The 132,366-nt window shown below is 57.1% G+C and overlaps 3 protein-coding genes and 2 long non-coding RNA genes across 10 annotated transcripts in view; 2 read left to right on the forward strand and 3 right to left on the reverse strand.

The window, feature by feature from the left end:
* LOC309853531 overlaps positions 1 to 12,252 on the forward strand; it is a 168,877-nt gene extending 156,625 nt beyond the window's left edge. The window contains exon 5 of the long non-coding RNA XR_014305793.1: positions 11,967 to 12,252. This is a non-coding gene — a long non-coding RNA (uncharacterized lncRNA). The remainder of the gene's footprint in view (positions 1 to 11,966) is intronic.
* LOC309853536 lies at positions 939 to 4,429 on the reverse strand. Its single transcript, XR_014305802.1, has 2 exons — positions 4,167 to 4,429; positions 939 to 3,909 (listed from the first exon to the last, which is right to left on the reverse strand). It is a non-coding gene; the product is annotated as an uncharacterized lncRNA (long non-coding RNA).
* A 2,292-nt stretch (positions 12,253 to 14,544) lies between the features above and the next one.
* IRF8 (interferon regulatory factor 8) lies at positions 14,545 to 84,434 on the reverse strand. 6 transcript variants are annotated; one of them, XM_082711633.1, is made up of 10 exons: positions 83,945 to 84,434; positions 83,566 to 83,731; positions 30,322 to 30,496; positions 25,678 to 25,861; positions 23,507 to 23,595; positions 22,164 to 22,272; positions 21,069 to 21,116; positions 16,756 to 17,142; positions 16,043 to 16,158; positions 14,545 to 15,526 (listed from the first exon to the last, which is right to left on the reverse strand). In XM_082711633.1, exons 3-10 carry the CDS (start codon positions 30,493 to 30,495, stop codon positions 15,350 to 15,352), a joined length of 1,284 nt encoding a protein of 427 aa, XP_082567759.1. In that variant the 5' UTR covers position 30,496; positions 83,566 to 83,731; positions 83,945 to 84,434; the 3' UTR covers positions 14,545 to 15,349. The 6 variants fall into 6 exon arrangements, with proteins under 6 accessions (XP_082567759.1, XP_082567757.1, XP_082567758.1 ...); XM_082711631.1 differs by lacking the exons at positions 83,566 to 83,731; positions 83,945 to 84,434 and adding an exon at positions 33,758 to 33,880; XM_082711632.1 differs by lacking the exons at positions 83,566 to 83,731; positions 83,945 to 84,434 and adding an exon at positions 33,791 to 33,857.
* A 12,712-nt stretch (positions 84,435 to 97,146) lies between these two features.
* On the reverse strand, positions 97,147 to 104,725 carry COX4I1 (cytochrome c oxidase subunit 4I1). The gene is made up of 5 exons (XM_082711646.1): positions 104,553 to 104,725; positions 103,346 to 103,419; positions 98,920 to 99,087; positions 98,234 to 98,365; positions 97,147 to 97,400 (listed from the first exon to the last, which is right to left on the reverse strand). Exons 2-5 carry the CDS (start codon positions 103,416 to 103,418, stop codon positions 97,264 to 97,266), a joined length of 510 nt encoding a protein of 169 aa, XP_082567772.1. The 5' UTR covers position 103,419; positions 104,553 to 104,725; the 3' UTR covers positions 97,147 to 97,263.
* A 205-nt stretch (positions 104,726 to 104,930) lies between these two features.
* Positions 104,931 to 122,110, forward strand: EMC8 (ER membrane protein complex subunit 8). Its single transcript, XM_082711644.1, has 5 exons — positions 104,931 to 105,261; positions 112,654 to 112,730; positions 120,324 to 120,393; positions 121,080 to 121,174; positions 121,653 to 122,110. The coding sequence occupies exons 1-5, from the start codon at positions 105,031 to 105,033 to the stop codon at positions 121,810 to 121,812; spliced, it is 633 nt and encodes a 210-aa protein (XP_082567770.1). The 5' UTR covers positions 104,931 to 105,030; the 3' UTR covers positions 121,813 to 122,110.
* The last annotated feature ends 10,256 nt before the right edge of the window (positions 122,111 to 132,366 follow it).

Here is a 132,366-nt window from a genome sequence, read left to right on the forward strand (position 1 = left end):
TGGAACCTGGAACCTAAAGGAAGCAGGAGTTAGCCAGTCCAGGAAGAAAGAGGAGCAGGTTCCAGGCAGAGGAAATGGTGTGTGCAAAGGCCCTGGGGCAGAGGGATGGGGCTTGCTGGAGGAAATCACTGGAGCTTGGTTGGCAAGAGCAGCACAGAGACAGGGCTCAAGGGGGTGCTGGACCCGCACACTTGGGATTCTGCAGAGCACACGAAGGGTGCCGGTCCTTTTCCTGAGAGCAATCAGAGCCACGGGGACAGGCTGATGGGGCAGAGGCCATGCTCCTTGGCTTTTGAGAAGATCACAGAGATCAACTTTCCAATGAGGACCTTGAATAACTGCTAAACAGAAGACGTCTTGTCACGTCCCCAGGCAGACCTGGTGATAGGGGCTGCTTCCCGGCTCTTCCCTGCTACCTCGAGAAAGACCCCTCGTGCAGCGGGGCCTGTTTCTGCCAGAGTGTGGAAAGGGGTTCCCGATGGGGAAGCCTGTCGGATGCCCCCTCAGCCAGGCGCCCCGGAGCAGCAGCCACAGCGAGGAGACAGCTGATAGGACAGGTGGAAAGGCCCCCTTGGATCTGGGGTCCTCCTGCCACAGCCCGTAACTCCTGTCTCACTGCGACAATCCCAAACCGCGGGGCAGTCTACGGAACGCCTGGCCAGTGCTCCCCAGAGCCGTCGAGACAAGTCTGAGGAACCACCACAGCCCACAGGAGCCTGGGTGACGAAGCCAGCGTGGGGTCCTGGACCAGAGAAGGACGTCAGGAGAAACCCAAGGAAACCGGAGAAGGCACGGACTTAGCTAACGGCAACAAATCAATGCTGGTCCGTGTTTGTGCCAGAGCCCACACTGAGGGCGGGAGCTAGTCAAAGGGAGAGTAGGTGTGGGGTGAATGGGAGCCCCCACCCTATCTCTGTAATCTCTCCATCAGTCTAGGGTGGCCCTTAAAAATAAAGTTGTTTGTTTTATTCGGATGCCCAGGCCCCATCTTGAGAGCCTGAGCGGGGCACGGGATTGATCTTGGGTGGGGGACGCGCGGCCCGGCTCCGCGCTTGGGCCGTCCTGATGTAGGAAGGACCCACGGAGACTGTGTGTGACCAGCGCTCAGGGCACTGCGGTCCGGAGCCCGGCCCTGGGGACGGAGGTGGGGCTGGATATGCTCCGAGGTCCGTGTCAGCCGTGGGAGGCCACGAGGTTCGGGAGCCCGATGCCAGCGTGCGGAATGCGTCCTTGGCGTTGTGGCGTCTCCGTTCTAGGCTCTGAGTTGGCAGAGAGCGGGGAAGGGGGGCCTCACGAGCGGCTGCCGCGTCTGACCCGTGTGGCACGTCCTGCTTTGGTCTTACGATACATTCCACAGCGGGCACCAAGGCCAGTCCGGCTAAGTGCGACAGCCCTGCGTTCCGACAGCTGCGCCGGTGGTTAGGAGGCCGCGTGAGAGCGATGGCGGTGACAGTGATGTCCCAGGTGGCCGTGCAGCCGACTGGAAATGCCCCAGAGATGCGAACGGTCGTCCGTGAGCCCAAGAGCTGCACGGGACGGGGGCCTGTTGGACGCGCGGGTGTAGACCCAGGCGTGGCGCGTGGCCGGTCAGCGAGCTCCTGTGGGATCGTTAAATAACTCACCAGTTACCCGCCAGAGAAAGCGTCGAGTGCGGGCAGGAGCGAGAGGAGGAAGGCAGGCGAAGGCGTGTTTCTTGGAACCTGGGGGAGTTTTGCCTGGTCCGGGGCCGGGGTGGGGGCAGGGAGGCAGGATAAGGCCGCCGGCCCCTCCCCAGAGCCCGTGGTGCGCCCGCTCCTGCGGCAAAGGGCAAACAAGGCTGCGGAGGGAATTAAGGTGACTGACCAGGGGACCTCAGAGTAGACAGTGTCCTGACTCGAGCCCCAGGAGCCCCGATACCGACCTCCGCCCCCAGACAGTAGGAGAATCCGCCGCGTCACGTCGCCCTGAGCCGCTCCGCTTGCGGTAACAGCGCTGTGGCTGCCGCTGGAGACGGGGCGGGAAGGACAGGCCCTTGTTCGGCTCCACCGCGATGGGACCGGGGACGGCAGGAGCGCTCTAGACGTTTCTGGGCACACAGTGGGGGAGGGGCATACCGCAGCGGTCACTCCCTTGACCAGTGGATTCGCAGTCATCAGAGGCTTTTCATCGGCAGGGCCTGAGTCACAAAGTCCAGGGTTCAGAAGCGGGGCGCCCAGAGGACACCCCACAACCCCCGGTCTGTGTCCCCACTGACCCCACACTTCCCATCAACGCCGCTGAGCAAAGCTGTCCTGGAGGGAGAGGCCGGTTCCCTCTCTCTCACCCGGTCGGTGTGGATGGGACACCGCTGGCGTCGTTGGAGAGTGCGCGTCCCCGGTTTGGGCACCCGCCTTCCGAGCCCCGGTGCTGCCGAGGGACGCTCCCGTCCAGGGCGGGGGGTGGAAGATGCTGGAGTTTGCTTTCCAGGCCCCCTTGCGGCGGCGCCGGCCTCGAAACCAGCAAACGAGCCCACGAGAAGCGAGGGGCTTCCTGGACTCCGGCCCCTGCCTCCTCCCACCCCGGCCGTCCCGTCGGCAAGTCCTCTCTGGCTTAGCGCGAGCGCCGGGTGCCTTCTGCTCACAGTCCCCCTGCGGCCTGAGCCCCGTGAGCGGGGCTGTACTTCCTGTGTGTCCCGTGAGGACACGCCAAGGGCCCGGGGCCGTCGGGGCCGCACCATCCTCCTCAGAGGCCCACCCGCCGGGCCACCCTCTCCCGGGGATCGGGGGGTTGGCCAGGCCTGGCATCATTACCACCGACTGTAGCTGATCTGCGTGGAAAGTGCCCAGACCTGGCGAGGCAGAATGAGAGAAGCCAGCGGAGGGATGCCCGTCTCCCGGGAGCAGCAGAGGGGCCACCCTGGGCAGGCGGGGCGGTGCTCCCTGTGGGGACAGCCCGACAGCGCCTGTCTTTGCACGGGGTACACCCCTCCCCCGCAGCCACACCGGGATCCGGGCTATGCCGGAGAGCAGGGTGAAGCCCGGAGGGACCATTCCCGTAAGTGGCAGGGACACGAGAGTGCAGAGTCCTAGGGCTTCTCCAGCGGGGGTGGGGAGGAGCAGAGAGGGGACCGGTCTGGTCTGTGCGTCGGGGTGCTTGGGCCGCAAGGAGCAAACTCCCTAGAAACCAGCCTGGCCCTCCCCGACACCTGCCATCCACGTCACCCACGGGCAGCAAGAGGGAGGCACGGTTCCGTCACCCCCGGCCCCAGCCTCAAGCCGAGGAAGGAGTGAGGAGACTTCTCCCGGAAGCCCAGCAGCACTGCCCCTGACCCTGGCCAGCTGCCAGGCCAGTTCCGGTCTGTCCCCCAGACTTGGGCGATGTGCTGACGTCACCGAGTCTCGGTCTCTTCACCCAAGCGATGGCAGTAATGTTTGCTGCTTGGGAGGGGCAGGGGGAGGGGCCGTCCTCAACACATGCGAGCCCCTTCCTAAGCCGCTGACACCCTGTCGTCCAAAGAACACACAGTTCCTCCCCTACGCGCCATGTGCCCCGCGGAGCCTCTGCTGGCACTGGCACAGCCCGCGAGCCGAAATTCTGCCTCCGTTTCCCCCAGACTTGGGAAGCTCGCTCAGGCCCTCGGTCATGCTGCCCGTTCAGCAGGTGTCCCGGCCGCGAGAGGACGCCCTCCGCTGACCGGTTCAGGGTGCGAACACAGCCTCCGCACGAGGGGGACAGTGCGAGGGCAAATTCTAGAACATTCCGGATGCTTCCAGATTGCAGACCCACTCGTGCAGCCATTCCTTTGGTGGCTCCTTCATGCTACACCCTGGGACGCCTGTGACATCCGTGCCGGGGAGCAGTTTCGGGCGCCCAGCCAGCGACGGTCAGTCGAGTCTCCACAGTGAACACAGGCTTCTTAAAGCCTCCTTGACCTGTTCGAAGTGCTCCTGTCTGAAATGAAACAAATCGTGAGGCTCGTTTAGAAATAATCCTTCCCTCCCACACACACTCCACGACGGGCCTCCAGTGTTGTTCAGATTTTCCAACTAAGAATTTCCTTTCGGCCGAGCCCAGGAACCCGGAGGAAGCTAAGGCAAACCTCTCTCGAGGGCCCTGCGTTCACCGCGGTTTGGGGTGGAAATACAGTCTTTGCTGCGACTGCATCATGGTTGAATTTCACACCAGAGAAAGGAAGGACTGACTTTAACCTCAAAACGAGGAAGACCGTAGCAGCCACACACAAGAGCCGGCACCAGAACCAGCAGCCGCCGTGGCCGGGGGTCCGGGAGCGTGTGGCGGTCGTCCCCGAGGACAGCTGGAAGGTGGCCCCCCTACGCTGGCCACGCAGGACCTGCCACGTAGGGAATGGCAGAGGACGGAGTGCCCGTGAGGACAGGCTGGCAGCGGCGAGCCAGGAGGAAGTGGCTTTCGTGAGCCGTCGCCCTCACAGCAGGCCGAGAAGCAGAAATCTAACCACACGGGGGTACAGAGCTATTTTCAACCTTGGGGTTTTTACCCCAAGTCCCCAAAGCGCGGGGGCAGCCCAGCTCCCGTGTGACCCCGTCAGGGCGCTGGACCCACGGGAAAGGGCAGAAGAGAAGGCAGGTCTGAGAAGCACAGGGGTAAGGGCACGTGGGGCAGCCGGTCTCCGCCGTGGACGCTGGGCCGCAAGGCCACGCTGGGCCCGGGCTTCCCGTCTGCTCACGCAGGCCTGTGTCTGTCTCTGGCTGGGGCACAGACCACATCCCTAGCGGCTGAAAACACACCTTCGTCCTCTTACGTGCTCTGACCACAGACATAGGTTCCGGCGGTCCGACGTCCGCTGTGGGTCTCACGGGCTCAAGCAAGGTGTCGGCAGGACTGGTTCCTTCTGGAGGCCCCAGGAACAATGTTCTCTCCCCTTCTCCAGCTTCTACAGGCCCCACAGTCCTTGGTCCGTGGCCCCTTCCCATCTTCGAAGCCAGCAGAGTGGCACAGTCCCGTCTCTCTGACTGACTGCCCCCCACTTCCAGAACGCTGTGGGGACACCAGGCCCACTGGCCCCTCCAGGAACCCCTGCCCATCTCCAGGTCCTTAACTCAGCCTTACCCACAAAGCACTTCTGCCACGAAGGGCGCATCCCCCCAAGTTCGCCCTGAGCTCTCACAGACGGACGTGGAGGGGGCGTGCCCCGTCTGCCTCACCTTCCTTCCCTCTGGAACCTTCAAAGAGCCGGCTGAGGGAGACGAGGCTTCTACTAACCTCACTGTCGACTACGGTGGTGCCTGATGTTCACGGCGGCCTGCCCTCCCCACGACCGTGCTGACCCCCACTGCCTGCCTGCGCCCCCGCGAGGAAGGCCAGGTCCCCGCCTGTCCACAGGGCCCTAAGTCAGGCTCGGGGCAGGCAGTGCCAACTGGCCTGTCTACGTTCATTCGGGAGCAGAGCCGGGTCCTTGACCCCGAGACCTGCCACGGCCCCAGCCCTGGGCCGCCTTGACGCACGGCTGCTCTCGCGGCTGAGGCAGAAACCACACTCCCCCTGCCGAGTCAGAACAGACCCACGTCTTGAAAATCAAGCTGCTCAGCCCCGAGGGCTCTCATTCGTGGCTGCTGGGGACACGGAATGTCCAGCCGCTGTGGAAGGCTGTTGGCCGCCTTCTTACACATCAGCGTGGCCCGCGGCCCTGGAGCCCACGTGACCCCCACAGGAGCCGAGAACAAAGGTCCACGCCAACACCTGCACAGGCCGGGGCAGCTCCACTTGCAGCCGTCGGCGGGATGAGGACCAGAGCAGCCAGGAGGCCCAGGTCTCACGGAGACGCCATCCGAGCCACTGAATGGGGACAGAGTCCCCGCTGCCACGGGGTCCTGGCCACCTCTCCCGCCCTTGCCGTCCTGACCCTCGGTGTTGTCACCTCCCAGAGCACAGCCCTCCTGTCCTGTGCCTGCGTCCCGTGCGGCCCCGAGAGTGGGTCAGTGGAGGACAGAAGCACAGGCTCGCGCGGAAATGCGGGAGGCTGTGTGACATGTGCCCGGGGACACGGAGACCCCAGCTCAGACATGCGGGCGCGCAAACCATGGCACACACACGGTGCCGTCCGTGACGGCCAGAGCCCGCAGCCGCACCGAGAGCCTGACCGCGGGAGGAGGCGGGAGTCGTGGTGTGCTCGCTGCCCAGAAGGCGAGCCCCAGGGACACACGCGCGCTGGGCCTGCGACGGGACTGTGCGGTCACACACACAAGAAGCCTCGGCGTGGAACTCGAGCGTGTGACTCCCAGGCGTGTGTGCGGGGCGGAGGGGTAGTAAAGGTACAGAGAACGGGGGGAGGAGGTCACCCGCGGCGCCCGGACAGCGCCGCCCCTGCGGCCACCCTCGTCCCCCGTCCGTGGGGCAAGGCAGGGTGGTGGTGGGTGCGGCCGAGGTCAGAGGCGACGGCCAGCGCAGGTACCCCAGGCTCGTGGTGCCGTGTCCCTGGTGCCTGCCCCAAGCACCTTCTCTCTCTGGCTTCCCACCCGTCTGCCCCAGGAGGAAACTGAGTCACATGGCCACCGACGTGGCGGAGGGGGCAGGGCCTGAGCTCCGGCGCCGACGGGTCTGCAGGTCTGAGACGGAGGGAAGTGATCCCAGCCAGCCTCCCACTCAGGAAGCGAAAGGCACACTTTAGGGAATCACCTTGAGTTTCAGGATGCCGTGGGTCCCACACCTTCTCCCCGAAACTTCCCAGCGATGGGCTCTTGAGTAAACCGTGTCCTGGCTGCGGCGTTCACCGGGCCACACGGCTGTTGCAATCCGTCGCCGTCCCCGTGCAGGGGGACCCTGGTGTGCCCCCCCCCCAGACCTCCAGAGGGGCCCCCGCCTGCTGCCTCCAGCAAGCCCAGGCTCCAGCCTGAGACGCCTCCCGACCAGCTTCCGTCCGCCCTGTCTGTCAGGGCCCGGCCAGCCTCCCCGCCACCGCGTGCCCCATTTCTGTGCTCGAGCCCCCAGGGCCTGTGTCCTGGGCTGGCACGGGGATCCCAGGCTGCCTCCAACCCGGGAAGCACATTTCACCCCAGGCCCCCCCAGCAGCGAACACTTGCTCGCACGCTGGGAACTTTGCACGGGGGCCACGTGCTGGAGAGCAAATAGAACAAAGCAGACGCTGTCCCTCCTTTCCGAAGATGAGGGTCTCCCCCAGGGCTGCCCTTGGCACGGCTGACATTTGGGGATGGAGGAGTCTAGCTGTTGGCAGGAAGGCTGTCCCATGCACTGGAGGGTGGGAGCAGCACCCGCCCCCAGCCTCTAGCCCCCGGACGCCAGCAGCCCCCACCTCTGCTGTCGGGACAGCCAGGAATACCTGCACGTCCCGGGGCCGAGCCCCTGACCAGTGAGGACGGCAGGGCCGCGCATGCATACCCTAATGTGAGAGGCTTCTCAGACCCCGACTCCCGCAGCCCTGGGAGGACCAAGTGGCCCCAGCTCTCACTTAGAGGGGGCGTAGCCACAGTTCCCTTCCTGCCCTTCCTGCTCCCCCGCCAGTGCGTGGGGTGGCTTGGAGAAGAGAGGCGTGTCGGGGACACGTGCAGCCGTCAGGACCCTCTCCGCCAAGGGACACGGAAACTCGGAAAGGTGGATTCCTTTGCACAAAGAGGACGCTAGTGATCAAGCGAGCAGCACCCTGGGGAGACCGGCCGAGGGTCCCTCTCTCCGGTATAGCCGGGTCAAAGGCGAGCTCTGCAAAGCTGAGATCGAGGACCAGACAGTGATGTTTTCGGCTCTGGGGGCCATGCGGTCTCTGTTGGAACCGGTCGCCTTGGTCGCCATGGGACCCGAGCAGCCACAGAGCCAGTGTTCACAAGGGCGCATCTCCGGGTTCCAATGAAGCCTGACACGGACAGGCAGCGGGCCAGGTTTGCCAGATCAGCTGACACCTGGTCTCAGGGAAGAGAGCAGGGGCCAGGACTGGTGGGACAGAGCTGTCACCACCCAAGGAGGAGGCCCCCAGAGGACCAGGAAGAGGGGATGGATCCTAGCGCCCAAGGACAGTCACGTGCATGGCCTCGGGAGCGACCCGGCTGACTCAGGGAGATGCAGGCAGAGGAATGGGGTGACACACCAGGCCTCTCTCTTCCCTCCCTCCGACTCCTGCTGGGGCTCCCACTGGCTGATAAGGCCAGAAGCCAGAGGGTAGGGGCCCTGCTAGCACTCCCTGGAGGTCCACTTCCCGGGAAGCCGGCAGGTGGGCACTGGGGGAGAGACTGTTTTGGGACTCCCTGGGCTCCCCCGTCCGATTCCACACACGCTGCCCCGAGCAGTCCACCAAACTGCCCGCACCACCTGCCCACAGGGAGAGGCCGGCCCCAGCCGCCACCTGGGGTGCCAGGCCGAGCCTAACCCATGTGCGTGGGTGACCTCAGGCCAGCCTCACTGCGATCCCCCAGGGCAGGGCTGGTACCCACAGCAGCCATGTGAAGGAGGAGCGACAGACCGCACAGAACCAAGGACCCTGACGTTCCGAGGAGGGAAGTCCTTTGCCTGGCGTCTCCCAGCTAATCAGCACCCCTGGCAGGAATCGAACCCTCGGCGGGGGTAGCTGCCCTGTGCAGGTGCACCTGGCTGGGAACCAGGTGCTTTTCCCACCTCTACCCCCTCCCTCCGCCTCTCCTGTCCTCCCCCGGCCTGACCCACCACCCAGTCCCAGGCTCCTGGCCTCCGCCCCATGGCCTTGTCTGACCCAGTGATGCAACAGCCCAGCCAGCCTTGCAGTTGAAATATTCCGAAATGTACAGTAGACCAGGCCATCTGCTTCCTGCAAGCCTGGCCTCCGGCCCCGGCGGGACCCCGAGCCAGCATGCAGGGCGGCAGAGCAACAGACCCTGTGTTCTGGGCTCAGGATTTCTAACTGGCCCCGATTGCTCAATGCTTGTTTGGGACGGGGGAGCAGCAAGGTCAGAAGGAAGCTGCCCACAGGTGCTCCAGGAAGGAAATTGCTGGACGGAGGCTGGCTTCTGGGGCTGCCTAGCGCACCCTGGTTCTTGCCCCGCAGAAGCTCCCCAAGGAAACAGCAGAGTCCCTCCGTCTTGCCCTTCTCGGAACGATGTTTATTTTCCACATTCTTTGGTCTCTCCAGCTCCCTCGAGTCCTTGCGACTTGGAAAAAGGGGAAGGAGTGTGCACCGTGCACGGACCGGGGGGTGGATGTGTGTGTGACACAAGCCTGGGGCCGGGCTGTCCCAGGATTGTCCCCCCTCACCCCCCAACGAGGAGACCCAGCGATTTCAGGTCAGCTCGGATCCCTCTGTTCACGGCGGAGAACCCTGACGTCCGTCTGCACGTCTAGCCCGTCCCGGCACTCGTGAAAAGCCTTCCGGTCCCCGGGCCTCCACCACACGCTGCTCGAACTCCCGGCGCCCAGGGCTGGCACTTGCTGTCCGTTCCTGGGCACCACCCCTCCCCCCGCCTCTGTACACCTCAACTGAGTCCCCCTCCAGCAAGAAACACAGCATCCAGGAAGGGAGGGCAGGTGCACCGGAGCTTCCAAGTAGAGCGCTGGCCCGGGACGGCCGGGGGGGGGCGGGGGGGGGACGTCTGGGAAGGCCGTTCCAGGAGCGCCAGTGCCGCCCCCTCACCCCGCGGGAACCTCTGCTGCCCTGTCCCCCGTCCTGGACAGCAAGGAGGCGAAGGAAAGGGAGCGAATGTGTCCTGAGCCCCTACTGTGTGCCAGGCAGCTTGGAAGACCCACCGCGGGAGCCCTCCCACGCTCGCGCGCACCCCGCGAAGTTCACCCCTTGGCCTCCCGCTCTGCAGGCACCGACCGCGCGCCGCCCCGCCCCCCGCCCCCCGCGCCGGACCCTCGTTCCAGCCAGTCCTTGCCTGCGCCCAAGAGCAGATCGTGAATCAGAAATGGCAGCAGAGGCAACAGCTGCGTTACAGTTGTTGCCTTGTTTGTGTAATTGTGGCATAGTTTTAGCCACTATAGAATCACTGAATAACTACTCTATAAAGTTAATTCTAATGAGAAATACAGAATCAGATAAACATATAAACGATTTATCACATCGCTTAGTAATTAGCAAATAACTGCGTATAATTATCGTCAATGTAAACGATATAGGTTATTTCTTAGACCTAGTCAGTCTAAGACTTAGCAAACTTAATACTAAGGTAACTGAACTGCGTGAGTGATGGGTACAACATGCCGCTGTCGGGACTCACGCGGCCAGGGTCTGGTAAGACCTTCACCCTCACAGGGGGTGATGTCCTTACCCCATACAGAGGAGACTGCGCGACAGAGTTTAGGTGATTTTCTCTCGGAAGCACAGCTAGGAGCCCCGAGCCGAACTGAGCCTGGGCGGTCCGGCACATGCGCCCTCCTGAGAGGTGACCGTGCTCCGTGGAGCTCCCAGTGCCCCCAGCACAACCCCTCATCCTTCCTGCTGCGGTCATGCCGCCGACCCCCGGCAGCCGGCCCTTGCGGGGGCACTGAGGGCCTCTCGGGCTGCCGGAGCCCCATCTTCCTGAGCAAAAGACCCGGGAAGAAAGTACCAGGCCCCCGCGGCCCCTGGGAGCACCGGTTAGCGGGCAAGGCCGAGGTAGACGCACTCGGGTTTGGCTCCCTTCCCTGGGGCCAGCCTTGAGGGCTCCTATGCCTGGCCATGCCCAGCCCCGCAGGCCTCTCCTTGCCCCCAGCGGCCCTTCCTGATGTGACCCCACACACTCCTGACACCGCATCCTTGCCTCTGGCTCTGCTTCTGAGAGGTCTCCTGCAGGACCTCAGCGAGTCTGGTCTGCGCGGTCAGCGGCTGAGGGCTCACCCGGCGCCCTCCGAAGCGGCTTTGCTGCGCCGACACAGCCCTCACCGGCAGCCTCCGACGCGAACGCCGCGGCATGGGGACGTCCTCCTCACCTGCCCTCTCCCCCAGCCCCGGCCATGCCCGGCCCCACAGAAACCATTCCCGACAGCCTGATCCCTTCTCTGTTTGGGCAGAGCCCTCACGTCGGGGTGACATCGAGGATGGTGGCCCGGTAAGGAGCAGAAGGAAGCGAGGGGCCGGGGGACACGCCACATCAGGCTCTCGCCCTCACCGACAAGCTCCCTGCACCCCCATCCTCCCGTCGGGTGGGGACAGGCTCACATGGTAACCCCCAGCGTCAGGCCCTTTCTGGGGATGAGCATTCCTGAAGGAAGGGCCACAGTCCGAAGAAGGTGAGTGTCCATGTCAGGCTCCCACGGGGGACAAGGGGAAGGTCCACCCGTCAGGCTCAAGGAGCCAGAGCTTCTGGGGAGGGGGCAGAGCTCGGTTTCTACAAAGTACAGGCGGGTTGGTAGCCAAGAACGTGCTTCTGCCCTGCCCCCCAGCATGGCTGCCAGCTCCTTGACACGCCTGTCATCGAGAGGTGGGGACCCCCTCAGCCTGGGACGTCGCATGTGGCCCCAGCTACGCCCAGGCCCCAGATATGTGGATCAAAAGGCCTCCGGGCGATCCCACCCCCCGGGGCACTGAGGTCACCCTCCGCCGTGTGAGTCTTCCCGGTGGACACGGCAGACTGTGGAACAGGAAAGCCAACACCGCCGCGTCCTGTCTGAAGTCCGGCCCACCAAGTCCACGAGCAGAGTGAAAGGTCCGGTGGACAGTACTGGGAGGGGCGGTCACCGCGTTCCGGCAGCCTCCGTCGGGGTGGAACAGCGCCCAAGCAGACAGAAATGCCCACCCTGCCCTCCGGCCGCCTGCAGCTGGGCGAGGCACCACGCAGCCACGGACAACGTGCAAGGAAAGTTTGGAAAATGCTGGATCCAATGTGTCTTACATGAGCGAGAACTTGAATGCGCCCGTGTCCATGAGGACGTTCGAGATGCTGAGCGGGGGTCACCGCGCTGACCGCTTCCCCTCCTGTCAGCAGGAAAGCCGCGCTTCCCACAGAGAAGCCAGCCCTCCTCCTGCCTCAGCCCACTGGGCTGCAAACATCACAGCCGTTAGCTATAGACCATTTCTTAGAAAGAATTTCTAACTATTTCTAAGTAACTGAGTTGCTAAACTTTCTCTTGTACAGAATCTGAATCACACACGGATCACTTCTTCCTGGTTCCCACCACGGCTGCTGTGTGGAAAGTAGTTGTCCCCAGGCGCGAGGACTCCCCTACGACCCCGGGCCCAGCAGATCCTGGGGACACTCACCCGGGGCCTCGGCCTCTGCTGCCATCCGGTCGTTACAAAGGAAAACCAGGACTTCCCACCCCAGACCGATTTTGCAAAGGTTAGTGTACCAAGGGGCAAGTCGCTCTGCAAGGGACAGGTGACATGTCCTCACTTGCCTCACTGTTTCCAGAATACGGAGTGAAGGCCGCTTGTCGGACCCAAAGTCTCATGAGTCCAGTCCCATGGGCTGCCCTGGGGTCCCAGAAGCTACTTGTCCAGAGGAGACCCCACGTCCTGGGGGTCAGGTCACCTGTCAGGCCCCAGTGGTATTTTCCAAACTTCCCACCATTCCTACGGCATCTCGTCCCTGGCCCCGACCTCCGCAGACCAGAGCCCCCAAGCCTCCCGGCCCACCACCCCCGTCCCTGTGAGAGAAACTGGGCAGGCAGAGTTTACCAACGAGCCACACAGGGTGCTGAGTTCTGGGGAGAGGCGACTCCCCCAAGTCTCCACATTTGGCCCTGAATCCACAAGCAGAAAAGGGTTTGCTGATCAAGTTCCTGCTTGCGGCAGTGACTCATGAAATGTCTAAGAAAGCCACCAGTCGGCCTCTCCAGGGTGAGCGGCCAGGCCCTGTCCGAGCCTCTCCCACACTCTACCAATGGCCAGTCCGCTGCATGCGGGGGCGGGGGGGGGCTCAGTCCCTCACCCCGTGCCCATTGCCTGCAGGTGCAGCGTGGTGGGGGACGTCAGCCTCCCTGGGTTGGCGGGAGTCTGGGCCCCCGAAACGGATTTGTCCCGGGTCGTTCAACAGGGACGTCCCCTGAAGCAACCACTTCAACGATGATCAGCCTGGGCCCCCCGTGTCCCCGCTAGACCCCCCAAGGCCCCAGCACAGCAAGCACCTGCGTGAACGGAAGGTGCACATCCCTGTCACGTGTGGCCAACCCAAACGGGGTCCCAGCGCCTTCCGGGACGGGGCTGTCCCCACCAACTTCCTCCTCCCTCCTCACCCTCCTCACGCCCCTCTGTCAGCTCGCGCTAACCCGCACGGGCCCCCAGACTGTCACAGAACTTAGCATGTCGGGCATTTTGTCCAGAAAGTTCTCTCTGATCTGCAAGCCTCTATTCCTTGTTGCTACTGTTTAGGGAAGGAGTGAACAGCAAGGAAAAAACACTTAAACTCACAGTGTGGCTGTTTTCTTAATTCCTCCTTGGAAGAACCAGGTAAAAAGGAGGAAACATGTTACCGTAACTTAAAACACAGAACATGAATCAGCTTTTTAAAAAGTACTTTATTTTAATAAAGAACAAAACAGATCAATGCACATTTTAAGTAGATACAAAAATAAATATCCCTTTAGCCCATTCAAGATCTATCCTTGGGGGGTAGAGCTCAGTGGTAGAGCATTTGACTGCAAGATCTATCCTTTACTGTTTGTTTGAGCTAGAGACCAAAACCCGCTGTTCTGACATAATTTCAGAAAACAGATCTGTTCTCCTTAACAATACGATGTCAGCTTTGTGGGCCAGAGGGAAAGTCACTTCTGTTAATTTCCCTCGATTTTCAGGTGGATTCAAACACAGCTTGAGGGACCCGCGATGACCAAGTCTTGATACACACGCGAAGCTGGCATCACCTTCACGAAGTGGCCACAGGGAGCATGAACACAGGTTCTCCGGCTTGGATTTCCAATCAGAGACCCCGGTTATAGGGCGGCCAGGTGTGCTAAGTGGGAATGACCCTGTCCCCTGAACCCCAGCTTCTCCCGCGTCACAGAAGTGCACCTTCCTGCCCTTTCACAGCCGAGACTGAGCCAGGGCCGGTGGTGACCGGCTGGTCAGGAGAAAGGACGAAGCAAAGCCCCTTCTCCCCACCCCGGCCTGGTGGCCACATGAGTGTGGAACCGGCTTCCCGGGGCCGCGGCAGACACCTGCTTAGCTCACTTGGCGCGCCCACCTCTGCCCGGCCTGGCACATCACCCGGGACACGGAGTGGGGAGAGGCACCCCAACCGAGCAAAATACAACATCGCCCCCCCAGAAAGAAATGTTCAAGTGCTTTTTAAATCATAAGTCATTTTAGAGCCATGGTGGAGATGTGCTGTGTGCACAGCGGACGGTCAGCAGGAGGCTGACCTGTCCTCACCCCTCTGAGCATCTGGGGTGGTAAATGCACCTTCTCCTTGAGCAAACAGCCTGAGTGTTTCCGGGGCTGAAACTGGGCCTCCTCCCCCGGGAGCCGCAGCACAGGGCTCGGGCAAAGAGCAGAACCGGGCACGGCCCAGGGCCACCCCAGACCGCGAGAGGTCCTAGGGAGGGGGAAGGCACTGTCCCTGCCACCACCCACCCTGGGACTGGGACTGGGGCACTGGTGACAGGGGTCGTGACACAGTCCCAGTCCGCCCGAGCCAGGCCCACACGCTCCACAGCCTGGCTGGGCTCTGGTCCACGGACTCGAAGGCACAATCAAAATGCTTGCGCAATGTACGGTTACTTTTGCAGTCTGTGGTTTATAGCTCACTTTGTAAGAAAGAAGAAAATTCAAAGCGGTTTACAACAGGACAAGTAAAATGTGTGTATTTTGAAGACCGGTCAAAACCAGTTAGAAAGAAGAAAAGAGCAAGGGCTCTGGGAATGATTTAATTACAGAAATGAAAACCTAAGCCGCTTGGCAGGAAGGCCCACAAGGAACATTCTGGAACACACCAGGCCCTCCGGCGGGGACAAGCCTGCCGGGGGCAAATCCTAGGCCTCGTGCCCGTCCCCCCTAACACGCCTGGCGTTTTGCTGTCACCTGCGGAAGCGAGGCTGTTACCTAAGTATTTCTACATCTTATGAACTGGCGTAAAAAGTAAAGACCCTCCACATCGAGTCAAGCGTTGGAAACACGAGTCTATCACGGTAACACAAGGGAAAAGACAAAAGCCGCCTTGTCCCCACATCTCTTCCTGGAAGCAGTTACGTGCTGCTAAGACTGAAGGCCCAGGCGTGGGCCTATCCCCAGACGCTGAAGGCACCCGCCACGCACGGTAACTGGGGGGGACGGGAAGCCCACGTCTGAATCCCAGGTCACAGGGACAGCCCGGGTCGTCTGGGGCACGTTTCCACGCTTAAGAGTCCCGTCGCGCTCCTCCCGCGGGGGCGTCAGCGTCCACTGCTCGGGGACGCCCCTACTGAACCAGGAGCTCCGCGAAGCATCCTGCCCCGGTCACGGGCATCCACACCCTTAAATACTGACAGTAACTGTAGGAACGAGGCGTGAGATGGGGCCAGGCGGCGCGCCCCCCGAGACAGGCTACACCGTGATCTGTTGGTTTTCTCTGAAGAAGGGTCTCTGGTGTGAGGTGCACACGTCTGGAAACATCCGGAAGAACTGGTCCAGCTGGGGCGCCTCGGGAGTCTGCGCCAGGGAGCCGCCGCCACAGCTCTTGCTGGCCTCCTCCACCAGCTGCCGCACGTACAGCTGCTCGATCTAGAGGGACGGACACAGGTCAGACGTAAGGCTGCGAAGTGTGGGACGGTCTTGCACCCCCGCCAGATTCTCTGACTACTCAGTCCAAAGTGCCCGCTGAGAACCTCCCCATGAGCCCCCCCAGGGAGGCAGAGGCAAGGGAAGAATAAGTGGTATTCCCGGTCTGCAGTGCCAGCCACAGCTGCTCCAGATTCCACCATTAGAGTTTCATTCCTTTGATTAGATTAAGTAAGGGTCTGAAAAGCCCACTCTCTCTCTCAGACCTTGAGGCAACTGAACCTTGCTAGAAGGCAGAATCTTGCTAAAAAGTGGGCTCTGACTTAAGGCAGCGGGAGGAAACAGATCCTGGGAGTCCTGGAGCGCGAGAAGATGACCGAGAGAGCAAGAGTCCACGAGCCCCACGTGGAGGTCTCCCCGCAGGCCTGCCTCTGCCCACACGCGGGGTCCCCCCGTCGCTGCTGCCTGTTCTCCAGCCCAGGACAGACGGAGTCCCGAAGAGCGGGCCAGAGAGCTCACCTGCACCAGGATGAGTTTGGAGCGTAGCGGGGTCAGATCCGGAAACTCTTCTCCGAAGCAGAGCACGACCCTGCTGTCCGGGAGCCGGCCCTGGTTGTTATAGAAGTGCTGCAGCTCTGCGGGGACACGGGGCAGGGACGGGGTCACCACAGCTCCCGGCGCGCTGCCCCTCCCCAACGTGGGCACCCGGGGCTTTCACACCGGAGCTCACACCCCATACCCCACCCCTCTGCAGGCCGCGTCTCCAGCGAAGCCTGCCCCACCATCCCACAGAGATCCTGGGCCGGGGGCAGGAGACACGGGCCTGGAGGCTGGAGCTATTTTAGGCAGAGATGCAGACAGAGGAGGGGACAGAGCAGGGAGCCTGAAGTTCCAGGAGGAGCACACAGGGCGGGCCAGGAACCCGAGGACTCCGCGCACACAAGGTCATCCTGTCCCACAGTGTGCACCTCGATCCTGGAGTCTGACCCTGCAGCCCGCGGTGGGAGTTCTAGAGACCCTGCTCCTCCCACCCTCAAGAAAGCCAATGAAGCTGGGCCCTCGCTCGACACACGCGCCAGTCCGGGCCCAGAGAGGCTCCCCTGGACCCCTAGGCCTGAAGGCAGAGCCGCCCAGGAACGCCCCCCAAACTGCATGCACCCCACGTCTCCCGCTCCTCCAGGCCCAGAGCGCCCCGGGAAGGCTCGGGGCAGCCCGTGGACGGCAGGACCCACCTCGGAAGAACTGGCTGGTGTCGAAGACCTTGACCACCTCGTCACGCTCCAGCTTGTTGGGCCGGTCCTTGCAGAGCACGGCGTTGCCGCTGCAGAACACGCGGCCCTGGCACAGCCGCTTGACCAGCACGCCCTGGCGGCTGCTGTGCAGCAGGACCCCGCGCTCCAGGTGCCCGAAGAGCTTCCGCGTCACCTGCCGCTGCCGCTCGCTGGGGATGGCGTCCGCCGGCGGGAAGCGCACGAGCTCCAGGCCCTCGGGCCCGTACAGCTTGGCGCCCGGCAGGCCCGGCTGGCCCAGGGACAGGCGGCAGCCCTCGGGGCAGGTGGTGGCGGTCTGGCCCACCAGCTTGCCGCCGTAGTAGAAGCTGATGACCATTTGCGAGAAGGCTGCGGGCAAGGAAGCCTGGTCAGGGGCTGCGGGAAGGGGCGGAGGCTGTCCTTTCCCTCCAGCGCGGCCGGGGGCGGGGGGTGTTTAGCTTCTCGGGGAAGTTCTTGCGCGCTTCTAGAAACCAGGCTTACTAAGGAAACTAATGACTCAATAAAACCACTCCGCGCGCTGCACTCTTCCGGCGAGGGTCACCACGACCCGGACGACGCAGGAGTCGGAAAATTTCTCCGTCTCCGGGTCCCGCTGGGACGCTGTCCTGCGAGGTCCTGCACCACAGTCCCACGACACCCTGCTACGCCGGCGACCGTGCCCGGGAACCGAGGCCTGCTGCCCCGCTCCTGACCGACGCCGGTGCTCGATTCGAGTTCAGGCCGGAGCAAACGACGGTGCCGCCCTGTCCCGGACAGACGCCGTCCCCTGGGGCTCCGTGGATGTCACGTCGGGACTCTCCAAACCCTTCAGCTACGGCTACGCTCAAAGGAGTCTATGGCCCAAGTCAGTCCGCGCTTCCAGCGGCGGCCGTGGCGCCCCAGCACCAAGTAAACGGGGAGAGGATTCTGCTTGCAATTTTCTCTCAGGCGCTGGTCCCCTCAAGAAGCCCCAGGTGGGCACTGAAGGGTCCTTACCGCCTGCTCCGGACAAACCAGGTCTCTGGGCCTCAGGCAGGGGCAGCCACGGGACCAGAATTTCTAAGTGTGTCTCGTCCTTGGACACCTCCCTCCCCGGGTTCTGCTTAAGAATCATTTGCTCAGGGCGCCTGAGTGGCTCAGTGGGTCAAGCCACTGCCTTCGGCTCAGAGGTCACGATCTCAGGGTCCTGGGATCGAGTCCCGCATCGGGCTCTCTGCTCAGCGGGGAGCCTGCTTCCCTCTCTCTCTCTCTCTCTGCCTGCCTCTCTGCCTGCTTGTGATCTCTCTCTGTCAAAGAAATAAATAAAATCTTTAAAAAAAAACAGAATCATTTGCTCAGAGACACCCGGCGGCTCAGTTGGTTGAGCATCTGCCTCCGGCTCAGCTCACAATGCTACGGCCCTGGGGCCGGCGCCCGCGGCGCCCAGCTCCCTGCTCAGCAGGCGTCTGCTTCTCCCTCTGCCTGCCGCTCCCCCTCCTTGGCTCTGACAAGTAAATCTCTTAAAAAAGAATTATTTGTTCAGTTAAGAACCCCCACTAGCGTTCTCAGGCTCCGTTCTCTCCCGGGGCGGAGCTAAAGGGCGTTCTGGAATAGCGCCAGGCCGGGAGCGTAGGTGTCCCGGTCCAATCCACTTCCATGACACGTGGGAACACGGAGGCCCACGTGGGGTCTCCCCGCCGGGAAGCGGCAGCCCTGGCGTCCGACCTCAGGTCCTGACCGGCCCGGGGTCCTTTCCTCCCACCCAGCCGGTCTGGAACACCGCATCGCGCCCTGACACACTCCACAACTCCCTGCACCTCATCCCAGAGGAAGCAACACCCCTGCGGACCCCGGCCCCACACCGCACCTTCACCCTGTCGCTGCCACGGCTGTACTCACACCGGCCCGCGCGGGAGAACTGGCTGCTTCCCAGGGGGCAGCAGACGGGGGCTCCCCACATGCCCACGTGAGGCTGTCCCCATGCCCCAGGGCAGCATAGCTTGGGCAAGGTTTGGGGGGGCAGGGCCTGAGCCAGAACCGCGGCGCCCGACGCGAGCCATGGGGGAAAATCCACCACCAGGACCGCTCCGGGGCTCCGCTGGCCCCTCCCCAAGTCTCAAGGGTCCCCCGCCCACCAGGGGACAGCCTCAGCACAGTGACACCGTGAGGATGATGCCAGGAGCACAGACGCCTCGACGTGGGAGCCCAGCTGTGTGACCAGGCGCAGGTGGCTGCACCACTCTGTGCCTCAGTTTCCCCACCAGCAAAGCAGATGCACAGTGGCACCCACCTCCCTCCGGCGGCCGAGGACGGCGTCGGCGCACGTATGCACTCCGCACCCGTAAGCACCACGGGAGCAGCTACAAGATAAACCCAGGAAATAGGACGACGCCGGCTGCGCAGAGGACACTCCGGGAGCTCTAAGTCCTAATTCCGGGTCTATGTGGTACCCACCAGGGGCCGCGGCTAGTGCACCAGCCCTACCAGCACACAACCTGCCCGGCGGCCCGGGTAAGGAAACAGGTGTAGACGTTACGGGGTCTGCTGGCACAGCGGGGCGGTCGCACGGGGCTTCCCTCGCTCCCCAGCAGGCCGGCCCCGCGTCTGCGGTCTGCAGCATGGTGCCCCGCTGTCTGAGCTCAGACCCCGCCCTAACCCCCGAACGTCGTGGGCACACTCGAGGTGCACACGGGCAGCCACGGGGCGTCTGGAGCCATGGGCCCACAGGGACATTGTTAATGCCGATCTGTGGTTACTCTGACCTGGGAAGGTTTCACATAAAAATCTGGACTCCTGATCTCCCCAGTAAAATGGGGCAATCAAGCCTGGTGGCATCTAAGGGCCACGGCATCCAGCACTCCCCACCACCTTTCCCCTGCCCGGTCCCTCAACACTTTGTCCCTGCAGGGCCGAGAACAGGGGACCCCCAGCATCGACTTAATTACGCAGGTGGGGGGGTGACTGGAACCGAGGTCCCGAAGTCCACAACCTCGAGAAGAGTGGGTTCTGATTTTCCTTGCATGATGCAGAGCTACGGGCTGCTTCTCCCGCTGGGTGCTGGGACCTCTCCGGGGCAACCGAGCACACTTCCTCCTCACCCAGATGCCGCCGCCCTGCCCCCAGGAAGCACTGGTCAGCAGACGGGCCGGGCCGCAGCCCAGAGCAGACTGGGTCAGAGGCCTGGCCCTGTGAGCCCACTGCCGGGCCCACTGGAGGCAGCCAGCGATTAAACCGCCAAGCCTGGGCTCCCTCCTTTGGGAGGCCGGAGCTGTGACCGTCCCCAGCTCACATGGCTGCTCTGCAGGGACACCAGTACTGTGAACAGGAACACTGCTCCTCTGGATCTTCCTGCCTGGGTGTGAAGCTGCCTCCACCACCCCAAACAGCCGTCCCAAGAGGGCCTTGGTCCAGACCTCTCAGAGCCCCATCTCCTCCTCTGCACCAAGAGACCTCCGGGCCCCCAGCCCCAAGGTCCTGCGGTCCGTCCTGATGAGCCAGGCTGTTCGCTTCCCAGAGAAGCAACAGCTCTTGGGGTAGGCGCCATCAATGAGTCCTAATGCAAATCCCAGCAGCCACGCAGGCCGTCTGAGTCCCCAGCACAAGCAGACAAAAATGTACCAGAGCCCACCCGTAACCCGTGACAAGGGGCTGGAGCAGGCACGGCACAGCCCGAGGCCCTACCCCCGCCCCGCGGCCCACGGGCTATGACCTAGCACTTCTGAGCCTGTGCAGGGGGAGCCGTCACAGCACCTCTCGCCAGGTGATGGGAGGTATGAGATGCAGACGGGGGAGTCGCAGCCGCCACCACGGTCACCATCCCCATCACCCCATCACCCCATCACCCCGATCACCACCACCATCAGCAAGTATCCTTATCATTATGAACTTGAGTGCAGAAGAGAGTTTAAGAGGGGGGGGGGCACTCGTGGGACACTGGTAATGCTTAGTGACTGATGACATCCCTACCAGACACACTAAAGGACACTCAATCATCACCACACTCCAGTGACGTTCGGAGGGGCTCAATCCCTCTGCCTGGGGTCACACAAGATGGGCAGAACTAGGCCCGAGCTGTCCCCATTCTCATTCTCCTGCAGTTACGCAGGAAGAGCTTTTTGGATCGATCTGGTGGCCCAATCGGAGAAGGGCCTCAGGGAGGCCGGCCCCTGGCTCGCCCCCGCAGTGAGAAGGAGGAATCGGGGTCCTGACTTCTGACAGCTGATCGGCTCGTCCATGGACCCGAGCAGGCCCTCGGAGCTCTGCCTTCTAAGAGCGCCATGTCACACCCGCCAGCCCGGCGCAGGGCAGCCCCTTACCTGAATGGTGTGTGTCGTAGGCGGTGTAGCCCGTCACCAGTGGCAAGCCTGCCGCAGAGAGTGAAAAGCAGATTCAGACCCAGTCGCGTGTGCGGAACCAGCCCAAATGCTCCCTCTGCAGAAATCTCTTTAAAAAGTGCCACGGCGTGCCCCTGACCTCCCGCCAGAGGCTTCTACTGAATGTGGGATTCCCCCCGCCCCAGCATGGTAACCCACGTTTCATACACCAGACCTCAGCTCAACCAGCAAAGGGGGAGGAAACGTCCTCTGGGCTGTGGGATTTTTGGAGGGTCAGTGCGATGCTCTGGGGCCCCACTTCCCCCGACCCGAAGGCCTCCTCCAAAAACAGCACGAGCCTGCGTGACCACCCCAGGCCTGGTCTCCAGGGGGGAGCCTGGGGCCCGAGCCAGCTTTCCCCAAGGTGCCACCACAATGCAGGGAGAGGGGCTCGCCCAGGGTCCCGGAGGCCAAACTGCCACCACACAGCCTAGCGGCCTCTGAAGCCAGCCGGGCCACCGTTCCTTCCCAGTGTCCCGCAGGGAAACAGCGGGGGAGAGACTGAGGAACACACAGCAATCCGTGCGTGCCAAGGGCAGATGGGGGAGGCCTCAGGAGCTAATAAATGCATGAATGTCTCCTTCAGCCTGTGACCCCTGGGACCCGTGTCCCAGGGACAGTCCTGGTGTCTCCATTAGATGCGAGGACTCGAAGCCAGGGCTCCCAGAGAGCGACCGCACGGTCCTGGTCCTGGCCCCGCACCCCTGCCTCTCCAGCCTCCGCTCTGAGGGGGTCTCTGATGTCCTGGGGGAGTGGCTGGCAGGCCCACATGCAAGCTCAAGTGTGGCCCAAAGCCCCATCTCCCCTCTGGTCTGGGAGGGGTTGGCCACCCCGTCCCAGGATCGCGGGCCACAAGCAGAAGGCCAGGGGGAAGGGCCAGGGCGGAGTCTGGAGCAGGGTCCACGTGCCTTCCTAAGAGGCGGTGGGGAGGGGTGCAAAGTTACCTTCAGTAAAGCAGAGCTCACGGCAGTACTAGGACCCCCCCACTGACGCCGCCATGCCCCAAGAGCGGGGTGGCCCCGGAAGGCTGGTCCTCACCTGCGCTGGGCTGCTGCTGCATCCAACACTCCGGGAGCAGCTGGTTCCGGCACGCGTCGGGCGGGGAGGGGCTCCGCTTGACGATCCCCATGTAGTCGTCCACAGACGGCTGTGGGAACAGGGTGAGTCAAGAGCCCCGCACTCACTGGGCTTCCAGAGCAGGACTCAGGGGTTGGGACACATGAACGGTATTTAGACTTAACCAAAAAGCCACACCGTGTGGGGACGCCAGGATCCCAAGACACAAGGAAAACCTGACTGTGCATCCTGACCGATCAAGACGCACCCACCGGGATGAGCCTGCGTGGCTGGCCACTGCGCAACCTCCGGTAAGTTTATGGCTTTTTTTGTGAAACTGCCTGTCACAAAACAAACGGCCAGGTCACCTGGCTGCCCTGATGCGCTGGAGAGAGGCAGAAGGGTCTGGGACTCCAGCAAACAGTGACACCGGACAGACTCGCGGGACCGAGTGCGTCCTGCCTCCCTCTCCACACCTGGACCGCCGGCTCTGACTCCTGAACGGAGGCCGACGGATCTCATCAGTAAACCTTGGAAATCTGGGTTTCTCGGGGCCCCGGTGTGCCAGCCTGACCGCGTGCCTCTGTCTGAGCCAGCAGGAAAGCCTCGCAGGGGAAACGGGGTGTTGCTGGAGACCCGAGGCCAGGAATGCAGCCAGTCCACTGCCAGAGACCACCCCGAAACCCAGCCCCTGCCGCCCGCACCCAAGCCGGGCCGCCGAGCGGAGGCTCCGCGTGGTCATCTGCATGTTCTCGGGCAACCAAGCGACTCCTGAAAATCCCGCTGCGGCCCCGCGGGCGTCAGGAAGACTCTGTCGCACCCACATGCCCCTCACAAGGACGGTGCGGGACGACGTCAGCTATGCCGGGTCCCCCTGCTAACAGCCCCAGAAGCAGAGCTGCGAGGCGGACGGCGGGACCAGGAAAGGCTGTCTGCAGAGCTGCGGCCGGCATCTGAGACCCCACGGGTTTTGCCGACTGAGACCTCGCCGGTCCTCGGCTCACAGCCCCTGGACGGAGTTTCCGTGCGGTTCTAACAGGCCTGACTACCCGCCGCCCAGCGGCAGACTCTACGGCAGCAGCCTGCGGGGCGACAGCACCCCATCCCCGTCGTAAGGACAACCCCACGCCCGGCAGCGAGTTTCCTTCTTGTTCACTGCAGCCCGCCCAAGAAGCCAAGGGATTCCGCGATGCGTTTTCTAAGACCGCCAGTCAGAACGTTTAAAACAGGGCAAGTTCACAGCTGGCGCGAACATCACTGGCCCAGAGCAGGGAGCTCCGCGGCACCGGGATGCGCCTGGGGTGGAGGGAAGGGGCTCCGCTCACCTCCTTGACGAGCTCGTCCATCTCGGGCCGCCCGCACTCCATCTCGGTCATCTCGCTCACGCAGCCGGGAGTCGCCACGCCTAGTCTGCCTGCGGAACATTGGGCAGACGCGTGAACACACGGCCCAGAGGACCACAGCCATCATCGGGGGCAGAATCGGGGCTGGCGTTTCAGTCTGGGCTTTTTTTTTTTAACGCTGAGTTCAACGAAATACAGGTCAGTCGGTGTCTTCACGGGTTTGGAAGACGCCCAGAAAGGTCGCCCGTGCTGCCGCAGCCGTCTGACCGTCCAGGTCAAAGGGAGAAGTCGCCGGTTGTCTGTAACACTCAGAGGGCCGGGACGGCCGTGTGGCTCGTCCCCACTGGCCGAGAAGGAGCGTGAGCACCCGTCAGACACGCTTCGCACCAGGCGCCGACCACCCATCTGGAGCACATCCATAAGCCGGGCTGTTGGAAGACACTCGAAGATTTCCTGGCACAATGTGTGCGCAGATTGGAGTCATTTTTTAAAGTTAATTGACAGGAAATGTCTCTGTGGCTTTTCCAAATACACAGCGCGCATCTGTGCACACACCAGGCGTACCGGAGGGCTGGCCCCACCAGGCACGGCCTCCAGGCCCCAGGGGCCCCCACGGCAAGTCCCCACCCCAGACTCACTCCCTCCCCAGGCTCACCCCTACCCCTGGGACAGAGATCTGCCGGCCGTTTCCTAGAAGCCACAGGCTCCTGACCCTCGCTCCATCCCAGCTGAATCCAGACTCTACTTGGAGAGACTCAGGACTGGCTAGAAGCTGCGGATGGGGGAAGTCGAGGGAGTATGGGGTAGGGGGGCCCCGTGAAGCCTGCAAACCACTGAAGTACGGAGCGGAGCGGGTCCATTTAGACACTATGCAAATGCAGCGTCCCCCACCCCCTGAGAACCGACTCCTTCTGTAACCCCCACCGGGGCAGGTGATGCTGGCTGCACCCCACGCTATAAACAAGCTGGGCTCACCTGCCGGGTCAAGCTTGGCTGAGCCAGGGCGGGGGGCAAAGAAGACACACTTCTCCGCTCCCTCAAACCACAGCTCATTTGGGGCTGATGAAAAACTATCCAGAACTTGGACGTTAAGAGGGAAAGATGCATGCCTAGCCTTTCAGAGGCCTCCCGGGAGCCATTACCGGCAAGGCCTCCCTGTCAAGGTCAAGGTCTCAGTCTCCCAGTCAAGGCCAAGGCCTCCCTGTCAAGGTCGTCAGACCCTCCAAGGGCAGGCTGGTCTGACTTCCTACTGATGACCGACTCAGCCATGTTCGGTGCTAACTTATACACCATGAAGCCACAAACTCCCAAAACTGGAGTTGCCCACTGCGGGCGGGACATCCAGTGGCTGGGCTCACGGACCAAGTACCACCCGGGCCTCAGTCTCCGTCCCACTGTCCCTGTCCTACGCTGGCTCCCCTGGGGAGGAGTTTAATGACTCTCTGGCCCAGGCTCACTATAGATTTGGGATAGTCACAATTTTAACTTAAATTCTCTGCTGACAGTGTCAAGCCTCCCCCAGTGGGAAGAGCCCGGACTCGGAACGTGTGCACAGCCCGGGAGAGCGTCTGAGCGCTCACTTTCCTTCAGGCTCCCGGGACCAGTCACTCCGGAATCACGGCTTCCCAGAGCCCCCCGGTAACCCTCAGGCTCTAGCCGGGTGCCGAGGCGTCTGGGATCTCCGACAAGGAAGCCAACGGCGCCATCATCCCCCAGAGCATTCGGGAACGTGACCCTCCGCCTGCCTGCGTCCACCTGACTGTCCCCTGGCCTCCTCTAAGCCTTGTTAGAAAACAGAAGGAACCGCTCCTTCACACTGCCCAGGCCGCTCGCTCCTGCCCGGCCCCGTGACTGTGCCCCAGGGAGGCCCCACTGTCCGCTCCCGGGCTGACGGCGGTGAGCAGAGGCCGCCCGACCGCCCCACCCTTTCCTCCCACGGGCGCTGCGCCCCCCCAAGTGGAAACGGCCACTTGGCCAGCGGATGGTGGCCGAGGTCAAGGGGAAGCGCTCTCAGGATCTGCTGGCGCAGGCCAGAGGACAGTGGGCTGAGCCGCTTGCCCAGACGTCCCCCCACCCAGCTCCCTGGCTCTCCGGCGGGGGTGCTGCGGGCCGGGCAGCCTCTGCTGGGCCCCGCGCCCGTCCTGGATAGTTACATTTTTGCTCCTCCTCGGGCACGATGCGGTACACTTTGTAGGGCTCAGAAATGTCCAGCTGGGACCGGTCTGTCACTTCCTCAAAATCTGGGCTCTTGTTCAAGGCGCAGCGGAGCCTCGTCTTCCAAGTGGCCGGCTCGGCTTTGTCCCCTTCCTTGAACTTGCCTTTGAAAACCGCCCAGGCCTGAAGGAGCAGAAAGCAGCACATGAAAGAGGCGGCCAGGCCAGCCCCGCCCCGGCCCGACCACCGACACCCACAGCCACAGTCAGGGCCCGCGCAGATCTCGCTGTCCTGACAGCCACCTCTGGCCATCAGCTCGCACTCGGGGCATCTGGGGACCTCCGTGGACCCCCATCTCGAAAAGACCGGGCCAGGAAGGGCCCCTCCCCAACCAGGACCACCCAAGGGAACCAGAATGCGGCCCCTGCCGGTGGCTCCTCCCCACACACGTCTTGGATCTGCCTCTGGGCGAATCCTTCCCGGGACCAGAGGGCCAGGAGGGGCCTGAGGTCAGCGAGAGCAAAGAGGAAGTCGCACATGGTTTCACTAGAATGTTCAAAACAAAGAACAATTTGTTGCTTTTTCAAATCAACCCCTAGCCAAAATTTAGCATGAAAAGGGAACATTTGCAAGAAGTCAGAATGTGGTCATACACCGCCCAGCTACTTTTAATAGAAATTTTGCTTTGCATTTTGGCATTCTAACCCTCCCAGCCCCAGCCCCAGCCCCAGGGCCCTGCTTAAAAGGCAACAAAGTGTTTTCTGCCTCGACTGGTTCTCCACAGCTGTTCTGACCTCTCCAAACCTGAAGGTCCTCTCAACCAGGACCAGAGCTCCAAGCTGGAAACCTGCAAAAGCCACAACACGGAAGGGGCAGAACTGAAAAAAAATCCAGGTGACCACGTGGACAGGCAGTTTCAAGATTCTCAAACTGGCATCCACACACACCAGCGAGGGGGTCGGGGCTGTCGGGTGAAAACCTTTGGTCTTGGGCAAAATCCGAGCCACCTGCCAGCCTCCGTCAATGTGAGGTCTGGAGGGAACCCTCAGCCCGACTCAGGAAGATGCCAGTCTTCTCAGGGTGACCCAGTCCGGGCTGAGACGCCACGGTCCCTATGGTCAGCCCCATGGAGGTCCCCACAGCAAGGGTCCTCAAGGTCAATGACCACAGCTGTGCCCTGGGGACTGGTGAGAGGCAGATCCTTGGGGCCCAACCCCAAGGAGCCCCCTTCAGTAAGGGGGCGCTTAGTCCGGGAACCCACATCTTCAGCCAGCATCCCAGTGACCACCATCCGGTGACCCGAGGTGACCAGGGGGCCACACGGGCAGAACTCCGCGACACACCCCCCACCCGCACCCCGGGCACAAGACCTCACAGCTTCTCCGTTGAGGCCCTGAACTCAGACGGCGCCGCAGCCGGAGACGAACGGAAGAAAGTTCCTCAAGGGGCGCGCGAGCGTCACCCCCTTCTCTGACGCAGACACAAAGTCCCCTCTCGCGGGAACGGTTTCCTGTCCCTCCTAATCGTTCAGTGTTTTATTAACGGCATCGCAGACCAGACTGGGATTCGCTTTTCTCAAGGAAGGCGAACCCCTCGCACCTTCAACAATAATTTCTGCTTTTCACGCAGTTAGATCGGAGTTTCCCCACTTGGGCACTACTGCTGTGTGCAGCCGCAGGGTACTCGGGGGGACGCCGTCCTGTGTGTGACCGAATGTCTAAGAGCATCCTGGCCTTGACCCACAGAGCCCGGCCTTGACAATGGGCTCTGTCTCCAGACCCGGCCAAGGGCACCCGAGAGAGGCGACGAGCCAACACACCCCCTGCCCCGTCCCCGCCGCAAAGCCCTGGTGAATCTGCGTTACAGGCAGCCCTCAAGGAGTGGGGGCTTCGGGCAACGTTGGGACCTGATGTCTTCAGCCAGACCTGCCGGGCCTATATCCAATCCCGCATGCCAGGCTCACACTCGCCCGGGAAGCCCGCCGGGACATCCTGGCGCAAAGTGGAGTGCTCAGTCGGAGGCGCCCCGGTCGGCTTCAGAGGTATCGCGCTCCCGGTCCTGCCCCGAGCCTCTCGGGCTCTCCGGCCGGCTCTGAAACATCGGCTTAGCTGGGCGCTCTTGGGACCCTTCCGCGGCCTCGAGTGGAGCCATTCGGAGGCCCGGGGCAGTCTGCGCCCCACACGGCGGCCGCCCGCGCCCCACGGAACCGGGGACCACAAACTCGTCCCGATTCGATGTTACAGTCTCGTCTTGTGTTTTGAAAATCAAACGCTTTTCCTCCCCTCGATGGCCTACGGCATTTGACCTATCGGTGCTACAGAGTCCGCTCCGGGTCATTGACCCCGTCACAGGGCTGCTCAGAGAAACGACCCTCAGCATCACCAAATGCTTTTCTAGAAACAAGCATGAGTGGACAGGAGCGCCTCGGGACACTCAAAGACAGAATGAGCTCGGCCCTTTCCGATCCCGACTCGGGCCTACCCCACGGGGCCGGCCACACAATCACACCCGCACACCGTGACGAATTCTCTGGATAAACGGCTTCACGCTCCACGGAAAGGTTTCTCTGAGTGTCCCCAAGAGGAGGTTCTCTACGTACCCAGAAAACCCGTGAGCCTCTCACCTGTGCAGGTGCGTCTGGGCGCTGCGGGGAGACGCGCTCGGAGGCTGGGCCCGGCTGGCGGGGTCCCTCCCTGTTTCTGACCAGCGGGCCGTCCTCCTGGGGGGGCCGCCAGCCCCGGGGGGCCCCCACATCCCCCTCCCACCCTGCTCCTGCTGAGATTGTGGGTCCTCTCAGATTGCCACACTGAGCGACTGCGTAACGAACGGAAGCATTGGGGGCCTTGCACATTCTTCTCGCCGCTGTTGAAACGGCCGTGAGGCGCATTGCATAAGACATATAAATCTGGAACTTTATTTCATTACCCCCAGAGCCTAGGCTGAAACAGGGAGCAAAGTGCAGGGAGAGGCCTTGCATGGCCACCAGGAGACACAGCCAAGGACATGCAGCCCACTGGTCCGGTGTTCCCCCCACCCCAAGAGGTCTCAGTGACGGTGACCCGGAACCTGGGCCCTCAGCACCCCAGGCCATCCACCTAAATCTGCTCGTCCTCACCACGGTCAGCAATGCTCGCAGGCCTCCGTGGGGAGGGGGAGACGCTGCGGGGTTGAGGAGTGCTGCCGGACATGCTCCCATGCCCAGGGCGGCCCCACGTGTAGGAACCACCTGGCCCGAGAGGTCAACAGTGCCAAGGGTGAGGAGCTCTGGTCTGCAGCCATCCACGACCCAGAATTCCCGGCAGAGCCGGCGGACCCTGGGCACCGGTGACATTTAGCTGGGTCTTTCCCCAGAGAGTCGGCACGAAGCCTAAGGCAAAGCGCTCTACGGGCGAGGAGCCCCCGGCGGCACGGGCGGTGAGACAAAGGATCTCTCCCGGTGGGGAGACATGCGGACACCGGGGCTACCCGGGGTCCTGGAAGGCGAGAGGGCAAATCATCCACGTGGGCCACTTTCTGGGCGAGAGCCAGTAACTGACCGCAGTTTCCCAAAGAGCCCGGATCAGAGATGGAACAGAAGTGCGGAACCGTGGAGCCCCACCACCACCACAGAGAACCCGAGGGCCGACCCGCCCCTGAAGCTGGCTGTGACCTGCAAGTGCCCCACTCCGGGGTCAAGGCACGGTCTTCTGTCCTTTCTGTTCTGCTGCCGGACAGCATCCCAGGCTGCCCTGGGGTCCCGCAGGCCTGTGCTCCGGACTCGCATCCCTCCACAATTCTGCCTGCCCGCCCTCCCATCCCTGGACCCCAGATGCCCACAGAACGGGATGAGGGGGGGCTCTGAGTCCGTCACCTGGGCTGGGTCCCACTGCTGACCCCCTTGACCTCAGGATCCAAATCTCCCAGGGCAGGGAGCCTGCATCCCCCAAGCCTCAGAGAAGCCTGCAGGGGACAACGACCCACAGGGGACCCTGAGAGCCCAGCTGGGCTGCCCTGGCTCCGTGGCCCAAGAGCTGGGAGACCTTGGACAAGTCACTTCTCCTCTTGGGGCCTCCACGGAAGAGGAGGAGAAGCGCCTACTGGATGGGAGTGTGTGCAAGGACAAACCGACCCGCGGGGCGGGCCGGGCCCAAGCAAGCCTCTCCACGCTTGGGTACTTCTTGTGTGCAGGGGAAGGAAGACTATTTTTAGAACCTGCTGCAGGTTCGGGGCACCCCACATGACCCGGCCCCGGAAGCAACAACAGATGGTGTCTCTCTCATCTGAGCTGACCCTCCACTGTCGGGCAGAAGTAAGAACGTGGGAAGAACCAAGACGTACACTCTTCCTAGAATCCGTGATGGAGCCCAGGGGATAGGGTTTCGGTCTCGGGGCCCTGAAGACCGCTCGCTCCCCGACTGTCACTTCTCTCGCGGAAGAAACAGGGAAGTGCCCTCCGTCTCTCCCTCGGGAACAGGCCAACAACACCCCACGGACCTCCAAGGTCACACAAGAGATGTGAACAGCCTGCAGCCTCGTCTGTGGGAGACCCATTCAGCACCTGATCGACGTCTGTTCTAAAAAACTAGGATTATTTTCAAGCCCAAGAGAACGAGGTGGCTCAACACCCGCACGGGCCTGGAGGAAGACGGAGTTCAGGTCCGCACCTTAAAGATGGACGCGTCCACTTCCTGGTTGTAATCCTGCTTGCCCGCGTGCTTCCAGGGGATCCGGAACATGCTCTTCTCCTCGCTCTCCCAGATCAGCCCTGGGTACATGCCGCTGTCGATCTGCTCGATCAGCCACTGCCGCAGCCGCCGGCCACCGTTCCGGTCACACATCCTGGGACAGAAAAGCGCACGTTCGGTGACATTACAGACATTACAGACATTACAGACGCCGCCGCACGAATCCCAGCACCCCGCACCCAGGGGTCGGTCCTTCCCGAGGGTTCGGCCGGTGCCCCTTCCAGCCTTCACCCGCTCCGTCTGGGGCAAACGCAGCCACAGGAAGAGGCACCTTCCATTCTGCGCGCGAGATGGGGAATCATCGCCTTCACATGTCCAGGCCCTCGAACGAGCAGCTCATCACGCGGAGAGCCAATCCCCCGACCGTTTGTTAACAAATGCAACATCTGCGGTCCAGGAAAGAAGGGATGCCCGGAGCCAGCCCTCCGGGACCCTTGCTTCTCAGACGGGTTACTGATGAGAGCGCGAGTCTGGGAATGAGACCGAGCTGGGGTCCCATCTGAGTCCCACCACCTCCCGGGGGGGCCCCTGAGTCATGCTTTCAGCGTGGCGTGCCCGGGAGAACCACCAGCCCTCAGCGTCCTTGTGGGGAGGGCTCAGAGGAGGCACTTGCGGCCACGCCTAGACCTTAGAAGGTTCTCTCTAAAAAACAGAGGTCATCCTGACTTTCCTCCTCGGGAAGGAACAAAAGCAAGGAAACCAACTGGGGAACAGAGCGAGGTCGGCCAGGCTGGGCTCTTCCAGAAGGCACCAGAATTTGGGGACGTCCCCAGGGTGCCCAAACACATCCTCTGGATGTTCCTGCCAGAACAGGGAGCGTTCCCAAGAGCAGACAGAGAAAGAACCACCAAGCCGTATCGACACACAGCCCCACAGCCCGCGTTTACAAGAACAAGGCTGGAAATCCCCTCAACAGTTGGACAGACGCCCACCAAAAAAAAAAAAAAAAAGAAAGGCATTTCTACTCTTCTGATTAAAATGTGACCTCTTTGGGCAAACCGGTTTGAAACCATCAGTAGTGACAAGACATAATGTCCCCAAGAATACAGTCACATCCAGAGCCCTGCTGGTCCATAAAGCAAGAAGCGTGGGACTTGGAAACCAGCCACCCTCCACGTGGCTGTGAGATCAGAAAGGGGGTCCAGGTCCTGGGGGGAAGGTGAGTCCCGAGTGCCGACTGTGACTTTTCTATGCCCACCCGTGGGTGTAAAAGGGGTGACGTGGGTGGAATTAGGAACTGGACTTGAATTTGGAACCTGAAGACCCAGCAAAGGCTTTTCTCCCCCATGACCTCAGGAAAACCACCCGAGGTGCTCTGAGGCTCTCCTCAGCGGCCAAGTGAATGAACTATACGTCACAGGCGTCCCACAATTCCAAAACAGTCCCCTGTGCTTCTCAATAAGAAGGTAAAGATTTAGGAGGGACACCTAGGGAGAGAAAAGAAACCCCACGACCAAGCACCCCCCAGAAAGTAACCTAGCACTGTCCTGGTTCCTACAGATCCTTTTGAGTTGGGGGGAGACCGCCTCGCTGGAGGAGCACGCCGTGTGCACCAGAGGAAGGCAAGGGGGCCCAGAACACGACAGGAGGGCTGGTGGCTGCGGATCTGACAACGCTGTGTAACGCGCCCACTCATCAGGACTCGGCTCACCCCTTAGTACAAGGGTCACAAACCGGACTCCACGCTCCAGGAGCCTCCCGAAAAGGAAAAGCATGATTTTTTTTGGATGGGCAGCTTTTCTAGAAAGTGGGTCAACACCTTCTTATCAAGATTTCTGATGGACTTGGGGCACCTGGAGGGCTCAGAGGGTTAACAGCCTTCAGCTCAGGTCATGGTCTCAGGGTCCTGGGATCGAGCCCAGCATTGGGCACCGTGCTCAGCGGGGAGCCTGCTTGTCCCTCTCCATCTGTGATCTCTCTCGCTCCTGCTCTCTCTCAAATAAATAAATATAATCTTAAAAGAAAAAAAAACATTTCTGATGGATTCATAGCCCCCAGCGTTGTTAAGGGCAATGGTCTTGGTGATTTATAAGGACAGAATAGGAGAAAAGAAGGTTTCGAGAGGGGTCAGTGAGAAAGTGAATCAGAATGTGGAAACGGGACGACACTTCGGACACCATCTACCGCAGCCTACTTGCTGACCAGAGGAACACGGAAGCCCAGGAGGGCGCCCGGACTCCCAGGCACCCTGGCAGGCTCTCACTGTGCTCACTCTGCAGAGAAAAGCTAAGACAACGCTACCGGATCTGAGCACATGGACAGCCCCCCACCGGACCTCAGAGATCCCCGCCTCAGACTCTGAGTGGCAACACAGGCCGAAGACTCTAGTCCCCGATGGCCCACAATGATTTATGGAATGCTAAGGCATTAATCCCAACAAATGTCAAGCCAGAAAAAAATTCAGAAGCCCGGTCACATGTGTATGACTTCCTCTTCCTTGATTTTTAGATAATCATTCTCTTTTCTGGGCCAAGTCCTAGCTGGAGCTAATCTGCATCTCAATAAATGGGACCCAGGGCTCAGGCTTCCCAGGCCGGAGGCGATAAGAGGCTGGGATGGCCCCACCCAGGCCGGATTCCAGGATTCCAGGATGTGCCCCGAGGTGGTGCCGGACTCACCTTCCACACCTCTCCCACCCCCAGGCTACCAGCTTCCACACCGTGTCCCACTCGGGCCCCAGCCTTTCTGGGATGACCCAGCCACTCCCAGCTCTTTTCTTGGGAAGAACCTGCCAGAATCCCAAAGGACAGGCTCAGAACCTGCAAGTGCGGTCCAGCTCCTAACTTAGCTTTAAAAGATCAAAAAGTGTGTTGTACCCCCCCCCCATAGGCCTAAACTCCGGAACATTCGCCGTCTCGTTCCCATTCACATGCACCCCACAGCCCCGGGGAAGCAGCACATCTCACCCCGTGAGGTCCCCCCTCGCGCTGGGGTGCACTGTGCACCCCGATGCTGTGAGCGTGAGCCCCACACAGCCAAGGCCTTCTTGCCAGAGGCCACGGTGCTGGGACGGCAGCCAAGGGCCTCTAAGCCCCGCAGAAATCGCCGTCGTCAGGCCTAAGAGCACGCCCGCGCCCCGCCAGCCCGCGCGCCCCCCGACGGCCACCGCGCGGCCCATCGGTCGTGCCGCTCCGAGCCGACCGCGGGCAGCAGGGCTGGAGCAGGACCGGGGAGCAGGTCTTGCTCCGGAGGCACCGCCAGGCCACTCCCAGGTGACGCCTTGGTCCACCCCAGCCCCTGGGACCCGCCGCCCCATGCTCAGCGCCTGGACTTTGCGTCTGAGCTCGGGAGGAAGCGCGGAGGAGGAGGGACGGAGCCGGCCGGGCCGCTGCCCACCCGCCGCCGGGCAGCCTACCTGCCGCCGCGCGCGCCCGAGCCCGCCGCCCGCCTTCGGCGCCGCCGCCCGAGTTCCCACGCCGGCCGCCGCGCTCGGGGGATGCGGCCGCGGGCTCCGCGGCGGCGCGGGTCTAGGGCCGGGGGCGGGGCCGGGGGCGGGGCCTGCGTGCGGAGCGGCGGCCGCGCGGGCCAATGGGCGTGGGAGGGCCGCCGGGGCCGGCCAATGGGCGCGGGCGCGCCGCCAGCACCACCCAATGGGCGCGGCCCGCCCGGCCCGCCTTCTTCGAAGCGCTCGGCTTTCCGAGAAATCACTTAGCGCAGAGGCGGCCGCCGACGGCCCGGGGCCCTTCCGGGGTCCGCGCTGGGGGTCCCGGGGGCGGCGCGGGTCGGGGGTGCCCGCAGGAATTCCCGCGGGGGCGTCCTCGCGGCCGAGTCAAGGGCAGGGCGGGTGGCGGGCGTCGCATGGCGGAAGTCGAAGCGCGGCCGGGCCACCGGGGCGACGCGGGGGTCGGACTGCGGAGGTCGGGGCGAAGCCGGGCCCGCGGGCGGCGGCGCGGGTCGGAGCCTGGAGGTCAGGACGCGCCGGGCCTGCCGCCGCCTTCAGATCCCGGAGTCAGGGCTCGGGGGTGGATGCGGGGGTCAGAGCGCACGGGGCCGGGCCACGGCGGAGACCCTCGGAAGTCACGGCTGGGGGGGGCCGGCGGCCAGGGGTCGTGCTGCAGACGGCCCGCGGCCCCAGCGGGGTGACCCCCATCTCGGCCAGTGTGGCCCCGACTCCTGGAGCTGCGCGGGAAGCATCCCCCACCCGAGGGAGCCCCTGGGAGCATGTGCGGACAGGGGCAGACTTGACACCTGACCCGTGTTACAGACCTGGTCCTCGGTGACCGGGGGCGGCAGCTGAGCGGGGCTGTGAAAGGAAGAAAAAGTGCGCAGCTAGGAAAAGGTATCTGAAGCCGTCGCCCTCTGAAGACCAGAAATAAAATCAGGATGGTCCATATCAGCGCTAGAATGTCCAATTAGGGAAGCTTTTATCATAAATTCTTTTCCCCAGGAAATGTCAGTTGTGTTGAGACGGGGTCCTCTGCGTGCCGGTGTCTGGTTTCCAGCCCCTCTGGGATGTTAGCTGGCATTTACTAGACATGGGGGGCAATGCGGTGACGGAAATGACAAAGGAAACCCTGGAGACAGAAGGAAAAAGTCTTCCCCACATTCAGGTCTGGGGCAGCCTTACGGGGAGAACAGCAATCCCGGTGGACTCTTGCTGCCTCCCCCCCCCACAGCAATCATACACACCCAGCAGTGTTTACTGAGCCTCCCATTCATTAGGCTTTTCAAGAACCTATGAAAATGTTTGAGCCAGAAAAAGAAATTTTATTGGCCCCCAAATGCAAAAGGCTCACTGCAAACTAAAACTTAACGAATGTTCAAAGAAAACTCCTCAACACCTAACATGCCAACTTCAAACTGTAATTTCTTTGCTGATAAGCATTTGGTCGTATTTGAAAACCACACAGGAGTTAGAAATCACTTAGTAAGAATTTCCTAATACCATGATTGCCAGGAAGTCATAGCAATCATGAATTAAATGAGTTCCCTGTCGCCAAATAATTTTGAATGAAAACTCCTTTTTCAAAGCTCAAATTCTTGAAGAGTGTTTGGGGATGTGGGAGTATTTTGATATGTTCCTTATGATGTAGGACGAGCTTCCAGAACTCAGAAATTTTTTAAAGAGCCTGCATGTGTGTTCATACTCAGGTTTCCGTCCCGGTCAGCGGTGCCCACGGCACAGAGACGTGGGCCCAGATTTCCACTCCACGCTCCGGTTAGGTCCAGATGGGAGCACACAAATACAGAGAGGTCAGCCGCGCCGCTGTCCCAGCGTCACCGGCAGTAGGTGTCACTAGATCCATTGCGAGAGCTGCTCACCGCACACCGGCGTACACCGAACCTGCTCCCCAAGCCTCGGGTGTTCAACATGGTGACTCCTCACTGCCTGGGAACAACTTCTAGCCTGAGGGTTTAGTTCTGTTCCAACTTAACGAGCGTTGACGGAGCAGCTGCTATGGGCTGGGCACAGTGCCAAGGACAAGAGACCCAAGAACCAAAGCATCTCTGACCATTCCTTCCTCCCCGCTGACCTGTCAGCACCTCACAGTCTGGGTACATTTCACTCCGGTCCTGCCCTGTCCCCACGTGTGCTCGTCCCTCCTCCCCGAGCTCCAGCCTCCCCAGGGACGAGGGTTCCCCCGCGGCCTCATCCTGGGGTTGGAAAACCACACCCTCCCGACCTGATGGATGGCAGCCAACCTCTGCCATCAGAACAGCACATTCTGCAGTGGGGCCCCGGTTCAGAGCCAAGGTCCTGGCTCACTGCATGTGTGCCCTTGAGCAAAGAAGTTAACCTTGCTAACTTTTGGTGTCCCCATCTGTTCGGGGCATCGATGAGATTTTAACCTGATATTAGGTTAAATTATTTGAAATTGCCAAGAGTCAACTATTTTCTGCCCTACAGAAAAGGGCCGTTTTGTATGGCCTGGCCCAGTCCTTCCTACCTCTTCGGATGAGCGAGGGCTGCCTGAGAGCACGGGGGCCCCCAGGGAGGTTGGGGGCTCTCTAAGGGAATTGGCGAGGAGATCTCTCTGGGAGGAGCTGCTCACGCTCCAGTCCCCACCTTTCCTTCGCGCCTTCCAAGCCAGGCTTAGAGAGCGCGTTCAAGAGAGCTCGAGGGGCGCATGCCGGGAGGACAAGTGTCCACTCCCTCCTGAGGAAGCCAGAGTCAGCCGCGGCAGGGTTCTGCCTCCCGTCCAGGAACCCGACAGGTGCTGGCACCCGGTGTGTCTGATGAGTGGGTCACAGCCTGCGGCCCCTGCCTTTTACCGTTCTTCGTCCACCAAAAACGAAACCTCGACAACTCTCTATGCATTTCCCAGGATTCCCAAAACATCAAACACTTTCAGTTCTGCACGTCAGAAATCCAACCCGAGGCTCATGGGGCTAAGATCAAGGTGTCCACGGAGCGGTGTTCCGTCATCTTTCCAGCGTCTTAGGGCCGTGGCCCCGGCCTCGTCTTAAAAGCCCCGATGGCCCGTTTGCACATCACATCACTTTGCCATTCTCTTCTGCATCCCTGGCCATAGGCGCCCCCCAAAACTCGTATGTCGAAATCTTAACCCCGCGGGGGTGGCATTAGGAGGTGAAGCCCTCGGGAGGTGGTGCGGCCGCCAGGGCGCCTCACCAGACACGGAATCCGGCAGCCCCTTCATTGTGCACGTCCCGGCCTCTGGAGCGGCGAGAGGCCAACGCGTGCTCTTTACAAGCGACCCAAACATTCAAGTACCCTGTGATCACGCAGGGTGTGCACGCACCTCCCACCCGCACGACCAGAGCACTCTCCCTGCCTACGGCCAGCTACTTAGCAAGTTCAAGCCCATCTGCGGCCGTGATCTCCCTTTGCCAGCAATCGACATGCTCCCAGGAGCCACAGATCAGGACACAGGTGACTCTGGGGTCATTATTCTGCCTGTCACACCATCCCTTAGTTCCAACTCAAGCCTTTTTTTTTTTCTTACTCCAACCTCTGACCCTCGTTTTCGGCATACAGACGACTCCAGCCACACTGAAACCTTGATAACATAATTGAGGACCTAAAGTACACATTTATGAACGGTTTCACTGAATTCTCCTTAAGATAAAGCAGAACTTCTTATTCTGGCTTAGCACAGCCCCGAGTCAGGGGTGCCTTAAACAGACCCGTGTGAGTTCACCCTGAGAGGCGATCTCGGGGGGCAGCAGGGAGGCGGCCGGGAAGACGGATGTCCGTTCCCCTCTCTGCCCGGGAAGTACGCTCTGGTGTATACTCCTCTTACTGGAGGTTCTCCAAAAACACGCCCGGTTTCAGTAATTCACTAGAAGGACTCACGGACTCACCGGAGAGCCGGACCCACGGCCGTGATGGAGTAACAGGTGGGGACCGAAAGCACGAGCAGCAAAGAGACGGGCACACCGGCAACGCCCGGGGGGAGCAGGCGCCGGCGTCCAGGGCCCCCTCCCGGGGCTCACACAGGACACACTCAATGGCCCAGCGACACGTTGTGACCAGGTGAAGTGCTGCCCACACCGGAAGCCGCCGGGGACGGAGCACCAGGATTTTCCCGAGAGCGGTCATGTGCGCTCCCTCCTCCGCCTGGCCCAGACCCAGACCCGTCCCAGGAGGGAAACAGGTGTTCTGCATCAACCACGCTGTTTACATAATGTCGGCTCCGGGAACCCCTCTTATCAGTGCTGGGGGGCAGGGGGACCCCCATCCAAGTTCCCAGACGGCAGCTCAGGGCTAGCCTGGCCAGCTGGCCTTTCTGGGGACCACGGTCTCAGCCCTGCTGCGCTGACTCCCTTCTGCGCCAGCTCCTAGGTCTGAAGGGTTTACTGACGCCCAGAAGCATGTTCCAAGGGAGCCTGCGGCTGCGTCCACGTGCCGTCAGCCACCTGCGTCTGCTGTTCGCTAGGCTGCGCTGCGCTTTCCCCGGCGTCCCACGGGCCCCACATTCACAGGACGGTGGGAGTGGGGGCAGGTGGGATGCGTTCGGCAACAGTGGCCACAAGGACCCCGACGGGCTCCTCCTGTTTCTCCATCTTCCTGCGCTTGCCTCCAGGGCCCCTCCAAGGACAGCTCTGGGTGGAGGAAGCAGGTACCGTTTGGCACTTGTCCCCAATGGCATATTTCCACGAGACCAACGCATGACAACTAGAAGGGAACTGACCCCTCCAAGATGTCCTACTGACTCTAAATGGAATTTTCTGCCTGAGACCACGTCCGCACAATGACACGACTGCTCTCCCCCGAGGGCAGCAGCGCCAACTCAGACAAGGTCGGCGCCTGGCAAAGCCAACGCTGCGGCTGTGGGTGGGCCCCGAGGAGCCCCAGATAAGCAGGCGGAGAAACAGGCCCCAGGCAGAGACCTGCCCTCCGCGGAGTGCTCTGTGGGCGGCTGGATAAGGAAGGCTCTGGAGAGCGGGCCCCACGCGGGGGCGGGGCAGGCCGTGGGTCCGAAACGCAGCGCGGGCACACCAGGACGTCGGCCAAAAACTAACCTCACCGTCAAGACAGCAGTGAGGGGGGAGGCACAGATCCCTTAAACCGGTCGAGAAAGCAGCAACCACGCCAGAAAAGCGAGATGCACCGCGCGGCACGGATGCCCGGCGGCGGGAAGAGCGCAGGCTGGGCACGGCTCACCGCACCTGTTTTCAAGAAATGACTCCCCGCAGCCTCTGAAGAGTGATGCCCCAGAGAGAGAGAGGCAGATTGCGTCTCCAACCCCCGCCGGGGCCGTGGACGGAGCCGCCAGATATCGTGGGCCGTTTTCGGAGAAATGTGGTGGGAGCAACGGCGGCCGCAGAAATGCGGTCTACACGGTCTACACGGTCTACACGGCCTGTGCGGTGGCTGCTGGGCTCCAGGACCTGCCCCGCGAGCACCCGGCGCTGCTCTACTCCGGTGGGGGGCGGACACGGGACCATGCACTGCCCCGACTGGTCTCTAGGGCTCTTTTTTTTTTTTTAATTTTATTCATTTATTTGACAGACAGAGATCACAAGCAGGCAGAGAGGCAGTCAGAGAGAGAGAGAGGAGGAAGCAGGCTCCCCGCTGAGCAGAGAGCCTGATGCGGGGCTCGATCCCAGGACCCTGAGATCATGACCTGAGCCAAGGCAGAGGCTTTAACCCACTGACCCACCCAGGCGCCCCGTCTCTAGGGCTCTTTATGTGCCCCGTTCCCACGTCCCTGAGCCCGGGCGAGTGCTCAGCCTTGGGTCAAAGAAACGTGACATCCATGCGCGGGGCTGCTGGGCTTAGAGGGAGATCCTTAACGTCCCTGAAGTGGTTTCTGTGGGCATCAGTGCAACGCCGCGTTCCATCAGTCCTAAGACTACCGAAGGTGAGTCCCCTTGACGTAGGAGGTCATGTTCACACTCTGAGTTTCCATGCTTGTGTCGACCAAAAGATGCAACCATGGCGCTAACCAAATGGCCAGGAGGGGCAGGGTCGGGTAATCCAAGTCACGGGAACCCAACCTGAAAACCACAATAAGGGGCGCCTGGGGGGCTCAGTCGGTGAAGCGTCTGCCTTCAGCTCAGGTCGTGATCCCAGCGTCGTGGAATCGAGCCCCGCATCGGGCTCCTTGCGCACCGGGAGGCTGCTTCTCCTGCTGCACTGCCCCCCACTCATTCTCAGTCTCTCCCCATCTCTCAAATAAACAATAAAATCTTAAAACAAACGAACCAACAGTAAGACAGCACTACATACCCACCAGCATGGCTGAAATGGAGACGGACAGTACCAAGCGTCGGGAGTGGTGCGGACGGTGAGGAGGTTCACACGCAGCCGGCAGGAGTGCAAACAGGTACAGTCACTTTGGGAAACATCGGTTATACCCATGCCTATGCCATGCCCAGATACGCTCCTAAATACGTCCTAAATATGTCCCCAAGAGAAATGAGGGCAGAGAGCTCACCCGCCAAAACACACGTCCGAGGGACTTCGTTGTCAAGAGCAGGCAGAACGGAGGCGACGGACGTGGGAACCGAGTCACCTCTGGGAGCCGGGGGAGGGGGCTGAGCCGGAATGACCGGCGTGGGTCCCCGGGGAGCCTTCCTGGGGCTGGAAGGTACCGCATCGGGACCCGGGGGGATGTCCACGGGCACGTACCTGCAGCAGGACGGGCCTTCCATATTTAGGGTTTGTGTGAAAAATGAAAACAGCAGCAGCGGACAGCGGACGCACTGCGGACAGGGACAGGGACGTTGCTCAAGCCCCGACGGGCCCTCGGCGGGGTGAGAAGGAAGGCGGGGCCGCAGGTGCAGGAAGCAAGGGGCCTGCCTGGGAAAGCCAACCCCGGCGGGGAAGTTGGCAGTTGATCCCGCCAGATAAGGGACAGATTCATTCATTAGTTGACACAGCACCGAACAGATGGCTGCAGGCTGTCGGCTAGTTCAAGGCCCCTGGGGCGTGTGCCCGCGTGTGCGTGTGCCCTGTGTGTGCGCGAGCGTGCAGGGACACAGGCGGGCGGCTTCCTCACCTGAGAGGCTGTCTCCCAACAAAGGGGCTTTCTCGTCGAGGGCGCAGGTCAGGGCTGACTCGAGGGCCTTGGGAAGGAAATACCCAGAAACGGCAGAAGACTTCGGACTGCGCGGGAGACGTGAACTTTGACCCCACATCCTTCCCCGGGTTTGGCTGGTAACCGACCTGATCCCTCTGTTTGCTCAAGGTGGGTTTAGGGGATTATCTGTTGGCTGCTAACCAGGTGGGAAGCAAAGGCAGAAGAAGTGTAGACAAAACCGAACGTCCTCCCAGCCCGCAGCCGGCGGCAGCTCCTGGAGGCTGAGAATCCGGTCCCTCCGGAAGCTCCCGCTGTCTGATGGCCGCGCTCTGCTCCATGGAAAGGCCCCGCCGCTGGGCAGCACCAGCCTCCCGCCTCCAGTGAGCCTCTTGTCGGGTATGAAACCCTCGGGTTTCCCTTTCTTCACCTCCCCTCGCCCCCTAGTATTCAAGCAGTTGCTCCTCAAAATGCCGGATCTGGTCCCCGTGCTTTCATAAAACCACCTTTTGGCCCCCAAGATGACCCCACCAACCTCACCGACATGCCAAAAACTACACCACTAACACTGACCCCGATGTAGGTCTTTATCCCGAAAGGACGATGAATAAAAATCTGAGGTCTCTGGGTTGGACGCCCTACACTTCATTACTTCTAAATGCATCGTTCATTCCCCGCCTGCATGTTCATTCAACCCTGGCAAAATGTTCCCTGTACCTAATCCATAACCGTCCTCCAGAGGAGGGGCAGGAAGCAAAGCGCACAAAACCTGAGCGTAAAGAACTGCAGTTGGGGCATCCGGGGGGCTCAGTCACGGGGCGTCTGCCTTCCACTCAGGTCACGATCGCGGGGTCCTGGGCTCCAGCACTCCCTGCTCGGTGGGGAGCCGGCTTCTCCGTCTCCCACTCCCCCTGCTTGTGCTCCCTCTCTCGCTGGGTCTCTCTCTGACAAATAAATAAAATCTTTTTAAAAAATCATACTAAGCCATTTGATAATTTTTTTTGTCTTTATATATAAACTTCATAAACTTTATTCCCAAACTGCTTACTAGTGAAAGAGCTTTAAAAGGTCCTGAAAAACAATGATCTTTTGGAGTATGAGGGTTCTAAACACAGAAGGAAAATATCTTAACATTTGGGGCTGTGGCTAGGAAATCCTGGTTTCCCGAAACTGTCGATTCTGAGGTGTGCCGAAGATGAATGTCCTTGAAATGTAATCCGCGTAAGTACCACGGGGCACGTAGGACACTGGGGGTGAGGCCCGACCCCATGCGCCCAAGCAGCATCGCTGAGTGACCCAGACCGAGTGCATCCACACCGAGCGCAAGCTCCCTCTGCCGACCTGCGACACACAGTTCTCTGACACATGCACGGTGCGTGCACAGGGGGAGGAACCAGCACTACCGCGGCTGCCGACCTCTAGATAGAGCCACGGCTCTGAGGGTTCAGAGACTTTTCAAACATCGCGTCCGAACCCCGTGCTGGCCCCGGTCCTAAGGGATGGGGCAGAGACTTCACATCCTGTATGATGGGCTGTGCCCTCGCATGCCCACGGCTGAGCTGGGGAGCTGCCCCTCCCCGGGGACTGAGGACGGCACAGGTGCATGCTGGGCCGCGGCAGGTTTGGGGGGAAGGCCTCCTCCCTCCCTGTCTCCCATTCGAGAGCACTGCTTAACCCTAAACGCGCCGGGTCACTTGAAAGTTTAAGATGGTGATTCCGGGGGGCACCCGGCTGGCTTCAGTTGCGAGAACATGAGACTCTTGATCTCAGGGTCATGAGTTCAAGTCCCACACCGAGAGCAGAGCTTACTTAGATAAATGAGTACAAAAAAAAAAAAAAATCGTGATTCCAGCTCAATTACATTGTCCCTAACGGGTGTTCCGTGAGTATTTTGTGAACGGAGGCAGTCGCATTCACACTGGGTCGTCATCTGTTTCCTGCGATCACGTGGTGGTCTACAACGTGCCTCATAACTGGCGGCAAAGGAGAGATGACACGGCTGGTTCCCGAGGCCGGGGAGCAGCGCGGGGACCCCCGGCCACTGCTGCCTTGCAGAACTCCACCCCGAAAACGAAGAGGAAGGGCTGGACGGTGCCCGGACCCGGGTGAGACCGGCAGCGGCGAATTCGATCTGCAATTTGCTTTCTCTTTTACCAAACACTTGCTCTCGGACCTTCTCACGTGGTTCTCCAAACAACGCTGGGGGACAGGTTTGATTGCCCCACTGGGCAGATGGGGACCGTGAGGCTCAGGGAGGCAGAAGCTCTTCACTCTTCCGTGTTGCTTTGCTCAGGGACACAGGTGCGGCTGGAGGGGGGTATTCACGGCTCTCTCTCCCCTCCCAGAAGCGTAAAGGTCGAATTAACTGGACGCTCCAGTTTCTTCCTGATCTCCAGCCTGCACTTCCCCAGGCAGAGCAGGGCTAGTGCCCCAACACCGGCCAACCGGGAGCCTGGTGGGGAGGTCCTTGGCAGAGGACACGGAGGGCTGAGATTTCTTCACAAGTCAGTCCTTGCCTCCCGGACCGCCTTCTTGCTCGAGCTCTTTGTCTGCCGCCAGTCACCCGCTCCTGCAAACAGATGTGTCATCGCTTGCAAGCCACCTGCTTCCCCTCCAAGAGTGGGCGCGAAGGCCACGTGTGTGTGCGGGTGACCCGAGTTCACACCAAGCCTCGGGAGCTGTGCACCCTCCCTTCCGCGCGCCTCCAAGCCTTGGGGCTGCTCTCAGGGCCCCCCGAGCGTTTGCAACTGTCGCCTCGTAGAATAATTTCCAGTGACTGTTTCTCAGGTGTGAGTAAATGGAAAACCTGTGTCATCCAGGAGGCAGGACTCTAGAGAGACGGTGCGCTGCTGAGGCACCACCGCCCCCTGCCCCACCCCCCTGTGGTGAACAGGCGGGTCACCGTCTGGAGCAAAGGAGCCAGACTTCCTTCCCCTACGGACTGTCCTTACGTGTTCACCTGCTCATTTGTTGCTCAGTTTGGGTAATTTACTGTCTGCACACGAACTTCCAGGAATGCCTGTCCCTCAATATTCTTATGTTGAAGCCTGATCCCTTTGGGGGTGGTTTGATCACGAGGACAGAGCCTCCGTGAATGGGGTTTGTGCCCCATGGAAGGCTCCAGAGAGACCCCTTGCCCTCCACCATGTGAGGACACAGCGAGAGGGGACCATCTATGTAACAGAAAGTGCCCCGTTACTGGAAGTGAGCACAACGGAGTGGAGAACATACCATGTTCATGGATGGGAAACAGAAAATCACAGAGAAGAGCCAAGATGGCGTTGCCTGGTGATATGGACGGAGGGTGTGCCCTGCTGATGTCCAGTCCTGTCACAGAACAGCTGGGACTGACGGGACACGGTGGCAACCCAGGGAGAGACGGAAAGTCAGGAAGCCACAGGATCAGCCCCAAAACTGCCCTGCATGTGTGCAAAGTGACGTGTGCCCAAGGAGGCATCTGGGAGTGAGAGCCAGCAGCCAGAACGCTTACACTAGAAGCAGAAATCACAGGGACAGATCCAGAGATGGGAACCAGGTGTGAGGAAGAGTCAGGCCAGAACCCTCGTGCTCACCCGGGGACACAGACACGGCCCAGCTAGGACAGGAGGGCATCCTACATCGTTCCTTGATCCCAGACTGACTTTCTAACCTGCTTAGAAGACGCACACACGCGGTGTAGACTAAATGATCCAGAGGAACAGAGGATGACCATAATCTCCTCTCTCGGGATGCCTGGGGCCTCCCTGGAGGGGACAAACCGTGTATGTGGTGAGGACCCAGGTGGGGCCAGCAGGCCGGCGTCCAGGGGAAAGACAGCAATGCACACATGCGGCACGCGCCGGTCCAGCCCACGAAGCTCCTTCTCACAGACAGCTTGCAGGAGGGCTCGGGGTCTGGCGGGGAAGCGGGGTGGGCTGAGCACCAGCACCCCGAGGGCCACGTGCAGACACGTAGAGGCAACGAGACACACGGATCGGCCAGTCCGCAAACGGGAGCCTGGCTTCCTCTCTTGGACTGTGTGTTGCCTCGAGCGTCTAAGGAGCAGGCTGGTGGCGGGCCTGTGAGCGTGCCTGGGGACAGACGGCGCGGGTCCCAGAGAACTTGAGTCCAGGTTACTGGCGGGAGAGGAAGGGACGTGGCGGGAAGCGGGGTTGCTGCGCGGAGACGGGCCGTCTGCGCCGGGACCCGAGGGACGCGCTGGGACGTGGCTGCCCCGGGGGAGACGGCGTGTGGCTCGTGGGTGTCTTCGCCTCAGGTTGGCGACAGGATAGAAGAATTCATTGTGTCATTCAGAAAAGTTTTCCGTGGGTGGTTGGTCTCCCTGACCATGAACCTGGGGGTTTCCAGAAAGCCAGTTCTCCTTTCCCTGGCTCACAGCTTCCCCTGCCGTCCCGCGGGGCAGCGCCTCTGCCCCCGGCCCTCGCACGCATCCCCGGATCCGGGCTCCACGCAGAGAACACGAATCCCGCGCTGGGGCAGGAATTTTTTTGAAACGTTTGCTTCTGCAACAGCCAAGCACCCCAAAAGTCACTTGAGTCACCCCCCCCTTGAGAGCACCCTAAAATCCACCGGGCTGTATGCTTTAAAACGGTGGATCTGTTGGCCCGGGAGCTCGGAGTCAGGAAGAGGACCCGAGCCGAAACCGGCACAAAACAGCAGCGGGGGCCCAGGGGATGGACACGGCTGCGGCTCAGGGTCAGGGTCAACGCTTGGCGCCCGTGCGATTTTGGAATAATTCTCATGGAACATCCAAGCCGAAATCACCCAAATGTCACCGTGCGCGTGTCCTCAGCGAACGAATGACACGGTTTTCACCCAGAGCTTTCCACTTCTCTCTTCTGGTTTTGACTGGAGGAAATTTAAAAATTATGTCATTCAAAGGCGTGGAGGTCGCCTGTCTCCTTGCCGTGCAGGCGCGGTCAGAGAAGGACAAAGGAGGAAAAAGAGAAGAGAAAATGCGAGGCACCTCGGGGCAGAAAGGGTGGCTCGGAGGAGGTGACATTTCAGCTGAGAGCAGAAAGGCGGGGTGATGGGCCACGTGAGCGGGAGGAGGACCGTCACGGCAGTCCCACGGAGTCATGCGGGAGAAAGTGGTTTGTGAAGGACAGGGTGCCCAGCCAGCCCTGACCCCGCAGTGGTTTCCAGGGTCTCGGGGGAAGTGCCGGGGGCAGGGATGTGGGTGTCGAACTTGAGACCAAGCCCAAAGCTGAGAGGCACCAGTTTCCTTCTAGCACAAAAGCATTTATGGAGTGTCCCGCCGTCAAGTGTATGTGGGAGAGATGTCAAGTCGCCTCCATCCAGTGGTTTCCTGATTCAGCTGTTTGTGAGCATAAAACAAGGGGAAAGGCGCCCTTGTCCGTCCCTGCTAAACTTGATCCCGTTCCGAGGCTGTTTAAGGAGGGGGGGGCGGTTCTGGGGAAGCATGATTTTCGGTCTGCAAGTCAGGAATGCGAGCATGTTACAGCAGCAACAATCATGAGAAGGTGAAGTTCTGGTAGGAGAGATCAGTCGTCCTCTAGGAAGAATCCGAAGATTCTTAACCTTATTTTGTATCAGGGACTCCACGGTGGGATCAGTGGTGACCCCCCAAAGAGACACCTCCACGCCCTCAGACCCAGGCCCAGGAAAGGTGGCCTTCTTTGGAAAAGGGGCTTTGCGGCTGTAACTAAGTTATGGATCTCAAGATGAGATTACCCAGGACTGAAGGTGTCTTTGTCAGAACAGAGGACACGGGTGCCTCGGGCAGAGAGGTCCGAGGGATGCAGCCTGAGCAAGGAACACCCAGGGTCACCGGCAGCCACCAGAGGCCAGGAGACAAGCACAGAGGGGGCTCTCCTCCAAAGCCTGCGGACACTTCGATTTCAGACTTCTGGCCTCCAGAAGGTGGGAAAGAACACGTTCCTGTTGCTTTCAGCCACCCAGGTTTGGGCCATTTGTTATGACGGCCCCAGGACCCTTGAACAGACTCCTTTCGCAATCTGGGGAGGCCTGACGGGCCCCTTCAGGAGTAATGGTTATGAAAGGCATAGAATAGAAGGTATAGGGTGACAAAGGAGCCAATCCTACGGAGGCGGCCATTGCTCTGTGGACCCTGCGGGCCCCAGGTGAGGAACGAGGAGAAATTCTATGAATTGATACTGGTCTCCCTCAGACAACCCTGCTCATTTAACTGCGCCCATGTACCGGGATGCCTTGAGAATAGCCACTGGCCAGGGAGGGGCCACCTGTCCCTCGAGCCCATTCTGGCAAATGCCTACGTTCTACCCCCGACGTGGTCGTACCTGGAGGCCTCGTGCCCAGGACGTTCAAGCGGGACTGCAGTGCCTCGCGTTAGGGCCAAGCCCCGGATGGGAAGCCTCGAACAATGCCTTTTTATAGGCATAAAGGAACACACGACAATTCTGTGACACACCTTCCCCTTAACTTGCTTGTAAAGGGCAGGACAGCAGCACAGCCCATGTATCTCAGGAGACAGGCTTTCCTGTCCCCGCGGGTCCCCCAACACCGGCTCTGCTCAGACCCCAACGCGGGAAGCAAGACTGTGATGACGTCTTTCCACGAACATCACCTTTGTTTCCAAACCATTCCAGAGAATCTTGCCCTAAAATCAGCACTGCATTCAACCTCGGAAACCCAAAAGACCGAAAGTGTTAGCATCAGACGACAGTGTCCCCTGGTCTGGAGATGTGGTTGGGAGAACAGAAGGCCAGTTGCCCTTGGTCAAATGCTTGGGAAGATTATTAGTTCGGAGAAACAGAGAGAGCTCCCCGAATCAGCCCTGGATCCGACCGACGGGTGCTCTCTACAGAGCCACGGCCCGCCCCTGCACCATCAACCTTGCGGGGACGTCCAGGCCACTAAGCGGGAGAGCAGGCCGCTGACGGAGCCTCGCACATCCGTCCCGCTCGACTGGTAGTAACGAGGTGGACGCCCCTGAAAACGGCCCCTGGGGCCTCCTGCCCTAATCCCCGGGGCTGCGCAGGCCACAGATGTCATGCCCTGATCATACCTGTTACATGACAAAAGGGATTTTGTAACTAAGATTACTAATCGGTTGACTCTGAGTGAATCAAGGCAAGACTGTCGGTCACCCGAGCCCCTTACAAGCTGAAAGCAGAAGGGGAAGTCGGAGTGAGAGCCTGCGGGCCCCCAGGGAAAGCGGGAGCTGGCATGTGGACAGCCTCCCCGGCGAGGACGGTCCCCAGAGGACATCCAGCCAGGACCCGGAGAACCTCCGTCCCACGTCTTCAAGGACCTGAATTCTGCCGGGAGCCCAAGTGAGCCTGGAGGCAGAGTCTCCCCAGTCGAGCCTCAGGAGGAGAACGTAGCCCAGCCAGTCCCTACAGGACAGCCTAGGAGGTCCTGAGCAGCAGACCCGGCTGTGTCCGCACGGACGTGTGACCTGCAGAACGGGGAGGTGACAAGTGTCTCCGGTGGGAAGCCAGCCGTCCGTGGCAGCCGGTGGCACAGCAGCAGGAAGCCGGACACCCTCGGTGCCATCAGGAGTGGGCTAGTGTGTGGCCCCCGACCCCGAAGAGTCACAGAGAGAGGAAGCAGCGGACGGAGCCCCCAGCGCCCATTCCTGGAGGACGCTCCCTGCGGCTGCAGCAGGGCGCCCACCGGCCCCGTGGGGCCCCTGAGCCCCGCAGATGCGGCTGCCGTGCATGGAGCCGCTCTGTCCGGGTGAAACACACCAAGGTTTGGAGGCTTCGTTCGAGAAAAAAGAACGTGAGCGATCCCATCAATAACTTTTCTATTGATGACATCGATCGACTGGCTGCTACGGAAAATAGTATTAAAGTTACTTTCACCTCCTTCTCTTTACTTCTTTAATGTGGCTTCTAGAAAATGTTGATTTTGGCACGAGGGTCATGTTGCTTTCCAGCGGCGCCGCGTCAGCCCTGCCTTGCCCGACCCTCCCCACTGCGCCGAGCCTCGGAGGAGTGGTCAGCGTCAGACAGTGAGGGCATGGGGCAGGGACGGGCATCAGGGTCGTCAGAGCCCAAAGCCCGTGTCCTGCGGTCTGGGCTGCCCTCCCGAGCAACCACGACGTCACCCTTTGGTTGAAAAGCAACCATTTCAGCAGAGGCTGGATGCCCTAAACCAAACAAAAGCTTCAAATGGGGATAGGACCTCAGGCGGAGGGACTTAGGGAAGTATTTTGGGGTCCTGGGAGACCTCTCATTCCCCTCCCAACATCTGGCTCTAGGAACTGACTCTGATAAGCCCAGAAACCGGAATCTTCCACATGAGCGGTCGTGCAGTCGTTTGGGACACCTGGGGATCTCGGTCCCCCTCCGCAGGATATCCAAGGATATCGTATGAGAAAAGAAAGGTTATGATCGTGATCCGTTTTCATGCGTGCCTCCTCCAAGTCACGGTTATCTTTATATAAATCCCACCCAAGATCCCTGCGATCGAGCCCCCTGATGCATGGGCCCGCGCCGTGTCTTCATCCCACCGTGCAGCCGGTCTGGGAGGAGAGAGGGCGGCAGAGGGTTGTGTTCTAGGCAGAAGCTGAAAACAGCAGCACACAGGCCCTCCACCTGCCCTGAAGGTCAGCCCTGCAGGGGACTGGGCGGTCCGGGTCCTCTCGGCTCCAGGAGAAACTGAGGGGTACTTGCAACCATTCTGGAAGAGGTAAGCTGAGGACATGGTCACTAGACGTCACTTCCTGTCCACCCATCTGGCTCTACGAACCATCCACACTGTCATACTTTACGCTCTCTTGGTGTCCCCCTTCACTTGATATCCTGCGTGGACCCCTTCTTGGAAAATTTTAATCCATTTGCAACTCAGCGTTCACCGTGTCAAGAAGGCCAGGTTGCAAATTCCCCTTTCGGTAAAGCTGTTACTATAATCCCCAAGCCTGTCATCAAAAATGCAAAGACCAGCCGAGCACACCACCTCCCAGAAGACCTCCGGGGCTTGCTCCTGGAGGTGTGCGTTGGAGGGGGCGCGGCTGAATACTGTTGGTGGGGAAATCTCCAGGGTCATGTTTTGAAATCCACTCTATACTTGTTTTTGGTAAAAACATGTGACACTTTGTTACTTCTCAAAAAATCTTGCTCTAAAGATGCTGACCTCGCTGACACGGACTGGGGCTCCAGCAAGGAACTGGGCTCCTTCCTGCACATCCCGGGATAGGCTCAGTGTGACCCGGGAGAATGTGCTTCCCTCTGAGTCACACGACCCAGCAGGGGTGACTGCGGGTCGGGAAAAGGTAAAATGCTCCACTCAAGTTTCCCAGATCTTGACGAGCGGGTTATCATTTTTCTTACGTTGGAAACGAACCCAAACTCTTTGATTATAGAAGTTTAGCTCTGCCATCAGGCCTTTGCTTATTTTAATTTTTATTAACGTTTTCTTCCCTGTTAGCATCTCAGAGAGCTGTTTCTACGTGTGCGAGCCTGAGTCGGTCCTCCACTTAGAGTGGAAAAGGGGAGCTTGGACCTGCCCCTCACTCTCTGCTCCCCGCATACCCTGCATCTTTCATGGGCTTATGCCTTTTAAAAATTGGCCACGACACCTGTACACGTGGGCACGCAGCAGCAGCGCTCGCAACAGCCAAAAGCAGAAATTATGCAAATGTCCGTGGACAGATGCGCCAACAAACAAAAGGTGGTCCACCCATTCGGTGGGAAATTATTCAGCCTTAAAAAAGAATGCGATCGTGACTCGTGCCGCAGTGTGCCTGAGCTAGAAAGACACCAGACACAGAGGACAAGGGCTGGCCCGGTCCATGTGAATGTGGAAGACACAGTGGGCAAATCCACAGATTCAGAAAGCAGATGGGAGCTGCGAGGGCTGGGGGAGGGGAGGGCCGCCGTCGACTCATGGGACCAGAGTCTCGGTTTGGGAAGAGGAGAAAGTTCCAGAGACTGGAAGGTGGGGACGGCTGCACAGCAACGTGTGTCGAACGCCACAGAGCTGAACCCTTCAAAATGGCTAAAAAGGGGACAGTTTAAATGGGACATTGCATATGGTGTGTATTTTACCACAATAAAAAAGTTTAAAGACATATTCAGCAATAGGGGAAAATAGATTAGCTGTACTCTTCAATGATAAACATTAACCTCATGAAAACGAAAACTTTCCAATTCTGACGTGCTGAGTCAGCAGCTAACCAAGGAAAGCAGGATGGGAGGAAATGAAGTTGTTATTTCCCTGATCTCATGTAAAAAAAATCAGATGTAAATATATTTTGCCTTCTGTGGGAGAATTAAAAGTTAGCATTTTCTGTTAAAAAAAAAGTAAATAAAATTTGGGGAGGGGCTCCTTGCTGCCGCCATTGGTGGAACGTTAGACTCTTGATCTTGGTGTTGTGAGTTTGAGCCCCACATCAGATGTAGAGATTACTTAAAGAAATAAAAAACTTGGGGCTCCTGGGGGGCTCAGCGGGTTAAAGCCTCTGCCTTCGGCTCAGGTCATAATCCCAGGGTCCTGGGATCGAGCCCCACATCAGGCTCTCTGCTCAGCAGGAAGCCTGCTTCCTCCTCTCTCTCTCTCTGCCTGCCTCTCTGCCTACTTGTGATCTCTGTTTGTCAAATAAATAAATAAAATCTTTAAAAAAAAAAAAAGAAATAAAAAACTTAACAAAAAGTTTTTGGGGAGTTGAAAGAGGACATAAAGATGAATCTCCATGTAATTCTCTAAATTATTTGAATTTACTTATTCCTTGCTTTCCCTGCTGTCTACCACTGATTTTAGAGTAGCCCCCTTTTAAATTTGATTTTCCTTTTTATACAGATAAAAGATACTTACAGAAAATTTCCACAGTGTAGAAAAACCTACTGAAAAAAGTTTTCCCCAAATCCCCCTCCCATTATAACCACCAACATCTAGTTAACACTTTTCCAAACCTCTTGCTATTCTGATGGATGTAGGAGGACGGATGACGGATGGCTGGATGGTGCATAGGATTACATTTACATAAATAAAATAATTATGTTCGTTCTTTTCTTACTCAGCAAAATACGTGGCAACTACTTGCTGATAAAGAGTACAGTTAGCTGTAGTTTACTTTTCAAAGGTGCGTGGCTATCCCAGGGTGTGGGTAAACCATAGTTGACTTAACCAGCCCCCCCATATCAAACAATTCCAGTGGCTTCCAATTCTTCCCTACAATAAACAGTGTTGCAGTGGTCATCCTTGCCCATTCAACTTTGTGACCATGTCTGGGTACCTCCCAAAAGAAGTTTCTAGATCTCGATTACTGTGTGGAAGAATACACACACATGAAGTTTTTGAACATTTTCCCAAACTGCCCTCCAGAGGGGTTATGGACATTTTATGCTCCCGCTGATGATGAATGAAAGTTCCCGTTATCCCGTGCCCTGACCAACACAGGCCGTGGCTGTGTGACAGCCCGGCAAACAGAAGGCATGTCGGTAATGTCACTTGCCTCTTCCTGAGCAGCAGTGAGGTGGGCAAACTATATCGTTTTTTCACAAACTATCATTACAGTCAATTTTGTGTCTTCTTATTTGAAATCCCTGTTCATTTCTTGTGCTCACTTTGACCGTGCTCTTTGAATTTGTAGGTGTTTAAAAATAGACCTTTATCCTTTGTCACGTATTGCAAACATGCTTTCTCGGCTTGTCGTTTTAACTTTGTTCAAGGCATTTTGTTTTGCTCTTCTGTACAAAGCTTTTTGATTCTCAGGGAATCAGATCTATGAAGCTTTTAGTTAGTGTTTCCCAACTTCATGTCATGGTCATAAAAGATTCTACCACCCCAAGATTACAAAACATTCACCCCAATTCTCCTCAAGTTGTCTATCTTTCACATGTAAATATTTCGTTCTCTTCTAAACTTACTTTGATATAAGAAGTTGGGTGTGGGTCCCACTTTTTACCCTCAACGACCAGCCAATTGTCTCACAATCTGACTTTCCCCTACTGACTTCAAAGGCTTCATCTGACAGTCCTCATTTGATATGTGAAATCATTTCTACATCCTTAATTTTTCCCTCTCTACCCTGCCTACTTCACACATTTCCTGGGACCCCAGGCCAGGACAAACCCCGCCCTTCCTCCCTCTCAGCACAAGCAAACCCTGAACAGACACCTGAAGCAACTATATGGACACCCCAACCAGTCAGTGACAGCAGGTGGACTGAGGGGTGGAATTTAAAATTTGAAGAACAACCGATAGGGGCATGAGCTTCCTGAGTTTTTTCCCTCCTTATTTCCAGACCTTACTATGGGGAAGCCCAAATCCTGGAACCAAAGCCAGAGAAAGGGCATATATTACATATAAGGGAACCGTGATCTAAAAGCTTGGAGATTTCTCATCAGAAACATTGGATACAGGGAAACAGTGGAATGACATTTTTTAAGTGCTCAAAGAAAAGAACCGTTAACCCATAATTCTAGAGTAGAAACACTCTTTAGAAATGAAAACAAAGTAAAGACATAATTAAATGAAATAAAACTGGAATTCACTGCCAGGAAACATTCTGCAAAAGGCATGCTAAGAAAGATATTCATGAGATGGGAAAATAACAGGAAACCTGGAACTTCAGGAATAAAGGAAGAGCAACAGAAATGATGAATCCAGGAAAATTCTTCTTCAGTTCTATGAATGAGAGTTGAAAGGAAAAGCTGTAACATTTTCTGAGGCTGTTTTCAATGTATGTAGATAAAGTACTTCTGCCAAGTTCAGCACAAAGCATGGGGAAGGGCAGGAACACCTGTGATGATAAGTTTTCTACCTTTTCCCTGAAGTGGTTAACTATTAACCATAAGCAGGTGGGATAAAACCCTACATAGGGATGTATTTTGCAATCCCTGGAGCGACCACTTAAACATGATACAAAGAAATATAGTCAAAGCTCATAAGCAAATTAACCTGGTATACGAAAAGAAATATTCAAATAATCCAGAATAAGGTAGGAAAGAAGAAAGAGAAGCCAAAAGAAAAAAAAAAAAAAGGCGCCCCTAAAATCTTTTGTTAAAAAAAGAAAATACTTCCTGGAACACTGAAAAAAAATTAAATTAAATTAAAAATAAATAAATAATTGCTGATAAAAAGAAAAGAAAATACTATGCTAAGAGAAGGAAGCCAGACACACACACACACACATACACACGAAACCCAAATTGTATGATTTCATTTCTATGAAGTATCAAAAATAGGTAAATTTATTGAGTTAGAAAGCAGATTAGTGGTTGCTTAGGGTTCAGAGAGGAGAAGGAGGGAAATGGGTATCGATCGCTGATGGGTACCGAGCTCCTAATGGGTACCGAGCTCCTTTTGAGGGTACAAAAGTGTTATGAAATTGATTATGCAATGTTTTCACACCCTGTGACTATACTAAAGGAAAAAAAAACTTAAACCCTGAATTGTATAGTTTAAATGAATTTTATGGTATAGGGATCATAGCTCAATAAAGCTGTTTATATTAGGAAGGAAAGCTAGAGTAGCTATATTCATATCAGACAAAACACTTTCAGAACAAGGAAAATTACCAAAGATAAAGAGGAACAACATATGGCGGGGAAGGCGGATTCACGGAGAAGACATCACAATTCTAAATGTGTACACGCCCAACAGCAGAGACGGAAAATGCGCGAAGAAGCAGATCCTGCGGGACCCAAGCCCACGTGCCAGGGCGGGGGGCCGTGGCTGCAGGGAGAGAGTCTGCGGTGCTGTGTCACACCACGTCGCCGGTGGGAGGTAGGACTCATGCAGACTAGGACTCCGTGAAGGACTGAACGTAAAATGTGCAGAGAACACGTGAATCCAAGAGTCCCTCCGTCGCATATGGTATCGGTCAGTTGTTCCATCTTATTGGCGATCTGGTGGACCTCAGCCTGGCTCTCCGATCTGATGCCCAGAGATATGAGCCTTATAACAAAGACTGGGCAAGAGAGAAGGTGCACATGCCCCTTTGTCAGCAGGCCCAACGGGCTGGGAAACAACAAGAGTTGGCAGCGGAAGGGGGAAGGGGGTGGGCTTGGAACACAGGAGCATATAGCACACCGGACCGGGAGTCTTGTCCTACAGGAATCCTGTCCCCAGTCTGGCACACTATGGCCAGGATTGAATGGGTCTGACAACATGTGAGGGTCTTGTTCCATAGGAAACCCCCATAACCCCTTTCCTCCCCCCATTTTTTTATTGAACATTTTTATGATGATTTAGGTGGAAGTCGTTCTTTGTCCACTGACGTGAACAGTCAAACTGTCCGTAGCAGCTTTATTCCACTCACGGTCCCAGCCCTTCCTCAGGATGGGGAGGGGGCATGGTGACAGCGCAGTTATGCCCTGGAGATAAAGTCATAGCGAAAAACAAATGTTCTTTAGTTGGAAAAGAAAACAGGTGAAGAAATAAATGATCGAAGCGAGAGCAGAAAGACAGATTCTAAAATCATACTGGGAGAGGCCAACGCTGCACTCTCTGGAACTGAAGCCAGACCGAAAATCACCAGGGTCACAGAAGACCCGCACAACCAATGCGCAGCCAGCTTGACCCAATTAACATTTCTGGAGCGCCCCGTCCGACAGCTGAATGCAGCTTCCTCTCAAGTGCACGCAGACTTCCATCAAGACTGTATTCTGACTCACATAACAAAACTCAATGAGTCTAAAATAATTGAAATCATACAAAATGTGTTCTCTGCCCATAATGGAATTAAACTACAAATTAATGACTGAAAGATATTTACAAAATCCCCTAAATATTTGGGAATTAAACAACATTTTTCTAAATAATCCCTGGGTCACAAAGTAAATCACAAGGGAAGTTATAAATATTTTGGATGGAAGGAAAATGAAAATATGACTTACCGAAATCTGCGGGATGCCTGTAAAGCAGTGCTCAGAGGGAAGTTTAGAGATATTAAATGTTTATGTTAGAAAAGAAGATGGTTTTCAAATAAATAATCTAAGCATCCACCTTAAGAAACTAGAAAAAAGAAAAGAGCAAATTAAACCCAAAGCAAGGAAAAGGAAGAATACAAATAATAATAGGGACAAGCATGAGTCGCATTAAAAACAGAAAAGCAATAGAAAAAAATCAATAAAACATAAAATTGATTTTGTAAAAAGATCGAGAAAACTGATATACCTCTAGCCAGACCGATCAAGGGGAAAAAACAAAAAAGGAAGACAAAAGTTACCAAAATAAAGGATAGCATATAGCTATCAGAGATATTAAAAATAGAACAGATTGGTTGGTGAGTCAGTTAAGCATCTGCCTCCGTCTCAGGTCGTGATCTTAGGATCCTGGGTTCAAATCCTGCATCAGCCTCCCTGCTCAGCAGGGAGCCTGTTTCTTCCTCTGCCTCTGCCTGCCTCTCCCCTGCTTGTGCATGCTCACTCTCTGTCTGCCAAATAAATAAAATCTTTTAAAAAGAGAGAGAAAGGAGAGCAGACTAATATTATGAAAAGTCAATAGCAAATTTGACAATGTGAGTGAAATCAATCCGTTTTCTCGAAGACATGGACTCCCAAAACTCCCTCAAGAAGAAATGGACAACCTAAATAGTCCTATATTTATTAGAGAGTTTGTAGCTTAAAAATAAAACCATCCAAGAAAGAAACCCCAAGACTAGATGATTTTACCATACACCCAATGAAGGAATAATACAAATTCTAAGTTTCTTCCAGAAAATAAAAGATGAAGGACTACTTCCCAATCATTATGCATCCGGTATCACCCTCGTACCCAAACCAGAGAAATACTACACAGGAAAGGAGATCTACAGACCGTCACAAACACAGATGCAAAAGTCCTTTTAAAATATTAGTACACTTAATATAACTGTGTTAAAAACAAAAAAGCTCATGGTGCCTGGGTGGCTCATTCAGCCCACTGTCTGCCTTCAGCTGAGGTCACGATCCCAGGGTTCTGGGATCGAGTCCCACATTGGGCTCCCTGCTCAGCAGAGAGCCTGCTTCTCCCTCTGCCCCTCCCCCCACCGCTTGTGCACGCTCTCTCTCGCTCTCGCTCTCTCTCTCAAATACACAAATAAAATCTTTAAGAAAAATAAAATCTCAAAAAAAGAAAAAGCTCACAGGAATTTGCTTGGAACTGCACTCATAGAAAAGAGATGAAGAACGGACATTCTTCAATAGTAAGTCCTTTCTGTGTTAAATTAAAATTAAATAAAGTACAATTTTTACCCAAGAACAAACCATCTTTTATGCCTTTCATGGAGCCATCAATATATCCCACGTTGGGTCCTGCCTGAATTTTTGTGAAAAATTTTTATGGATTTTTATACATTTTGCTGTTACTATGGATTAAATGTTTTCTTTTCCATCACAATGTTTAAATCATCATTATTGGCTTACAGGGGAAATCGAGCTTTCTGAACATAGTCCGTAAGTTGCCACCCCGCCGATGTCCTCTCCTGCTGTTAACATCAAGTGTTGATTAACGTGTGCGCCGGCATTTCCCGGCGATCGGGAGACCATGACTGCTCTTTCCTCCACTTCTATGTCTGACTTCCTGTTTTACTCACGATGACTAACGCCCTGAAAACCGTGGTCAGTAATTCCACTTTTATTTTCTAGGTTCCACCCACTCCGAGCACACACAACCCCGGCGGCCTCCTGCTCTCCAGGGCCGTGTTTCTGAATGCAGGGACGGAGAGCGGAGTCTGAACACGCTTCTGCCTCGTTTTCTCACAGCAACTTTCCAATAAGGACACGTGAATGACTGCATGAGGTCCAAGAGGGAAAAAGGAAAAAAAGAGGAAAGCCAGCCCCTCCCCATCTACCACGGGACAAATCAACAGCCCGCGCGCTCTCTCGCTCCCTCTCTGTGCTTGTCCTGCGACGTGGCCAGCGTCAAAGCCTAGAAACATCTGCTCAGAGGCGGGAACCGTGGACTCCTGGACCCACAGTCACGGGTGCACACCTCTCCTTCCCCATCCGAAGTGCGGGTTAAATGAGTTGACAGAGGAACCGGAGCGGCGGGCTGCAGGAGGACCCCGGGACGTGAAAGTGGGGACAAGCGCTGGGTAGTGGTAGCTGGCCATGGCTCCCTCGCTCCCCGCAAGGCTGGCCATGCCAGCAAGGAAGAGAAATAATGCAGGGCCACTTCCACTGGTGATGTCACACATCTGTCTCTTGGGAAACACTGGGCAGGGCTACGCGGAGGGGGTTGGGCCATCAGAGCCAGACGGCCGAGAATCAATTCCACGTTCTTCAGATCATGAAGTCATTTGCTCTTTGCGTTGGAAAGGACCGGACGGTGACCTAACATAACTTCCCACCCCTGGCAGGAATCCCCTCTAGAACACCGTTGGGGGCTTCTTTGAATTCTTCCAGAAATAAGAAATTTGCTCTCTCATACAGCAGCTTGTTTTTTTTAATAGTGTAATGTTCAGAAAACTCTTACATTGAGACAAAGTCGTTCCAGTTCAAATCACTTTCAAAAACTGAGGTGGGGACGCTGTGACAACACAGACCAAGCGTCCCTCCCCAGCATGTGACTGTGAGGGGGTTGGTGGTTGTATTTATAAAAAGTTCCTTTGAGGGGCGCCTGGATGGCTCAGTGGGTTAAGCCTCTGCCTTCAGCTCAGGTCATGGTCTCAGGGTCCTGGCATCGAGCCCCCGCATCGGGCTCTCTGCCCGGCAGGGAGCCTGCTCTGCGCCCCCGCCCACCCCCGCCTCTCTGCCTACTTGTGATCTCTCTCGCTATCTGTCAAATAAATAAATAAAACCTTTAAGAAAAATTCCTTTGACTTACACTATATTCTTACGTGGAGTTCAGTAGAAAATATCTATAGAAATTCGTAAGTGGGAGGTTCATGATCACAGATTTTGTTCAAAAAGGTCTACTGTAGTTGTTTTTTGGTTTTTTTTTTTTTTGAAGATTTTTATTATTTGTTTATTTGTCAGAGAGTGAACAGAAGCAGGGGGAGCAGCATAGGGAGAAGGGGAGCAGACGCCCCCCTGAGCAGGGAGCCTGGTGCAGGACTCGAGCCCAGGACCCCGGGATCATGACCTGAACCGAAGGCAGACGCTTCACTGACGGAGCCCCTCAGGCTTCCCTACTGTATTGTTTTATAATTTGGAAAACAGTCTTTAATATAGTGGGGACATAACATAGAAATGGTTGAGTTTAGGAAAAACATTTTAAAGCATTGGGCACATCCTCATGCTGGCCCCAAAACAATCAGGAAGGTGCCAGGCAGTTCCGTGGCCATCCTGTTAAACAAAGCAGGGGGACCTGAATAAGGAACAATGAAGCAGTTCGCCTGTTTTCGAACGCTGCTATAACAAATTACCAAAAACTTGCTGGCCTAAAACAACACGAATTTATCATTTCACAGTCCTGAGGGGCAGAGGTCCGACAAGGGACTCACTGGGCAAAAACCAAGGGTCGGTGGGGCCGCGGTCCTCCCTGGGGGGTGAGCCGTCTCCTCGCCTTTTCGGGCTTCTGGAGGCACCTGCGCTTCTCGACCCGAACCCCTTCCTCCACCTTCAAGGTGGAGACGCTGCGTCTCTCGGATCCCGCCGCTGCGCTGACGCTCCCCTGCCGGCCTCCGCGGCTCTTAAGGACCCCGTGATGGCAGCCCCCCCAGAGAACAGGCCACTGTCCCCGTCTCGAGGTCAGCTGACGCGCCGTCTTCACTGCCCTCTGCCCTGCGGCTCGGCATAGTCACAGGTCACGGGGCGAGGACGTGGGCATCTGTGGGGGCCGTGATTCAATGACTCATTCTTGAGGAAAAGGTACAATCAGAGGAAGACAAGGAAGCGCAGACCATTTAGCCGAGATGTCCGTGGACCTTCAAGGCCGCGAGCTCACTGTCGGTGGTTCTGCGCTCCTGGAGCGCGGGTGGGGGTCTGTGGCTTTCCTTTGCTTTCTCGCGCTCCCCGCTCCCGACTATCGGTCCCATACAGGACTGTCTATTCCTAAGTCGAATGAAAAGGGGAGGCGGACTTTTCTCCAGGTAAATGGGTAAGATCTGAAAGAATCGTGAGAGAGAGAGAGTTGAAGTGTCCCTTGAGAGCGGGAGTGAAAGGGAGACGGAAGATGGGGAGGCGCCCGGGGGCCCAGCACGCGCCGGACTCTCCCCAGAGGATGGACGGGTGGGGGGGCGGTTAGACCCGCTGCTCCACACGCCCCTGGGGAACCGGCACTGCCAGGACAGAGCGTTAGCTGGACGGGGCCCCTAAGGGAAGACCCCAAGGGGGATACCCTCCTTTCCTGGGTACGCAAGTCACGCTGGACTGATTCTCAAGCTTTTTAAAGTCCTGATGGGCCAAAGCTGAGAAAGCTGTCCTTTACCGCTGAGCAGGGACACCTGGGCGGCTGAGCTGGCGAAGCGTCTGCCTTCGGCTCAGGTCAGGATCCCGAGATCCTGGGATCGAATCCCACACAGGGGCTCCCTGCTCAGCGGGGAGCCTGCTTCTCCCTGCCCCCCCCCACTCTTGCACACTCTCTCTCAAATAAATACATAAATAGCTTTTTTTAAAAAATAATAAATAAATAAAGCTTGGGAGCAGTTTCAGTAGTTAAAACACTGGGTGAGGACAGTAAGCTTCAGAGAGCAATCAGCTCAGGGAAGAAAGTGACAGACCCCCGTTTTCCATCCCAAAACTGACTCCAGCCTTGTCTCCTTCTGGGGAGTCTACCTGGCAGTTCTCAGATGCTGGTGGAGGTCCAACGCCCGTCTGACCCAGCCTTCGTAGTGTGGAGTGAAAAATATCCCTTCTTTTATGAATAATGGCATTGCTGCATGGCAGTTGGTTTCCTTTTTTTTCTTCCCCAAGATTTTACTTATTCCCTTGAGCGAGAGCCAGAGAGAGCACAAGCAGAGGCCGCAGCAGGCAGAGGGACAGGGAGAAGCAGACTCCCCGCTGAACTGGGAGCCCCTCCTGGGGCTTGGTCCCAGGACCCCGCGATCGTGAGCTGAGCCGAAGGCAGACGCCCAAACATCTGAGCCACCACAGCGGGTAAGCTGGTTTTCTAAAGGACCTTACTACAAAGTTAAAGCATCAACCCCTCAGTGCAACGTAGCTGTTGTCCCCTCACTGGTCTTGGAAACACAAGCATAGGAAGCCCTTGACAACACTGTCCGTGAGCAGATGTGTCCTGTATGAAAGTAGGTACAAGACGAGGGTATCCATACGTTCGTATGCATGTGACAAAGACTAAGTCGGAATATAAAAATAGGATTTCACGGTGGCGAGGACGTAAGTGCTTCTCCCCTTCTCCCCTTACGCACCGCGTGGTGTGTGTCCCCACGCCTCGAGATGGAAATTCGGGGATGAACAGGTTGCGTGACCTGAGATCCACGACAACTGTAGGACGGTGCGAAGTACTGTGCCAAAGAACAGAAATTCAGCCGGGCGGCCTCACGCCTGAGATCTGGATAACCAAAGACAATGGAAGCTATTCCTGGAAATGAGGAAGTTGTTCCTAAGGTTTTGTGACAAGGAGAACCGTGTGTGAAACCAGCACCTTCCCAAGCTGGAGTCACAGGTGTTTCTGGACCCTCCTGGAGCTGGGTGAGTGTGGAAGAGAAAGAAACGCCAAACCCGGAGCAAGGCGTGCTCCAGATTGTGCTCTCTAGTTCTCAAAAGCCGTTAGGCCGTTTGGCCTTCCATCTGCATAAGTGAGCAGGATTGAAACGGGGCCCGGCGGCTAACGCACACTCAGACCCGTACAGAGTTGGACTAGAGTCCCCAGGGGAGCGGGCGTCCTCTGATCAGCGTCCCAGAGGAACACGTTATCTGATAAAGTGTGAACGTCTTCTCCCGATGAGCACTAACTATGGTTTCGTCGGATTCTTTCTCACAGAATCAAAGGAGTGTGGCGTCTAGAAGTAGATCCGCATAAGCACAGCCAAACGATTGTCTACAAAGGTGCCAGGCACTTCCGTGAACAAAGGATGATCTTTTCAGCCAACGGTCCTGGAAGGACTGGGGACCCGAACAGGAATCTTAAAACGAACCATACTCATCTCACACACAGAAAGTGAACCCAGAAAAGGCCTAAGACACAAATGTAAGACCTACGAGTTCGAAGCTTCTGGAGAAACACGGGAGAAAATCTAAGGGACCTGAGGCCAGTGGAAGTTTTCTTAAGACAGACACGAGAAAGCACAAACTACAAGAGAAACGCTTGGTGAAGTGGTGGGGAGGCGGGGAACCCCCGCAGGGCGGCTCGGAGGCCAGACGGCGCGGCCACTTGGGGAAACAGGCAGGCAGGCCCTCAAGAGTTAACCATAAACTCTCCACATGACCCCACAATCCTACTTGCAGCTGTTGACCAAACACACAAGGACACAACCAGGCCAACCCAGACAGCGGACGTCCGTATCAATACTTGCAAGTCAGTGCTCGTCCCAGCTTTCTTCAGAGTCTCCAAAAACTGGAAGCAACCCAAGTGAGGGGCCGCTAACTGTCAACAAATCACAGTGGCCCTGGCAGCGCGACGGGGCGGCCTCCAGCCGTCCCTGTGGCCAGCTACCGCGACACCCGGCTGTGTGCAGGAATCTGAAAACCAGTGCGTTAGGTTTCAAAAGCTGGACATGAGAGATGACATACTTAGGATTTCGGGTATAAACAAGTTTTGTTTTGTTTTTTTAAGCCAAATGCAGAGAGAGCAAGCAGATCAGGATTTCTGGGGGCCGGGGCAGGGGCAGGACAGGAACGGGAGCTTCGGGACAGTGGAAACACCCCAACGGTGTGGTCGCCGTGCTTACGTGGCTGTGCACATTGGTCAACACCCGTCAGTCGCTCCCTGAAGTGGCTGGACTCCTTGCATGTGAAGATACAGAGAATGATGCAGACAGGGCTGAGCCCCAGAAAGCACCCAGTCCGCGTTCGAGGGCAAATCACACACTGTAGTCACCAGCAGGCATTCAGCAGGAAAGCAAGATTTCAGTTTCATTTCACCGGAGGATTCCTCTAAGTTCAGGTGAGTGAAAGCAAAACACTGTGCAGAATTTTCAGAGTTTTCCCGACGCCTCCCTCCACCCCCAGCCCCGCAGACTGGCCAGCGCCGAGCCGGGACTCCTGGTTTTTCTACTGATCAGAGGGGCGTGACCACAGGTTCGCAAGGGTTCCGGCTCTCCGCGGCCCCTTCAGCATGTACTTTCCGGGCTGCGTTCCCCGGTGCGCACCCCAGACCCGCAGCCTCGGCCGGCTGTGTCTGCTCGCACACCTCGGGCTCCAGCTCCAGCAGCTGGCGGCAGCTGGGCGACACTTACAGCAAGGGCAGACTTGGACGCCCCAACCACGCTCCCCTGGCAGCTCGCTCCTGCTCCAACTGTTCTCGTGACCCTGGAGTGCCAGGCTCCTAGGAAGGCCTCGGCCAGACGAGGTGGAGAGGCCCCGGTGGCTCCCCTGCGTCCCACCCCCATGGGGTCCCAGGCAAAGCCAGCAGACAGCCTGTGTGGGACTGGGTCCCCAAAGGACCGTTGGTGGCCAGCAAGCCGCCATGCTCCGTGGTGAGAGCTCAGTGAGTGGTCCGTGCGCTCAGCGAGGCCGGGCAGGTGTGCGGGCTCACCGAGGAGCCCCAGGCCCGGAGGCCCACCCTGCTCCACCCGGGCACGTAGACCCCCCTCCCGAAGCCACGGTAGGCCCTCCGCCGCCTCCAGAGAAGGCTGCTCCGTGGTGATGCGGAGCAAGGCGGCCTGGGGCGGACCCCCGCTGGTATCAAGGAGCCAGTGACCCATGACGACCTCTCCTGTTTGGATAAGGGGAAATCAGAAAGGATGTTTCATAGGGAAAAGACCCACATCGGGCCTGCGCGCTGAAACGTAACTTTTCCATTTCCACAATTTGCCCGAAGGCCCCATCACGCACACTAGTTGCAGCCCAGGGAAAAAGAAGAGGGGGAGCTTCCGCACGGGAGAAGTTCCCGCGCAGAGCTCAGTCAGAGACAAACAAGGCGCAAGACCTCCGGGCTCAGCCAGTCCTTGAAGACACAGCATGGCTCTGTGCACATTTGGGGCCGTCCTGTGTGCAGGAGTGGGATAAGCGGCCTCCCAGGCCTCCACCCACCGGGTGCTGGGGGCAGCCCTTGCCCCCCCGCTGTGTCAACCTCCAGGGTCCCCAGACGCGGCCCAGTGTCCCCCAAGGCAGAGGCCCCAGGTTGAAAACTGCGGAGCTTTGTTTGTTTCTTCCCTTTGCCTCCGTCCTGCTCAGGCCTCTCCCTCTCCGCCCCGCCCCCTCCCTCTCCACACTTCCTGCGAACCTGCCCCCGGACCACAGTCACCCCCTTGGGACCGTCTGACGCCTCCATGCCCTCCAGCAGGGATGCAGAGGAGAAGGTATCCTCAACCAGGGCCAAGGCAAGACTCTTCCACGCGACCCCACCACCAGCTCAGGCTCCTGAGGAGAGACCGGTGGCTTCTGAAAGTCCCTGGGCGAGAGCCAGCCCGGCAGGGAACAGCCTCAGCTGTCCACCAGGCGTCACTCACGTGTCCCTGGGACGGGGTGGGGACCTCCGAGTCCAGGACACCCTCCTTCACCCACCACCGCCCAGGCCCTCTGGGAGTCCGAGGGGCAGAGAGGCCCACGGCACCAAAAATTCCTAGGAAGGGCTTTTCCCCACCCAGCTTAGAGTCCCAGAGGGGCAGGATTCACAAGAAACTGACAAGAAAGGAAACTGAGTGATCGGGCACCACTTCCCATCAGCAGGACCGACCGCAGTAGGAAACTGGAGGACTCCCTCGGGCTGCCTGAGTCACAGTGTGGCCCACGAAAGGCACCGAGATCACACCTGTCAGAAGAACCAGCGGCACAGGCAAGACTTGGTCCTCAAACCCCCCAGGCTGGGTTTTGTGCCGTCGCCTGTCTTCAGGGGCCAGGACAGACGGGCTCCATCAGAACCCTAGGTCTGAGCTTGCTCAGTATCGGGTATCGCTGTGTCCTTGTCACAGCCGATCCGTCCCTACACGCCTCATACATCGTGAACCCCAGCTCTGGGGCACACGGCAGACACTCGTGCCGTAAGCACAAAGAAGATGCTGATGGCAGAATTAATCTTCAAGATGAAGATCGTTCGTGATAAGTTTTCTTTTCAGACAAGAGTCCATGGGGGTGAGGGGATCCGGGCCGGGACAGGGAGTTTCTGGGGCTCGACGCTCACGCCCAACGCCCCCCTCCCCACCCACGGTGTGGTGCGTGAGATCAGGGGACGGCTCTGGTCAGCCTTGAAGGAAAGTATACTTGGGCTTACCTGGGTTCTGGTGGGAAAGCTTGGGTGTTCTAGAAGCAACAAACTCCCCACTCCCACCTCTGAATCAGCCGCCCTCCGTCCCCGGTGGGCGGTCCCTCCCACGGCAGAAACGGGACGGGAACCTGCTCCCACAGGGCTCCGCGCTCGGCCAGCACCAAACCTGGCCGAACGCCACGCTCTGCTTTCTCCATCCTGGACCCAGCGGCTGACCGTGGCTGGAGGGGGCCTGTGTCTGTGAGGCCCGTGACCCGCGGCAAGCCTTCCTGCTGTCCGGTGACCAGATCCACTTCCCATTTCTTCTCCTGTCCTCGGACAGCTGTCCAGATGTTGGCTCCTCCAGCCTCCAGTTCCCAGACCGCTGGGAGAACCAGAGGATGGGCAGCCTGGCCGCGGCGATGGGGGCGAGGTCTGGCCCCAGGCAGGCCCTTCACGGAGGGGTCACACCCCCAGCGCCTGGCTCCCGGGCCTGGCACTGCCCACGCCACGATGTCGCGTGCGGAGGGCACCGTGTTGGCCCGAATGGGCTGCCCTGAGACAGGTGGGGAAGCCGCCGAGGTTAGCGCGTGGTGCCGGTATTTTGCTCTCTTACTGGACAACTGCATGACCCACGAGTGGACGAGAATGCATAAAAGGAGAGAAATGTTCGATTTGGGGATCTCAGTCAACATTCCTTTCTAAGTCCCAGGAACATATCCAGGAACAAGCACATGGAGCTTCCCAAAAGGGGTGAATGCAGGAGTACAAGCCACGCGGGTCTGCTGGGAAGCGTGGGAGCGGGGAGGGACCAGGGGAGAGGGACAGAGCTGCGACTGAGTTAAGGATCTGGAGATCCGAGATTGTGCTGGGCGGCCCAGAGGCCATGTAATCCCAGGGTCCTCAGAACAGGGAAGTGGAGGGTCTGGGTCAGAGACACTGGAAGTCGCTGGGCTGCGGGCTTTGCAGCAAAAGGGTAGCCCGAGCCAAGGGACGCGGGCGCCTCTAGAATTTGGAAAAGGCTGGATATTGATTCCTCCTGAAACCTCCAGAAGGAGCACAGCCCTGCTGATTCCTGGATTTTCACCCGCTGAGACCCACGTTGGACTTCTGACCCCCGCACTGTGCAGACACAGTCTTGTCGTTTTAAGCCGCTAGGTTTGCTGTGGCCTGTCACGGCAGCCGTGGGAAATCAGCCCAAAGCCTTAGATGTCTTCCGCTCCCGTCCATTCCTTGAGCGACGAGACATCACACACGGGAAGATGAGGGGCCGCGGGAAGGCAGCACGGCAACCAGGGGCCAGATGCCATCAACGCACAAGTAGGAAGCACAGTGATGGCTGAGCAGACCCTTTCCTAGCAGGAGTCGGCAGGAAACTCCCAGGCTGAAGGAACAGAACAATCCAGAACAAAGCCTCTTGCTCGACCCCCAGAACAAGAGTGGTTTATGCAAGGCACCGCCCTGTGTCAGGTTCTCCAACAGCCCCACGGAAAAGATTTAAGAGTGGGGAGCAGGCAAGTGCCGTGCACAGAGCTGCCCCGGGCTCAGGCCTCTTGGAGTACTTCTAGAAGGTTCTAGAGGGCACCCAGCACGAGGGGCTCGACACGCAGCAAGCAGTTAGGACGCAACTGCATTTAGCCACAAGGGACTCTGAGGTCCTAACCTACGGGCCAGGCCCCCCGGCAGGTCCTGAGATGGGGAGATGAGTAGACACAGCGCGAGCCCTCGGGTCGCTAGAAATCGAGAGTAAACATAGCAAATGCTGCAGGTGGCACAAAAATATAGCGCTTCCGAAGTCTTTGATGTAACACGGGCGCCTGAGGCTCAGTCGGTTGAGCGTCTGACCCTGGAGCTCGGCTCAGGCCCTGATCTCAGGGTCGTGAGTTCTAGCCCCGTGTCGGGCCTCCAGGTGGTGTGGAGCTTACTTTTAAAGAAGTCTTAGATGTACAGAGGAGCACTATTTTTTGGTTTTCCCACTTAATTTTCAGTCCCAGAAATCACATAAGCATGGTAAAAAGCATAAATATTGCCAAAAAAATTTTTTTAATTTAAGTTAGTTTCCACACCTGACGTGGGGCTTGGATGCATGACCCCAAGATGAAGAGTCGCAGGCTCTACGGACTGAGCCAGGCACGTGCCCCAAAACGCTCTTCTTCACAATCTGATTTCTACTTCCAAGAGGCAGGTTAAGTGTACGTATTTTCATATTTACTGATAAAGCAAATGATACACGTACGTCACAAAGAAGGAAATCACACCGATCTCCAGGTCACACCATGCCTCACCTCCGAAAATGAAAGCAGCAATTTGGAAACTGTGTCTTGATGGAAAAGCACGTGAGTCATCCCTAAGTGGAGCCACTGTTTAAAGCACGCCAAGGCGGCCGTCTGTACCACACGGGATGCTTCCGTGGCCGTGCCCCGGCTTGCAGCAAACCCCTGCCGAGAGTGAAGATGCTATAACCCTCGGTCTACTAAATGAGACACGTGAGCACTATCTCAGCGTGCCACCACCTGTGTGTCTGGGTTGTGACATGTCCCCTCCATCCTCTGGATCTTCACGCCCCAGCAGGACTCAGGACCCATGCCATGAGGGCCGCGGGAAGCTGCCAGTGTCTCTCCCCTTCTAAACATAAGCGCAGTTACTCTGCCTTTTCAGGCAAATGGGAATATAAATGGCATCTCGTATTGTCTTTCCTGACCCCACTGCCCCCCCTGAGCCCCTCTGCAGGGAGAGAGAACCGAGAATCTTTGGAGAAAGGAGGCAGCGTGGTGGCTGCCCCATGGGACCGTCAGGGAAGGGACACCGCTTGGCACAGTCCAGAGGGGAGGGGTGGGCACACGACGTCCCTCCCTGATAGAACGGAGCCAGAGCCTGTCCGTGCATTAGGTAGGCGCGTAGAATGTCCTGGGGTCATGGCCCACCTCTGCCAGGGATCGGCCACACCATCTGGGCAGATGCGGGAATAATGACCCTCTCGGCGATGGAGCTCCCGGCATTCTTCCCGCTCAGCCCCGGGCGCTGCTGCTCCTCCCACCGCGAGCTGGACCAGTCCTTGCCTCTGGACGTCTCTGAGCAGCGCAGCCGACAGGAGTGACCGGTGATGTCCAAGGGGAGGCACGTCCTACCCGACACTCTCGGGACACGCTCACCACCGTTTGAAGACCCGGGAGGACGTGATCCCAGATCCCAGCCGACGTGGGCGAGCCGGGGACACCGGCTGAGGAATCTCCCGTCCACCCACAGAACGCCGAGAAGTGGGAAGCGCGCGCCGTTTCAGACCCCAGAGTCCAGAGGGCACACATCTAACGCGGCAACGCTCACTGACACATCCGTGTAGCCCGTGTAGTCCTTCCCAGGGCATCTGTTTCGCTACGGATTGGGAGTTTGAATTAGAGGGTCCCTAGGTCCCTAAGGCTCTGAAGCCACATTAGGGAGTGAGGCAGGGAAGGCGACAGGTCAGAGGGAGCCACCCCCAGGAGCGGGCTGGAGTCTGTCCCACCCCAAGGACGCTGGTGAGGATGAGAGCCGGTCCCCTCCCCCCACACCCGCGGAGCGCAGGGCACTATGCCGGGGACAGGGAGCTCCAGCCTCTGAGAGCACAGTCCAACGGACCTGGGGTCATGGCCCCCGCTCCACTAGAGCTGTCATGTGCCCTTCTCAAAAGCTGTCTGACCACCCTGAGCCTGTGCCCTGCTGTGCAGCCCACAGACAGAAACAGCCACCGCCGACAGCTTGGGTGAGGACGGCGTGAGCTAAGGGAAGCACCTGGTGCCCAGCAGGTGTGGGACACAGTGGCGGTCACCTTTCCACCTGAGCTCACGGGCACGTGGAGGTGACCCCTCCTACAGGAAGGAGCACGAGTCAGGTGGTTCTGACCGTGCCCACAGCTTGAGTGTTCGGGCTGCTACGAGCCCAGCGCTCGGAATGGGCTCTGCGCAGACGGTGGGTAAGTGGTCAGTGTTGGCCGACATTCCTGGGGCCGTAAACCGGTGACCCTGGGCTCGCATCTAAGCAGAAGGGCACTTAAAAGCAGCAGCCCTGGGTCACTGGTACCTGCCAGTGGCTGGGTCGTTCTATTTTTCCCTGGTCCTTCTCTAAACGCTTAGCTTCCCCATTGTGGAATCTCATTGAGTTGACCTCTGACTTCAGGCTTGTTTCCGGAGAGCTTAGACATTCTGCTCTGAAAGTCTCTTTCTCTGAAATAAATATTTAATTACTCTGTTGGTTCTTGCCTTTTCTGTCTGTCGGAGGGGATCCCGCAGAAGCTGTAAGTCCTTCACGACAGCCCTGGGCTCCCAAACTGCAGCTTCCCTGGGGGCACAAAGGCCCTGTCTCCCCACCTAAATGGAGGCATATTGTGAAATCCGGGGTGTAGAGGGATGTTCAGAAAATAGCTTCTTGAACAGGGCTTCCTTCCTGTGGCCAATTTCATGTAGACATGTCACAATTGCAGGGAGAAAAAAAAAATGAGAGGTTACAAAAATATACTGGATTTGCTGAAAAAGTTATTTCTTGTAAAAGCTTCTCCCTTCCACTTAGGAAGGACATGAACAAGCAGATTCCCCCTCGTGTCCTAAATTTGTGAAGGTGAAGAAAACCTCGCTTCGGCAAAGTTTCCGTGCCTGAGCCAGCAATGGTCTGCGCAGCGCCGGCGTGAAAAGCTCATGGAAAGGGTCGATCAGAGCGAACCTCGGTATTCACCACTGGCTGTGCCCAGGACCTGTCCATTGGGCTGCTGGGACACTTCTCACGCCATAAGGGGGGAAAAGGGGATGGAATGGGGTCCTTGCTGGACGGGGCTGAGATGTGGGGAGACCTTCTACTCCTGAGCACGGCCCTCTGTGTTTCTCCGCAGGCCAGGGCATCTCCATCTGCAAAGTCCTGGCTTTATAACGCACTCTCGGTGGTGAGAATGCAGCCCGACGGCTATATACTGGCTCATTGTTGGAGATCATATTCCATACTGTGTCCGGCTGGGATGACTAGACAGCCCCATGGGTGAGACGGGACCCCTACCTCACACCATATACAGGCATACCGCGTTTTGTGGCACTTCCCGAATACGGCATTTTTACAAACTGAGGGTTTGCGGCACCCCTGTGAGGAGCCTGTCTTTCTGCGTCGTTTCTCCAACAGCGTTTGCTCACGTCTCGTCTGTGTCACGTTTCAGTAATCCGCACGGAATTCCCAGCCTCTCGTTCTACTCGTTGGGGTGATCTGTGATCAGTGACTGCGACTTGCTGAAAGCATTTTTTAGCAATAAAGTATTTTTAAATTAAGGTGTATATGTTTCTTAGACTACTGTGTGTTGTAAACGCAGCTTTGTGGGTCCTGGAGCCAGAAACTCCGTCGGACCCGCTCCCCCTCCAATATCCACTCTGTCGTGACACGCACCTCATTGTGGCGGTCTGCGGTGAGGCCACTGTGTCTCTGTGTCTGCCCGTGGGCTGCCGGGCGGCCTCCTTGTCCATGGCACTGGGGTGGGACTCGTCCACACTGCTGTGGGGGGCCACCATCTGCTCTTCGCTATCCGTGAGTCACACCCCATCGTACACAACACCACGGTCTGCTCCCCGACACTTTCCCGTGGATGGACCCCACGACCGTCCACGGTGTTCAGTGCTTCTGAGTGAGGTTGCTGAGCAAAATGTAGCACTAGCGAAAGTCAAGCTACGGCTGCGGAGGAAACCGGGGCCTCCACAGCACCCGGTTCCACCTCTCATGGCGGAACCCGCGGATTCCAGCTCCGACACCCAGCCTTTCTGCCAGCTGGCTTCCCTCCACGCCCTGGAGTCAGGCCGCTTTTCTGCCCTAAACCCCAGCCTAGACCCCCCACCCCGTATTTGCTGATGGTTTTTCTGTTCTCCTTCCCACGTGCTCACTGCAGGAACCAGACTCACAGGTTCCCTTTGGCTGTGCATGAAGTCACCCAAGATCCTCAGAGCTCTTGGGCTCAGACACACCTGAGGTCCGCCACTCCGGCTCGGGCCATCTCCTGTGCCCCCCTGGGGTCCTCCCAGCCCCTCTCCAGCTACTGCCTCCAGGGTACAGCTGATGGGTCTAAAGACTGTCCCCACCCCCACCGTCACCCTCCTCAGAGAGCCCTGCCTATGCCCCGAAACCGTCGCAAGGAGCCAGGTCTGCTCAGTACGTGGAGAGCAGCGCCAGACACAAGGGACGTTTCCAATCAACTCTGCTGGACAGAAGGCCCGCGCTGGACAGCTGCGGACAGAAGTCCTCCTTCAGGTTCAAGAGCGCTGCCCTGCGCGCCCTGATGCATCCAAAGAACGTGTGGGAACTTGGCCAGGAGAGGAAATCCACGCTTCCTCCCAAACCAGCCACGTGCAAGTAAGGTCTGGGTCAAATGAGGGTTGTAACCTTGACTCGGTTGCTCCCGACCACGGACCGTGCGCCTTTCTTGACCAACACAGAGTGCGGAATAATACGCAGGCCTTATTTCGGGGTAAATGTTTTTCCATGAAATGAGACAGCCCCCCCCCAGGCTTCCATCAGCACTCTGAATGAACAAGTGGGAACTTTCGGGGGCAGCTGGCCGGTTCAGTCGGCTGAGCGTGTGACTCTGATCTCGGGGTTTGTGTTCGAGCCTCAAGTTAGATGTAGAGATTACTTAAAGATAAAATTTCTTTTTTTTTTTTTTTTTAAGAATTTATCTTTATTTGACAGGGAGAGCGCATAAGCAGGGGGTGCCGCAAAGGGAGAAGCAGGCTCCCTGCTAAGCAGGGAGCCCAACGCAGGGCTCCATCCCAGGACTCTGGGATCATGACCTGAGCCAAAGGCAGAGGCTCAACCCACTGAGCCACCCAGGCGCGCCCAAAATAAAACGTTTTTTAAAAAGAAGTGGGGACTTTTGGAAGCCGCACCGAGTGGCAAACATTGAACCTGTCAGGCAAGGTCAGTAGCCAGACGCAAGCTCACTCCAGCCCCGGGTGCCCCCAGCCCCGTCCACGTCTCATACATGCTGGGGTTAAAGTGCATGTGGTCTTCAGACCCACAGGCCCCTGAGTGAGAGAAGACACAGCCCCGAGAAACGGGCCTGGAGGGGAGGGCGGCAAAGAGCCCCGGGCGGGAGCGGGCCATGGGGCTTCAGCGGAGTGGGCTGGTCCCTACCACCGCCGCCCACTGCCCGACCAGGGCTCCAGGCTGCAGATCCACTCGGCGACAGAGTGCAGTGACAGGGTCTGCAGAGAAGCAGGACCCTCGAGAGTGCATTTCGGCAAATACTCCATGTCTTAGGGCCAAGAAGACAAACAGACATTTCCACGATCTGAGAAACTGAAGACAGTGAACAGCAACACAGAGGCCAAGCGATTGGTAACTGATCCAGAACCACGTGGTCCACGTGGATTAACTGATCCAGAGCCACGCGGTCCACGTGGATTAACCGATCCAGAACCACGTGGTCCACGTGGATTAACCGATCCAGAACCACGTGCCTCTAGTCTAAAAAGCCCAAAGTGGAAACACTAACACCTTACTGTTTAGAACGAACCCTCAAACTGGGGGCACCCGAGAGGAGGCGGCTGCGGCAGGCTCCACACACGCGAGGAAAGACATTACATTTTGTAAGGACTTTGAAGACCCCAAAATAGAGCATGGGGAGGGTCAGGGACAGATGCTGGGGTTCTGGGAGCTGTGTGGGGCGTTCCAGATGTCCAGCCCTGTAGCAGCAAGGTCATGAGGAGCTCAGGGCAGCACCGCCCAGCAGAAGGGAGCAGAAGCGAGCTCATACAGCCCCAGAAAGGCCCCTCTACAAGGTCTGGGAGCATGAATTCAGGGAGGGTCCTTCACTCCCAGCACTGATAAGAGGGGCTCCCTGCACCGACACCGTTGGTACAGACGGCCTCCCAGGGCTCTGGGGCTGGTGAGCTCCCGTGACCAGCCCCCAGGAAAACCCCGGGTGCTGAGCCCCCAACGAGCATTGCTGGTGGACACCCCTGCTGGGGAACTGAGTGTGTCCTGTGTGACCCCCAGTAGAAGGCTCTGGAAGCCGGCGCCTGCTCCCCCAGACTTTGCCCACGTGCCTGTCCCTTTACGGGGTGACGTCAGGCCTGGAACACAGGTTGGCCTTGGGCTTTATCCACACAACACACCCCTGGAAGGTGGAAGAAGTGTGTTCCGGGTGAGGACGGTGAAGAAGACCACGTTCCTAGAAATCCTGCCACACACGGGCCCAGGAGAGGCCACACCCAAAGGACAACCAGGAAGACCTGAAGTGGGCCAGGAGTTATCACAGGTACAACGAAATAAATCAGTAAAATGAGCTTTGTTACACTTTTGGATGCATCTTCCAAAGCAAGCAAGCTCCAGGTATAAACTCTCTCGGTTACCAAAAGTAAGATCAGCTTCTCTCTCCATTGTGGGCAGAACCGCATCCCCTGGAAAGATGCGTTCAAGCCATAACCCACCTACCCAGGAAGTGGCCTCATTCGGAAACAGGGGCTGGGCAGACACCATTGGCTGACCACGAGGTCATGGGAATAGAGTGGGTCCCGCAGCCGACACCTGGTGCCCTGTGACGGCAGCAAAATTCGGACACAGACAGGGGAGACCGAGAGATGCGCCCACCAGCCAAGAAACAGCCGGCACTGCGGCAGCCACCAGAAGGTGCCAACCAGGCCGGTGAGGGTCCTTTCTGGGAGCCTCGGGAGCCGTGGGGACGTGCGCCTCCTGCTCCCAGCCACGTGTTAGCAGCCCCCAGCGGGCGCAGCCGCAACAGACACCCATGCCAACCTCGAGGAGCAGAGGTCGGAGCGGGATCCATCCCGCACCGTGAGACGCTCTAGCGAAGCCGCAGGTACCCCAGGGAGAGTCACATGACACGTTTTTACCCCAGGCCAAGGGGAATCGATGGACGTGTCATGTGAGTGGCTCGAGTCAGGATTTCAAAATCGATCATGCGGACGGCTGATCTATCAATCAGTCACTTCTGCTCTGGAGAGGCAGAACCCCTGACCCCCAGCTTCGCAAAGTTAGCTGACACAGACCGAGTCCGCGGCAGCGCACGAAGGGACAGCCTTCCCTGGCAGCGGGCCCGGCTCTCGGTCGTCGGAGGCCGGGGGAGAGCCGAGACTACAAACACCCAGGCTCTGCCGTCGGGTGGGCTTAACCACGTGGCGGGAAGCTTTGCAAAGGGCTGCGCTCGCGTGGGGAAGGGCTCCTACGTGCTGCATATAGGAACAGAAAGAAGAAAGTCTTCACTCCCAAACCACTTGTCCAGAGTGACCAAAATTCTAAAGATAGACTTGGAATCTCAAGACCACAGGGTAGATTTTCATCACACACATGCCCAAAAAGCACACGACAGCGCCCCTGGCCCAGGGCAAGCTGGGGATGTGGACAGGGGATGGAGGGCCACGGCCGCTAAGTGAGCAAAGCCAAAGACGCCGCGGTGTGAGAAATGCTTTACGATGTCTAAGTCTCCGGAAGCAGCTTAGAGCCCCGGTTCCCACACTCGAAGGACTGAGATTCTGTACCCCAGGAGGTGGACTCACTCTCCCAACCAGACCCAGGAGACCATGGCTAGCTGGGCTCGGTGGGCGCTCCCTGTCCCCGTCTTACACGGCATCCTCTCAGGATCCTGGGATCCCCCTGAGATCACCTTGTGCGTTTCCAAACTTGGTCTCTGTGGCAGATGAGAAAATGGGGCTCAAACAGGCCAAATGCCCTCCACGGGGCCCCCCGCCAGCCAGTGCGGGGTGGGGATGAGAGCCCGGCTCAGCTCTCCTTCCCTGGCACAGCGCTGCCTCCTGAAATCTGGGGAGAAGGATTTGCTCCGGCCAGACCTGGGGAAGAAGCTTTCCTTGAGCTTGGGAGGGTAGGGTGACCAGGTTGAGGGGCGGAGGGCGACTCCCTGGGTGAGAAGAGGGAAGGAAAAGAGATGGTCTCACAAACCAGACCTCGACCCAAGCTGTCCCCAGCTTCCTGCTGCAGCAGTCAGCGTGCAGGTTTGGCGGCCTGCGTGATGGCCATTCAGACCAAGGGCTCGGCCCTAGCTGTCGTCAGGACGAACACTGAGTACCTGGAGGCTGTGGGGGGACACCTGAGTCGGGCCGACTTCCCCACAGCGGCTCCTGACAATCCCATAGGCCAAGGGTGCTTCTGGGTCCCGACCTAGGTCCTGGGCTTTATCTGACCCTCTGCGAGGACTCAGGGAGCACCCCTGACCACCGAGGGTCCCCGAAGATGCTCGCTCCGAGACAGCAGAGTGGCACTGCCCACCCTTGCACGGGGAAAGCCAGCCTGCCCTCTCTCCTGGGGGTCCTGCGGGACTGAGCCCGAACTGCGCCCCTGGTTCTGCCTTGACCTGCTTGCGAACACGGGAGGTCGTGTCTCCCTTCGTGCCTCCTCTGCGCACATGGGAGTGGGCTCACTGTCTCTGTGGTCCATGCTACGAGATGGCGGGGCAGGTGCTCCCACCCAGGCTGGGAACATCTAGAAATAGCTTTAGACACAGAATGTCCCAGGGAGAGTGGCAAGTCAGTCTTGTCCCTGAGACTTAGCACTAGCTCTTGCTTCTAAATTGTCAGCGAAAAAGAATCGTCCTGAGACACACATACAAGGACGGGGCTTTGGCCTTGACCTCCCTCCAATTCGGTCACCCCTGTGGTCACCCCAAGGTCTGGGCGTGCGCAGTGTGTCTGCAGGTGGCCCCGTGAGATGGCACTGAAGGACTCCAGCGGGAGGCACCTCCGCGTTGCCCCACGCGGCCACGTCCCTGGCTGGGGCTCCACATCCAATCCTTCGGTTCAGCAAACCCGAGTGCTCCCCCCGAACCAGACGGGGGCCCGGTCAGGGGCCTGGGAGTGCCCGAGAGGAAAGCTGGAGAGGCATCTCCCAGGAACCCCTCCCTGGGGCCCCGTTTCTATGGCGGCAGAGCCTGGGGGACCAGCCCAGTGTCCTCCCCGCGGGAGCTGAGGAGTGCGGGGGGAGGAAGGGGGCAGAGCCGGGAAGGGGAGAGGCGCACGGAGCTCGTTCAAAGAGAAGGTGGAAGCCGGTCGGTATGTGGGCAACCGACAGCCAGAGCCCAACTGGGACCCACACACAGGGTCAGGTCTCCTGATCTTCCTGATCTCCTGCTCCTCCTCCACACCCTCTGAGGCTCACGTGGTGTGAGGATGGTCTCACAAACCGTGGAAGCAGGTCAGTATCTGGGCACATGTGGTGTGAGGACGGACGTATTTTGTCCCTTTCGAGCCTCCCTGCGATCGCATCGCCGACATCACGGCGGGGGCTCAGAGGGGGTCAGGGGCGGCCACGGCGGCGCCCAGCTCAGGCTCGGGCAGCCCTGGGACCCCCGCCTCACCCTGCCCCACAAAGCCCCCTGAGAGCCCACACGTGCAGGCCAGATGGGCCCGCGCCCATGTCTCCAGCCGGGTGGGGACCGGCGCTGGCACGCAGAGCCCCACTCCCAGCTGCCGAGCCGGCCGCAGGAGGAGGACCGCAGGCCCTGTGGCCGGGCTTCCAGCTGGGGTGGGCAGCAGCGGCCCTGGGAACGCAGGGCCGATGGGGAACTGAAAGATCGCGGGCCGGGCCAGCTGGAGCAGGGGAGCCCGGTTCTCAGGGACTCTGCCTGGGGACAAGGTCAACACCACAGCCAGAGCCCAACTGGGACCCACACACAGGGTCAGGTCTCCTGATCTTCCTGATCTCCTGCTCCTCCTCCACACCCTCTGAGGCTCACACAAATGCCCCAAGCACGGACGCAGGGACCCCACCGAGGGAGACCCCCCCCATTCCATCCCCACCTGCATCACCCCGTGCACAGGCCCAGCCTCGCCAGCCTTGTACTTTGGGGGCTCCCCCCATGCACCTTAGATGTCCGTTGGCCCCCCGTCTTGTCAGCACCCGCCCCTCACCAACGCATGAACCCCTCCCACTCGGTTCTCAGTGGGACACTCAGCACCTCGCTGGCTGCTTTCTCACCTCTCGGATGTGTTTCTGGACCCGCCCAGGTGCAACATTTCTTACTGGAAAGGCTGGGGTGGGAACGGGTCCTCCTGGTCTGGAACAGAGTTTGTGGGCCACGCATGAGCGCCACGGTCTTCCAAGCTGCCCCCACCGTGTGACCTTAAATTTAATTGTTCCCAACCTCTGTTCACTGGGGAGTCATTCCAGTTTCTGGAAGCCACATGTGAACGCCGCTCAGCGGCCCGAGAGCCTGCCGCTGGCCTCTGGGAGAGAACCCCGGACCCCAGCGTCCAGCCTGATTCATTCGCTGTCACCAGGGCAGGTCGCCCCGTGGCTCTCTCCCGAGACCAAGCCAGGAGCTGGGGGCCAAGGCCGCACCACCAAGGAGGGCAGGCACTGGACTTGAGGTGTCCGGGGTTCCTGAGCGCTCGGGGTCGCCGTCCCAAGTGGCCGCACCACGGAGGGCCATTTCCATTTCCAGTCGCAGAGCCTGCTCAGAGCCCAAAGCACTTTGGCCACAGATTCGAGCGCCTTCCCCACCGGTGCGGGAGAGGACAGGTCCACCAACTCGCGGACATGCCCGGGGCACGGATGCTCCTGCGGGAGTTCCCAACACCCAACGTCAAGAGCTTTCTTCTTGTTTTCCTTTCTCCGAAAGACGGAATTTTTAACAATTCCTTCATTCGAAATTTTACTTCCTTACAAATTCTCAGAACAACACTCCCCCCTGCGTTCCCGAGTAGTTGGGACTCCAAAGTCAGAGACAGAAACACTTTTGACTTTGTCACTCCTTGATTCTCAATCGACTTGGAACTCCCCTGGTCCCGGGACCAGGAGCCTGTTTTGTGAGCCGCTGGTGCCCCGCGAGCCTCCCCACCTCCTACGAGGGCGACCTTGGAAGAAACCTCCAGAGCTGAGAGCGTTATGGGCCTTTGACTCCGCAGAGGCTCCGATGAGGGGATGAGGGAGCCTACGATCCCCGAGTGTCAGAGGGACCGCTGCGGCCTGGGACGCCGCCTTCCAAACCCTGCCCGGCCCTACGGCACGACGGCTGGGGCTGCCTCCCACAACACGGGGCCGTCCTGGGGTAGCTTCCGAGCTCCGCGCTGCCCTGCCCAGTCTCCCAGGCGCCATGTGTCTTTTGTCAAGAGACGCGTCTGAAACTCCCTACAGGACCCTTTGCTGGTGGCTTCCCTGGGATACGGAGTAATTTCTCCCCCACCCGCCCCCTAGGCTTGTGCACAGGGAGGGGGGAAGTGGCCCTCGTCAATTGGGAGTCTCTAGACACAAGTCTCAGCCCTGGAAGGTCAGGGGCACAGGACGGGCAGGTGCTTGCCCACGGTACCTGCAGTCTCCCCTTCTAGGTAGGTCTGCACGGGAAGCCGAGCCGTAAACAGTGTCCGGGAAGGCTCAGGGCCAGACAGCCCCCGCTGAGACATCTGGGCCTCCCGTCCTGCGACTCCGGCGAGGGGCCTGCAGCAGCACCGTGGGCGGAACTGACCCCCACGGCCCTGGGCTCCTCCCGAAGAGAAGGGCTCGCCCTCCTCCCAGCTCCGCAGCGCTGAGTCCCTCCCTGCCCTCTGGAAGCCTGTCCTTCCTCGCTCTGCCAACGGCCTCAGGACAGCCCTCTGAGCCAGGTGGGTATGGAAAGCACATCGGACCTTTTGCGTGTCTCTAGGCCAGCCCAGTCGGCCAGATGGCCAGGCCAAGCCCTGGCAGGACCACCCAGGTTCCCATCCTGGCCTTGCCTGCTGCCGGCTGTGAGTGTGGGCCGGCAGGCCGCTGCCCACCTCTGCGTGCTCGGCTTCGGGGTACGGAGGCTTGGAGGGCTGCTCAAGAGGACACCTGGTGGGGCTCTTAGGGCAGCACCTGGAGCAGTGACCACACGCAACCCAGCATGAATGATTGCCACGTGTGGCATTCAGGGCTTGGCCCTGCAGGCACATTTCTTTTCCCTCCCCCTTCCAAGTGTGCAAGGAATCCCACAGTGCACCAGAAGATCCTGAGCTCCCGTCCATGGAAATATGCTGAGGCCCGGGAGGTTGACCTCCATCCCAAATGCCTGGGAAAACCCACTGCACTGCTTCTGCACTTCTGCTGCCAGAGTGCTTTACCACATGGGGCTGAAATCTGCCCGGACCGTCCATTTGGGGCCCACGGCCAGCCTGGTTCCTAGCTCCTTTCCCATACAAAAGCCTCAGTAAGTCGCAGGTCTCCCCGCAGAGAATGCCTCCTGTTCTCCTGACCTGGTACAGCTCCTTGTTCCTCATGAGCCTGGACTCCAGCGGCGCCCTCATGGGCCCGCCTTCTGGCAAGGATGGGGCTTATCTCCCAGCAAAAATCAGGAGCACCGCCCATCTCAATCCCCGAGGCAGCACCGCTAAAACCTGGCATGCATCCTTCCAGAAGCGTTTTTCAACACAAGAAGCTATTTTTTAAACAAATGAAATGTAAGCCGAAGTGGGCTTCATTCCTTCATGCATTCTTCTCAAGGCAAAAAGGGAGGGGCTCTGCCTCCCCCTTTCTTCTTCTTGCTGGCTGGAATGCAGACCTGATGGCTGGAACCGGAGCAGCCATCTTTGCCCCTGAGGGTCTGTGCTAGGAGTGACAGAACAGCCCAGCGGGAGACAAGGGAGGCTGCCGCAGCCATGCCAGCCGGGAGCTGCTCCCTCTGGAGTTTTCTTTGTTTACTGATCTGTCGAGTGAAAGAACTGTTTTTCTCATTTATTCTCCTGTTTTGAAAGAACTGTTTTTCTCATTTATTCTCCTGTTTTCCTTCTTTCTCTCCCTTCTTTCCTGTTTTCCTTTCCCTTCCTCCCCTCCTCCTGCCTTCCTGCTTCCTTCCAGACAGCCAGACTTAATTCTAACTGGTCCTCAGCCCAACTCTTTCTCCGTTTGCCAGGGAGGCAGAGGAAGCGGAGAATTTGTTGAGTGGGGTCTCCCACCACCTGCTCTGCAGGAAAACACTGTCCGTCCGTCAAGTCTGCTCCTTCCAGACAAGCCGGGTGCTGAGCAGGGGCAGAGACCAGCCCCCGGGGGTGGGGACACTCCCCAGCAGGTCTGGAGGTCAGCCTCTCTGAGCACCTGCGCAGCGCTGGGGCTGGGTGACAGGACCAGCCCACACGCACTGAGCCCGGTGAGGCTGTGAGTGCACGTGGCTGGGGGCGGGGGAGGACGGAGGGGAAAGGAGCTGAGACCCGTCTCCAGGACCAGGTGTTAGACAGCCACCACCCCCAGTCCCGCCTCAGACCTCAGGCCATCCACGAAGCCTCTGTGCGGGAACCTTCCATCTGCCTCCCCTGACCCACCTTCCAACGGCTCCTCCCACCTGCAGAAGCCGGCCAGTGGCCCCGCAGGCCAACCTCCACCGCCTCCGGCAACAGTGAGAGGGGAGCCAAGTCAGGAGACTGGAGGGGGGGAGGGCAGGGCCGGGGCCTCTCTCCGCTACCCACCCTGTGCAACTGGCTGCCTCCCTTCCCCAAGGATCGCCGCTCCTCTCAGGGAGACCTGACGGAGACAACGCCGTCCTCCCGTGGTTCTGGAAATTTCTCCCTTCCCTTCCCCCGCACCTGTGCTCCCACCCCAGGCTCAGAGGTCCTCTCCAAGGTTCTGACTCCCGCACCATCCCCCACCCCCCGAATCCTTTGAAATGAGTTTCTGACCAAGGGCCCGGCACACTGGCCTAACTTGAGGCTGCTCCCCGCCGAGGACCACTGGCGTAGGCCCACAGAGGCTCACGTCCTCGTCTGCAAGCGCGGCTGAAATACCTGCCCCGGCACGGTGGTGAGAGCCAAGCTGGGGACGGACACAAAAGGGCCTCATCAGCGCCCACCCGTCTGCACAGCAGACACAAGGGCTAGAGCCTGAGGACCCGGCTCCTGCTCACTTCCACTCAGCCGGCTCAGCAGCGGCTGTGGCCGCCAAAAGCAGGGTAGGAGGGCCTGGGCCCCGGACAGAAGGGCCTGCAGGTCCCCTCCAGTCAGGCCACCGGACATCAGGCCCACAGATGAGGCTATGACCGGAGCGGCTGGCGAGGCACCGGAGGCCATGGATGGAGGGCGGCTGGAGGAAGCCGGGAGTCGCTCGGAGAAGGGAGGCTGCGGACCCAAGGCATCTTCACCCAGGCCGTGACCTGCAGGGCGACGAGCTTCAGATCTGACCTCAGAGCGCCAGGGCTCCTTCACGCAGAACTGAGACGCCGGGGGCGGGGGATGGGGACGGGCAGCAGAAGCACAAGAAGGTACGTTTGGGTTCAAACGAAGGAAGAAGGGCGCCTGGGTGGCCCAGTGGGTTAAAGCCTCTGCCTTCGGCTCTGGTCATGATCCCAGGGTCCTGGGATCAAGCCCCGCATCGGGCTCTCTGCTCAGCGGGGAGCCTGCTTCCTCCTCTCTCTCTGCCTTCCTCTCTGCCTACTTGTGATCTCTCTCTGTCGAATAAATAAATAAAATCTTTAAAAAAAAAAAAAGAAGAAGAAGGAAAAAGTTTCTGGCCAGGTGAGCTTTCAGGATACAATGCTTCCCCCGAGGGACCAGGGTCCCCGCACAAAGGACATCCCTGCAGTGTTGCTGGGGGACTCGGAGGCGGGGGAAGGGGCCATCCGCAGAACTGTCACGGAGAGCAAGGAGCGAGGCGTCCGTGGCGGCTGCGCGTGGACAAGCTCCGCCGCAGCATGCTGGGTGACAAGAGCAGCTCACGCAGACGTAGCCGAGGACGAAAACAGTGACAGTCCCAGAGTTCGGCGGGCACCGGGGTGGCTCAGTACGGTAAGTGTCTGCCGTCTGCTCAGGTCACGACCTCGGGGTCCTGGGGTCCTGGGATCGAGCCCTGCGTTGGGCTCCCTGCTCAGAAAGGAGTCTGCTTCCCCCTCTGCCCCACCTCCCCGACTCCCCGCCCCACTCCTGCTCCTTCTCTCCGGCTCTGACTCCCGAAGGAAGGAAAGAAAGAAGAAAGGAGGCAGGAAGGCAGGAAAGGAACGCACAGATCCGACTGGGATACGTGAATGAGCGTAAGAGCAGAGCAGACTCTTCCTAACAGGAGAAGCCGACAGCCGCGCGGGACACTGGAATTAAAAAGTCACCATTTGGCAATCCTAACAGCAATGGTTAATGAAAACAAGAACTGCTCAAGGACACTAAGACTGGTGAAAGCGGGGCACGGAGCTGGATTTCACCCAGTCTCCAAGTATTTCCCCCCAAAAGACTTACCAAACACAAACGTGGGGGAGTGCCGTCACAACGGCAAGACCTAGCAGACACCGTCACAATCCCGGGCTCAGCGCCAATGCCCCCGGCTTGGACAGACCGCCGTGCGTGCCCCCACCCGGCGGGCGGCTCGGAGCGTCTGGGATCTTCCAGAATGCATAGCGTTCATCCGCTCGTGAGGAAATGTCAGAAAAACCCAAACTGAGAGCACTTGACAGAAGGCTAGCCTGGAACACCAAACATGTCGAGACTGCGAATGCCACGGAAAAGCCCGAGAATACCCACGTTGAAGACTGACCGGCGAGCGGCCCTTGCTGGGGCTCGCCGGCGGGGGGTCAGGACTGCAACTAGGGGTCCCACCTACTGGGAAACGTGAATGGGGTTTCTGGGTGCGCACGAGTTCACTGAAATACTCCTTGAAATACAGCTCTGTGAGCTTGCGATGGTTTTGAGATAAGCAGTAACAATCAGCACGGAGGAGAAAAAATGAAAGCCAAAGGAGATTCGACGCTGCGGGGCGGACCAGAAGGCCCATGGCTCCACGCGGTGGGAGGGACGCGGTCCGCTCGGGAGCGCTCCTGCCTGACCCTGAGTCAGGTCCGTCAGGTCCGGCCCCGGGGGACAGAGGGATGCGTCAGAAGCCACGGGACCCGCGCCATCCGACTCGAGCCTGTGAGACACTCCGTGGGGCGACAGCCCAGTCTCCTTAACAAATAAACGGCAGCAGCTCTAGGAAGACGCTCGCGAGATTCTCAGCTGTCTGAGCGTGGCCGGGATATTGGGGGACCTCCGGGACCTGTCGTCAGCCGGGACAACGGCACTGCCGTGACTCTCAAAGCCCGCGTCTCTAAGCGCTTAGACGTATTTGTGGACGGAACAAGATGGTGTCTGGATTTGCTTGAAAATGCCAGGGTCACAGAACACAAAAGGACAGGACGGACGGATGGACACACAAAACGCGGACGGATGGACACACATGGAGCGTCGCTCGCCGCGACAAAGAACCCGTGACTCACGCGAAATCACCGCGAAAACATCGTGAGTGAAAGAAGCCGCTCACGAAAAGTCAAATATTATTCTCATCCCCCTTATACGAGGCACCGAGTTCCTCACGCTCAGCAGGGCAGGAAGGGGGAGAGGGGCTCCCAGGGGCTGGGGAGGGAGCGCTGGGGAGCTCCTCTCTCACGGCACCGAGTCTCTGTTTGGGGAGACGGAAACTTCTAGAGCCGGCGGTGGCGATGTTCGCACAACACGGTGAGCGCACTTAAGGCCACACACCTGTACACTTACAACTGGTTCAAACGTAACTTTCATCTTTTATCTACTACACCACAATAAGAAAAAAAACACCCGCGTGGTTGAACCACAGACTGAGAATCTTAGAAGCCGCTCGACGGGCATCGAGATTTCTCTTGGGCCTCACCCTGCCTCTGTGCGCGTTTGGAAGTTTTCCACACAAAGACGCTTTTATGGAAACTTACCAGTGGGGCGCCCGGGACACTCAGTCGTTGGGCGTCTGGCTTCAGCTCAGGTCGTGGTCCTGGGGTCTTGGGATCGAGCCCCACTTTGGGCTCCTGCTCCGCGAGAAGCCTGCGTCTCCCTCTCCCACTCCCCCTGCTTGTGTTCCCTCTCTTGCTGGGTCTCTCTCTGTCAAATAAATAAATAAAATCTTAACAAGAAAAAAATCAAAACAACAACGTACCAATAAAACAACAGTCCGAGTACCCAGGGCGGAGGAGTCTGGGGATGAGAAGCCCTTGGACAAATGCCCACGAGATTATGGATGCCTGTATGGTGTTTAAACCATATGCAAGAACGTGCACTAAAGGAGAAGTCTAGAAGGAAATTCAGGGCAATTACATGAGCGAAGGTGCTCGGGTGGTGGGATAATGGGTGAGTTCTTCCTTTTCTCAGCCGTCCTGGGTAGAGCTACCTGCTCAGTGTTTGGAACTGGTCTGCATATACCCGAAGGCAGTCACAGGGGAGAGGGTATTAAAAAGCGGGTTATAAGGAGGAGGCCGGTGATGAGGTGATAAACTTCCCAAGAGTCCCGGGAGGGCTTCCTGGAAGAGGCAGGCTGAGCTGTGGGCTGAGGGCACCCAGGGGGACCACCCCCCTCCATCTGTCTAACCCTCTGGCTTAGAGCTCGGCGCCCAGCGAGCATGGGCCACAGCCCCTGGCCCACGAGCCGGGCCCTTGCAGCAGCGTGTGGGACCCCAAGGTGCCCTCCGTGCCCAGAGGGGCCTGCCCGCCCCGGGCTGGGGGCGCTTCCTGTGCCAACGCCAGGCAGCTGCGGCGTCCTCGGGCTGTGGTTGCCCGGCCCCAATCTGGGCTCCGAGTTGCTCAACCCGCCACGCTCTTCCTGTTCCCCTTTAAACCAGCAGGCGCAGTTCCTGCAGCGGGGGTCCAGGCGGCTCTGCGGGCTCGCCGCAGGGAAGCGCCGGCTCCGTGCTCGCCGGACCCCCCCAGAGCTGTTTCCACGTCTCTGATTGTTTTTTCCCTCCCTGAGTTGCTAAACAGCTTGTGAAGAAACCCCTTTCTTTTGCTTTTTTATTTTGGGGAAGGAGTCTAGAGCTGTCTGTTCGCGAAGACGGCTCTGACGGTCCCGCCAAGGGGGTGGGACAAGCCCCGTGTGCCCCAAGGACAAGGTGGGAGCAGCTCCTCTCCTCTGTCTCCCTGAGGAAGAGTGCCCCAGTGTGCACCATAGTGACGACCCCTGGTATTTACTGCTGCTGGGGGCGTGGGGGGAGCTGGCCCGCACCATCCTCCTGACCGCCCTCGGAGTGGGCCAGCTGGGACCCCGGTGTCTGGATGAGGGAGCAGCCGTCGGCTCAGGGAGGGGACAGAGTTGACCCGGGTCAGGCAGGCGGGGGAGCAACCAGAACCAGGACCCCTCACCCGCGAGGGTCCATCCTGCCTGGCCCCCCGGGGGCCCAGACGCCTCCAAGACTACACAGGGGAAGGCTCCAGGCCGAAGGACTGGTCCTTTGGGGAAGGAAAGAATGTTTCCTGAGTCACCCCTTCTGGAAGGAAATTGCAAGGGGATAGTGCCCACAGGGAAAAAACACCCGTGCGAAGAGACTGTCACTTCCAGGGGACAGAGCTGGTGGCCGGGAAGGGGACCAGGTAATGTTTCATTTCTTACGCCAGAGGATAGGTTCCCCGGGTTCGCTGTCTTATCCCTTAGAGCGTTTTGTAGATCTGAAATATTTGATCGTTTTAAGCAAAACAAACAGAGCACCCAACTGCATAGACCTTTTCTCCTCCCACACCAAGTCCGTACCCGGAAGATCGCTGGCCCGGCGGCGGGCGCCCTTTGCTTCTGAGACCGCAGGCCCCACTTCTTACACCAAGACACAGCCTCAGGATGTAAGTGCCCTCCAGCCAACGAAAACAAAGCAAGCCCCTTCCCGACCATGGGGTCAGAGCCGTGCGGAAGGCCACACCGCAGTCCCTCAGGCTGAGCTGGGCCCTGCGGACAGGCCATCCCAGGCCGCCCCCAAACACGCCTGGCCCACCCGGAGGGAGACCCCTGACCGTGCTCGTACGGCGTGGGGAGAGGGAAGAATACTTCAGCCTGCTCGGACATCTGAAGCATCCGATTCTGAGACCCACGGGCATCTCGACTGGGTAAATATCTGAAAAATCTGTTCTCTGCGAGTGGACCAGACACATAAGTCACTCGCAACGTAACCAGCTTGGCCTCCGAGTGCCGCAGTCCCTACTTATACGTTATTATTTCAAAAACCCCATAGAGGGTTTCGTGGCCAGGGACCAACGCTCTGTTTCCACGAGCACAACACCCTCTGACAGGCGGAGGGCTGTGGTCTACACCTGCACAGCCCACCTCGTGAAACCTCGGCCTTTCATCCAACAGCCAGGGAGGGTAGACGGACCCGCGGCTGGAACACTCCCCTAGGTACAAGGTCCCCGAGTCGACGCCATGCAAGGTCCTAACGCTGGGGGTTCGGCCGCAAGGAACAGTGCCCAGCCCCCGACTGAGCAGAGGAAAGCAAATGTGGAAGGACAGAACCAGGAACCCCCGAGCTGGACCCATGGTGAAGCGGTTGGGAGACCTACATAAAGCTGTCGGTATTCAGTGTGTGTGTGTGTGTGTGTGTGTGTGTGTGCACGCGTGCATGCGTTGTACGTGTGTGTGCCTTGTTTGTGCGTGTACATATCCCTGTATCCTGTGTGTGCACATGTGTGTGTGCACACTCCTGTGTCCCCGTGTGTGTGCCTTGTGTTGTGTGTGCATGCGTGTGCTTGAGCGTGTGTGCACACTGTGTGCGTACAAGGGTACACGTGAAGCCTGCAGCCTGCTAGGGCCTCAGAGCCAAGGCTTCACGGAGAATCCATGGTGACACGCCGAGCAGACCCCGGGGGAGGCCTTCCTGGGTCTGCGTCAGACTCTGGACAGAACTCCGCACAGAGGGAGCACAGCCCTCCGTTCTGCAGCCCTCCCCAGGGGCAGTCCCGTCCTGCGGCCGCCCGCGCCTACACGCCCGTGTCATGCCCTTCCCCACAGGTGGAGGCACCACGAGGATGGTGTGACTGCCTTGTCCAGCACCGGTGCACCGGGGAGAAGGACCTTAGCACCTTGCTCCCGGTGCCTGCGCCGTGGGGCTCCGAGACCTTCCCTGCTGGCACTTGGGGACCGGCAGCTTCCACAGCAGCTGCAGGATGGGCCACATGCATTTCTCCCGTCTTGACACACATGGGCAGGTACCCCACGCGGCCACGGGCTTCCATCAGTCTGGGCGGCAGACAGACCCCTCCACAGGGCTCTGTCTCCTCCGGTCTCAGAACCAGGAAGGACTCCAGCGTGGCACCCGAGAACGTTCTAGCATTTTTGGCAGATGAGTTTCAGCTTAAGATTCCCAGTATTTCAGTCCATGAAAGAGACCCGTGGAGCCTACAAGTGTGATCGCACGCCCCATTCTGTCTGCTCGTCCCTGCTTCTGGGGAAAGGAGTCTCAGCTTTTGTTGGATTCTCCAACAAGCTGTTGACTCCAAGTCTTTGAACCTGTGTGTTTCAGTTGCGTTCTTTCTGTTATGAACGACCAAAAAAAAAAAAAAAAAAAAAAAAGAGTCCAACTTAATCTGGCTGGAGCAAATAAAGGGGGGAAGGAATTTATTGGAAAAATCAAAAACAAAAAAAGGGATTTATTGGCTCGTGCAGCCAGAAGGTCCACGAGCAGCTGGGCTCAGGTGAGGCTGAATCCAGGGCTCAGACCAGGCCTGAAGGCCCGACTCTCTCTCCATCTCAGGCTCACTTTCCTCTGCAGGCTCTGTCGGGCTCTGTCGTCAGGTGGGCTCACTCCGCCCAGCTCCCCCCGCCCCCCACCCCCACGGTGGGTCCAGAGTCACACCCTTGCTGCTCCACAGGCAGCACTTCCTCCCGGCTCTCCGGCAGGAGTGCTAGAAACCAAGGCGGGTCACGTGCCCACCCTCGGACGGATCCCTCTGGCAGAGGACAGGAATGCTTCGAGGGGCTCAGGCCAGGCCCCACACTCAGCCCCAGCTCGAGGGGTGATGAGTCACCAGCAGAAATCCAAGTGGTGCCACGAGGAAGGGGTCATGGCACAGGGCAGAGGCAATTATCCTCCGTACCCTGCACTCTGAAACAGGCTGACCCCTACGTTAGCTCAGGTTCAAGTGCTCCAGTAGTGGGCGAGAGCTGGCAAGTCCGCTGCCGTCTGCAGGGATAGCCTGTTGTGGGGTTGGACTGTGTCCCCAGAGAGGTATACTGAGGCTGTTGGGAGTCCTGACCCCGGGACCTGTGCATGGGACCCATTTGGAAATAGGGTCCTTGGAGATGTCGCACTGGACTGGGTGGGCCAGAAACCCAATGCCAGGGGCTCTTACAAGAGAAAGGAGAAGGAAATAGCACAGACACAGGTCATGTGATGATGGGGTGTGAGACTGGAGTGTCGCAGCCACAAACCCAAGGAGGCCAGGAGCCGACAGGAGCAGCCAGAGGCAGGCAGGGTCCTCCCCTACATCCTCTGGAGGGAGCAGGGCCCTGCCCACATCTTGATTCTGGACTTCTGCCCCCTGGAATGGGAAAATAGTGAATTCCTGTTGCTTTAAGCCCCCAGCCTGGACTATCTTAACAGCCACAGGACACTTTTACTCTGTCTTACCCCAACATCAGGCTGTGACCCACCAGTGAATCCGGGATCCCGACACGGTCCTCGGTCCCCCTAGCCCCTCTCCCCACAGCCCCGGAACAGTGGCTCCCCCAGACTTGTGAGGATCCCAACCTGGTGTTTTCCGATGGGGCTCTGGGAAGGTTTGAGGAAGTGGTGACCCTAATGGCTGGGAAAGTCCTCTAGGCAGCCTTGTGATTCTGCCTTACAGGTGATCCCAGCCAACTCCTGATCAAAGGGAAACCCCCCACAAAACCCCTTCCAGCCCAGCAAGGCTACACTGTGTCCAGTGTAGGAGCCAACACAGCTACTGGCCAAGAATCCCCAGATATGAAATTGTTGCCTAAATCCTGCTGTCACACCTTCTGGACACACGTGGCCAACTCCAGCTGGAGCTCTCCCATACTTGCACACTGGCTTGTGTCCCTAAGCAGTGGAAAAGCTCATTCAAAGGCATCCCTGACTGAGGCAGCCTCATGGGCTCATGCCCCTCAGGTGCAATCTGATGACTGCGCCAGGATCTTCAGGCCACCAAGATTCAAGGTAGAACACTGAAGCACTACAGTCAGACAGACCTGGGTTTCGATACTGACTCTACCATCTACTTGGCATACAGCCTCTGAAAGTTGCCCAGCCACTCTCCGTGTCCTCACTGGGGACAGATAAATGTACTTCCTATAGGACTTCTTGTAGGACTGCAATAAGCAGTAACTGAGCTCATACACAACATAGAAGTTAGCTTGATTCTATAATGCCCAAGCACCCATTTAGTAAATACTTACTGAATACCAAATGTGTGTCAGGTGATATCCTAGAAACTGGGGTTATAGGAAGAAACAAAATAGACAAGCGTTTGGGAGTTTATGAAGATGAAGAAGAAGGTGGTGGTGGTGATGGTGGTGATGGTGATGAGGTGATGGTGATCATGGTGTTGGTGATAATGATGGTGATGATGACGGTGATGTTTAGATGGTGATGGTGATAATGGTGATGATGATGCTGGTGGTGATGGTGATGATGGTGGTGGTGATGGTGACAATGATGATGGTGATGACGGTGATGTTTATGATGGTGATGGTGATAATGGTGATGATGATGTTGGTAGTGATGGTGGTAATGGTGGTGGTGATGATGGTGACAATGATGGTGGTGATGATGGTGACAATGATGGCGGTGGTGATGGTGACAATGATGGCGGTGGTGATGTTGACAATGATGGCGGTGGTGATGGTGACAATGATGGTGGTGGTGATGGTGACAATGATGGTGGTGATGATGGTGACAATGATGGTGGTGGTGATGGTGACAATGATGGCGGTGGTGATGGTGACAATGATGGTGGTGGTGATGGTGACAATGATGGTGGTGGTGATGGTAAAGCTGAGATCCTCTCTAGACCATGAGACCATCACAAGCTAGAGCATCTCCCATTTCCTGGCTCCCTCTGCTTTAAGCAGAGGAAAGAGCCCCTCCAAGGGTAGTTCAAACCCGGCCCCTGTGCAAATCTCTTTGAAGTTATGTGTTTTATCTTTAAAATTCACTTAAGCTTTTCATTCCATTCTATGGTCTATCCATGTTTGTTTTACGTATAAACAAGAACTTATTTCCAAAACTTTGAACGAAAATGATGCCCCAAGAAAACCTACCTTGTTTATTCCTGTGGCTTTTGAGATACTAACCACACACACACACCAACCCCCTCAGGCCACCCCACATACATCCGGAGGTCCAGAGCCCAGGGCCAGCAGCATAGACCCAAGCAGTTAGACACTCCGGAGGAAATGCCTCTTTCTCCTGGTGTTGCTGGAGTCTGGGGAGCCAGAAAGGCAAGGCCCTTCAAGGCAGCTCGCACCCTGCTCCATGCCCTAGATGGCAAGGAGGTTGAGCCTGCACTCAGCAACTTTATGCAGAGAGCCAAAAGATGTCACAGTAAGAAGGTCCCGACAAGGTCTCTGGAAACTTCACTTTCCCCGTAAAACCCCGGTGTTCCCAGCACACGGGCCACACCAACATCCTCGGTAGACTCTGGGCCGGGAAGCAGTCGTGTCCGTCCCAGGGGCCCCTGCGGATGCCATCAGCTTGTATTTAGAGAGCTGCCACGCGTGGCCAGAGTCTGCAGATTGGCTCCGGAACCCTCCCCGCTGCCCAGCGGCCGCTGTCCTCCTGCTACTCCCCCTCCAGAGGGTGACAACAAGCAGGAAGAAGCAGGGCGCCCCCGCCCAGGCTGCCAGGCCAACCAGAACTCGACTTAGAGCCTGGCTCCCCAATTCGCACGGCCCGGCTGCCTGAGTTTCTGTTTCCCCATTTCTAAAGTGTGTCTTTGACGTGATGTTTTCCAGCTCTGTTACATAACAGACACCCACAGAGCGTGGAAAGAGAAAGCGGTTCGAGGATAATTCAGTAACGACACGCGTTCAGAAGCAAACTGGAATTCACCGAGCAGGTGGAACCGGGCTCACCTGAGCCCCGAGAACAGGGCCCCATCCCCCCACCACGGGAGTTTGGCATCGATGAGAAAAGAACCAAGGGTGCGGGGAGGGGGGGCGGGGGACTCCTGGGTGGCTCAGTGGGTTAAAGCCTCTGCCTTCGGCTCAGGTCATGGTCCGAGGGTCCTGGGATCGAGCCCCGCATCGGGCTCCCTGCTCAGCGTGGAGCCTGCTTCTCCCTCTCTCTCCCCATTGTCCCCCCTCCTAGTGCTCTCTCGATCTCTCTGTCAGATAAATAAATAAAATCTTTAAAAAATAAAAATAAAAAAAAGAACCAAGGGGGAACCCATCAAGCTCGTGTCCCCCCTGCCCAGGGCCGCAGGTAGATCGGCCGCTCCTCAAGCCGCGGCAGGTGCGTTCCCCTGGGGAGGGCGACACGGAGGAGCCTGCAAAAGCCAGTCACTCCCGTAGGGGGTCAGCGTCACTCACGATTTCTGGAAATACTTATTTCCATTTTCAAACAAACACAGCGGTGCGGGGGAGCAAGCTACAAACTGCACGAATGTTCACCAGACCCAAGGCTTTTAAGGGAACATCACGCCCCGCGGGACCGTTCGGGCCACGGTCCAGTAACTCGGATTGCACAAACTGGCCTCCAGCTTCTCCAGAGACCAGCGAGAGGAGGGGAGGACGGTTGCTGGAAACGCAGAGCCAGACTCGGGGGCTCCGGGAAAAGCACGGGGCTTGGCTGCCACCTGGTGTCCCCATGGGGTACAACAGCCAGCTCTGAGCCGCGCCAGAGGGTGTGTGGTTGGGGATATCCAAGCCCTTTAACAAGGCGGGCACCTGGCACTGAAGGCCACCCTCCCGTTCCAGCACCTGGGCTCCCCCCTAGTTAACGGGCTCGTTTGGGTGAGGTGGCGCCACGAGAGCGCCTGTGCGCTTGTTTCCCCTGGAGATCCTGGTTTCGGAACGCCGGGCTGGGGCGGCGGTCTGTGGGTCCAGCCCGTTTCCCAGGCCGCCTGGGAATGAGTGCACCTGCGGCCGATTACAGAAACCCCGGGGGCGAGGGACACGCCTCAGGGCCTTCCAATGGTTGCCAGGTGACCCTACCCTGCAGCCCTGCAGCTTAATGAACTTCTTCATACAATTCAGCGTCCGTGGGAGGGAAGCCTGTTCTCAACACGACCGCGGCCGGCCAGCCCTCCGAGTCCTCGGGGTCCTCCCGGCACCCAGGATGTGCAGGACGCCTGCAAGGACATTTCCTCTGCCTCTGACGGGGCTTTGTCTGGACACCCCACGTGTCCTACCACATACTGTCATTGACAGCCCTAAGGACGTAGAGCTTTTGAGCGAAAACTGCAACGGTCCCGGGCCAACCGGGACAAGGGGGTCCCCCGCATCCTCACCTGCCTCGGACTGGCACCGACTGGGCCTGGACCTCGATGGGAGCATTTTCAAGAGCAGCAGCTGGGGCGTCGGTCGGATTCTTACAGGGACCTGTGCCGCCTTCCGCCCACCCTCCCCTGCGGGGCGTGCGCTCCCAGAGCTCCGGAGGAAAGCCGGCAGCGCCCCACGCAGCCGCGCCTACGGAGGGCGGCGGCCGGGCTGCTGTGACGTCACGGTCCGTTGGAGAACACGTGGCCCACCTGAGTGCTGACTCTGGTTGGTCTGGGGGCAGGGAGTGGTGGCCTGCTACAGGAACACGAGGAAATCATTTGAAAAGATCCTTCGAGGCGGCCTCGTCCTCGGACTTGGACGTGTTTACCCAGGGAGCACTAATGGGCACCTACTGCGCGCCGCGGGCTGTGTAAGGCGCTCGAGCAGAGACAACACGGCAGGCACAGGTTGGACCTGGCACAGCCCCTCCGGGGCTTGAATCCCAGCACGGCCTTCACGGGCCGCGCGACCTTGGCCAAGCCACCGAACGTCTCTGGGCCCCCATCCTTGGTTTGTGGAACGGGGTAAATACTCCCAGCTGTTGTGAGGAAATGCTGCCTGAGAGCGGTGAGCCAGGGCCAGGCCGAGGTGGCGGCGGCACACTCAACCCCTCACCGGCCTTTGTGGGGCCCGGGGCTTCTGCCGTTTGTGGTGTGATTCAGCGCCGGACAGTCTGAAGGCTGCAGGAAGGACTGGGTGCGCTGGGCGTGCCGGGCAGTCACCCGGGGAGACCCGAAGCTCCGAAGGGCAGACAGACACAGTGACGCTGGCACCCCCTTCAGAAGCATCTCAGAGCACCCAGGAGACGCCACAGAAATTCAGAGTTTCTAAGAGTCGCTATCCAAAGAGCACTACGTCCTTCCTCCTAACCTAGTTTCTTTTTCCCGTCAATACCAGCATCAAGACACATTGTAAGATACACACTCATCCTCACCAATCGCTCTTTCCAGAGGGGAAAATAGGGACCTTGCGTCCCCATGGTGACCTCTCCGTGGGACCCGGGATGTCTCAGGCTCCTCAAAGCCCACACGACAGCCTCCGTGCAGACGGGAGGGCACACGGAAACCTCTGCACACCGCAGGCCCTGCAGCGTGCCGCTGTCCACCTGGACCAGGGCTTCTGGAAGAAATGCCGGGCTGACCCGGCGGGCATGGGCACGGCTCCCACCCAGACTCCGCGGCGGGGACAGAAGGAACCACCGAGGCTGGGTTCGAAGAGAAGCACGTTGGGTGACCCACGAGAAGTACAAAGAAGTCAGCTGCAAGCTGGCCGGAAGCAGACAGGACATAGAAAACAGGTCGCGGGCAGGAAACGGGAAACAAACAAACAGGAAGCAGACAGGCGACAGGAACCGACAGGACACAGGAAGCAGACAGGCGACAGGAACCGACAGGAGACAGGGAACAAGCAGCAGACAGGAAGCAGACAGGGGACAGGAACCAGACAGGACACAGGAAGCGGACAGGAAGCTGACAGCTGATAGGAACAGACAGAAAGCAGGTAGGACACAAGTAGCAGACAGGAAGCAGATAGGACACAAGAAGTAGACGGGAAACAGGGCACAGGAAGCAGGAAGCAGATAGGACACAGGAAGTAGACAGGAAGCAGATAGTGCACAGGAAGCAGACAGGACACAGACAAGGAAGCAGCAGGTGACAGGAAGGTGACAGGACACAGGAAGCAGACAGGACACAGACAGGAAGCAGACAGGACACAGGAAGCCGACAGGACACAGGAAGCAGGTAGGAAGCAGACAGGACACAGGAAGCAGACAGGACACAGACAGGAAGCAGACAGGACACAGGAAGCCGACAGGACACAGGAAGCAGACAGGACACAGGAAGCAGACAGGACACAGACAAGGAAGTGACAGGACACAGGAAGCAGCAGGTGACAGGAAGCAGACAGGACACAGACAGGAAGCAGACAGGACACAGGAAGCAGACAGGACACAGACAGGAAGCGACAGGACACAGGAAGCAGCAGGTGACAGGAAGCAGACAGGACACAGGAAGCAGACAGGACACAGACAGGAAGCGACAGGACACAGGAAGCAGCAGGTGACAGGAAGCAGACAGGACACAGGAAACAGACAGGACACAGACAAGGAAGCGACAGGACACAAGCAGCAGGTGACAGGAAGCAGACAGGACACAGGAAGCAGACAGGACACAGACAAGGAAGTGACAGGACACAGGAAGCAGACAGGAAGCAGACAGGACACAGGAAGCAGACAGGACACAGACAAGGAAGCGACAGGACACAGGAAGCAGATAGGACACAGGAAGCAGGTAGGAAGCAGAGAGGACACAGGAAGCAGACGGGAAACAGACGGGAAACGGCTCACAGAGCCACAGCCGATGCCCGTGACTTCCGCCTCCCGCTTGCCGGCCCTGGGAAGGGCTAGCTCCGTAGAAAGACCTCCTCGCCCCGTGTTTTGATAGATCCTGTCAGCATGGCTTCTGGCTTTGCTCTCTAGTTACTGTTTTTATGTGGGGATTCACAGAAACTCAAAAAATATGTTGCCACAGGCTTCATCTTCCTGGAACCCCTTCCCCTTGCTTCCAACCGCTTGTCCCCAGACCGGGTCGTCACGGTGGTCACTGTCCCATTCGGCCGGCCGGTCTGGGCAGACCTGCCCTCACGGTTTCCGGTGCCCTTGCCCTTGCACCTTACAGCACCCCCTTCCTTTGTCGTTCAAGCCCCTTCCCAGACGATGCCCGTCAACACTGACCTCAACAAAGGCCAGTTAGCGACACGTGCCCGTAACCGTCGCCTGCAAAGATCCGTTTCCCTGCTCTTGTCATAGTTTCACGGACGACCCCATTCAGGGGAAACGGTTGTCCCACTGCCTTCTGGCTTCCGGAACTGCCTGACACGGCAGCTACTGGCTGTCCCGTTGCCAGGAACGAGTTCTGAATTGTGCAGGGTAAAACGCTGCCAGCTAGTAACCAGGTGAGCACCAAGGGGCGAAGTCACAGTCAAAAGGGACGAGGTGCGTTTCCGATGGCAAGGAGCTCGCCCAGCGTGAGGGCAGCAGCAGTGAGGCAGGGACGCTGCAGATGGCCCCGTATGGAGACCCAGTGCCTCGGCCTGTCAGGAGCCCCAGGAAGCACGGGGACCCCTCTGGCCTCCAAGAAGCCAAGCTGGGTGCCGTTCCAATGTCCTCCCAGACCCCAGCCCCAGCTTGCATCCCCTCCCCCGGGGCGCTCCGGCCCACGGTCAGACTTTCAGCGCCCTCCTCCCCAGGCCTTCGTCTGCAGGTTCTGGAGTCTGGGACCGTCTCCACCTGCCACCAGCACCTCTGCCTCTCCTACTCCCAGCTCACATGACATCCTCGGCGTGCTCTGCCCCAACCGACCCCAACTTGTCCCCACCCCCGCCCCACCCCCCTCCATCAGCCCCGAGGAGCTGTATCAAATCTCCCCATTCTGCCCATTGCTTTACTTGTCCTCTGTGTTTCTGCGAGCCCAGTAAGGGAAAGGGCTCCAAGGGTCACATCCTCTGTTACGCACCACTAGATGGAGACGATCGGCCCATGGTAAGACCTCCGGCCTAACCATGGCAGGCTAATCTAGCATGAAGCCGGCCTCCTCCTGAATTCCCGCCAAGTGGCAGGAAGATACGAGGACGCAGAGAACAGGTCTCCAGAGTCACAGTGGACCCGACACTGACGTACAAGCGGTAATCATCTTACCAAATTCAAGAGAACAGGTTCCTCCATGGCGAGGGAAGGCCAGGGAGAGCATGGTTACCCTACGGAAAGTCTCGATCTCAACAAGACTGTTTGGAGCTATCCTAAGGGAGAAGAGTTTGGGGGTCAGAGGGACCTTCGAACACCGTCTCCAACATTCTCGTGTTCCCTCAGGCAGAGCCCAAGTCTAGCCCCATTTAGCTCCATCATCTAACCCAGGGTAAGGGACCCTTTCTCTCAGGGTCGTCCTGAACTGCCTGGCCTAGGTAGGTGGCCATCAATGGTCAACTACGGTCAGAAGAGCCAGCTGATGGGTCAGCAGTGACCTTGGGCCGGGTCAGATAGCTCAGCCGCACATGAGCCCACCCTGGAAAGGAACTGGAAATGGTTACCACTTGGCAGGAGACCTGAACTTTGTAGCTGACGCCATCCAGAGGCCCTGCTGGCCCCACACGCCACCCCTCACAGCCAGACTCCTAGGCCCTGCAGACTCCAGCATCCCCAACCCCCAAGGTGGGCAGGGCCCCGAGAAAGAGGGAGCAAGGCCCTAAAGCAGAGAGACACTGCCATCAGGGACTTTACTTAAACTTGCCCTGAATTTTAAGTTGGTTCTTGCAAGCCTTCTTACTCCCTAAGGCCCTCTTCCTGTGACAGCTGACCTCTGGTCAAGCTCTAGAGCCCAACTTCCCCTCCCAGTGACAGCTGGACCGCTCCCAGGCCATCTCCGACACGACGGCTGCTGGGAGAGCCCTCGGCCTGCCCTCTGCGCAGCTCATCACACAGGCTGCTCGAGGGTTCCTCCTGCTGTTCCAGGCAGGGTCTCCAGGGATCAGCGAGGGGACCTGACATGCAGCGCAGGGGGAGAGCAGCAGGGCCGTGGGATGTGAGCCCACCGGGAGCCTGCCGGGGCCAGGAGGACACTCCTTCCCCAGCACTGGCCTCACTGTGGTTTTCTAGACTAAAAGGCTGAAAGTGGCCAAGGAACCAAGTCCATCACTCAGACCTCAGGCCGGAGCTCAGGGCTCGGCTGACCTTCCCAGGCCTGCGGCCACCCACTTCCAACAACACTGACCATTTCAAAGAGGGGGAGGCCGGTCCCAGAAGAAAAGTAGCCACCAGGACTTCCAGGGATCCAGCGTCCGCAGCGGGATATTACGCTCCCGAAGATCTCCTGAAGAACCAAGCACCTCCCATCACAGGACCCTACACTTTGTTTTTCTAGGTTTAAAACAACTTAAACAACTTGTCCCTTGCCACGCGTACCCAAAATATATATTTACATCAGGCACTCGGGAGAAACGGTTTCCGACAGGTACTGTCACGCAGGCATCAAAGAAGCGACCACACAGCTCGTGTAGACTGCTCGTTTATTAGCACTGGTGCTGCGACACGATGGTTTCCAGGGACGCTGCTGAGCCGTACAGAGGTGGGACCGCGCGGTGAGGCTCGGAGGGGGTGCAGACTCCTCTACTTCTTCCACTCATTCTTGTCGTAATCCCACTTGGCTGAGAAGCCCTGGACCGGGCTGACCTTCATGTCGAGCATCCTCTTGGTCTGCTTGGCCACCCAGTCCTCCTCGAAGGTGTGCGGGACCGGGCCGTACACTAAAGCCCAAAACAACGTCATGAGACCACCGTGCCTGATGAAGCATCTCTGAGCCCACAGCTCCTGCGGGTCAGGTCCTCCCCAACGCACCACACCAGCCGCCAGGCTTGCAAAGTCATCTCCCACGCAACACCCACACCCCCACACACACAGGCTCTGAATTCTGGGCACGGACAACTCTCGGTATTACTCCTTTGAGGATAAAAGATGAGTAATCAAGTTAGAGCCAAGAGCACCGAGATTTCTCCACAAGACGCAGCTCATGGGGCGCCCGGGCTAGCACAGGGTAGAGACAGAGCCCCCACCGACTCGACTAGTGAGATCAAATCCACAGGCATGAGTAACCCATGTCCACAGCAGACCAGAAGGACAGGACTCCCGCTGCTGGGAATGAGAAAAGCCCATTCTGCCTGGACACAAAGAACCGAGAGAGGCAGCACGGAATGAGCAGACAAGCCCGACACGGTCAAAGCAGAAACGCAGAGACCTGAGGACCCAGGACTCCGCTTACTGAGATGCGCTCGTCCTGCAACGGAAACCGCCCTTCCGTGAGCATGCGCGCCCTCCCGCTCGATCAAACCCTCGCCACGGCACCACGGTAACCGTCTGGTGAGCCAACACGGCGCCACAGAAGGTGGTTGCCAGAACAAAGCGGGGAAGTCATTCGCTGCCGAGCACAGCCTGCGCGCGTCCGAGCCCGCTCACACCTGGCTCCCCGCACGGAGGTGCCTGCCCCACGCACACGCCCTCGGTCCACCCCTGCGCACCGGACCCAATCCGGCCCCGTGCGGCTGCGACCCGAGAGGCCAGGCCTGCGCCGCTGCCCGCTCACCGTAGTACTTCTCCCAAATCAGGATGAGCGCGGTGAAACCGACGAAAAACAAGGCGGCGCCCACGACCGTCTTCCACTCGTTGGTGCTCCGGTTCATCTCCGCGAAGCTCTCGTTGAACTTCATGCGGTACACTGCGGGGAGAGCACACGCACTCGTGGGAGCGAGCGCAGCCGCGCCCTCCTCCGCAGGGCGCTCCCGTTCTCCCCGCAGAGCCGGGGGACCAAGCGCGCATGCCTGTGCTCATACATGCCTACACAGCATGCCGGAGGGGAGAAAATGCAGAGTCTGCTTTCGACAAAAAAAACCAGTGAATTCCTTCTACGCATTCCTACGCACAGGATCTGCGTAATCCCAGAACTTCCACTCCCCTTCACCAACTGACAGCATATTGCTGGGCTCCTGTCCCATCAGTAAGCCTCAGAGGCCCCGGTCCTGCTAGGCAAGGCGGCAAGAAGCCACAGCCACCAGACCCCCACCTGCCCGCCCCGCCCTGGGGACCAGAGCCCCGCGAGCACAGAGGGGCCTGGGCGGAGGCGCAGCCGGCCACAGAGCCAGGGCCCCGCGGGACACAGCACGGCGGGCCCCCGAGCATGCTGGTCTCTGGGCAGCACCCCCCAGCTCGCAGCCCAGAAACCAGTCAAAATGCTCTCCCGCGCTCAGCCGACACTCCCGCTTCAATACCCACATTCGACTTTCTCATCCATGGAGAGGCTGCTCCAGGAAGCCTTCTCCTTCTCTTTCAAGGCCTTCTGGCCGGCAGAGAGGTTCCTCACGTGGGCCACATCGGGCAGAGGGTAGTCACGCCGGTCGACGTAACTCGGGAGAGCGTAGTCTTCACTCTTCACGACGCCTCCTACCAAACGCAGCGGACGAACGTGTGAATGTTCACATAGGTTCAGTTACAAAGCAAGGCACTTACGCCCTGAAGACCTCATTACCCTGGCGACCTGCAGCCTGTTTCAAGCGGCTCAGGGACAGTTGTGTGAAGGAGGGAGTGAGCAGGCCCGTCCCGTGTGGCCCAGACGGCAGAACGAGGGGTAATAGCAGCCCTTCGTACAGCTGACACGCACCTGCTGGGGCAGCTGTCCACGGGAGAAGCACAGCCCACGTGTGATGGAGCCACAGAGAGGGCACCCAAGGACTCCCAGGACACCCTATTGGACTTGAGCAAGGCCCTTTTTTTTTTTTTAAAGATTTATTTGATAGAGAGATCACAAGTAGGCAGAGAGCCAGGCAGAGAGGGGGAAGCAGGCTCCCTGCTAAGCAGAGAGCCTGACTCGGGGCTCAATCCCAGGACCCTGAGATCATGACCTGAGCCAAAGGCAGAAGCTTTAACCCACTGAACCACCCACGTGCCCCGAGGAAGGCCCTTCTCTTGGAGACTCCAACGAAGGAGGAAGCACAAAACCAACAGAAAACCCATAAAAGAAACGTGTTCAAAGGTCAGAAACCGAAACATGTAACAAAACATGAGACCCGTGTCCACTAGAGGCTGCAAGCAAAGGGCTCCACAGGACATCAGGGAGCCACTCACTCCCGGGTTCGGGTTTACCGGGCACCTACCACGCGCGGAGCGCCCTCTGGTCGTCTGAGACCAGGGAACGAAGACGGCTGGAGCACACGCGCCAGAAGCGGGACGCGAGGGACACGGACACGTCATCAGGGGTTACGGAGCGAGGGCTCAGGAAAAAGGCCAGGCGCAGCGGAGAAAGGGAATCGGGGGCGGGTGCGCATACAGTGGCAAACAAGACCCGACACTCAGGAGAGGGAGACCCCTGTGCTCGACGTGGACAGCCGTGCACCCGGCGAGTCACAGACTACGGATCTGCTCTTTTTCTAAGACTACACCGTGTGTGTTTCCTTACACATACACGACTGTGTATACAAAACTCCCGGCAGGATAAACCCCATTGGTTGTCAGTGGGGAGAGGACAAAATGGGGTTTCTGATCACAGATAGAAACCTCAGTGCCTTTAGACAAGCATGTATTTGGGTCGTACTCAAGGAAAGAGGAAAACAGTTCAGAAAGCAGGAAAGAAAGGATAACTTTACTTTTATTTAGAGGTTTCCCTAAATAAAACTGCTGAAATCTGCTTTTTCAGTTCTACCCTATACCTGCCAAGAAAACGTTGTGATCCAAACTGGCCTGGAAATATGAAGTCCTGTAGAAACACTCATTTCCATCAGCTTGTACCAATGACTACATTCTCCCGAGTCACATTAACAACAGTTAAAATACATCATTTCACCTCAAAGTAGAATTTCTCTGAGGCTGATCTTTGCCATGCAAACGGCCAGCATGCTTACACATACCTGAGCTCATCCCCAAAAAATTTAACGTAGAAATGACTAGAACTACTTTCCAACTTTAAAATTCTAAGTTCGCTTAAAACGAGCGCACTAAAAAGAACGGCTGTACACCAGCGCGCAGCTCGCACGTTAACCACTACAAACAGAGGTGGACTGGGTGATGAGAACATTCTAAACCTCACTGTGGTGGTCAGGACACACCTCGGGGACTGTGATGAAAACCACTCGGGCACACTTTCAACGGGCAGATGTCTGCTGTGTGAATTACATCTCAATAAATTCTCATAACCGTGGAGCACCCTGAACATAAAACCGCATTTTCTAGAACAAGGACAGGAATCTGTGATCTCACGGCTGCCGGGGTTCCTCCGCATTTTGGGCTCAGTCCCCCACACCCTGCGAAGACTAGCATCCCAAGCATTCTTTGAGAGAGAGAGAAGAGACTTCTGCATTTGAGAGAGCATCTCGCCATCTGTCCTCAGCTGGGGTTTTCACTGAGGCTCTGCTGAGGAAGCCCAGGGTATGGGAGCTGCCCCCCCAATCAGACAGGTCACCGCACCAGCACCCGAGTGCACTGGTGGCCGCCGGTGGTGCGTCACCATGTTACTATCCTGTGCAGAACCACTCTGTGTCCTCAGGTAGGACCTGCATGACTAACAGTTAAAAACGAAAGGACAAGACTCGCTTGAGAGACTGCGGTGCCATCTGCCCACTGCACGAACACGCGACAACGAAGAGTAGGCAGGTCCTCAGCCGCACAGAGCTGGCACTCCAAGAGACAGACAAAACACACAAACCTCAGTGTGTCACTCCCTTGAGCAAAGACAAAGCAGGGCGATGTAGGACAGGTGGCATCTTCACAGTGGCTGGCGAGGGAAGGCTCTTCTAAAATAACCTTTGCATTGAGGCTGACGGGTAGAGAAAAGCTCCCACCCACAGCTCTGGAGCTGCGGCAGGAGCAGCAGCTCGCCGCCTGCGAGGACTGTACCACGAGGGGCTGGACACAGAGCAATCCTGGAAGGCTCGTGTGGGTACGCTGCTCGCTTCTTGCAACAGTGTGACGACATCAGAAAGGCTAGCTGCAGACCGTAACTGAGCACAAGAAGCCACTCAAGGATTTCAAAAAGGAACTCTTTTAGGGGTGCCTGGGTCATTAAACATCTGCTCAGGTCATGACCCCAAGGTCCTGGGATGGAGCCCCGTATCAGGCTCCCTGCTCAGTGGGAAGACTGCTTCCTCCTCTCTCTGCCTACTTGTGATCTCTGTCAAATAAATAAATAAATAATCTTTTTTCAAAAAAAAAAAAAGAAGAAACTTGATTTAAAAAAATAAATAAAATTGGGGCACCTGGGTGGCTCAGTGGGCTAAAGCCTCTGCCTTCAGCTCAGGTCATGATCCCAGGGTCCTGGGATCGAGCCCCACATCGGGCTCTCTGCTCGGCAGGGAGCCTGCTTCCCCCCCCCTCTCTGCTGCCTCTCTGCCTGCTTGTGATCTCTGTCTATCAAATAAATAAATAAATTCTTTTTAAAAATCAAAATAAAATAAGGAAAATCCTAAGAAACAAAATAATTAAAATTATCTGTGTCCACAGCATTATCCTAGGCAGTTTAAGGAACAGAGGAAAATGTAAGACAACAGTATTAGCAATTCAAGGACACAACTTCAGGGAAAATTTCACACATAAAGCAGTTACTGATTATTGACCCCAAGATACATAAACCTTGCTCTCCAAATTATCACTATTTAAGCCTTGCACCTGACCCCTCACTAACACATCCTTCCCCGTGAATTTGCATCTTTCCTTTTGTTTGCTCTCCCTCTCCCTGGAATGCTGTAGCTATGGGATTATGAACTTAAACCTATGGAAGTTAGGGGCATCTGGGGGGCTCAGTCAGTGGGGCACCTGCCTTCAGCTCAGGTCATGATTGGGATTGAGACCCATGTCAGCTCCCTGCTCAGCAGGGAGTCGGCTTCTCCCTCTGCCTCTTGGCCCATTTGTGCATACCCTCCCTCTTGCAAATAAATAAATAAAATCTTAAAAAACAAAAACCGAGGAGATTAAAACTACTAATCCTTGAGCACAGTGAAGCTTCCCCTCAAGAAAAAACATTCCTGAACCCCAGGCCAGGCTAAATGGTTCTCCTCAAGGGCTGTCACTTAATCAAACACCGCCTTCACGTATCTGTCCCTCTCCCGACTGCGAACACCCTGTGCAGTGATTCCTCTCGTGTTCTTTTTGTTCTCAGTGCCTAACAACATCTGGTACAAAGATGCTCGATAAACACAAAACTAAACTTGCAACGTGCCAGGCTCCAAGCTAAGCTCTTTACTAATATTGCAGGTGAGAAAAGAGATCCCTGCACAGAAGTTGCTCGTCCAAGACAGAAACGAGATTAAACTCGGCTCAGGCTAGGATGTCCAGGGTCTGCCCCTTCCATGCCCCAATAATGTAAACGATAATGAAGAAAACTGGTTGCGGTTTTTTTTGGGGGGGGGGGGATCATTAAAATCAAGTATGGTGGACATCTCTTGAAAGGGGTGGAACTTGAATCTGAAAAAAAGGGAAAAGGAAGGGAAAGACAGGAAAGAAACAGCAACATAAACTGAGATCGAGACTAGTACTCAGTATGATTTATAAATATTCTGTAATATTTTTACCTCCCCCTGAAGTCCCACAGCAGCGGAATCAGGCTCTCAGACCCCTTGGGTCACCTGTGTTTGAAACTGCAGCACGAGGGCTTACACACAGTGGGAGCAAAATGGAATGAGCTCGGCCGGCGGAGAAGAAAAATGAGACTTACCATGGGCTCGGACGCACACAGAGGTGGAAATCGCCCGCTTGCCGAGGAGGCTGAACACTCTGGTAGCCAACATTCTGCAAGATAAAAACGTGCCCCTTCTCCGTGAACGCGGGCAAACACCTATTAGGGATTCCAGGGCATTTCGTTTTTGCTTTCTTCCCCACAGCACAGACGACCCATTCTTCCTGAGTGACCTTGATGAACCCAGAAATAACCGAACACGAGGTTTTTCTTAGCAGTCAACCCGCTTTTACGGGGCCGCCTTACAAACCAGACGCCCTAACATGCACACGCTCCGGGAAATTAGGAAACCGGCTTGCTTGAAAGACAGGGAGGAGTGTTTTCCTAAGACTGAAAAGGTGGGAACTCGCCAGCGCTGGGTGACCCAAATGGGGTCCACTGTCCGGCGGAGGAGAAACAGCTGGAAGGGACCGGCACGCAAGGCCCGCGCTGAGGGGTCGCGGAAAACCCGCAACGCGCGCAGCTCCGAAAGGGACACCGCGCCGGCCGGCTGCCAACACGGCCTGGTCCGCTTCCAGCCCCTGCGGACCACGCGCGACCCGGGGGACCCGCCTCTCCCCTGGGCCCTCCGAGCTTCGGGCCCTGCTCCGCTCCCCCCCTCGCTCCCGCTGCTTGCACGCGGACGCGCTGACGCCACGGAAGGGGCTCCGGGCGCCTCTGCAGAGCGGCCCCTCGGGGGCAGAACACACTGAGGCGCGCCGGAGGCCCGGGCTCGCGCGCCCTCGTCTGCTCTCCCGGCCCGGCCCGCGCGTGGGCGGCTGCGGGGCTGCGGGGCTGCGGGGCTGCGGGGCTGCGGGGCGGGGCGCCCCTCCCGCAGGCCCGTTAAACGCGGGCGGTGGCGCAGCCGTCGCCGGAGCGCTGCGGGCCCAGGCGGCTGCACGGACCCCGCGCCCCGCCCTCGGTCCGCGGGCGCTCCAAGGTCAGAGCCCGACCGCAGCCCGCGGCAGGCGGCGCCAACGCGGCCGGGCCAGATGCTGCGGGGCGCCGCACAGGCCGCGAGGCGGCGGCCCCCCGAGCCCCGAGCCCCGGCCCCAGCCCCGGCCCGGCGGCCTCAATGTCACCGGACTGCGAGGCCCATCCCCGCTCCCGCCTGGCGCCGGGCCGCCGGCACACTCGCCCGCTGGCTCCGGGCCCTGGCGCCCCCCGACCCCGCGGCGAGGGCCGCTTGCAGCCCGCCGCCGCTCACCTGCCGCTGCCCCCGCCGCTGCCCGCCGCGACCGCCGCGACCGCCCTCTGTGCCCCCGCTGCCCGCGACCGGAAGAGAGCGAGGGCGCGCGCGCGGAGCACCACGGGATCGAGGAGGACTCGGCCGCGCCGGAGGTCACCGGAACGGAAGCGGAGAGGCGCCGCGAGCGTCGTAAAAGGCCGGGCCGAGCCGCTTTACGGCGGCGCCGAGAGACGGCTTTACGGCGGCGCCCGGCCCGCAGCGCGAGCGGCGGGTGAGGCGGGTGAGGCGGGCGCGTCGGCTTCTCCCGGCGGCCGGGAGTCGGGGTGTGAGGAGCCCGGCCGGCAGCCGGGCCCGGCCTGTGGGCGCCTCCGCCGGCCGCGGGGCCGCGCCGGGCAGCCGCCGCCTCGTCCCGCTTCTCCGCGGAGGCGCCGCGCGGCCGGGCAGGGATCCGGGCCTCCGCCGGCTGCGGGGCCTCCGGGGCCCGGCCGGGCTCAGCATGCCCGGGGTGAAGCTGACCACCCAGGCTTACTGCAAGATGGTGCTGCACGGCGCCAAGTACCCGCACTGCGCCGTCAACGGACTGCTGGTGGCCGAGAAGCAGAAGCCGCGCAAGGAGCACCTGCCGCTGGGCGGCCCGGGCGCCCACCACACCCTCTTCGTGGACTGTATCCCCCTGTTCCACGGCACCCTGGCCCTCGCCCCCATGCTGGAGGTGGCCCTGACCCTGGTAAGCGCGGGGCGAGGGTCGGGGTGCGGCGCGGGCGTGCGGGGAGGGCTCGGCGCGGGGCCGCTGGTGGAGCAGGAGCCGGGGCGGGTGCTCTTTGGGGCACGGGCACGGGTCAGGGCGCGGGTCGCGGTCACTTCTTCGAGCCCGCGGCCTGTTTAGAAACAAGCCGCCGCCCACGGGGGCCGCGGCCCCGCGGCGTTGCGGTCGGGACGTAGACGCTGGAGCTTGGTTCCCGCGCTCCGCCCCGGAACGCCTGCCTTGTCTGCCGCGGGTGTAGACGCCGTGGTTCTGGGGACCTCAGTACACCGCACCCCCCGACGCGAGACACGTCCCTAGACGAGGGTAGCCTTGGTGGGACGGGCGCTCGTCCTCCGCTTACGGAGGACGTCCCGGTCCCCGCTGGGGCCTTAGCCACGCTGCGCCCTTGGGTTCAGTTTGCTTGCTTTAAGCTAGCTCTGCCCCCAGCGCGGGGCTTGAACTCCGCACCTCGGGGTCGGGAGCCGGGCGCCCTCTGGAAGCCACCCGGGGTTTCAAAGGCCATGGGCTCTTTGTGACATTAGAAAGACCTTTTTGGCCAGCGCTCTGGGGTGTCTGCTCCAAAGACGGCCTTACTGCGGTGCGGAGCGGGGAGCTGGAGCGTGCAGATCGGCTGGCTGGTAGCCGGGTTGTAGGCTCCGGGGGCTGATCGGGGGCTGATGAGCGGCGGAGGAACGAGCACTTGCGAGTTCCCCCCAGTTCTCACACCCTCCGGTGTTAAAACCTCCCGTAACCTCAGAGCTGCCTCAGCACCTGAGTTGATACTGTTTACTTTTCGCTTCAAGGTAAGCTACGGTTGAGGTGTAGGCAGAGCTCCTTTGTCTGTACTTAGCACCAAGCGAAATGAACCCGTCTCATGATTCCCAGAGTTATGACACCCACGGAAGCAGGAAGTACCCGGGGCCAACGGTCCTGCCCCGAGGTTACCGGGCACATCTTTGAGTGCCTGTTAACCGGAGCCGTGGTGTGAATTTCTTCATAGGATCTCCAGGGAGGACATGGGTAAGACGTAGGTATTTAGCCCTTGAAGAAACGCGCTGTCAGTACAGATCATGGCTGAGGTGTGCGTGGGTATAACGCACGTCTTCACCCAGCTGCCTCCGTTACTCTGTTCTCGGGACGCGCAGGGTGGCTGGAGGCGTGAGGCGCGGTCACTTGCAGGGAGCTGGACTTACCAGGAGCATGAATGCGAGATTGTTCCGTTTTCCAGCCGCGTGCCAAGCCTGTGCTGGGCTGTGGGTCACAAAACCTGCCAAGCACGCGAGCTCACAGGAAGCAGAGAGTACATACCAAGAGTAAGTGGTGCGTGGGTTCAAGCAGAAAGTGGTGAGAGGTCCCCAGCTAACCCGGGAAGGCAGGCTAGGCTGCCGGAGAAATGCACATGCAAGGAGTGACACAGTGGGCCAGCCATGGTAATGGCAGGGGCAGGGGGGTGGGTGCGCAGGTAGGGGGAGGTGAAGAGAGAGCATTCAAGGCAGAGGGACCAGTGTGTGCAAAGACCAGAGGAAATGGGGTGGGGAGGGGCGCAGGAGTGTTAAGGGACCAGGGGCAGAGAGGGGTGAGCAGCAGACAGATTGCATTGTGCAGCAGCTTGCAGATCACGCGGAGAAGCTGGGCGCCATCGTGAGGGCCGGGAAGCCACTGGAGGAGAGTGGCACAGCTGGATTTGCGTCCCGCAGTGATGGCTGCAGCCAGGAGACCGGAGGCAGTGGCTGCCCACACTGAGTGCAGTGTGCCTGCAGACGAGACATCGAGAGACCAGGAGGGAGAATCCACAGGACTCGGTGACTAGTCACGTGTGAACAGAGGGAGAAGGAACAAGGGAGACACCTTGGTGTCTGATTTACACATGAGAAGACAGTGGTGCCGTTTATTGAGGGAAAGTGAAGATGATCCAGTGTTGAACGTTGAAAATGGGTCTGGAGTTTAGAAGGTGAGGGGCTGGAGACATAGGTTGAGAATCAGTATCTTCTCGGTGACCGTTGAAGCTGGGAGAGCAGGCTGTACAGGGCAGCGTGTGGAATGAGGAGGGAGCTGTGCGCAGATGCACGGGGAGCTGTTGCTTCTGCGGGGCGCACGGAAGAGCCAGCCAGCTGGCCCAGGAGTAGCCCGAGGGGCCAGGTGTATTGCCTTAAATCCATTCAAAATCCTATCAGAAATACCTAAGCATCTTAAAGACAAACTTGAGCCTCTGGTGGGATCGTGAAAGTATTACTAGTGCTTTTCATCCTTGCGCAACCTTCACGGGGTGAAAGCATCGTGTTACTGCTAGCAGATGTAAACGCAGCTCTGGAGGGAATTAGACGCACAAACTACAAGCAACTGCCTTGGAGTCGCTTTATGTGAATTTTCCCCGAGGAGCAGAGCTGCCTCCCAAACCACTTACCAGGGAGGGAAGATGCCCAGAGGAGACCTCGACTCTTAAAATAGCCCGCTGCCATCAGGCTGTTAAGAGGGAGAGGGGCACCGCGTGAGGCCCTGTTTCGGCCTTGGTCCCGTCTCACTCCACTCCGCCCTGACCCTCAGTTTGCAGCACTTCCCCCAGACATGCCCATCAGAGTTTAAGGCTCCCGTCCGGCAAAGTTAAGTCTAAACTAGATTCTCTGCAACAGCATTTTTTTTTTTTTTTTTTAAAGTGAAGCCCAACTCGGTGCATGAATTCACAACCCTGAGATCAAGACCTGAGCTGAGACGAGGGGTCAGACACGTAACCGACTGAGCACCTAGGCTCCCCCTCTGAAAAATTTTTACTGGGTGAAGGTATTTAGGTTTGTGCTGTTCAGCGTGTGACTTAGCAACGTTACAACCTGAAGGCGATGAAAACTCTCGGCATGGGGAGCCGTTCTTGATCAGCGTCTCAGCCGCGGTAGATGTGATTTTACTAAGGTCTAAATCCATGAAACTATACAACTGAGGCTTTATGCCCAGGCTTTTTTCTACTCAGAGTTTCATATCGTAGTTATTTTTAGTAAGGGGGAAAGACTCACTTGATGCGCGGCCGTCAGAGGGCGGCATCAGATTCCTTTGAAAAGCTTTGCATTATAATTTTCCACTTAAAATCCTTTCATTTCTGGGTGCTTTTCGTTTTAAGTACTTACGCCTGTTATTTATCCTTATAACCCTTTGACGTAGGTAGTGATGGAATTATTTCTAATAGCAAAAATCCATAAAATGTTAGCGGGAAAATTAGCATAGAGCTGCTGTTTCTGTAATCCCTTTTTGTCCTTTTCCCCTCGTTGATTTGTTCTGCGGAGCTGCGTTTGATTGCCTTCTTCCAGGTGACTTTCTTATTTGCCATTTGGTCTGATCCCCTTGATTTCGGCCCAGAATTCTTTCTGCCGCCTGCTGTGTGCCTGCTCTGTGCTCATTTGCGTGGGGCGCTGTCCTCTAGCTCTTCCCCAGCCCTGTTTTCTCTCCAGAACAGTGACATTGACCTGGGAGAGGGAGACGGCTGCGCGGGTCCTCTTTTCCCTTCTGCCCTCTGACGTCACCCTCTCTCCTTTGCCTTCAGAGCTCTTTCATGGTTTCAGCTCTGTCCCAGGCCATAGAAAAACCAGCCTCCCACTTGAGAAGGAGCTTTTCTTCTCAGTGAATCTAGCCAGCCCTTTCCTTGGGCTCCCAAGACCTGCTTGTTGCTGCAGACAGTGAGGCTCCCAGACTCCCTCAGCTTTTAAGTGGCAAGTGTGGGAGTGGTGCCCTCCTCAGAGTGGCTCTTACCAGTTCTCTCTTACCTGCTTCGTGGCGATGGCACAGTCGTGTGAGGTAACGGTGCGGATTACAGTGTCACGCATGCAAATACAGGCAGGTGTGCAGAGAGGAGCCGCTTTCCTTGTGCGGAGCTGAGCTGGGAATGAACGAGTAGGGTCCGGTGCCTTGCGCAGCTCTCCTGTGCACCCGAGATGGAACAAACCAGAAAGGCACTGGGCAGAGGGTGGCAGGCTTATGCACGGTAGAAGTGTCCTTCTCCCCCTCTGGAAGGTGAAAGAAACTACAGAGCCAGTGTGAAGTTAGTCCCTGTAGCAGTCAGTTGTAGTAAGTTGACATCAGGTTTCAGGGTGCCGTCCTGAACTGTGGTCTTCGTTTGGATTGTTCACACGATGTGTGGCAGGAGAGCAGGGAAAATGGATTCACAGAGAACAGAGGGACAGCTGCTCAGTGCCTTTGCCGTGACCTGTCCCGCTTGGGCATGAACTGGCTTGACTGAGCCAGCTGCCTCTCAGATCCACTAAAGCTTTTCATTAATGAGCCATTTGGGCTTTCTCCAGGATTCCGGAGCCCCTCGAGCCCTGCCCACCCCATCCTTACCTCCCCCCGCTCACTCTGCTCGCCTTCTGGCCACCGACTTGTACCACACTCCAGGTCACGCTCACCCAATAAGGTCTGGCGCCATTTCTGAAAGCGCCAAAGAAAATGCTTCCATCTAATTAAAAACTTGTTCGCGCAGCCTCTCTGCAGGCTCTGGTACCTCATGGGAGCCCTCAGCTCTACACGCACCCTTTGGTGTTTTCCATTTTTCATTTGTGTGTCTGCCTGGACAGCTGTGGACAGGCCGTACATGCCCATCATAAGCATCCTCAGGGGCATCTGGGTGCCTCAGTCATTGAGTCTCTGACTCTTGGTTTGGGCCCAGGTCATGATCTCATGGGTTAGGGGATCGAGCCCCACAGTTCCACACTCAGCGGGGAGTCTGCTTGGGGGGGTCTCTCCCTCTGCCCTTCCCACTGCTCATGCGCACTCCCTCACTGTCTCTCAAATAAATAAGTCTTTAAAAAAAGGGGGGGGGGCGCCTGGGTGGCTCAGTGGGTTGAGCCGCTGCCTTCGGCTCAGGTCATGATCTCAGGGTCCTGGGATCGAGTCCCACATCGGGCTCTCTGCTCAGCAGGGATCCTGCTTCCTCCTCTCTCTCTCTCTGCCTGCCTCTCTGCCTACTTGTGATCTCTCTCTGTCAAATAAATAAATAAAATCTTAAAAAAATAAAAAAATAAAAATAAAAAAACTAAAATAAGCACCTTTACAGTTAACTTGGTTGTCCTTGCTTGAATCATTCGAAAGTTTTAAAACCAAACCAGAGCTTTTATGACCTGGTTTGCTTTGGGGCAGTCTCTTCAGAGAGTTCTCCTGGAAGCTCAAGGTCATGACGCTATTTTCCTGCTGGACTTGGTTAGGTCCTTATGTTGGTCACAAGAATCACCTTCACGTCAGGTACTTTGTGTGCTCCCTGAGGACAGATGCAGGGTGATACCGTGTGCCTCTGCTGGGGGACAAGTCCCCACTGTACCTCCCTCCCGGGAAGGGATCTAGAAGCAGCTTGGAGTGCTCACTAAAGACAGCTCCTAGAGTGGTCAGAACAGCCGCAGCAGCGAGTAATAATCCGCAGAGTAAATGTAGCTGCAGTCCGCCAGAAGTGGTCCCCAACACGTCTACATCCTAATGCTCAGAGCCTGTGACTGTGACCTTCCTTGGGAAAGGGACTTTGCAGATGAATTTAAGATAAGGACCCTGAGGCAGGGAGGTGGACCTGATTATATGCTGGGCCCCTTCCTTCTTAGAAGGAAATAGGAAAGGCAGGATCAGAGGAAGGAGATGTGACTAGGAAGCAGAGGTCAGAGTGATGTGGTCACCTGCAAGGAATGTGAGTGACCTCTAGAGGGAGGACGACACAAGGAGTGGATTCTCCCCTAGAGCTTCTAGAAGGAATCAGTCCCTCTGGCTCTATTTATTTATTTATTTATTTTAAAGATTTTGTTTCTTTGAGAGAGGGAGGGAGCACAGAGGAAAAAGTAGACTCCCTGCTGAGCAGAGAGCCCCATGCTGGGCTTGATCCCAACACCCTGAGATCAGGAACTGAACCGAAGGCAGGCACGCTTAACTGACTGAGCCACCAGATGCCCTTATGCTGACCCATTTTAGACTTACCTTTAGTTCTGACTCTGGATAAAGGTACAGGCGTCATCAGAGAGCCAGGAGAGGGAGGCCCAAGTGGTCAGCGAGGACACACTCAAGAGGCTGGTCTCTGAGTAGACGCAAAGGCTGAGAGGGCTCCACTGAAGGGGAGGCTGGTCTTTGGGGTTTGAGGTCAGGGAATGCGGCAGATGCCAGATTTTAGAGCCAGGCTATGCCCTTTGGTGCTGCAAAGAGACCGGTTTAGAGGAAAAGGAAAGAAATTGCCACGGTAAGCAGCAAGAGAACGTTTCTGGAACCAGTTCCTTTAAGAGGTGATGGAAGCAAAATGTAAGTGATTTGGAAGTAATTGGTAACAAAGTTACAGTTAAAGAGCCATTGTAAATATTTTGGAGACATAGCCCTAATCTTTTGGGTGGGTGACCAAAACATGTAATTGGTTCAGTGAGCCTTGGTTTTGACCCAATATGGTAATTTGTGAGCTCTTAGGAGGCCAGAATTATTATTCTAATCCTTGTGTGAGCCAGGGAACCTTGGACTGTAACCCTCTTGTGAAGTCTGCTTTTAGTCATAAGGAACACTTTGCCCGAGCCCCAAACTAGAATCCAAGAAAAAAAGTAATACAGCCATGTTTTTTGAAAAAGAAGAGTATTTTTAACTAGTTAATTTGCTCTGAAAAACGATTAATTTTATTTTCTCTTCTGCAGACTGAGAATAGAATTTATCACAGTATATTATTAAAATTCCATTATGGCAAAAACAGGATGACATTTTGTTGTTTTTAGTAATGGCATTAGACCTGCAGGAAGTTAAATCTGATGCGGGAAGAGTGGCATTATAAAACAGACAAACGCTTTGACAGGGAGTTGAGTGGAAGAGAGTGTGTTTGTGCATGCCTGTGTACACACCCATGTACCCGTGTACCCCATACACTAACATGAAGTGTTTCTGTGGTTTGTTGCTGGGAACACAGAGATTTAAATACAACATAAAAAGACTTAGCTTCAAGAGACCAAGGTCCCCATTCTGGTCCTGCTCCGTGGCTGTGCAAACTTAGGGCACCTCTAGCTTTAGTTTGCTTATCTGTGGAGGCTTGACCCCAGGAGCACAAGGGCTGCTCAAGCCCCAGAATGCCTCCATTCTTTCTGTCTTAAGAGCAGGTGGGTAAAAATGGCCCCACCTCCCCACGGTGCCACACCTGCACTGTGTGTGTGGGCACCGTATCCCCTCAGTGAGGGTGAGGCCACGCTCTCCTGTTTTCTGTGGCCTCCCACAGACCATAGACAACAAGCTGGTGTGACCTTTCTCCTGGGAAAGAGGACTCAGAGATTAAACTGTCTCTTGTCCCAACATTGGAGTTATGGGGGTGGGGCCAAGGACTCCTGTGTTTATTAAGAGGTGACATTTAAGGGAAAGTCACTCATCTTTTCCTCCCAATTTCTGTTTCCCATTCAGATTGACTCATGGTGCAAAGATAATAGCTACGTGATTGCCGGTTATTATCAAGCTAACGAACGAGTCAAGGATGCCAGGTATGTCTGTGCAAAAACCCTGTGGTCTGAGGGAGTGATCGTGGGACAGATAGTCTCTGATGTGCCTTTTGACCTTCTGTAGGCTCTGTGAGAACAAAACCCCTCCCTGCGTTCTGTGCTTGTTTCTAGTATTTGAGAGGAACTATGATGTGGATAATTCCAAACAACAGAAATCCTAACAGTTACATTAATTTGGGATTGTGTTTGTATCTTCTTTATTTTTGCTTGGAGGGAGTTCATGCAATGAAAGCAACAGCCAGGGGCCTCTGATTTCTGTCCCAGCTAGGAATGGTGTAGGGCAGAACATTAGGAAAGAATACTGCTCTCCTTGGGGACAAAGAACTTTTGGATTCGGTGCTCTTGGGATCTGGTACTGTGAGGAAGATGTGAGGCTAGCAGCTTCCTTCACATGGGCCTCTGGTTCTCACTGAGCAAGGCTGAGGACTTGGTGTGCTGTCTCACTGGAAAAACCGATGACACACTGGAGTTCGGATGATTTGGGAAGGGCTCATCATTGATTGTAACCTAAGGTCTGGCCGTATGCGCACACGGAGGGTAGTGGTGTGACGGAAGGCGGTACCATCCCCGGGCCCGGAGGGACAGGGAAGGAGGAGTGTGGCAAAGAAGTCCACATCAAAGGAAGCAGTGCCTCTTGGTTTAGGGCCACGGCCAGCAGCCAGCCTGCTGTGTGTGACCTGTTAGGGAAAGCCCCAGAAGAGTCACTACCCTGACCTCCCTGGGATTTCCACCAGCCGGAAGCCAGGAGCTGATAGGAGGTCCCCCGCATGGCGCTCTCCTGCTCTCCTCACGCTGTCAGAGAGCGCCGGCTGACTTCTGAGTCCAGGCGTCCAGGGGCTGCAGTAGAGGGTCCCAGACCAAAGCCCCACCTGGAGTTCTGCACAGCAGCTTAGCAAAGGCGAGAGGGCGGACTCGGCAGTATGTTTGGAAATACACGGTGAGCTGGTGCCTAAGTGCTGGTAAGGATGAGGCGCCAGTGCCCTGGGCAGGACTTGGAGGGAGGCGGGGTAGCCAGCGAGGTGCTGGGCTCTACACAGCCCCGTTAAAGCCCCTGCTTGGACAACCACACACGGGGCCTCTGTGGTCCCAGGACCCACCGCTCCCACTAGGACCCCTTCTCCATCTGCTGCTATCCACCTCCCAGGCATGGACGACTCTGTCTCTGACCCGGAGCCTATGCCCAGGGCCCTTGTCGGTACTGGTCTTTGTTAACGGAAGACGGACCCCAGGCCAGGCTCTGCAGGGCAAAAGCTAAACACAGTTGGCCTTTGCCCTCAGGTTGCTGGAGGGACCGTGAGAGATGCTGCCGGCCCAGCGCTCTGCTGCCCGGTGGGGCCAGGAGCCCTGAGGTGGGCGCAGAGGCTGTGACAGCAAGCGCAGTGAGGAAGTCCTCCCCGGGGTCACCAGAGAAGCCCTCGGGGAGGGCTGTCGTCTGAATGCCGGGAGAGTCTTGTCGAGTGCCCATGTGAGCAGCAGGAGGGAAGAGTGTCCAGAGAGGGGCTGCGTGCGGTGGACACCAGGTGGACTTGGGAGCGTCACTTCGTAAGCAGCGGGGAGCTGTCCTTGGAAGGAGGGTTCCCTGAACCGAGCGGTTCTTAGCCGCTCTTGCAGAAAGACCAGGGGACCAGGCGGGAGGTGATGGCACCAGTTTGTCGAGGGTGAGGCCTCCCTTTCCACCCACTTCTCCCCAAACCCCCACCTCACATGGTTGCCCCAGACGGATGTGCATGGCTCTCACCTGGGTGCCTCATTTGGCTCACGCTACTCCCATCTTCCTGCCTCTGTTCAGACCTCATTCTAGCCCCGCCCAGAAGTCTCCTACTTAGACAGCATTTTCGTGCTGCTCGGAGCTTCTAGACTTTTCTGGTACCTTCAGCTGCTCTGCTTAGGAGCTTTTGCATTCCCCCATCACTATGTTTATCTACCTACTAACAGCCCATTGCCAGGTCTGTAGGGGATTAAACATGAGCCGGGGGACAAGAGTGCCCGATCACCCTTGAGTCCCTTCTGGTGAGTCCCTGCTGGATGTAGGGGTTCAGTCCTCAGGATGTGTGGGCCGGTGCTGTGTTAGGATTTACTGGCGCTGTCCTGTCTAATCCTCCCAAGGACACTCAGGTGAAGAAAGTAGCCAGAGACGGTCACTGCACAAAGGCCACACAGCTCGGAAGCTCAGGAGCTGAGATTACACTAATTTCCTCCTCTAGTACTATCTGCCTCTGCCTAGAAAACCGTCACTTCTCTCTTCAACCAGACTTGGCTAAAAATTTCCTCTTTTTTTAGAAATATCAGTTGATTGGGACGCCTGGGTGGCTTAGTCGGTTAAGTGTCTGCTTTCGGCTCAGGTCATGATCCCAGAGTTCTGGAATCAAGCCTCGCATTGGGCTCCCTACTCAGCAGGGAACCTGCTTCTCCCTCTCCCCACTACTCCCCCCTGCTTGTGTGTGTGTGTGCACGCACTCTGTCATATAAATAAAATCTTTAAATACATATACATACATCTTTACAAGTGAGACACACACACACACATATATATGTAGATCAGCTGATTAACAGTGTCTCATAGCATGAGCCTTAAAACCAGGTAGACTTGGATTCAAATCATAGGTGACTTACTAGTTTACCTCTTGGGCCTCAGTGGTCCTAACTGTGAAATGGTAGTAAAAGCTCATGCCTCCGAAATTGGTCTTGAGGACAAAGTGAAGCAACATAAACCGTCTTTAGCTTCGTGCTTGGTTCAAAGTACAGGTTTGTACTATTACTAGTCCTGTGTATAACTTTTTTCAAAAAAGGGTCATTCAAACAAACTGTTGGGATTACACCAAAATAAAAAGGTTTTGCCTGGCAAAGGGAACCATCATCAGAACAAAAAGGCAGGCTAGTAAGTGGGAGAAGATTTATGGAAGTGATTATCCTATAAGGGGTCAGTATCCAAAATATATAAACAAACAACACCCAAACAAACAAACAAAAATGGACAAAGGATGTGAATAGATGTTTTACCAAAGAAGACATGCAGATAGCACAAGAGACTCGAGAGAGATTGGTCAGCACTACTGATGGTCAGGGAAGTGCCTATCAAAACCACAACGAGATGTCACCTCCCGCCCATCAGAACGGCTGGGATCAAATGCACAAATACCAACCGTGGGTGAGGGCGTAGAGAAAAATCCCCTGCGCTGATGGTGGGAATGCAGCCTCTGTGGGAAACAGTGTGGAGGGTCCCAAAAAGTTAAAAATAGAAATACCCTATGATCCACTAATTCCACTAATAGATAATTAACCAAAGAAGACGAGAATGAAAACACTAATTAAGAAGAACATGTACACCACGGTGTTTGTCATAGCACTGTTCCTAACAGGCATGGAAGCAGCTCCTGTGTCCGTCCGTGAATGAATGGACCTAGAAGACACGGCGTGTATTTACATAGACTAGGACTCAGCCTGAAACTGTAGGAGATCTAGCTGTAGTTTTCCGAAACACGGATGGACAGGGCATTAAGCTAAGTGAAATAAATCAGACAAGAGAAAGACCATACCTTGTGATTTCCCTTACATGTGGAATCTAAAAAACAGAACAGTTCTTGGAGTGCCTGGCCAGCTCAGTCGGTGGAATGCACAGTCGTGAGTTGGGCCCCATGTTACTTTTTTTTTTTTTTTTTTTAATTTTATTTATTTATTTGAGAGAGAGAGAGATCACAAGTAGGCGGGGAGGGGGGGAGCAGGCTCCTCGCCCAGCAGAGAGCCCGATGCGGGGCTTGATCCCAGGACCCTGAGCTCATGACCTGAGCCGAAGTCAGAGGCTTAACCCACTGAGCCATCCAGGCGCCTGGAGTGTAGAGATTACTTAAAAATAAAAACCTTCTGGGGCACCTGGGTGGCTCAGTGGGTTAGAGCCTCTGCCTTCAGCTCAGGTCATGATCCCAGGGTCTTGGGATGGAGCCCCGCATGGAGCTCTCTGCTCAGCAGGGAGCCTTCCTCCTCTCTCTCTGTCTGCCTCTCTGCCTACCTGTGATCTCTGTCTGTCAAATAAATAAATAGATAGATAGATAGATCTTTTAGAAAATAAATAAATAAAAACCTTTGAGGGGCACCTGCGTGGCTCAGTGGGTTAAGCCTCTGCCTTCAGCTCAGGTCATGATCCCAGGGTGCTGGGATGGAGCCTCACATAAGGCTCTCTGCTCGGCGGGGAGCCTGCTTCCCCCCTGCTCTCTTTGCCTGCCTCTTTGCCTGCTTGTGATCTCCGCCTGTCAAATAAATAAAATCTTATTAAAAAATAAAAATCTTTGAAATAGATATGAGAAATTAATTAAATTAAAAAGGCTCTTAATTGCAGAGAACAACCTAGTGGTCGCCAGAGGGGAGGTGAATGGGGGATTGGGGAAAATAGGTAAAGGGGATTAAGAGGTACAAACCCGCTACAGATGCGTCACAGAGATGAAAAGTACAGCATTAGAAACTTTGTTTGTTTTTGTTTTTGTTTTGGTCTTTTAAAAAAAGGTCAGTGAGCTTTTTATGTTATAAAAAGAAATGTAAGGTGCTTGTAACAGTTTCGCTTGATTACTAAACTCTAGGTCATTGTGTCGAGTTTTATTGTAGCACTTCCTAATTGCTGGGGTTTGCTTTGTGATTTACATATCATGTGGATAAATGTCAGTACCAGGCACAGCACACTGGTCTGAAATTAGATGCTCAGTAAAAAGCTTTCAGGTCGGGATTGGTCAGGCAAATGCCTAGCTTCAAGCTAGTTGGGAAGGGGAAATGGACAAAGCAGTCTCTGCCTCCTGGTGCCCTCAGTTTTATTTGACGGCTGAGGCTTCCGGGGAGCAGAGTTGATACAGCCTAGTAAGCAAAGTAGTGACCTTACTGTCATAGCGTGACAGTCCTACATTAGGAATGCAGTTAGGATTGGGGGAGGTCAGTATTTGAGACAAAGTGCATTAATACCAAAAAATGTAGACAAAATTGGCAGTTCTTTCAAATACTTTTTCAGTTTATTAACTATAATCTTATAAACTCTTTTCAAAAGAGTACATTTCAGGGGTGCCTGGGTGGCTTAGTTGGTTAAGCGTCTGCCTTTGGCTCGCTCAGTCATGATCCCAGGTTCCTGGGATAGAGCCCCAGTCAGGCTCCCTGCTCTGCGGGAAGCCTGTTTCTCCCTCTCCCACACCCTCTGCCTGTGTTCCCTCTCTCACTTTGTCTCTCTCTGTCAAATAAATAACTAAAATCTTTAAAAAGGAAAAAAAAAAAAAAAAGAATACATCTTAGAGGTACCAGTGTGGCTCAGTCAGTTGAGCATCTATCGTCAGCTCAGGTCATGATCCCAGGGTCCTGGGATAGAGCCCCACATTGGGCTCCCTGCTCAGCAGGGATCCTGCTTCTCCCTCTCCTTCTGTCCCTCCCCACCCCTGCTTGTGTTCTCTTTTTCTCTCAAATAAATAAAATCTTTTTTAAAAATTTTAAATTTGAGTTCTTGGGCATCTGAAGTGGTAGTTCTTGTTTTTGATGAATGTTTCTTGACACCTTTCCTGATAAAAGTCACTGGCCACCATGATCATCATAAGTGTTAGGATGATATTTTTGTAAGTTTTTTTATGGCAGATGCTTTATGCAAATGCTCACTTCTTTTCCCTTTGCACCTGAGGTGTGAACGAGCCAGGGACAGGAGTGTGTGTTGTCCACATTTTGTGGAAGAACAGGCGGGCCTCCGTGGCTCCAGTCCTGATTGTTGCCTTTGCCGTCTGAGCCGCGGGAACTGTGCACCTCCCGGCTCCTGGGAAACACAGTGTAGCTCTGCTGTCCTTTGCACGCCTTTCCGTGGTGGCCTGGGGGACAGGAACCCCTGGGGCCCTTTCTCTTTGAAGCTGCCTTGTTGTTTTATTTTTCCTAATTCTGTGATTTACAGTCAGCACATCACTACAGATTCTCAGTTTTGAACCTAAAACACTATTAATCTGGGGCACCTGGGTGGCTCTGTGGGTTAAAGCCTCTGCCTTCGGCTCAGTTCATGATCCCAGGGTCCTGGGATCGAGCCCCACATCTGTCTCTCTGCTCAGCGGGGAGCCTGCTTCCTCCTCTCTCTGACTGCCTCTCTGCCTACTTGTGTGATCTCTGTCTGTGAAATAAATAAATAAAATCTTTAAAAAAAAAAAAAAGGACTATTAATCTGCCTTTTTTTTTTTTTCCAGCTCAGTCACTACATAATTGTATAGTATGTTTCCTTAAGTAAACCCGCAATTATCCATGTGTTTTTATGGCCGTTAAAATATACTTGGCTCAGCCCTTGCTTCAAAAAGCAGAGGCTCTCATTGTGCTGGGAAGATAAGATGCACGAAAAGTCAACAGTGTGCTGAGGAGTAGGTGTTAAAGCACTTTAGAAATAAACGGTTTAGAGACAGGACAGACGGGCCCCCTTGGGGGCAGTGTGGCAAGAGCTCCCACAGAGGACGGTGTTTTCTGGGCGTGAAAGATGGGAAGCGATGCAGTCAGCAGAGACCGATGTGGAAGGGCATCCCAGCAGGGAGCAGTGGGAGTGAGGGGAGGGGCGTGTGGGGGAGACCGTCTGTAGACCGCTACCCCGAAATTAAAGACGCACAAGACTGCATCTGTGAGCAGGAGCGGCGGCTAGGTCCGCGGGGAGAAAGACCTGGCTCTCCCAGGCTGAGGACATCACAAGCAGTGGAGGCCAGCAGGGAACAGGAGAGAAGTTTCACTTCAGGAAAATGGATCTAAAGAGAGTTTTCAGGATACATGAACTAAGAAGAGCCTAGAAATTGAGACCAGTTAGGAAGCAATTTTGGAAACCCAGATACGGAGCGAACACCTGAACACAGCAGATGGCAGGGTGAGCAGAGGAGGCGGAGGCAAGGGGCGGGTCTGCGGCCCCGCCGGCGTACAGCCCCGGTGAGGGGCCAAAGACGAGTAGCAGCAGATCCCAGAACCTGGAGCAGGCTGGCAGCCCAGATGCAGGGGACTCTAGCTGGGTGACCAGGGAGGGTGGGGGTGCTTGGCAGGCCTCCAGGGTACTGCCCCTCGAAGGTAAGGGGCAGGCGCCAGATTGCACAGTGCGGTGACCAAGTGGCACCAAGGGACAAGACTGTCAGTTCATTAAAGTATTTCAATAAAATATATTAATAATATTAATAGATTAAAGTTTAATCAGAAATATGGTTGAGGGGCAGCTGGGTGGCTCAGTGGGTTAAAGCCTCTGCCTTCGGCTCAGATCATGATCCCAGGGTTCTGGGCTCTCTGCTCGGCGGGGAGCCTGCTTCCTCCTCTCCTTCTGCCTGGCTCTCTGCCTGCTTGTGATCTCTGTCTGTTAAATAAATAAGTAAAATCTTTTTTAAAATTTTAAAAAATAAATAAGCAAATAAAGATGCCTCTTCCGGAACGTACTGACGGGCTTTGCACCATGCTTCCCATCGCCCTTTCCTTGGCACAAGGTCACCTCTGAGGGTCAGGAGGAGCGCACAGGTGAGGGGCGCCGCCCTTAGTGGCCGCGCCTGTGAGCCCCGCCTTGGGGAGGCTGTGCAGGCGGCGGAAGCTGGTGCAGTCGACTCACTGCCGCGTCTTTTGCAGTCCAAACCAGGTCGCAGAAAAGGTGGCCTCCAGAATCGCCGAGGGCTTCAGCGATACGGCTCTCATCATGGTGAGTCCCTCTTGGGTGCGGCGGTGTTCTCAGTTGCCAGGACGGCTGCTGAGCGTCCTCTGGCTGACATGGAGCTGGAGCCCTGAGCCGTCTTCTGTGCAGGCGCTCCGGCAGCCCAGTGCTGCCCTCTGTGGTCTCCTCCCACCGCAGAGCCGAGCCTGCTGAATCCCAGGTTCGCTCCATGTCTCCACAGCCGGGCCGGGGGGGGGTGGGCATTCCTGCTCAGTGGCTCTCAAAGTGGGGTTCTGTGCCAGCCGCATCAGCGCCGCTTGGGAGCTTGTCAGAAGTACAGATCCTCGGGTCCCGGGTGGCTGCTTCAATAAGCTTCCAGATGATTCTGACTCACGCTCAAGCGCGAGGGCCACTGAATTAGCCGACCGCCCACAGGGAAGGAAGAAGTCAGGTAGACAGTAGCGAACATCAAAAGCCTTGTTAAACGGGCTCCGTTCAGACAGGATTCGAGCAGGGAGAGAAGTAGTACTCAGAAGCTCCGCTGTCGTGGACACCCTGTAGCCCTGCGTGTGTTCTGCATAGCGCACGGTTAGCCTCGGACCACGTGCGCGGCGGGACCACACGCATCGGATTTGCAGTGTCTGCGCCGCGGTGCGAGCAGCCCTGCGGAGCCGGGCCGGCCGCCGGCTCTTTGTTAGCCATGTTCACGAGTGCGTCCTCTGTCTTGTGCACAGGTGGACAACACTAAGTTCACGATGGACTGCGTGGTGCCTACGATCCACGTGTACGAACACCACGAAAACAGATGGCGGTGCAGGGACCCACACTAGTGAGTGCCGCGCTCTCGCGATGACCTGTGCGCGGCGGGGGGCGGGGGGGTGCTGCTCCCGGGTACCCAGTGCCCCCAGGAGGCTGGCCCTGGCCTTCTGCTTTTAAGTTGGCACGTTCTCCGGGGCAGTGTACAAACAACAGAAATCCTGCATGCTCCCCGGCTCCTGAGAGAGCCTGAGTGTTCCTCCTGGGCTTCTGCTCCCCGCCCAGGGGCGCCACTCTCGGCATTTGCTGTGGTCATTTATAATCACACCGCCCTCCAGCTTCTTCAGATTGTCCTCTGGAGGGGTCTCTTTCATGTGGTCACCGTGCTGCGTAGTCTGTATGCACATCTGTGTGTTTGAGACATGCGTGTTCGCTGCCATTCGCCATTGTCCCCCTTCGTGCCACTGGGTGTGCCGCCGGTTTTCTGATCCTCTGTCAGAAAGCCGCCTGTTTCTCACCGAGAGGCTGATCTCTCCGGTTTCACCTCGTAGTGATTACTGCGAAGACTGGCCAGAGGCGCAGAGGATCTCCGCGGCGCTCCTGGACAGCCGGTCCTACGAAGCTCTTGTGGATTTCGATAACCACCTGGACGACATTCGGAATGACTGGACCAACCCAGAGATCAATAAAGCTGTTCTGCATCTGTGCTAGGGAGGGGTTTGGTGACTGCTCTCTGCATTTCCACTACACTGGGGAAGAAAGCTATTTTTAAATGTAAATAAGATCTCTCCTAGCCTGTGTGGAAAGCTGACCGTTTTCAGAGGTGGCCCATGCCCGGACAGAGGCCGACTGTCCATCAGCCGTCTTTTTAATGCAGAGTCTAGAGAGGGGCAGACTGTCCCATCTGACCGTCCCTGTGGAGTCCTTCCCACTTGTATGTTGCTCTGACCTCCAAATCAAAGCTGTTTCTGCTCGTCCAAGATTGTTCCTATTAAATAGTTTTAACTAACCTTTTACAATCTGGAGAGAATACTTTTTAAGGCTTATGAACTACCTTTTAAAGAAAAAAAGAAAAAAGCCCAGATCTTACACTTGTGTGCGTGTTTGTGAGTTTTCATCCCATCGGGTTCGTGTCGTCCAGGCCCGGGCCTGAGTGTGCGCGGCTGTGAACAGAGCCGCTCCAAGCCGGTCGGGCTCAGAGCTGTCGCGACCACACAGTGGGAATAATGCCCCTGTTGCCTGAGAAACCTTCATCGTTAAGGGTGAAAACAGCGCCGCGGGTAACGGGAACGTGGATGGGAGCGGAGTGTAATGCTTCTCAGTCAGACAGAAAGCTTGTAAACCGGTGGAATCAAAACAGGGAAAATGGAATTGTGTTAAGATGGTCTTTAAAGGGGCGCCTGGGTGGCTCAGTGAGTGGGTTAAGGCTCTGCCTTCGGCTCAGGTCATGATCCCAGGGTCCTGGGATGAAGCCCCAAGTCGGGCTCTGCTCAGCAGGGAGCCTGCTTCCCTTCTTCTCTCTCTCTCTGCCCGCCTCTCTGCCTACTTGTGATCTCTGTCAAATAAATAAATAAAATCTTTTTTTTTTTAAAGATGGTCTTTAAAAGGCAAAAATCAGTTCCAGCTCCTAACTCACTTCCGTGCTTATCGTAAGTGATTCTAATCTGTTCTCAGAATAATTTTTTCTTCTGTATTTGAAGCAACAGAAGCCAAATAAAACTTAGACCCGCCGAGTTTTGCAGAGCACTCTGTAGTGTGTATGGTCGGAACCCTGGGTGAGGCTTTTAAACGCCCTCCTGGGAGATCATGGGGAGACTTGGTGGTTCTGCTGCATTTTTTCTTTCCTAGATGAATCATTTCCTCCGCCCTTTCTTCAGATACATCCCCTTAATTTTTGAAGCTGGTGTTACTTTGTGTGCGGACACGGATGGAGGGGTGACGGGTGGGCACACTCTCTCCCTCACTCCCCGCCTTGGAGGCCCGTCCCGTTACAGATGGAGCGCGGTGAGCGGTCTCGCCCCACTGGGCTCGTGTGTGTTCAGAAAGGGAGAAGGATGGCCTCCAGCCTTTACCTGGATTAAACAGAGTCTGTGCTCCCTGCAGCCCCAGGTCCAGGAACTGGCAGAGCCATTCCGAATGAAGGTGTGGCTAAGGCCAGTTTGCAGGCGTTGCGTTTTGAAGACCCACTCTTCTTTTCCCGCATTGTCCCCTCTCCCCGCAACGCTTGTGCTTGCTTTTCCCACACGCTTTCCAGGAGCGTTGTGCTGCCCTCTGGTTCGGATTTCGGCCTAGACCCAGGCCCCCCTTTCTGTGGCTGAGTCAGGCATATGTTTTCAGAAGAACGTGTGTTAAATATTCCAAAAGGAAGAATGTATCCTTAAAAAAAAACAACCAGATTTCCAAAGCGCGGATGCCACCTCCTATATCCTTGTGAAAACAGAGGAAGCCAGCCGGGCTCCCTCCTGCTCACCTCCAGGGCCTCGCTCTGGGGTCTCGGGGCCCTCAGGCTCCCTGGCCTTGAGAACCAGCTTCTTGTTTCCCTCCCAGGGATGAACGTGAGAATCTGCCAGGTAGCTGCACATGCATAGTCATCCTCTGCCTTTTGACAGAAAAGTCTTAAAGAACTGGCACAACGTGTATTCCTAAGTAGTTCTTTCCCACTTGACTCGAAGGGATGGGGGCAGGGTGGGGGTGTAGAACTGCCCCTCAGAGCTAGCCACATGCTTCACGTCATTTAGGTGGGCCTTGTCTCTTCCACGACCCCCACCCAGTAAGAAATGAGAGGAACAGATGAATTATTAACGGATGTAAATGTCATTTCCATTTCTAATCACGGTGGCCTTTAAGAAGGAAGGACACTGAAAGTGGAAAGTCTCTGAGAACTTCCCGCAGGACAAAAGCGGCTTGCTTGCTAGGGGGAAGTCAGCCTGGCTCCTCCCAATTAAATTAGATTGATTTAGAATGGAAAACAACTTAAAGATCTCTTGAGCAATTTAAATTTCCAAGTCCGAATTCCAGGGATCTGGTATTTTCAAGCCACCTTGGTGTAGAAAGTTCTCGTGTAATTAGCCTTGGTTGAACAGCCTATTTCTCGGATATACCTGGGAAGCCCATTATTCCCGCATATGGTGACTCCTAGGTACAAAAGAAAAATACTGGCTTCTAAAACTGCCCCTCCTCGGTGCAGTTTTATCCTGTATCCGTCTCACCCCAGTTGCTCTTTCATAACATCGTGGTAGATAAGACACCAGAAAAGTCGTCACCAGCATCAATCTCTGTACCCTGTGGCCGTTTTAGCCGTTTCAGTCAAGAGAGCTGAGGCTAAAGGTAGACTTCTGTTTTACTCATCTGGCGTTCCTGAGGCTTTCCATCAACTCAGTGCCTCTTAAACATAGGATTGTTTTCTCCCAATTCAGGAGAAGGCCTGGCAGAAAATGGCTGTGCCCCCCCGCCAGCTCTGAGACAGCGCAGTAATCTGACTTCACTGCCGTGTGCTTCAGAACCCAGGGGCTAACGCGAGTATTTTTATCTTCATGATTCTGACTTGTTTCTTCTTAAAATGCGTAAGAGATCTTTTGAATGGGATGCAAAATGTGATCGGCTTTGCCATTTCTTAGAATAAATAGCTATCTTCCAAGGATGCTTTTTACCCTTAAGGATGAACATCGTGGGGTCGACGTTTCCTTGCCGTGCGATCCGAGGATTCTTCCGTAGAATACAAGACCTCGTCAGCTTCAGAACGGTGCAGAATTGTGTGCTTGGTCTTCTGCTTTCAAAGCAGTGTCACAGGAGCCATCAGAGCATCCACTTGAATGGGACTGGAGGACACCTTTGGCCCAAACTTGTGTTGCCTTGCAAAGCAGAATAATGTCCTCTGCTCAGTGCTGTCCAAACAACGTTACAGACACCACTAATAAGCCCGTAAGTAGCAGCATTTCAGAATGATGGTGAAGTTCCGTGGCAAGGCTCCTGGCCTGGCCCGGCCCACAGTCGCCGGGGAGTCTGTCCCAAGGCAGGACACTGGCCAGTTTGCCAAGGGCCCTGGGTGCACCTCTGGCACTGGGGGTCCAGGGAAGCCCAAGGTGGACAGGATTCAGTGCCCTCTGGGTCCCCCGCTCCCTAGAGGCCTCATTCCTGAAGAAGAGTTGCCCATTTCTCAGCACTGGGTTTTCTCAAAAAGGGGATTCTTCCTGTAGCCTCCAGCGGTGCCTCCTCCCCGTTCTCCGGTAACTCCCAAATGCAGCGACAGCGGAGGTGTGCGGTGGGGAGTCGCCGCCGGGGCCAGGTGTGATCGCTGGCGTCGCCGCCTCAGCTCTGCGGCCGTGAGCGCGTTGTCTCTCGTGTCTGGTCTGAAACAGGAGGCGATAATGCTTGTCTGCAGGAACGGCCTGAAGAGCCCAGGGAAGAACGCCCGCACTCGTGCTCGGGCGGGAGGCGCTAGGGCTCCGCTGGAGGGAGTTCTTCGCGGCTAATTTTGTAACCATTCCAGGCCAGACCGAGAAGGAAGGAAGTGCTTGCTTCTAGTAGACATCCAGTGCCCGGTCACTGAATGACGGAGTGAAGGAATCAAAGCATCTTCTCAAAAGACAACCACAGCTTCCATCTCTGCAACCCGGAAGGGGAGGGGAGGCAAGGGCTTCAGGTGCGGCCGCTCCGCTGGGAGAGCCCTTTCCCAGTTCCCCTCCACTTCCTGCCCCAGCCCCGGGGTTAACATTTTCCTCCTGGCTGTGATGTCAGCGTTTGCTCCCAGCAGAAAATCAGGAAGAAATGTAATCACTCCCTTCCACCATCCCCCTGCCCCCTCCCCTCCGCAAAGGCTGGGTAGAAAGCAGTCTGATCTGCAGAGATCACCTGGGCATCTGTAATGTTCTGGATATTGAGATGAAAAGAATCTTAAAGGAGCTTTTAAGAGGTAGAACGTGTAAAATATTAGGAAATGTGTGCAGATCCCCGGCCCCAGGCCCCAAGCATTCTTTTTTTCTTTTTTTTTTTTTTTAAGGATTTTATCTATTTGAGAGAGCTAGCATAAGCAGAGGGGAGGGGCAGAGGGAGAAGTAGACTCCCCGCTGAGCAGGGAGCCTGATGATGTGGGGTCCCCCGATCCCAGGACCCCAGGATCATGACCTGAGCTGAAGGCAGACACTTCACCCACTGAGCCACCAGGCGCCCCAACCGCAAGCATCCTAATTCATTGCGATTCTGAGCCCAGAAGCTGACATTTTTAGCCAGTAGATTCAGGCCACGGTTTTAAAACCCTAGTCTCTGACCAAAACATGTGCTTTATAGAGAAGAATTTCAGATCCCCAGGAATGCAGCGGTTCATGCATCGGTACCCAGACAGCCAGGGCCTGAGGCACGGGACCATGTGGCTGACCTCTGAAACTGCTAAATGGAGAGGACAGCCGCTGAGAGCGTCACCGCTCCACGGGGCTCAGGCTGGCTGAGCGGGGCTCCTGAGTGAACTCCGTCGCAGCAGGAGGTGCTTTGATTTTTTTCTCTTTTAAAATGTGCTGCACACAGAACACACAAAATGTGCACGTCCCCTTTGAGCACTACAAAACAGATTGATGCCAGACTCCCAGCGTTTGAACAAGCTCAGAGCCTGAGACCCAGCATGGTAGAGCAAGGTCAGTGTCTTCCACTTCTGCCCTCTGAGGTGTCTTACACGTGTTTAATTTTCCAAGTTTGGTCTTGAATCGGGCCTGCGCTTCCCGCTTCAGGAGGCAGCTGCATGGCCTGTGCCCCAGGAACCCTGTCCTGGTCCCTGCGGATCAGGACACGCCCACAGAGACCTGCTGTACAACAACTCAAACAAAAAAGAGACAAGCCCAGAAAGCAAACTCCTCTGAAGTCTCATCATTTTCTGAGTAGCCTTCTAATCACCTCTCCCTTGATGTCAGAGCTCTGTATTTTGGAATTCTGAAGCCCTAGATATAAACTTATTGAAAGAGATAATGCCGTGAAACACCTTTACAAGATTGTAATTCAGACTTTCCAGACTACTTAAACCCTTCCTTTCCGGAACCCGTCCATTGCCCACTTACATTCGTGTGCTAAATTTTCTGTATCCCTACCTCAGACATCCTTGGCAAGAGTTTTTTGTTTCAACGTGACGTCTATTGAAGTACAGCGTATACAGAAAAGAGTACAGCTCACAAACGTGGGGCTCAGCGTATTTTCACTAAGTGAAAGAAGTAGACAGGCTCCTATAACCACCACCAAGATCAAAACATAGTCTCTCTCTCTCTCTCTTTTTTTTTTTTTTTTCATTTGACAGAGAGAGAGAGAGTGGGAAAGGCAGAGGGAGAAGCAGGCTCCCCACCGAGCAGGGAGACTGATGGGGGCCTCCATCCCAGGACCCTGGGATCAGGACCTGAGGCGAAAGCAGATGCTCAACCAACCGAGCCACCCAGGCGCCCCTCAAAACGTAGTCTCTTGGGGGCAGCCATGGCTCAGTCAGTTGAGCGTCTGACTCTTGATTTCAGGTCAAGTCCAGTTCATGATCTCGGCGTGGTGGGTTTGAACCCCACATCGGGCTCTGCAGTCAAGGCAGAATCTGCTTGTCCCTCTCCCTCTGCTCCTTCCCCTGCTCCCACCCTTTATCAGATAAATAAAATCTTAAAATATATATAGAGAGAGATCTATAGAGGATGCCTGGGGGCTTAGTCAGTTAAGTGCCTGCCTTCAGCTCAAGTCAGGTCACGATCTCAGCGTCGTGGGATCGAGTCCTGCATCACTCTGCCTGCTTGTGTCTCTGTCAAATAAATAAATAAAATCTTTAAATATATATATAGATAGATAGATACACACAGAGAGAGAGACTCTTTAGAACCTTACGGACACCCAGGAGTCCGTCCCTCATGCCCGCGCCGGGGATGAGGACTGCCTGGTTTTTGAGCTTGGCAGAAATGCAAGTTGACTGCACATATTCTGATTGTGTCTGAGATCCGCTCACATCGTCGTGTGCGGCAGTTTTCACCCATTTCTGTGTAAATAACAGTATCAAGGAACTGTAGATGCATTTCCCTGTTGAGGGACATTTGGGTCCTTCCACACTTCCTGATACAGACATGGCTGCTGACACTCCCGTGTGGGCCTTTCGCACATGTGGGTGCACGTGTCTCTCAGATCACGCGTAGCGGCGAACCTGGCATTGGTGCGTGCCTGCTGCCTTCTAGAATGTTCCGCCTATCAAGCAGCCTGTCCGCAGTGTGGAAGCAGTCCCGTTTCACCAACACGAGCTGTTGTCAGAACTTCATTTTAGACATTTCCGTGGTGTAGACCGGTGTCTCCCAGATTATTGGTCTAAATATGAAAAGCAAAATAATACAGCTCCCAGGAGGTCACAGAAAAATAACTTCTGACCTGGGCTTGGCAAACCTGTTTAAACAGGACATATAAGTCAGTTGTGCTGCATTGGAAGTCAAGAATTTCTGTTCCAAAATCATCAGGGCAGTGAAAAGGGAAGCCCCAGGAGAAGATATATATAATACAGTTGCCACGCAAAAAAAGTTAATATATGCGTCCATATACGCTAAAAATTACAGATCAGTTTTTTAAAATAGTTTGACAACCCAGACTGATCAGGCACTTCCCAAAAGAAGATCCCGAGGGGGCCAGTAAGCCTGTGAAAATGTGCTCAACCAGTGTCACCAAGAAGCAAATTGAAAGCACAAGAGCCGTCTCTTAATGGGAAGAAAACGTCAGGAAGCGGAACCCTCTAGCAGTGCGCAGATCAGTTCCCCTGGCTGTCCCAGGGCAAGCTAGAGGTCAGAAGCCCTCCAAAGACACAGCCACCTCCCGCTTCTTCGGTCCTGGGGTTACATACACTCAAGACTCGGCTTAAACACGCCACCCAGGCAAACGGGGACCAGCAATGACAGAGTGTGGCCTCGGCTGGGTTTCTCCTCCCCACCTAGGACGTCTGCCTCTGCAGATCTTCAAGGAAGACTGCTTGTGCGGCCTCCCACCTCGTCCTGCCCCGCAGCTCCGAGCTGGTCTTCCCAGAGTGGGATTGTTCTTTTAATCGCCTATAATGCCTGGGATTTACCCAGCGCCTGCCTTCTGAGGAGCTCAAAGTCATTTGCAGATCCTGCTGGTAAAACGGCTGCCCCGTGGTCAGGCTCTCCGCTAAATTACTTCTGTGCTAAGAGGCAGTTTTCACTGCAGCTCCTCGACAGTCCCAGAGACCTGGGGCGCCTTTATGAGCAGGCTCTGTGCTGGCTGGAGCCCCAGGAGGAAGGCACTGTTCGTCCGCGCTCTGCGGGGCTATCCAGGAGGGATGACGATCTCCACAATCACGGGAGCGTGGCGATCCACGTGGGCTGCCGCACCTGCAGACCCAGCCCACGCATCTGCTCACTGCTCACGCCTGGGCAGGGGGAAACTGAGGCAGGGCTGGTCCCAGGCGAATTCAGGGAGGCTGGATGCAGAGAAGAGGCGAGTGTGTTTCGGTTGGGGACCGGGAGAGTGAAGCAGATGGGGAGAAGCCCAGGACCCCAAAAGTAAGTTAGGACTCAGCTGCATATTTTCTCCCTCTCAGCAAGGGGTCCCATGGCTTCCCCGCCGATGCGTCTCCCAAGCAGCCCACCGTTCAGACGGGCCCCACGCAGGCAGGGCCTCGGGTTCCCTTCTCCGGACCCCTCCCTTCCAGAGCCAACCCTCTGGGAAAGGTGGAAGCCACGGGCAGAGAGACATGTCCCTGGGGGATGCCCCCCTGAGCAGGGAGCAAGGAGGGGGCAGCCCCAAGAGTTTGGGCCCAGAGAAGCAGGGCAGGCATTGGTGAGTCAGGAAAAGGAAGCATTCTTTTGTGCAGTTTCCCTCTGTGCTGGTGACCAAGAAGCTCCTTGTGGTGAGAGAAAATGTGGAATCTCTTCCTGCCCCCTCCCACCTGGACTTTTATCTCCCAAGAAGCTGCCAGCTTGCTGAACCCTGGGGCACCCAGACCCACTCCAGACCCCCCGAAATGCTGCAGGGAAGAAGCCTGGAAAAAATGCATCTCAGACAAGCCCCCCCCCACCCCCAGCAGAGCCTGGCTTTCTCTCTCAATGTCCTTGGGTTAATTTGGAGAGGAGAGGGAGGGGCACCAGCTAAGCCTGAGCTGAATCAATCTTGTCATTTATTGTCCCCGATCCCCCAGAGCCATCAGCTGGGGCAAGACCTCTGCAGCACCCCACACAGCTCAGCCCAACCTCTGGTTTGCTGAGTCCCCGGGGAAGGAGCACCCCAGGCTGACAGCCACATTGTGGCTCACCTCCACCACCCCCACCCCATGCCCTCCCAGGACCAGGAGAAGTGTTTGAGAGGTGGCACACTTAGCTTTCTTTAGGCAGAAACTTCTAGTGCTGGGGTGCCTGGGTGGCTCAGTGGGTTAAAGCCTGTGCCTTCGGCTCAGGTCATGATCCCAGCGTCCTGGGATGGAGCCCCGCATTGGGCTCTCTGCTCAGCAGGGAGCCTGCTTCCCCCTCTCTCTCTGCCTGCCTCTGCCTGCTTGTGATCTCTGCCTGTCAAATAAATAAATAAAATTATTTTTTAAATTAAAAAAAAAAAAAGAAAGAAAGAAAATTCCAGTGCCCCAGGGCAGGCAAAACCTCCCCGTCAGCTAAAAAGAGGAGGTGCAGCCACAGGGCCTTTCCTGGGGGCCTGGCCACCCAGCCACCCAGCCGCTGACAGGACACAGGAGCCCCAAACACAGGGCCTCCTTCCGGCCGCGCGCCCGTGCAGGAGTATCCGGTCGCCGGTTCGCTCGCTGGGCCGTTGGCCGGGCGTCCGCTGCCGCCCCATCCGCAGCTCCTAGGACAGGGACTTCCACCCCAGCCGAGGTCACGAGGGCCGAGGAGGCCGAGGCTGGGTTGGATGACCCTCCAGGCCCGACCGAGTCTGGGCGGTAGCCACCCTCCCTGCATCCGGTGCTGGCGGCGTCCTGGAGAAGACAGAATCCCGGAAGTCTGGACCAGTCTGGAGAACTGCCCCAAGGCCGTGTCCCTCCCGCTCCAGAGGCGCCTCGGGGCTCCCTCACTTACCCCCGAGGCCTTGGGTCCGATTCTGCGTCCGCTCCTGTCCCCCAAATCAGCTCTGTTATGCCTGATGTGGCCTGAAGCGTGGCGGAGAGCGCGGAGAAGGAGCAGAGCCCAAGCTCGGCCACCGGCGGCCTCTCCACCCGAGGAGGCCCAACCCAGCTCGCCGTTTGCAGAGGCACCAGGACCGCAGGGCCCCCCACCACCCCGGGGCGCCTGAGGGGCTCCGTCAGCTAAGTGGCTCCCTTTGGCTCGGGTCCTGACCCCAGGGTCACTCTTTCTCTCATAAATACGTACGTATGTACATACATACATACATACGTAAAATCTTTTGTTAAGATTTTACTTATTTTTTTGACTGAGAGGGAGAGTACAGCGTGGAGAGTGGCAGAGGGAGGGGAGAAGCGGCGCCCCGCTGAGCAGGGGCTCGTTCCCAGGACGCCGGGATCATGACCTGAGCTGAAGGCAGTTGCTTAGCCGAGTGAGCCACCCAGGCGCCCCATAAATAAAATCTTTAAAGAAAAAAAAAGGATTGCGGGGCCACTAAAGGAGCTCTAGGAAGGGAACGTCACTAAGGCGTCCACAGCCCCCTCGGGGCCTGCCTGGACTGAGTCACGGCTCCTCGAACACTGAGGCTTCCCATGGGGACCAGAAGACCCTCCGGCTGGCCCCTCTCCAGACCGATCTGCCTCTGTGTTTCTCAGCGTAGGGCTGGGGTCTGGGCCCTGGGCCGCCGAACGGGAGCACCCGGCCTCCCCGCAACAGCCCCCCCACCCCCCGCCAGCCACTCCACTGCCTCGGGCTCCCGGGCTCATAGCATTCCAGGAACGCTCTCCTCCTAGGGGCTCAGAGCTTGTGGCGATGCCTCCATTCACACTCCAAACGGCTCAGCTAAGTGGCAGCCTGGGAAGCGCACTGGGAAAAGACACGACTACTCACTGCCTTCCCAGAACTGGCGTGGCAGGTGGGTTCGGCGTCCCGCAGGCCTGAGCAAGCGACCTCGGCTTGTCCTTGGCCACGGCTTCCTGGACATCCCTGCGCTCAGCCGGGCTGGTCTTCACCACCACTGGCCGCAGCTGGGGGCCATGTGTGACGTCCTTGGAGCTCGGAGTTTCCACGCACTCATCTGCTCTCTACCCTGGCCTGTTTCGGGTCGGAGCCCCCAGGCCAGAATCAGATTGCTCTCTCGCCCCGCACTGCCTGTCCCGCATCTCCGGCGGCCGCCCTTGGAGCCCGCCACCACCTCCCG

Source organism: Mustela nivalis (genome assembly GCF_964662115.1).
Source record: "Mustela nivalis genome assembly, chromosome: 18".
In the NCBI taxonomy this organism is placed as follows: Eukaryota; Metazoa; Chordata; class Mammalia; order Carnivora; family Mustelidae; genus Mustela; species Mustela nivalis.

Bases quoted from the DNA above. Each gene is read 5' to 3' on its own strand.
- COX4I1 (XM_082711646.1), bottom strand. From the start codon at position 103,418: ATGTTGGCTACCAGAGTGTTCAGCCTCCTCGGCAAGCGGGCGATTTCC. The intron at 99,088-103,345 runs GTAAGTCTCATT...TGCGTTTGGTAG, and splicing joins TGTGTGCGTCCGAGCCCATG to GAGGCGTCGTGAAGAGTGAA. The intron at 98,366-98,919 runs GTGGGTATTGAA...CTCTCCCCGCAG, and splicing joins CATGGATGAGAAAGTCGAAT to TGTACCGCATGAAGTTCAAC.
- EMC8 (XM_082711644.1), top strand. From the start codon at position 105,031: ATGCCCGGGGTGAAGCTGACCACCCAGGCTTACTGCAAGATGGTGCTG. The intron at 120,394-121,079 runs GTGAGTCCCTCT...TCTTGTGCACAG, and splicing joins GCGATACGGCTCTCATCATG to GTGGACAACACTAAGTTCAC. The intron at 121,175-121,652 runs GTGAGTGCCGCG...TTCACCTCGTAG, and splicing joins CGGTGCAGGGACCCACACTA to TGATTACTGCGAAGACTGGC.
- IRF8 (XM_082711633.1), bottom strand. From the start codon at position 30,495: ATGTGTGACCGGAACGGTGGCCGGCGGCTGCGGCAGTGGCTGATCGAG. The intron at 23,596-25,677 runs GTAACTATCCAG...AATGTTCCGCAG, and splicing joins GCCCGAGGAGGAGCAAAAAT to GCAGACTAGGCGTGGCGACT. The intron at 22,273-23,506 runs GTGAGCGGAGCC...CTGTTCCCACAG, and splicing joins TGGACGAGCTCGTCAAGGAG to CCGTCTGTGGACGACTACAT.